Source organism: Musa acuminata, chromosome BXJ1-5, assembly GCF_036884655.1.
Source record: "Musa acuminata AAA Group cultivar baxijiao chromosome BXJ1-5, Cavendish_Baxijiao_AAA, whole genome shotgun sequence".
Taxonomy (NCBI): domain Eukaryota; kingdom Viridiplantae; phylum Streptophyta; class Magnoliopsida; order Zingiberales; family Musaceae; genus Musa; species Musa acuminata.
The window spans coordinates 11,009,401-11,152,988 of record NC_088331.1 but is presented as its reverse complement, the minus strand read 5'-3'; the positions used below and the strand labels follow the sequence as shown (position 1 = coordinate 11,152,988).

The 143,588-nt window shown below is 40.0% G+C and overlaps 11 protein-coding genes and 2 long non-coding RNA genes across 18 annotated transcripts; 3 read left to right on the top strand and 10 right to left on the bottom strand.

The window, feature by feature from the left end:
• Positions 1-2,887: 2,887 nt before the first annotated feature.
• On the bottom strand, positions 2,888-7,241 carry LOC135673793 (uncharacterized protein C6C3.02c-like). Its single transcript, XM_065183101.1, has 5 exons — positions 7,110-7,241; positions 4,403-4,462; positions 3,610-3,687; positions 3,326-3,501; positions 2,888-3,239 (listed from the first exon to the last, which is right to left on the bottom strand). Exons 1-5 carry the CDS (start codon positions 7,126-7,128, stop codon positions 3,141-3,143), a joined length of 432 nt encoding a protein of 143 aa, XP_065039173.1. The 5' UTR covers positions 7,129-7,241; the 3' UTR covers positions 2,888-3,140.
• A 643-nt stretch (positions 7,242-7,884) lies between these two features.
• Positions 7,885-12,779, bottom strand: LOC135673792 (uncharacterized). Its single transcript, XM_065183100.1, has 5 exons — positions 12,621-12,779; positions 9,515-9,687; positions 9,288-9,386; positions 9,031-9,182; positions 7,885-8,720 (listed from the first exon to the last, which is right to left on the bottom strand). Exons 2-5 carry the CDS (start codon positions 9,683-9,685, stop codon positions 8,336-8,338), a joined length of 807 nt encoding a protein of 268 aa, XP_065039172.1. The 5' UTR covers positions 9,686-9,687; positions 12,621-12,779; the 3' UTR covers positions 7,885-8,335.
• Positions 12,780-16,512: 3,733 nt separating this feature from the next.
• On the top strand, positions 16,513-20,383 carry LOC103984991 (probable 1-deoxy-D-xylulose-5-phosphate synthase 2, chloroplastic). The gene is made up of 10 exons (XM_009402593.3): positions 16,513-16,711; positions 16,847-17,002; positions 17,128-17,292; positions 17,379-17,529; positions 17,670-17,941; positions 18,446-18,719; positions 18,807-19,114; positions 19,205-19,486; positions 19,587-19,871; positions 19,976-20,383. Exons 1-10 carry the CDS (start codon positions 16,628-16,630, stop codon positions 20,120-20,122), a joined length of 2,124 nt encoding a protein of 707 aa, XP_009400868.2. The 5' UTR covers positions 16,513-16,627; the 3' UTR covers positions 20,123-20,383.
• Positions 20,384-21,047: 664 nt separating this feature from the next.
• On the top strand, positions 21,048-24,496 carry LOC135673791 (uncharacterized). The gene is made up of 2 exons (XM_065183099.1): positions 21,048-21,489; positions 24,356-24,496. Exon 1 carries the CDS (start codon positions 21,177-21,179, stop codon positions 21,471-21,473), a length of 297 nt encoding a protein of 98 aa, XP_065039171.1. The 5' UTR covers positions 21,048-21,176; the 3' UTR covers positions 21,474-21,489; positions 24,356-24,496.
• A 1,148-nt stretch (positions 24,497-25,644) lies between these two features.
• Positions 25,645-29,601, bottom strand: LOC135673790 (LRR receptor-like serine/threonine-protein kinase FEI 1). Its single transcript, XM_065183098.1, has 13 exons — positions 29,367-29,601; positions 29,152-29,290; positions 28,999-29,070; positions 28,690-28,761; positions 28,422-28,493; positions 28,266-28,337; positions 28,109-28,180; positions 27,803-27,909; positions 27,490-27,675; positions 27,073-27,405; positions 26,563-26,817; positions 26,067-26,200; positions 25,645-25,968 (listed from the first exon to the last, which is right to left on the bottom strand). Exons 1-13 carry the CDS (start codon positions 29,491-29,493, stop codon positions 25,747-25,749), a joined length of 1,863 nt encoding a protein of 620 aa, XP_065039170.1. The 5' UTR covers positions 29,494-29,601; the 3' UTR covers positions 25,645-25,746.
• A 10,064-nt stretch (positions 29,602-39,665) lies between these two features.
• On the bottom strand, positions 39,666-42,735 carry LOC103984988 (protein NRT1/ PTR FAMILY 2.11-like). The gene is made up of 4 exons (XM_065183097.1): positions 42,515-42,735; positions 42,219-42,436; positions 41,045-41,601; positions 39,666-40,736 (listed from the first exon to the last, which is right to left on the bottom strand). The coding sequence occupies exons 1-4, from the start codon at positions 42,606-42,608 to the stop codon at positions 39,842-39,844; spliced, it is 1,764 nt and encodes a 587-aa protein (XP_065039169.1). The 5' UTR covers positions 42,609-42,735; the 3' UTR covers positions 39,666-39,841.
• Positions 42,736-48,441: 5,706 nt separating this feature from the next.
• Positions 48,442-51,555, bottom strand: LOC135673789 (protein NRT1/ PTR FAMILY 2.11-like). The gene is made up of 4 exons (XM_065183096.1): positions 51,397-51,555; positions 51,101-51,318; positions 49,917-50,473; positions 48,442-49,600 (listed from the first exon to the last, which is right to left on the bottom strand). The coding sequence occupies exons 1-4, from the start codon at positions 51,488-51,490 to the stop codon at positions 48,706-48,708; spliced, it is 1,764 nt and encodes a 587-aa protein (XP_065039168.1). The 5' UTR covers positions 51,491-51,555; the 3' UTR covers positions 48,442-48,705.
• A 5,291-nt stretch (positions 51,556-56,846) lies between these two features.
• LOC135674984 (uncharacterized) lies at positions 56,847-57,801 on the bottom strand. The gene is made up of 2 exons (XR_010513789.1): positions 57,175-57,801; positions 56,847-57,090 (listed from the first exon to the last, which is right to left on the bottom strand). It is a non-coding gene; the product is annotated as an uncharacterized LOC135674984 (long non-coding RNA).
• Positions 57,802-67,085: 9,284 nt separating this feature from the next.
• Positions 67,086-89,214, bottom strand: LOC135673788 (uncharacterized). Of its 2 annotated transcripts, none has more exons than XM_065183093.1 (8): positions 89,014-89,214; positions 84,465-86,514; positions 84,310-84,389; positions 84,128-84,185; positions 82,113-82,261; positions 80,917-81,003; positions 78,926-79,054; positions 67,086-67,451 (listed from the first exon to the last, which is right to left on the bottom strand). In XM_065183093.1, the coding sequence occupies exons 1-8, from the start codon at positions 89,080-89,082 to the stop codon at positions 67,323-67,325; spliced, it is 2,751 nt and encodes a 916-aa protein (XP_065039165.1). In that variant the 5' UTR covers positions 89,083-89,214; the 3' UTR covers positions 67,086-67,322. The 2 variants fall into 2 exon arrangements, with proteins under 2 accessions (XP_065039165.1, XP_065039166.1); XM_065183094.1 differs by having other exon boundaries at positions 84,310-84,374.
• Positions 89,215-91,321: 2,107 nt separating this feature from the next.
• LOC135674983 (uncharacterized) lies at positions 91,322-95,259 on the bottom strand. 3 transcript variants are annotated; one of them, XR_010513787.1, is made up of 5 exons: positions 95,063-95,259; positions 93,649-93,717; positions 92,755-92,873; positions 92,150-92,459; positions 91,322-91,918 (listed from the first exon to the last, which is right to left on the bottom strand). It is a non-coding gene; the product is annotated as an uncharacterized LOC135674983 (long non-coding RNA). The 3 variants fall into 3 exon arrangements; XR_010513786.1 differs by lacking the exon at positions 92,150-92,459; XR_010513788.1 differs by lacking the exon at positions 92,150-92,459 and having other exon boundaries at positions 92,755-92,868.
• A 2,046-nt stretch (positions 95,260-97,305) lies between these two features.
• Positions 97,306-99,927, bottom strand: LOC135673787 (LEAF RUST 10 DISEASE-RESISTANCE LOCUS RECEPTOR-LIKE PROTEIN KINASE-like 1.5). The gene has a single exon (XM_065183092.1). It carries the CDS (start codon positions 99,819-99,821, stop codon positions 97,899-97,901), a length of 1,923 nt encoding a protein of 640 aa, XP_065039164.1. The 5' UTR covers positions 99,822-99,927; the 3' UTR covers positions 97,306-97,898.
• A 33,882-nt stretch (positions 99,928-133,809) lies between these two features.
• LOC135673785 (uncharacterized) lies at positions 133,810-134,700 on the top strand. Its single transcript, XM_065183091.1, has one exon. It carries the CDS (start codon positions 133,943-133,945, stop codon positions 134,576-134,578), a length of 636 nt encoding a protein of 211 aa, XP_065039163.1. The 5' UTR covers positions 133,810-133,942; the 3' UTR covers positions 134,579-134,700.
• A 645-nt stretch (positions 134,701-135,345) lies between these two features.
• LOC135673784 (uncharacterized) lies at positions 135,346-142,046 on the bottom strand. Of its 3 annotated transcripts, none has more exons than XM_065183089.1 (13): positions 141,785-142,046; positions 141,559-141,657; positions 139,879-139,997; positions 139,587-139,770; positions 138,062-138,156; positions 137,843-137,972; positions 137,670-137,774; positions 137,043-137,149; positions 136,900-136,951; positions 136,486-136,575; positions 136,312-136,396; positions 136,185-136,246; positions 135,346-135,659 (listed from the first exon to the last, which is right to left on the bottom strand). In XM_065183089.1, the coding sequence occupies exons 1-13, from the start codon at positions 141,971-141,973 to the stop codon at positions 135,573-135,575; spliced, it is 1,404 nt and encodes a 467-aa protein (XP_065039161.1). In that variant the 5' UTR covers positions 141,974-142,046; the 3' UTR covers positions 135,346-135,572. The 3 variants fall into 3 exon arrangements, with proteins under 3 accessions (XP_065039161.1, XP_065039160.1, XP_065039162.1); XM_065183088.1 differs by having other exon boundaries at positions 141,732-142,045; XM_065183090.1 differs by having other exon boundaries at positions 139,587-139,730; positions 139,896-139,997; positions 141,732-142,043.
• Between the last annotated feature and the right edge of the window lie 1,542 nt (positions 142,047-143,588).

Below are 143,588 nucleotides of genomic sequence, written 5' to 3'. Positions count from 1 at the left end.
GTGTCGGACTTGTCCTGAAGGGCCTGAACAAACAAGTATCCGAACAAGTCATTCGGTTTGAATTCAAGATCTCCAACAATGAGATAGTACTCCTCTCAAGGCTCTAGCTCACCCAAAAGCTTCAAGTCTAAGACTTAAATGGTGTTTAGCGACTCACAATTAGTTGTGAGCCATGTGAAAGGGAACTATGAGGCTCAAGATGTGACTATGGCAAAGTACCTCATCGAGGTGTAGAAATTGACTCGTAGTTTTTCCTAACTCAATGTATTACATGTCTCCTACAAAAGAAATGCCTAAGCTGACGCCCTCGCAGGCTAGTATCCGCTCGAGCTTCGAAGGAAGGCTGGCGTTTGGTTGAGACACTACCAACTCAAACAATTGAGAAGCATGATGTATCTATGGTCAAGGGAGAGTCGAGTTGCATGGACAAGATCCTATACTATAAAAGAGATGAGACACTTTTGACTGACCTCGTAGAAGCCTAAAGAGTTAAGTATCATCAAGCGTAGTATTGCATAATTAATGATGGCCTATATTGCAGGTCCTTTAGCTAACCACTCCTCATATGTCTACACCCAAGAAACCGAGAGGGTGCTCGCTGACGTGCATGAAGGTATTTGTGGGGAGCATATTGGTGGACGGACCCTAGCCTTCAAAGTGCTTCGATGAGAGTTCTATTGGCCGACGTTGCACAAAAAATAATAACCTATACCCAAAGATACCACGGATACCAAAAATTTGCTCAGAAATAATGTCAACCAACGATCCCTCTAAGCCCGATTGATTACAGATGGCCATTCGCCCAATGAGGGATGAATTTTCTCATACCTTTTCCGCCAACCTTGAGCCAACGAAGGTTCCTCATCGTATGAGTGAACTATTTCACGAAGTGGGTAGAGCGTGAAACACTAGCATCGATCATCGAGAAACAAATAGAGAAATTCATATGAAAAACATCATCACCCGCTTTAGAATCCCAAGAGCCCTCATTACCAACAATGGGACATGTTGGGAAATCTAGGATGACATCACATGCGCAGTGAACAAAAACAAAAAATACAAATTTCCCGTTGAAAAAGGTTTCTTATCATCGTGCAAAAATTGGTGCGTAAAAACCCGCGAAACCAAATAATTACGCATACATATAAGACTATGTTACCTACGGAGATCGTATATTCATGAATTTCTACATATCTACCGGAGAGGATGAAAGAGGTCAACTGTCCTCTCTAATGGTGATCCACACGACAAGGGCTACAATGACGCTCCTCAAATTGTTGCATAATCCTCCTCGCAACACACATCACAATCAAGAAAGGGTTGCCCCTTCTTGTTGTCCACACGCCCCAAATAAGGGTTGCACGTTGAGGAGAGGGAGAGAGGAGAATAGGAGATGACAACAAAAAAGAACCTAACCTATGACCCTTTAGTTCCCTTCTATTTATAGAGATCCCTAATTAACTTAACCCTAATGGATCATGTCTTATTGGGTATTGGATCTTCATCCAATTACTCGAACCTCTTAAATCAGTAGATCTTTACCTAATAATCTCTCATTAGCTCTTATTGGATCTCATCTATATGATCCAATAAGATAGGAGCTATAGCAGATATCTCATATTCGAACCTCTACTAATCGCAATATCTATAATCCCCCGACCTAGTCAACATCCATTCCGACCTGGTCAACATCCATTCAATCGAGTAATGTCGCATGACGCGAGTTACTCTGACTTGCAAACCTTTTGTGACTTGTTTTCGATTATGTAAGGGAAAAAATAGCTACTACTTAATCGCTGAAAGGAGCTTTAGCTTAGGGATATACTTTCTTCCTCTGAAGCCATTCGAAAGATAGATGTGAATTGGCTGATCAACGTGGGTCTTATCCCATTCCTCCTTTTAATCCTCTACAACCTTACCTTATGATTGTGATACTTTACAAACATGAACATGCATTCTTTGAAAATGAAGGTTCTGGTGCTTCTTCGAGTACGAAGATGGGCTCTTCTTCTTCGAGTACGAAGATGGGCTCTTCGACTTCGACCATTGTTCACGAGCCATGGCTCGAGGTGTCGGGCTCGACTCGATTGGACCATTGTGAGGAAGGTGTCTCGCCATCAAAGGAGTGTGGAACACAAGGAGCCAATTCCCAATATAGAGCCTCCCACCTCTACAACATTGAGATCTTTTGAGGGTCATCGAAGTTGTCGGTATTATATATGGACAAACCGAAGTATTCGATTTACTCAGGGCAAACCCTTACCCTTTGCAATTATTTAAATAGACAACCTACGGACCGAGAGTGATGGTATGACCTTGAAACAATATCACACATCTTTGTGTCCAAAGAGGCAAAGCAAATCTATCATCTTCTTTGAAAGTTCCAATCCACACCTATTTCTGCAATGAAATGCTAGTTAATTAGCTCATGACAAACTCCTTCAGATTCCCTTCGCTGATTAAATATCCTAAAAGACTATACTCTCTTTCATTAACATCATCAACCTATCCATCACTAATCTACACGTCAGATTTGCCCTACTTGATAATTAAATACCTGATCATAATACTTGAATATTTGATTGGTATCCCATCTAGATTGAGCACAGTTGCAGACCTATAAGATGCACATTCTCCATGGTCAACCATTACATGTAAGACAGTGATATCAAGCATACCTTCTACTTGTGCCTTTCTGGAATCCAAACTCAGTGGGTCAAGCTCACAAGAGCTCAACCATCTTTCAACAGCAAATTTGAGATAGTTGACAATGAAGGCTGTTGCAGTAGTTTGAATCAATTAGCATACAGTGTCATATCTCAAATGATAAATACTACGAAGAACAAGATTCACATTGCTAAATATGTATCAAATTGGCAACAAGCAATCAATAAAATTGTCATTCCGGCATCACATTGAATCTAAAACACCAGGTGATAAAGTTTAGTTGGATGCTTACACATCATAATCATAGCAAGGGAAATGGCAGATGGAAAATGTTTTTTTGATTCACTTCCGAGGGCCAATCTAGGATAGCAAAGTGTATCTTTAGCAGATAAAGGTTCAAGGTGCCATTATTACTTATCAAAGAAACACGACCAGCATGAGCAAATATGGACTTCGTGAAAATTATATATAGTTCAGGCACCCAGCCCAGCGCCAGAACCTCGACGGCACTCATTTAGCATGTCCAAATAGAACTGGCACTTGCTGATGTCGGTACCATAATTGTTGATGCACTACATTCACAAATATTAAGGAAAGAAGCTTTAGTGTAAATTATTGAAATGAGTCAATAGTGAGGGCGAGAGATTAGAATACATACATCCTGGAAAGCCTTAGAGTGGATGCCACATGCATCTGTGCCAATAGCATTGCTCACTGGGGCAGCAGCAGCAGCAGGAGCTTCAGATACCACGGTCTCATGCTGTATGGTGCGAGGCCCCAGAACAGCATCGACAGCTCTGTGAGCAACAGCACTGCCCGTGCCGAAAGCCATGCCTGATCAAGGACCACAGCTCACCATGAGTTGACATATCCATCAACTGGGATTACAAAATTCGATGCATGTATAAATATGTCAAAATGGGGAGGGAAGAAGACAATAACCTTGAGCAATTGTGGATCCAATTCCTCCTAGGAGAGATCCACCACCCTGAGCAGGAGCTGGAGCTGGTGCCTGATGTACTGCAAATAAATGAATAAGAAATTGGAAGCATAAGTTTCATCTAGTATCATAGAAAAAAGGAAAAAATAAAGATCAGGATGACCTAAGTAGCACACTAGCGAATTGCAACAGCTAAAGGAAAGTGCTGAACTAGGTGACAATGACCACATATCACAGTTCATGATGGCAAGATTTATCTTTCATAGTGGCAATATCAAAAAGATATAGATGAATTTAAACTACTTTGGAAGCCATTTCATTAAAAACTAGTAATCACACTTGGAACTTCTTAAAATCCTTTTGCCAGACTTCTCATTGCTATGTGCTATAACAGTGTACCCAAAGAAATGGAGTGAACAAATCTAGAGAACTTTAAAATGCAAAGGCTTGACAAAACATAATTTCACAAAGGAACACAATAAACAAAACAAACAAGAACCGATAATTCCCATAAATGCAACCACAACAAGACAATCGAAAGTGATAATTTCATTCCAACATCAGTTGAACAAACACATACCACCATGTTACTGTATGAAAACAAACATTATTCAGTAATGATAAAATGGCAATAAATTACATTTAGACAAATATATTGTGTCAATCAAGGATGGAATATTCATAGGTTGAATATGGAGAAATAACAACGTATCAAAAGTTGTAGGATATATCTGATGGTTATTTATCAAAAATCTCTCAACCATTCAAAAGAAAGGGTCAGCAACCAAGTATTACCAGGTTGAGGAGGGTTCCTCACTGGAGCAGGACGAGGAGCAGCACGTGGGGCTGGACGACCTACAGAGTTTATATGATAATTAATTAGCCTATGGACAAATGAGTTACATAATACAAACAATATAATTAAGCATTCACACAACAAATTGAAGCTTCCTAAATATCATCAATCAAAGCCGGAAAATATATGAATCATCTATTTACATAGCCAAGAAGCTTGTAAAAACAAAAAATCAAACATCCTGAGCAAGAGACAAATGCAAAATGTTCAGTTGATATCCTTGAAGCAAAGGGACTTCACCTAGAAGTTTAAATGAGAGGAAATTGATCACACATCAGTAACTAAGGTTAACTAAATAGTTTCTTTTCACCATATCACTCTGGACACAAATAAAAAAGAAAAAATGGATAATAACTACGGAAAATTTAGTGCAATAAAGAACATTTTCTGAAAGGCCAAAAATTAGAGATATGACCATAGATAGAAATTCATAACAAATATCATCAAGGATGCAAAAGTCTTAATCATATGTTATTGGTCCTGCTAATGTCAAGAGTAAAAAATGGATAAAGATAAACACCATCAGAACGAATACGAGTTGATAAATCTGCAAAAGGCAATATTATGTGATGCTTCAGTAATATGAACACATGCTTATTCGAGATGGAATATTGAGTATCTTAAAAAGAAGCAAATTTTGAGCTTTGTATAGGTTGAGTTGAGTCAAGTCTATTTCTAAAGTTCTTTTGTATTTGCATCAAAAAATTTCTTTTCTTTCCTTTTGTAACACAAAGAAGCAATTTAGTTGGGTAACACCAAAGCCCATGTATGACCCTCACAAGTTGAGAAAGAGTTTGAGTTTATTTCATGGTAAACAAAGTAGTATCTAAATCAAGGAATGGATTCAGAAATGTTAGTACAAATAGGATTATGTTACTCAAGGATAAAATAATTAACAACACTTTGATGGGATCAAACACTTCTCAAAGAGCTATGCAGTTCAAGAACCTAATTTAAGGAAACAAAAGTTCAGCTGAGACTTAAAGAATCATCAATATCTTAAAAAGATGATGAAATTTGAAAATGAAATCAATGTTTAAAGCCAAAGTATGCCAGCATAGTGTTTTTACTCTTCTTTCCCATTTTTGTGTTTTACTTTATTTATATCTTCCTGTGACATCCCTTTTTCTTTTTGAGATTTACTGTTGCGATAATGGTCCCTTCCATTTGAATTGAAGACCATACACTAAGTTTGGATGGGTTTGCTACCACATTAATCTTGGATCAATTGCAAGCCCTTGTTTTCACATCAATAAGAGTCGACTCTTCAAGTATATTTACAACATTAGTTTTTACTAGCAAGAGCTGATCACTCTCTACCAAATACTTATGCCCATTAGGGATGCCTATACTGATATAGGTAGGGAACTGATAAATAGTGTTACTAGTCCAACCACAGACCAGGCAGAACCCAATGGTACCAATACAAATCAGTCATACCATTCAGTAAATTACAGGCATATAGGTGTATCACCAGATATTGGCCTCGTAACAAATTTGAACTGGGCAATAAGCCTACCACCCGGTCAAAACTATGTCCCACCTATCAAAAAACCCAAAAATGTATTTCAGGCTTCCAAACAAGTATCTCACTTCATATTTCTAGCCTCTCCAGTCAAGCTTCAAATCTCCAGCAAGAAAAGAATTTCTATCCAAATTAAGGTAAGTTCAAAACTAGATTTCTTGATTTTGTGGTTAAGGTAACTGGAACCATATCTAGCCTAGATCTAACATAAATCTATGTGACCTTAAGTTAGATCTATGCAGATGTAGTCTAAATTCATATATCTTGGCCAAATCCGCATGGATCTACACCAGATAAGTCACGAATCAAGCCAATATCCATGTATATCAGCAATATGTTATGAACACAATGTTACAAAGAACTCCAAGAAGTTCACTAAACATGCCAACATTGATTTTTTTAACACTAATAAGGGACAACAAGATATATGGCATGCTTATATGATGTTAACTACTGATTACCCAAATTTATAATCTTATTCAGATGCATGATCAAAAATTAAGAATTATATTTCAATATATGCGTTGATTGGTGTGGTATGCTTGATAATTTAGCATTCTACAAGTTGTATTTATATTTTTTTCATTACATGATTAATAATAGGTCCTACATATATTGAGGCCTTATATGGCTAAGGATCAGTCAGGTACTAATATTAACCGGTCCAATTAGTATCGATCTTTGCCGTCTTATAATTGAAGGTAAATATGCTTCAAAGAGAGGAAAAGACCAGTCCACTATTGGTACCATCTGAAACAATCAGTACCGACACACAACATGGATCGGTATGTGATCTTGGCCATGACATATGTTTGAATCCTGGTATTTAAACCTTAAAATATACCACTCAATCAGAAGTGTCCCTTTATCTTGACTAGCATACACAATGTTTTGTTCCCTTTGTCAAATCACAGAAAGAATACATGCTTGCAAATAACAATATCTTATTCCCTTTGTCAAAAACACAGCAAGGAATTTTTCTGGACAAATGAGGTTAAAGCACAGAGATCGACAAGAACCTCAAATACGACGAGAGGAAAAAGCATAGGAACGCAGCATCTGGGGATGCTCCAAACCAAGAGATCTACAAAGAAGGAGGGATTAAAAATCAAAGACATTACCGGAGCTTCGGCGAGGCATGACGGCTACTCGAAGCTCGAGAGGAAGAGATAGTTGGGGATGAAACCCTAGAAAGCTCGAAAGCGAAGAAATGGGAGACGGCTGAAACAGTGAGGACCCATGGGTTGCTTTTATAGACGGGCTGCGGGAAGGGCCAGTTGACGACGGATTCTTAGTTTCCGATTTTGCCCATGTAATTAGCGCTTTATTTACGAGGAATATCCGAAAGTCATCGAATTGCGAAAAAACAATAGCCGTCCGATTAGACCATCGGATAAGGAACTGGATGATGGATGATTTCAGATCCGGTTTTGCTCGTACTATTCTATCTATATTTATGGAGAATATTCCTTCGGCATCGGAATCTAAGGCGTGATCGGATAAATGAAAGCCGTCCACTGGGAATCACGGAGGAGGTAACTTGATGACAGACTTCTTATTCCTACTAGCCCCATCTGCAAAGAAAATTACTCAGCATCCCTCTATTATAAATTACATATTTATATTTATATTTATACTTCTTACTAGCACAGAGATACTAAAATTGATAGGATATGTCTAATATATGAGGATATTTAAGAAGCATCAACAACAGTTCAGGGCTTGTCCCAAGTTGCCAACAAGTCTGATAAGGAGCATGGAATCAAAGGCATTACCAAAATTCAGCGAGAGAAACCAGATTGCAATGTTCAGTGATAGTAAGCACATGAGATGAAGAATAAATCACCTCTTCACCAATCAAAATAGATATATATTCGTTCTTTTAGATCACCTCAATTGACCAAAAATAAATCTAATTTCAAATAGTATACTACAAACATGTAATATATCAAAGTAACTTTTAAGTATTTCTGGCTTAATGTGACAATATTAGTTAAATAAGTTCTTATTTCAATTTGGTCAAATTACATACACTCAGATAAAAAAATGCTAAGAAAAGCACCATCAGGATTGTAGACTGATCCCTGTCAAAGGAGGTATCCATCCAATGTATGTCAACCATTAACTATGCACTGCATGCAAGCACCATCCCCAAAATCCTGATTTCCCAATATGAACCAGCTCCTGAAGACGCCATGACAACAAAAACTACCAGTTGCAGATTGTTTTCCTTTTTCCGTTTCTTCTCAATTCCCAACTGTGAAGATAACTGACTGATTTATCGTGCCCTAGGGGTCCAGAAAGGGGAAATAAACATCATAAACAAAGATAGTAGCTGAAATGAACTCTATCCTGCTGCTACTTTGCCGAGCCAGAAGAATAGAGGGAACTGAGCAATCGCCATGAAGAGTAGTAGATAGTGTTGCCGGCTGGAATGCTTTTCATAGCTCCTCATCTCTGTGAAAAGTACCCTCTTCATGGTCTTCACTAAAAACACCCCCATACACAAACTCATCCACGGCATTAGGAAATAGTATGAGTAACTCCAGCAAAGCCTTGCCAACATAGTCAAGGACAACCCCGTAAAAGCATACCCACCATATGACACCATATCAAGAAGTGGCGCTTCCCCACTTCCTAACGAATATAACAATCCCTTCAATAGAAGAACCTGCATAAACCAGCCGGCAAGTCCCCTTGTTAACTGCAAGCTCAAAACTTCTGGAGTAAATCTGCGAGAGAGGAGCAATGGTTAGGGCTAATGTTGCTCTAAGGATGACAATCAAGATATAAAAAACTTAGTCTGATACTGATATCGGCACCCTGTCAGACTGGTATTAGTATCCTGGGTAGTATACCGATCCATATTGCTCGACATCACTCAGAAATAATAAAAAATGAATACTCATCCGAACTGAGCCATATGGTCCCATAACAACCAATAGTCGGCATTGTAAATTGCAACCAGTATGTATCGATGCGACCGGTATCTAAATCTTTTATGACAATGGCATGTATTAATAAGGCCAAGGCAAGACTTACTTTCCAAGAAGACCAAACGAAAAGCCTGCTATAACAACGTAGGTTCCAAATGCCATAAAAGGAATGTATAGATCAGGGGCATTTATGTCATATATTGGGGGTTTGTAAGACAGCCTGCCTCCAACTGGCTCGGTTATTCTAGTCCAGTGGCCCTGGAAAGATTGTAACATCGAGTAAAAAAAGAGAATCCTTTTGGGATAATCTGATTGAAATAAAAAAGAGTAGCAACTGAAGATAACAAAACATAGTCAATTTACCCTGTGTAGGAATGGAAACAATATGACCTTCAATTTGTTCCTCACATATTGGTCATTCACTTGAAAATAATATTGAGGGTTGGAGAAATACCTGCTTATCTGTTTCATCAGAGCCCATATGTTAGAATATGACTAACAAATGCTTATGAACATACACATGAAATATAAGAAATCATCAGCCATTTATTATAGCTACTCTATGTGTTACCATAGATATAGTTTCTTACATTACTTTGCATGAATTCAGAACTTGAGCCCAAGAATTTCTCTCCATATGCCCCAAGGCCACCTCGAATAAGTCCAGATCCAGCTCCATAGAATGCATTGCCAAATGGATTGGGAGGAGGATTGGTCGTGGGTCCTTGCATCCCAGTCTGATTGCCCAAATTATTGTACATGTCTGCAGATCAAGCAAACTTAGCAACCTATGATCATTAACTCGGTGATGAACAAAGTGTCATAGGATGCACAGACAAAAAGGAAAAGTTTGGCTTAATTTAAAATTTAAGCAAAGTCTTGTTACATGACCTTTTTTTCTTTTTTAGGCAAATAAAAAAAATTCTCCACTTTATCATCAAGATGGAGTCAATTTTGTAAAGAACTCAATAAAAAGACTGGTAAATGCTCACATAATTTTGTAAAATCAGCTGTGACCTAAAACAAGTTTTCAAAAAGAGCCAATCATGTGACATAAAACAAGATTTCAATAAGTGTCAATTATCTGTTTATGTTGACCATACTTCAAAAAGCTGGAGTAAACAGCAAAATTGAATAGATTTGAATGCAGCAAATTTTCAGTGGAGCTTAAAACTCAGAATCCACAACAAATAAACAGTTAATGATACTGTAAAACAAATCAGTAACAGATCCTACATTTTATTGTAAATTACATGGTTCTTGTTCACATCTATAAACCAAAGATCCATCTAATTCAAGACCATGCTAACTATTTTATATCTAATATGCATCAAATACAATAAACATCACTATGAAAACTATTAATTGTAAAGAGAAAAAAAAAAAATGGAGTTGAGTTTCAATTTTTTTAACCATTGTATTGTAAAGAATGCCCTACTTCTCTCAACAGCCTGCTGAATCAAACAAGCACTTGGAAGCAAAAGTCGTTTGACTATTTACTTTTTCAGTGTTCAAGAATAGCTTGCACAAGTTCAATCAGTGTCTTAGAGATTGTAAAGAAAGCTTGCAAACAACAAAGAAGCCAGCTAATTAAAGTAGGAATGATAGTATGTAGAAAAAAGCAATTGATTTGTTGGAACAAAACTATTAATTTTACTGTTTAACCATCACAATATTCTCCAATTATTGGGACTTATGGCTCGCCAGAGCAATTTCAATTGTCTAAGTGTAATCTCTGCAACCTGTAGCTTTTATAGAGGTCGATTTTCAAATGGTACTCGAGCAGTACTTGATAAATTTTACCAATAATTTCACTATTTCAATCCATACATTACCTAGATGCATTTTTTTCTACAAGAATCCATAAATCAAATTAAGGTAGTTCTGATCAGTAAATTATTTAAAATGCTTATACATTTATATGGCTGATTCAAGTGCTTAATCCATCTGGATTCAGCTCAAAGAAGTCTTAAAATTAAACAAAGTAGACCAAGAATTCATAGTCCTGAATGCTGTCCTAAATTTTGGTTTGGATGTGTTTCTATGATTTATCCATCACATGCTCAGGAGTATATGCCTTTTAAAGACTTCATCGACATCCTAGGATGAAGATGGCATCATTGCTTCTTGTGCTCAGGTAAGGAATCTTAGATTTTTCTACAAAACCATTAAAATTCATCCCCACATCCCCAAATTTTTATCCTCTGTTCCGAACCATCCAGCATTCTTTTGTTGAGAGCAATTAATATTCCATCTTTATGTCCGCATTGTCAGATCGGCTTTCAAGCCTAGCATTGAAGATTCAGGTGCCTTTATCCTCATCACACTGCAAATTTCTGGTCACACTTTGGATCATTCTCAATCTTGTTACCATGGAGAGCAAGAAATAGAGAAATCAATAGCCTCTGGTACCAATCAATAAACTCATCCACTTATGAATTTGACAAACACTTAAAAACAGAACTTGACAATACAATATTTTAATGTTCATATCAGATCGTGATAGTTTATTGTCTTACCTGGATGGATAAGGAGGAAAAAAAAAAAGATTGGGTCGAAAGAAAATGCTAATTTGGAAATAGGAACTGATGCTACACCACTGCTCAATATTTTAGTGGATCTACTCTATCACAGAAGTTGGCTCCAAACTTTTATCCCATATCTACCGACCCAATAGCTAAGAAACAAGTCTATAGCTCAATTGGAGAAATTTAAAGAATATAACAGTTTGATAAATTCTAGGTTAAAAGAAACAAAGATATAAGACTGTCCTTACTCCTGATCTTTCCATCCTATAATTGTAAATCTTTGAGGTGTGATATATGCAATTGATATGGCATCCAATAAGATGTCATGTAAGACAAGAGTTGTCAAAGGTGCTATGCACTAAAAGGCACGAAAGTTCTGAACATCCAAAGGGGTTAGGCACTCATGAGAGATAAGTGAGACGCCCATCAATATAAAAATACAAATAAGAAGAAAGATAAATATTAAAATAAAAATTAGACACTACACGAGTTTCATATTCAAAATATTGCCATTAAGATATCAAATTACATTCATTTAATCATCTATAAAACAGCGACAATTGAAAATACTAGACAAATTCAGTCCTCTAAACAATTCTTAAACTAGTATTAACAAAATTTAACCATTATTAACCATAATTAAAACAATTCAGGGAGAGAAAGAAGTAGAGAAGGGGAAGTTGCCGGGAGAAGAAGGAAGCTCATCGGAGGAAGAAGCAGAGAGAGGGAGAGAGAGAGGAGCTATCGAGGAGGCTCGGCGAGGGGCGGCATCTCTGCTTGGAAGAAGAGAGAGCGGCGGAGAGGGGGGCTGTCGAGGAGGCTCGGGAAGGGGCAGCGGAGGAGGAGGAAAAAGAAGGAGAGAGGCAGAAGGAGGGAAGACGAAGGGGGAGAAGCACAGAGGGAGAGGAGGAGGAGAGGAAAGGGCTAGGGGTTGTCAGGGAGGCAGCTGGGGTGGCCACGGAGGAGGAGAAAGAGGGAGTGAAACAGCGGGAGAGGCGGGAGGTGGGAAGAAGCACAGAGAAGGAGGAGGAAGAGGGAGAGGGAGGGGGGCTGTCGGGGAGACTCGGCTGGGGGCGGCAACGGACAAGGATGAGAAAGAGGGACAGCTACAACGGGAAGGAAGAAAGAGCGATGGAGGGGAAGATGCACCGGAGAGAGAGAGACGCACCGTCGGAAAGGGAAGAGGCGCAAAGTGATGGCCGCCTTTGCACGCGGAGGTAGACGAGAGAGGATCGCCGATCTAGGAAACAGACATGACCGAGGGAAAGAAGCCGGTGAGGGTTTACTTCGCCATGAAGCACACCGCCCCTTTCCTTTGTGTTTCCCGATCTCTATTGCTTGGTCCAGTGTCTCTCGGGCGAGCCATGGTTAAGTAGCTCCTTCGTTACAGTCCATCAGATCGGAATCTGACGCCCCTGATACAAGACCCTCGGGCGAACCCAGTTGTGAGCGTTTGGAAACTCACAAATTGGATCCATTTTTATTATTTACACCATCTCATTTTATAATTTCTTAATATTTCGAAAATATCCGTAACATAAATATTTTAAAAAAATATAATAACGAGCATCGCAACAAGTGACATCATCGACTGGATAGCGACGAGCAATGACAAACGATGTCTTTCTTTTCATCGAGCAACAATAAGCGATGCAACTAAGGTTCCGATATGGATACTTGTGAAGATGATCGATTGATAAACGAAATAAGAGTATTCCGATATGGATACTTGTGAAGATGATCGATTGATAAATGAAATAAGAGTATGTATGATTGGTAATTAAGTAATTTTATTTTTATTATTTTAAATAATTATCAATAGTTAAAAATATGTCTTAATTTAATATCAAAAATTACATATGAATCCCACACATAACTCATCCTAACAAGGAAGGGTATGTGATCTCACTAAAGCTAATTAAAGTTAGTTCAATTCCACAAACTTTGTCTAGTTTAATTGCACACAACTTTTGAAGGGGAATCCCAAATTAATTAAAATTAGACTAAGTTAAGCTAATTAAAGAATAGCTTCATGTTATTCTTAACCTCAAGTAGTGTGCAACATAAATTGAATTCAATTTTAGCTCATAAAACATAATTAGTATAAGCCCACAAATCAAAACCAATTCAAGCCCATGGAGGGGAGCATCAAGTCAACCTTGACTAAAAATAGGGTGGTATAAACAAACACCATTGTAGAGACCTACTAAAATCAATATAATCTATTACTTCTTTTAGTTTTTTCCTTTTTGGCTTGTATATGAAATTCTCAAGTGTTCATAACTACAAGTTCTAGATTTTAACAAGGAATATTTAAACAAGTATTTGATTCATCCATCTCAGCAATCCCCAAGGGAAGTACATTGAGAGTAGAACATTAACACAGCACAAGGAGAAATCTTGGCTACTCCTTCCTCATGTTGAATTGGTTGATCTCTCTCTCTCTCTCTCTCTCTCTCTCTCTCTCTCTCTCTCTCTCTCTCTATATATATATATATATATATATATATATATATATATATATAGTGGGAACAATTTCATGTGAAATTGTTCCCACTACAAAGAAACTATGACTAGATTTTGACTGCTTTCAACTCTTAGTCTTAACATCTCATGTGCTTCAGATGTAAGCAGCAAATTCTTTATTCTCAAATGGGTCATGAGGATGAGTTGAAAGAGTACCGAAGAATCTTCAAATTGGAGCAGTGATTCCTTCCATAAGTTTTAGATCTTCGCAATGAGCAAACTGTTCCTTTAATGGCCACTTAGTGCTTCACCAAGTCATGGATCATTTCAATATGATCGTTATCATGTTTCAAGATCTTCAAGGTTCATATACAGTGCAGCATTGCTGAAACATGTTTCAAATACAATTTGCTCGTGTGAGAGGGACATACCATATAAACTAAAACCAAAAATGATACGATGTCGATGTGGATGGGTCATTGATCCCAAAGTCACATTAGAAAAAAGATCATACTTTAATCGAAGCCTAAACATAAATTAGTAATCATTTTAAGACAAATATATATATATATAGATATATAATCTTAATGTCTAATTTTGAGGATCAGTCATGGAGTACAAAAGAATGGTAACACATCAAACTCTTGCAACCTCCATCCTTGGCCTTTAATTTTTTGTATATTTTTATTTACATTTCATTTTATTGTTAGGAGACACAAACTCACGTCAATGTTTGACTTGGTGTGGAGTTCGTGAGACACGATATGAATATACAATTATGTCCACACGTGAATCATGCCAAAGAACATTCGAGATATCATAGGAATCCAAATTATGTGATTCATAAAATAAAAGATAATTATAAATATATTTACGAATGATCTCGACATATTATCTAATCCATATAATAACTTATTATTGATGGGACATTTAGAGTGGAGAGCGTGTAAAAGATGCGCCGGATTTTTCGTTGGCCCATTAATATTTGTCTGTTGATGATCGAGAAATCTCAATAGTATTATATGATATTATATCGTGTTTTGTGTATTCTTAATATTCATCTTTATTTTGATTCGGACGATTCATTATAAAAAGTAATAATACATCAACTAACGTATCTGATATCCATAATATATATATATATATATATATATATATATATATATATATATATATATATATATAACTATTTTAACAAGTCAAGTAACTTAATTGATCAAAATTTTGCATTTGATGGTAAAATATTAAGATCAAAAATCTCATTTTGGTTATTTAATTCTTATTTACTAATATCAACCATACATAATTATTTGCATTCAAGTCATCCTCTCAAGCCAGCTTGAAACTGATTAAAACTTGTAATTTACTCACCAGCCTTATCTTCAACTCATTAAATTGCTGGACTCATCGCCACCTCGCAACGTTAAATCTTAGGCTTCATTCAATCCTTTGTCAGGTGGTTACTCATTATTGTTTCCCAAAGCTAGCATGTTATTCGTGTGTACCTAAGAATACAAATCATAGCAGTATTCTTAGGACAGTGACTGCCTGCATGCATTTGTCAAATCATTTCTCTTGAGTGCAGGCACAACTCTTTCTTATGCCCACAGGTTGTGCCCCAGCGCCCACATTATGTCATTTTAATGACAAAAGGGACAGGAGAAGACATATCGATCTCTCTCTCTCTCTTTGGGGTGCAAAGAACAGTGTGTGTTAGTCAGACAACGTATGTGGTAGTCCCATTTCACTGACTTCAATTCTCTAAATCATGATATAAGAATGAAAGTCTTCGGAAGAAGGTGGGGACAAAGGAGCAGCAGCCAAGAAGTTTACAGGCACCATGGGTTTCACAACTTTGAGGTTCTTGTTGCTACCTGAGTGCAATGTGTAACACATTTAGTGGAACCCCATGAGCTTGTCTCGGTCTTAACTTTCCTCCTCATTGCACTGGTTTGGAGTCTTGCAAGCATGAAACTAACAAGCTTGGCCTTGGGATCAGTGTTGTAGATAAGGCATTGATTTTGGGTTTATGTATAAGAGGATAGCTATCATGGTTAATGCACTTTGAAGAATGATAAGGATTTTATTTTGATAGGCTCGAGTCTATGAATCGATCATCCTCGAATTTCGTACTGACGAGAGTTTGGTATGCACTGTATCTTTGTTTGTGCAGGAACGAAAGGACACCCCTTAGCTTTCTAACACTGTTTTAGTATTGGATCATCTATGCATTTTGTTGCTTACAAGCAACGTATGTTGACCGACTTCATGTACAACATCATCTTATCATCATCATCATATATTGTCTATGTTGTTATAATTATTTCATGCTCCTGACATTTAAATCGGGTTCGGAGTCTGATCAGATTTGATGCAAATTAGGTGTCCGAGTCGGGTTCGAGTTTAGGCTATTAGCTGAGTTAATTGGTTGAGATACAGCTCACGGCTGGTCCGGTCTACTGCAAACCGGTTAAGGGCCATCATGACCCACCTTGAACCGCTCTCGAACCGTTGCCGCGTCGATGCTCTGCTAATCTAAGATAAAGCGTCTATTTATCTCCGATTTGTCGCCATTGAAGCGTTGCGGGAGTTTCCACCGCCTTTCTATATAATGGTCGCACCATTGGCTCCCAACCTCCATCAGACCCCTCTCTCTCTCTCTCACGCTGTTAATCTGAGAGTGCTCCCGCTCTCTTTCTCGTACTCACAATGGTGGAAGCAAGGTCTCTCATGGTTGCCTCTGCTGCTCCGTTCCTTAAAGCTCTAAGCTCGAGCGCAAACGGCAGAAGACAGGTAGAACACTTCGATTCCTTCTATCCGGCTTCCATTTTTTAGTTTTGCCATCGAAAGTTGGTTTTCCGCGTTGATTGTACGTGCATCTTGGCCTCCGCCGTGCTCAGAGTTTCGTGGTTTGTTTCTCCTCTTTAGCTTTGCGTGAGGGCGGGTGGGGCAAGCGGCGATGGGAAGGTGATGATTACGAAGGAAAAGAGTGGGTGGAAGATCGATTACTCGGGGGAGAAGCCAGCAACCCCTCTGCTGGATAGCATCAACTACCCGATTCATATGAAGAACCTCTCCACGCGGGTAATTCGAGATCTCTGCTCGATGCAGTGACTTGTCGGTGGTCTTGTTGTTCTGTGATCGATCGAAATGGGGCACAAAGGTTGCAGCTTTATGATTCGTTTGGTGGCAAAATTTCTGTTTTACAGGATTTGGAGCAGCTCTCGGCTGAGCTCAGAGCAGAAGTCGTGTTCGCTGTGGCCAAGACTGGCGGCCACTTGAGTTCGAGCTTGGGAGTGGTGGAGTTGGCTGTAGCTCTCCATCATGTGTTCGATGCCCCCGAGGACAAGATCATTTGGGATGTCGGCCATCAGGTCAGGTTCCTCTTTTAGTAGTAGCCAAAGAAATTGTACTTCTGCTCTACGAAATGGATACTGAATAGGAATTGGATGAAGAGCAGGCCTACCCTCATAAGATATTGACGGGGAGAAGGTCAAGGATGAATACCATCAGGCAGACCGCAGGGCTTGCCGGATTTCCCAAGAGAGATGAGAGCATCTATGATGCCTTTGGTGCTGGCCATAGTTCCACAAGCATCTCTGCTGGGCTAGGTAAGCTCGCCTGCTCCCCTCAGTTTTCTCTCTTTCTTGCTGTCTCATTTTGATCACTTCTCATATTGTTTAACTTCTTTTGAGCTAGTGGAACATGTAAACCGTAACCCATCGTTTGTTTTTATCGGATGTGTTGGCAGGAATGGCTGTTGCAAGAGATCTGCTAGGGAAGAAGAATCATGTTATTTCTGTCATTGGCGATGGAGCCATGACTGCTGGCCAGGCCTACGAGGCCATGAACAATGCTGGCTACTTGGACTCCAACCTTATTATCGTGTTGAATGATAATAAGCAAGTTTCGTTACCGACTGCAACACTTGATGGACCAGCCACTCCTGTTGGTGCGCTGAGTAAGGCCCTCACCAAACTTCAATCGAGCACTAAGCTGCGCAAGCTCCGTGAAGCCGCTAAGGTAGCATGTTTTAGCAAATGTCGTTCTTTTGTTTTACTCAACTGTTCTTCCTTTTAGTGCTGCATTTAATTGTTTTGAGAAAGCTGAACCGGTAAGGCTCTTTCTCTATGAACCACTTCGGTGTATGACTATATGTGTGTCATAATTGATTCTCAAAATTCTGCTGTGTAGAAATTTCCCTGTATTTATCAAAAGAAAATGTCTGATCAAATGCTTATTATTTAAGCTGTTCTAAGTAGATCAGTGTAGACTATGTGTGATACCGTGATCTGTTCAGCGAAGGAGATAGGAAAACTTACGTCTGGAGCTTTTGTTCCTTTAGTGGCTTCTTAGACTAATTCAACTGTTCAAAAGCTAAAACCACCGATGACCGATGGTTAGAATGAGCTCTTTCTGCGTTATTATGTCAAAATTGTTTCCTTTTTCCAAAAAATCACGGATTTTTCGTCCAAACATTATATCTAAATGATAGATTCTGATGGAATCGTTCTTTCTGTGGTTCAGAATATCACGAAGCAGATTGGTGGGCAGACACATGACATTGCTGCAAAGGTGGATGAATATGCTCGTGGAATGATGAGTGCTACAGGGTCTTCACTGTTCGAGGAGCTTGGTTTGTATTATATTGGGCCTGTAGATGGGCACGATGTGGAAGACTTGGTTACCATCTTTGAGAAGGTGAAGTCTTTGCCTGCTCCGGGACCTGTCCTTATTCATATTGTGACGGAGAAGGGCAAGGGGTATCCCCCCGCCGAGTCTGCTGCTGACAAAATGCATGGTGGGATTGTTTGTTTGTTTTCTCTTCTATGCATGGACCAATCATTTTCCAGATTCCCATGAAGAAAACATGTTTTCCTTGCTGCAGGTGTTGTGAAGTTTGATCCAAAAACTGGGAAGCAATTCAAATCAAAATCATCCACCCTTTCGTACACTCAATACTTTGCAGAGACTCTTATTAAAGAAGCCCAGGTTGACGACAAGATCGTCGCTGTTCATGCTGCCATGGGTAGTGGGACAGGGCTGAACTATTTTCAGCACAAATTTCCTGAAAGATGCTTTGATGTGGGAATTGCAGAGCAGCATGCAGTCACCTTTGCAGCTGGTTTGGCCACCGAGGGCCTCAAGCCTTTCTGTGCCATCTACTCATCATTTCTGCAACGAGGATATGATCAGGTAAAATTGAGCACAAAGCACACGAGGTCTTCAGGCCATAGATGTTGCTATAGCCTCGTGATCTAATTGCTGAACATTCCATATGTGAAGGTGGTTCATGATGTGGACTTACAAAAGATACCCGTCCGGTTCGCACTGGATCGAGCTGGCCTTGTCGGAGCTGATGGACCTACCCACTGTGGAGCATTCGACATCGTGTACATGGCATGCTTGCCCAACATGATCGTAATGGCCCCAGCCGATGAAGCCGAGCTGATGCACATGATTGCAACAGCGGCGGCGATCGATGACAGACCTAGCTGCTTCAGATTCCCTAGGGGGAATGGAGTCGGTGTGGCCCTTCCTCCAAACAACAAAGGCACCCCTCTTGAGGTGTGCCCCCATCTTGTCATTGAGTTTCGAAGAATTACAATGGTTTTTGCAAGTAAAACCAATTAGCAACTTGATTCATTCATGTTAATTCTTTCAACAGATCGGGAAGGGAAGAGTTCTGATGGAAGGAAACAGGGTGGCCATCCTTGGATATGGTTCAATAGTCCAGACATGCTTGAAGGCTGCAGACTCACTGAGATCGCATGGAATTTTCCCCACAGTGGCTGATGCTCGGTTCTGTAAACCTCTGGATGTGGAGCTCATAAGGAGACTGGCAAATGAGCATGAGATCCTGATCACGGTGGAGGAGGGCTCCATTGGAGGTTTCGGATCACACGTCACTCACTTCCTTAGCTTGAGTGGCCTGCTGGATAAAAACATAAAGGCAAATCTTTTTCTCCTCAAGCATATACGACATACTACTGATCTGAATCATAATTTTCTTCACTTTCTCCTCCTCAAATACTGATTTGATTTGGGTTCTTGCAGCTGAGGTCCATGGTTCTACCAGACCGATACATCGACCATGGATCGCCACAGGATCAATTTGAAGTAGCTGGACTTTCCTCGAGACATATTGCAGCCACAGTGCTGAGTCTTTTGGGCAGAAGGAAAGAGGCATTGCATCTCCACTGAAGTTGCATGACCTGAAACTCAAAAAGAAATGGAATTTGATAACACCATAATGACTGGGTATTGAGCTTGTATATGGATGCCAAGTACCCATTTCTCGAATTCTTTCTTGTATTACCAGAGACCCTGTGAAACTAGTTGGTCTTGTGTTGTCATCTCTCTCGACCTTTGTTCAGAGAGGTTTCCATTTGGTCTCTTTTACAAGGAACTGTGTAATTTTCATTTGATGTACTGCTGTTGTCCAAGTAAAAGTTAATTTTGCGATGGATTTTGTTCCCTGAGTTCCATTGCTGCCTGTGTTCCTTCCTTTGTTCTCAGCCATGGATTGAATGAGATGGACCCTTACCCACCCCAAGAGGACATCCAACAATCCTGGGCGTTATTTACATCGGCTCCTTCAGCACTTTTTAGAAGACAAACACAGATTGTAATATTGTCCACGAAAGAGACATCCTCTTGGAGATGAGATTAAGCCATCTCTTTTGGGCCTCGAGAGTAATGCTACTCTCACATGACAAACTAACAATGCATTTCTATGTTAATTATATTTTTCCTTCATTTATGGTACAATATCATCAACTTTCATATGTTGGGACCAATTCCTTAAATCTCTTGAAATCATGGAGAGTTAGCAATATTATTCAGGAAATATTCAATCACTATATATATATATATATATATATATTATATATATATATATATATATATATATATTAAATCTCTTGAAATCATGGAGAGTTAGTAATATTGTTCGGGAATAAAATACCTAAATTACAAGCGGGTACCGACGAATCGTCCCAATAACTTTCTCGTCTTACGTGTCCATTCGTGAGTCGCCGACGGTATTGGGGGGCCCACACGAACCCATCGTCACGTGTCAGCCACGAGAGAGAACGTGACGACGATGATTAGGGTTCGTCTTCTCTGATACATGATGAATCGACGCGCTCGCCTGGCGTTCAAGTATCGCAGAAGGTTGGAAGGAGAAGAATACTCGATCGCTATCTACATCCGTTGCAGGTAAAGGGAGAGTTAGGAAAGGATCAAGAAGGACAGGATGAGGTTCGTGATGGAATTCGCGGAGAATCTGATCCTGCGGATGATGGAGGACCCTCGGAAGCGGGACGAGGCGCAGCGGAAGCACATCTACGAGATGCGGGAGCGGTGCGAGAAAACAAAGGCCAACTGGAGCCTCCCCCTCCGCCCCTACGGCTTCTGGACCTTCGATCGCTTCAACGCCCAGCTGAGAAGCGACCCCCAGATCAGCCAGGCATTCGGCCGCCGCGACCCCTACGACGACCTCCTCCTTGACGAGCCCTCCGATGTCCCTCCCTCCCGCTCGTCCTCTAAATGATCTGGTCCATCGATCGGTATGACCCCGACCCTCTTCATCTCTTCTCTTATTCTTTTTGGAACGACGACGGATTCGATTCTGGTTCTTTGTTTGCAAGGGTTTTCTTTATCTATATAATAAAGGAGAGATTTTTAGGACTCAATAACGCTCCTCAGCCCGTCGCTCCCTATGTATATATGGCTCTCTGGTCGAGATCCTATTCTAGGTTTCGTTGCAAGTCCGAACTAGAATCTATAGGCTAAAGATCATATTTTGCTTGCGGATATTGGGTGTGGTAGGAACTGCTTTAGGTAGTAATCTCTATGGTTGATAAACGATTTTAGGTAGTAGAAAATGAAGATCTAACTCCATTTTATGATCTCTCTTCAGACTACATTCTATGAAGTTGATAAACGAGGATTGCTCTGTTCTTTCGTATAACTTCCTGATGTGATACCTGATTTTGTGTTCTTACTGTTATTTAGCGTTTTCTCTGTGTTTGCTGGTGGAACCTAATTATGATACTCAATCCCTGAATTGTGCAATTTAGTCATTAGTTTGTCATCTAACTTTAAATGTATGAATAACCTTTGATCGAAATTGACCTCTCGGAGACCATAATCTAGGGTTTTGGTGACTAGTCCAGAATTGGAATCTTGATGCCAAAGAAACTTAATTGTCTGTGGCCGAGTAATCTCTAAGCCTTGTTAAGGACCTTAGTCTCTTCTTGAGATCTATTTTCAGTGTGTTATACTAAGATGATAAATGGGGTTCTATCTGTGACTCTGTGTGTGTGTGTGTGTGTATTGATGTACATATTATGAAATTTCAATGTCATATCATTTTTTGTGCTCTTAATGTTATGTCTAACCTGGAAATCATCTTACTGGTCTAACCGAGTTAGACCTTATATCACAATCTAATACTTCTTTCTATCAGCTTTCGGTCATTGGGGTCTCCATTATTGTTTGAAGTTGGATTTAATGATTTATAAGTTCCTTTCAACTAGTTTCATGGATCCTGTAGCTTTTCTTTGCTGTCGTTCCCTGTACATTCTTTTTGGAACGGTTTAGAGTGTTCTCTTTCTGATCATCAGATATCGTTTGAACGAGAAATTGTGATGGAATATCTGACTAGGAACAACTTGAAATGTGCACAAACTGTAAGATCGAATTTTCTTAGGAAACAAGGATCAATGAAGCGATAGAAATTCTTATAGTCACCATTTACCAGAATCCTGAACAAGGTTAGCAAGCGATTGTTATGCAGGAAACCTTAAGTGGGTATTGAGACAATTTGAGAATTAGAAGCTAATCAGAATCATATGGAAAACATCAACTGGGGATCTGAAAGGTGGCAAACCCCAAAGATGGAAGGCCATAAAGTCCCTTTTGTTTCACTAGACTTTTCTTTTTTCTTTCTCTGGTTCATGTAGCTTGATAAACTTGTCAATTATAGGATCACCCATCGGTGGATATTGGAAGTAGGCAGAGAAATGGGCTGCTTACGTCTAGGTCATAGTTTAGATACTAGAAAACTGGTATATCAAAGATCAAATTGAGAGACAAAAGTGAAAATGCGGATCAACTCTAGGGTGGATCCATGATATCAGGGGATTTCTTAAGAATTGAATGGATCTTCTGATTAATCTACAGATCACTTTGATCTCATTAGAAATTAGGTTTTTGCATCCAAAATGGGGTTGAAGTGAATCAGATAGATTCTTTTCTCAGATGCCTGTTGCTTTGCCTTTGCAATTTTATTTTGAGATTTTGGTATCATGTAGTTCTTCCCCTTTTTGTGCATGGTAGCAAAGGAAACAATCCATAGCATTCAAATTTCACCTTTTGCATTTGTTTAAAGAGCCTTATAATTGTAAAGGCTCGGGCATTAATGTGAACTTTAATGTGGTTGCTAATTTTGCCTTGACTTTTACCTTTAGCAGATTGTTGAATGGGGTCTCTAGCCTGCTCCTATGGGTGCTACTCCAGTTAATTTTTAAGAAATTTCAAGTTGATTTGGGAAAATGGTTTCTGTGTGAATGTGTTCTGCATAGCACTTTAAGGTCCAGTCCTTGACTTATTTACTTCTGAAGGAAAACCCATGTAGTTCAAATTTTAATTGTAAGTGTCGACAATTGAAATTAGTTTAACTCCCAACCCCTGATCTGAAGTGGGAGTTACCTTTTAACCCTTCCCAAGTAGATTTAAACTCTTAGCAGTTATACATCATATAGTTTTAATAGCATATATATAAAATGTTACTAGTCTAGAAAGGTTATCGATGTCTTATTATAGAGGTGAAAATTTTAAAATATACAATATTTTTTTTCAGATTACAAGCTGGGCAGCTTAAAGAGACTGAAATCGTTTAGGTCACAGTTTGTGTCTGCATCAAATTGTATTTTGCTCTGTGATTCTTCTTTCTTATATCGATAGCTTACCTATAGAAATAATTTGCAAAATGCTGAAAGTCTGTGCATGTGGATTTGCTATGATTTTATGGATGTCACTCTTTGATTTTATTGGCTGTTTCCTGTATCTTTCTCTACTTTTTATTAGTTTGATACCTTGTATAAATAGGGCTCGAGCCAAAGTATATTAGGTTCTCAAGTGTAGATTAAAAGATACTTGTTGACTTATTGTTTGTTACAGATTTATGACTAGTTAACTCAAAGTTACAACCACTAAGTTATGCGCGGCAAATGTTGTCACTGGAACTTGAGTGATTGTGAAGTCACATCATCGTTCATTTCATATTTTTTGCTGTGTCCACTCAATTGCACAATTAATGAGTCTGAAACAGTGTGATTATTTTTTATCTGGCATATCTGAATCTTAAATCTTCAATCATATTCAATATCTTCAAGTTTTTGACATTTTATTGTTCTGATGACTAATCAGGTACTTTTCTTAGCCTTTTGTGACAACTTCGCTCAAAGACAATAACATAAATGTTTGTTCAGTTTGGATGAAGCCGTGAACAATCCTGTGTGTCTATGCAAGAAGACATAAGCATGATCATATGAGCTGGCTGTAATGAACCATGTTTTGTACTTGTCAAAATGTTCTGCATTTGGCTACAGTCTCTTAATAAGTACACTCATTTGGCTGTGTGTCAAAACAAGTGTTTTGCTTTTACCTTTAATATATCGCAGCAATGTTGAGGAAAGATTCCTTTGTTCAGGTTAGTACTCAGGTGGGCTAAATCTCTCTTGGATGCTTTAGGTAAGTACTGCTGCAAAGTCTGGGACTTGTATAGTTACCATAGTAGAAACTAAGGGATAGGCAAAAGAAATCAAATATAAAATGATCGTTTATTTTCATCAATGCATTATGACATTGAAATGATTAGTGGATGCATTATTCATTTTGCAATATGGCATGTCGTAAAGATTAGCTAGCAAGTCGATTTGGTTTTTTTTTTTTTACTTTCTCATGCATTACTTTTCTCATTTTCTTTCCATTTATCTTGGTCCATATCAATGCTTGTTTGGTTTGTACTGGTTGATATTTACATATCTGAGATCAAATGGAGATGGTCTGGTCCAACATATTCTTAAAAACCTTAAAAACTGGGTAAACTAAGTAAGTGTGGTTCTTGTGACCCCTTTTCTATTTTGGTTTATTTAATAAATCAAATTATGATGTACTTTTCGAAGATATTTACATCTATCCAACCCACTTGAATCGGATTAGGATTAGGGTTCCTAGACACAGTGAAGAAGGCTTCAGACATGACTTCCTGGTTCACATGGTGTGCATCCTAGACACAGTGGTAGATACAGTGAAGAAGGCTTTGGACATTAGTTCCAGGTTCATGTGCTGTAGGGCCTTGCATTCTGCATGTTGCAAAGCATTGCAGAGCTTTGAATCATTTGAAGGTTGCTGCATTGACTAGAAAGTTAGGTGGGAATGGCCCAGAGGACACAAGACTGCCTTCTTTTTGACTATAAAGATTTATGGTTCTGCATCTCCTACTCTTGTCCCTTGTTTTGCACCACTACCACAATCTAAAGCTCACCAAATATGACTTGCAACAGATGATATCATCTTAGACTTGCAGGTGTGCATGATGTTCTCTACCTATCCACCTCTTTCGGTTTCAGGTATAGACAACCTTTTGTTCCATATGGGTTACATAGGCGCGACGATGACTTCATCAAGCTTCTATCACAAATTTTGCTTAAACTACAAAACTTTCAAGCTAGGATTTAATGGGGAAAGTGTCCTCACTCACAAGCAGTGTCTATGTACAAAAAGCATGCTTCCATGAAATCATGAGAAAGATGCACTTAAATATACATGTTAGATTCATAGAGATCACTCAAGCAGGGTGACATTATCTCTTCCTCGAGCATCTGCAAGACCCTACTCATGGTAGGGCGGTCCTCCGGATCGGCGTCTGTGCACATTGTAGCTATGTCAAGGATTGCTTCTACTGCTTCGGCATCTACATTACTGCAGTGTTCATCAACAATTTCCTCCAGACGATGGCCTTCTCCCAGTGTATTCAGCTGCGAATGTACATATAAAGTGAGCCACTATCAAGATTTCCATGGAAGATGTGATGATGATTGGTGAAAGAATAAGGAAATAGGAGTGTTTTGATCACCCAGCCAACAATGTTCAATCCTCTTCTAACGAAGGATGGATCTGTAGGCCTTTTCCCTGTCACCAACTCCAACAGGAGCACACCGAAGGAGTATACATCTGACTTCTCTGTTGCACGTCCATTTTGCAGGTACTCTGGAACACAGGAGTAGTACTATTTGTCAAACAAACCAATGGGTGACTTCAGCTGGCTTGGTCTAAACTTTGACATCAAATCCAGTCATCATTTACTCTTTGCACAAAAAATAAGAAGAAAAGAATACTGCATTCGTTAACCTAACTTCAATCCAAAACTAAGATCTAAACCAGCACAGCTTCATGATTAGCTCTGACAAGTTTCCAAAGTAATCGATAATCGTACACTGAGTAATTTATGTAACAGTATGTATTATCTGAGAATACTAAGGTCAGCTTGTTTTTAGGATAGAAATTTTATGAAGCTTTCACAAGACACTAATGCAAATGAATGAAATCATGCAAGGAAGGAAGTAGCATACCAGGTGCGAGATAGCCGAAAGTACCAGCAACTACTGTAGTGATACGTGCATCACCGTCTACGAGCAGCTTGGCAAGACCGAAATCAGATACATGAGGCTCCAGGCTTCTATCAAGTAAAATGTTACTGGATTTGATATCCATGTGAACGATCCTGGGAGTGCAGTCATGGTGCAAGTATGCCAATCCTCTTGCGGAGCCAAGAGCAATCTTCATACGTGCGTTCCAATTCAAGGGTTGTTCTTCATCACTATTTTCTGAATTTAGAAATTTAGAGTCGATACACAAATTTTAGACATTTTCTTGACCTTTTTTGTTGGATCTATTGATACATTCCAATGTCATGTCCCAGGCAACTATGCAATTCCCAGAGTAACATTCATAATAGAGAAACAGCAGTCAAGAAATATTTTGAAAGGATATTCTGATTGATTTATCCAATTCAAAACCTCTACGATATATGATCTTTTAACATGAAAATGGAAAAGAAATATCTTGCCAGAGTTGCTTACCATGAAGATACTGGTCTAGACTCCCCAAGGCCAAGTGATCACAAATGAGAAGCCTTGCAGATGGGAGCCTGCAATAGCCTCGAAGATCGACAAGGTTAATGTGTTTGATGCTGCCCAATGTCTCGAGCTCCCTCTCAAAAATTTGATCGGATCCTTCACGGTTGCGATTGATCTTTTTCACAGCAAAAACACTATTATCATCCATTACCATCTTGTAGACTGTACCAAATCCTCCAGAGCCAATTACATCGTCTTCATTGAGTAGCTCCAGCTTATTTATGATTTCCTGGGATGAATATGGGAGGTTTCCGTGGAAAGTGATGAGCTTGGTGCCTAAATGGATTGAAATTAATACAATTAAGTTTTAACATTTTGAGGGATAATAGGAGAGATGCAGTGACACAATATATAGCTTACCGGCATCTTGAACAAGATCTTCATCAACTTTTACATAGTTCCCAGTAAATCTTCCCTTTCTTGATAACAAGCAGATCCAAAGGAATCCAAGGATTGCAACTAAGGCAAGGGCCATGGTAGTCACAGCACCAATTATAATCCCATTCAGAAAACGTGATGATCTTTTCTGTGTGATCGATGAGATTCCTGACAAGTTACCATGGGAGGTTGAAGACAAATTCAGGATGCCAAATGAAAAATGGTCAGTCAATCCTCCTATTATTCTGAAAAATAAAAGGAATGGAGTGGAAAATGTTTCATTTCTGAAACATGCCTGAAGAAGCAAAAGTATCGGCATGTGGTAGCACTGCAGGAAAGCCCAATGTACCACGACAAATTTTTTGAATTGGCAAGCCACACAGTTCTAGATTCCCGACAAACCTGCATTAACTTTGCAACCCCGTTCAAAATTTGTATTACAGGTATGCTACATGAACATAAACACTCAGAGATAAGTGACAGGAAACTTCTTGCCGAAAGAAAACTTGCACTTCAGCTAATTTAAATCATATGACGATGTGCTTCTGAAAGGATGCCAGGTCAGAGGAGGAAAGAAAGAGCTCAAGTATGTATGACTCACGAAGTGTTTCTGAAAGTTCCAAGGACTCCAACAGTTGGAATTTCACCAGAGAAGAAGTTGGTTGATAGATTTCTGCAGATGAAAGGATCAGAGTCAAACAGCTTACATTCACAAAAAGAAGATGGTGAGCCAACGATAGTTGCATCAAAACACTCACAGAAAGCGCAGTTCAGACAGATGACCGATAGATGGAGGAATCGCACCCCTCAACAGATTACTTGACAAATCCCTACATTTTTCCACATCGTCCACAAAAAACTGAGAAAAAGCACAATCACAGAGCAGAAGAGCAGCAAGAGATTAGAGAAAGTACAGGATGGTGAGGTGCACAAGTTCTCCGATCTCAGGTGGAATGCTTCCTTGAAGGTAATTAGCTCTCAGATACCTTGAGAAAGGAAGGAAATGCGGCAGATTGATGCAACCAACAGCAAATAATCAAGTGTACATCATTGAAGAACACAATGTAGCATATTCTCGCAACCAATAAACAATAATCAAATGGACACCATCAATAACTAAACAGAGTAAAAGGACAAAACACACATACACAGAGATGGAGAGACAATAAAAAAGCAACATACAGTGCTCTGAGCTCAGTGCAGCTCTTGATCTCAGGTGGAATGGGCCCGTGCAAGCTGTTCTGATGCAACGCCCTGCCAAAGTAATCCTTGTAATAATTGTTTCACCAAGTAATGTGTTTCAATGTTAGGGAAGAAGAACACTGTTTAATATATCTTATTTGGAATGGCGACCGAAACAGGTTCCGAAAACTAAAAAAGCAGCCTTTTTTCCTATTCCAGTGCTATATCTGCTTACAATCAAGGTTATCATACGCATTCAAAGATGTCTTGAGAAGGACAAAAAAAGGGGAAGAAAGCAATGGGTTTTACAGCCTCTGAAGCCTTCGGAGCCGACCGATGCTGGGGGAGATGATGCCGCCGAGCTGCATGTAGGGCAAGTTACTGCCACAGAACAGGGAGGGATCAGAAGGAGCACGCTGGTGGAGAAGACGCAGCGGAGAGAGAGAGAGAGAGAGAGCAAACATGGAGCGGACGGTGAGGTCGGAGAGGTGGCAGGTGACGCCGAGCCAGGAGGAGCAGGGGTCAGGATCGGTGGGCCGCCAGCTCCGCAGCAGCTGCTTGGAGTCGCTGAAGCCCAGCTTGAGTTCCAGCAGAGCTTCCCCTGCCAACCCACACTCATTCACTCACTCCATTTCTCCACGAGGAAGAAGAAGAAGAAGAAGAAGAAGAAGTGTTACCATCAGGAGTCAAGGCGCGAGCGAAGTGGAGTAGGAAGGTGAGAGCACAAACGAGTGAAGCTGAGACTGACAGGGCGCGACAACAGATCCACCATGGGCTTACCATGATGGTGCATTGCCTCTCCATTTGCTGCTTTCCTGGCTTTGGCCGATTTGTTGGAGTGAAGCAGGAGATGGAGTTGCAAAGAGAGAGAGAGAGAGAGAGAGATTGTGGATGGGGAGGGTGCGGTGAAGGGTAGAGTATTAATTGGGCGTGCGAGCTTCTCTTAATGATGAGAAATAATAAGCCTGAGAGAGAGAGAGAGAGAGAGAGGGGGCAGGCAAGGAGGGTCCACAGGGAACAGGGCGTCGAGAATCGTGCGGGGCGGAGGATTTCGATTCAAATTATATATATATATATATATATATATATATATATATATATACAAAATTACATATATAAATCCCTCTGAAATAATTAATTTATTAGATTTATCTCTCTAAATCTAAATTTGTCGCTAATATTCCTGCAAATCTTAAGAACCTGTAGTTATTTTTATTAGTTGACTGGTAGCCCGAAGCTGTCAATACTCGAATTTATAATAATATTCCTTAAATTTTTTTAAAAAATGGTACATAAAATAATTGATGAAAGTAATAAGGTGTATTTTTTTAAATTTATTAATACGATGATTAATAATATTTAAGCTGCATTTATCGCACGGATGTCTGATAATAAATGAGAAGAAAGTAATTACTGTACGGTGAAATTTCAAAATCATTTCTTGATATTTACTCGTATATTTATAGAGAGAGAGAGAGAGGGGGCGGATATTAATGTCGGGAGTGATGAACCAGCCCTGGAATGATCCCCGGTGTCACGCAAATGCGTGCGGGACCCGCATGGCTGGAACTGGTGAGATCACCCATGAACTGTTCCAGGGCTGACTCGTCCATACCGTCGTCTACAATTAGGAAGGACGACATCCACCGGCCGGATGCACGGTACCCGGGGGCTTTGGATGCTTCTGCCCGCACGTGCGAAGCGTGAGAGGCGGATACCCGGCGAATCGGGCGTCTCCGGTAATCGTTGCTTCGCTAACGGGAAGCATCGTTTGAGACCCAAGGCTGTGGTGAACAAGGTGACCATGGAACTCTCTTCTACTTGAGCATGGTCTTGCCGACTCCTCATTGAGGGCCTTGTTTCTTGCTTGCAAGGGCGGTGGGGCGGTGGGCGGCACCGGTTTCCATTTCCGATGTGGAATCTCTCGTTCCTTCTCTGTTTAGTCACAGAGAGTATCGCGTCGCTTATATGTTTCTTCTTAAACTCGACTCAGAGTACTGTTCATCTGGATAAAGGTATCACCTTGCAATAATTTGCATCGTCTTCTCAGCCTACATGGCTATAATGCTTGTTATGTACTGCCTTTCAAGTTTATGTGAAAATTGTTAGAATTTTAAGAGTCATGTATAATTAAATATATTAAGTCATTATTTTGATTAGTTAAAATTAAAATAATCTAATTAAAGTAAAGTTATTTGACTAAAGAACATAATTGTTATGAAAATTAATTGTGTGGATACCACCGGTCATATTCCTAATTTAATGACGAGATAAATTAGGAATATTAAACTCTCGAGACATAATTGTAGATTCATCAATTATGAATACAATCATAATTGTAGATTCATGAGTTATGACTATAAATAAGGTTATGGTCCCCGGTTGTAGTATCGAATGAAATTTCTCTTCACCCGTCAAAGAGAAATCTAAAGTTCAAAAGATACTTGCAATTGGAAGACCAAATCACTAATCAATTCAGAAAATACTCTAATGAATTCATCAGGTACGCTTTCGTATTAATATGTTTATTAATTATTGTAGGATTTCATACATATTATAGTGGATTAAATAAGTTTTATGTAAATATTCTTAATCCATTATTTTGGATCTATAAAGTATGTTTTTGAATCAAGATGAAGATTTTGATTCTATAAAACAATTGTTTGATCCATATTTGATATGTTAAAAGAACCCCAACAAGTAGTATCAGGCCATCCTACAATGATGGATGAACATTTAAGCTTTTTTCTCATGAATTTTAATGATGTTTTCATCAATATTTTAAAGTAATTTGGTTCTATCATCGTTGGGAAAGATGATAGTTTTATGTAATCATGCTATTTTGAAGTGATTTGGTTCTATTATCATTGGAAAAGATTATGGTTTTATATAATCATGCTACAGTATGCTTCACATTCAATTCAGTGCCTTTTTCTGATGTGATATCAGTTTAATTTTGGATTATCTTTTCCACTTTGTGTCTTTTCCTATTCATCAATGTGTAAAAATTCATTTTTTGCACTACAAGGCATAAATTTCCTAAATTCTTTTTGGATTTTATCTAATTAATATGAATTTAATTAATTAGATATTATTACAATATTATGTTGGTTTAATAATATTATTACAATATTATGTTGGATTAAACATAATATTGGTTCTATAAAGTCGCCAAAGTGACCTCTCATATATAACATTTCTCATGAAAATATTAAATGTAGTGTGTATTTACATCTATGCGGTAATTATCCGGCCCAAAGGAAGGTTAATGACCGGCAGGATTTTATACATACTTGTAATGGTAATACGTGATAATTATAAAGTTATACATGTAAATGATAAATCAATCCAAAGATGGATTTTTCATTTGACATGTCTTATTATCAGTATTTGATCATTACAACAAGACTACCAATAGCAATTAATATTGAAGTCCAAAGACAAGATATTAATGTTGCACTTGGTATCTTAAGATGAGTTATATCATTATTTGAATTTACTTAAGTTTATGGTAATAAATATGAGCATAATTTCTGGTTATCTGTTGTTATCTTATTTAGATTCTCTTATAAAAATATCTGCTAACCTCAATCCAGTACTGGTTTTAAACGAAACCAACTTTAAGGGCAAGAAAAGAAAACACAAATGTGGAAAGAATGAGGCTGATAAGGGTCCAGTATAGAAGAAACAAAATAAGGATGATACTTGTTTCTTCTGTAAGAAATCTGGGCATTTAAAGAAGGACTGTGCTAAATATCATGCTTGGCATGCTAAAAAGAGAACATTCCTTACTTTGGTTTATTCAGAAGTCAATTTAACTTCAGTACCTAGAAACACTTGGTGGTTAGACTCCAGTGCAACAACTAACATCAGTGTATCAATGCAAGGTTGCCTAAGCTACCGAAGGCCCAATAATGCTGAGAGAAGCATTTATATGGGGGACGAAAAATCGGTAGATGTGAAAGCTATAGGCATATTTAGATTGTTATTATGTACCGGATATTATTTGGATTTAAAAGACACTTTTATTGTACAGTCATTTAGACGAAACTTAATTTTTGTTTCTTATTTGGACAAATCTGGTTATTCTTGTTTATTTGGAAACAATCAATTTACTTTGTCTTTAAATTCAAATATGATTGGAACTGGTTCACTTATGACTTATGACAATCTATATTTACTTGATACTATAGCATTCTATCATGAAACCTTGAATGCAGAATTGCGAGGTACTAAATATAAAATTAAAAATTCTGGTATATTATAGCATAAACGTTTGGGTCATATCTCTAAAAATAGAGTTGAAAAACTTGTGTCAGATGGGATTCTTGATCCCATTGACTTATCAGGTCTAGATGTTTGTGTTGAATGCATTAAAGGTAAACAAACCAAACCTAAGAGATCAAGTGCATATAGAGCAACCAAGAGATTTCTATCTAGAAATTTTGAGATGAAAGATCTTGGTGACGCCTCTTTTGTATTAGGAATCCAAATACACCGAGATAGATCCCGAGGTATTCTAGGATTATCACAGAGGAGCTATATCGATAAAGTACTCAAAAGGTTTAGCATGCATGATTGTAAATCAGGAGACACCCTTATCGCAAAGGGAGACAAGTTCAGTCTCAATCAGTGCCCTAAAGGAAATATGGAAACTCAAGAAATGCAGAAGATTCCCTATGCATTAGCTGTAGGGAGTCTAATGTATGCATAAGTTTGTACGCGTCCGGATATAGCGTACATTGTTGGAGTGTTAGGTAGATATTTAAGTAATCCTGGAATGGATCATTGGAAGGCAGCTAAAAGAGTCATGAGATATTTAAAGAGGCCAAAAGATCATATGCTCACATATAGGAGATCAGACCATTTGGAGATCATTGGGTATTCTGACTCTGATTTTGCTGGATGCCAAGACAGTAGGAAATCCACTTCGGGCTACATTTATATGTTGGCTGGTGGGGCGATTTCTTGGCGTAGTGCCAAGCAATCTCTTATTGCTTCTTCCACTATGGCAACAGAATTTGTAGCATGTTTTGAGACGTCTAATCATGGAATTTGGCTGAGGAATTTTGTCACAGGGCTGCAAATAGTACAAGGGATTGAAAGACCACTAAAGATATACTGTGATAACAAATAAGCTGTTTTATACTCCAACAACAATAGGAGCTCAACTAAGTCAAAGTACATTGACATCAAGTTCCTAGTTGTGAAAGAAAGGGTACAAAGTAAACAAATTTCTATAGAACATTTGGGAACAAACTTTATGTTAGCAGATCCTCTCACAAAAGGTTTACCGCCCAAGGTCTTTCATGAGCATACTGCTCATATGGGTATATCAGAATTTGAGGAAACTTCAGTTTAGTGGGAGCCTATCATATGTTTGTTGTATGTTCTATGCCAAATTATGTATTTGTACAGACATATTTTCTGATCAGAAATAAAGCTTCAGTTTATTATACTTTGTACATTATGGCTATTAAAGTTATTAATGATCTCATAAAGATAAAGTTGGACCAGTTGAAAATTGACATGTACAGATCACACTCATGTAATTTTCATGCTACACATTTCATAATTGATCTATGCCATTTGATTATGTTAATATTAGTGATCATTGATGAGTTTAGCTATGATTGATATAGCGAAAATCGCTTTGATCATATATTAATATGGTCAATGGATGAGATTGTTTTGTATGTCATGTTTAATAATGACAATAGTTTTGAGCTCATAAAGAATATCACATTTATAAGGATACGTATGTGACTCAGTGGGAGATTGTTAGAATTTTAAGAGTCACACATGTATAATTAAATGTGTTAAGCCATTATTTTGATTAGCCAAAATTAAAGTAATCTAATTAAAGTAAAGTTATTTGGCTAAGGGACATAATTATTATGAAAATTAATTGTGTGGATACCATCGGTCATATTCCGAACTTAATGACGAGATAAGTTAGGAATATGAAACTCTTGAGATATAATTGTAGATTCATGTTTGATATGTTAAAAGAACCCCAACAAAAATGCCTAAATAGACATAATTGTACTATAAATAAGGTTATGGTCCCCGGTTGTAGTATCGAATGAAGTTTCTCTTCACCCGTCAAAGAGAAATCTAAAGTTCAAAAGATACTTTGCAATTGGAAGACCAAATCACTAATCAATTCAGAAAAATACTCTAATGGATTCATCAGGTACGCTTCCGTGTTAATATGTTTATTAATTATTGTAGGATTTTATACATATTATAGTGGATTAAATAAGTTTTATGTAAATATTCTTAATCCATTATTTTGGATCTATAAAGTATGTTTTTGAATCAAGATGAAGGTTTTGATTCTATAAAATAATTGTTTGATCCATATTTGATATGTTAAAAGAACCCCAACAAAAATGCCTAAATAGGTCATTGTTCTTAATAAATCTCACTTGGTTCAATTTATATTGAGACCTCTAGATGATTTCGGAATATGATGATTGTTTATGGTGCATCACACTCGAGCATTTAAGTGTAACCAGCGACTACATCTGGTTTGGCATTTCCCAGAATGTGCTTTAAGAACGTCCTCGTTGGGATCCTTATCGATAGGATCTTTTGTTGTTCCTCCTGTGTTTGCACCATTCTCAATCGTGTGCGAACCTTCATGAGGGAGGAAGGGAAATTTTCTGCTGTTGCAACAGAGGATAGAGAAAATCTTCACTTCAGATAGCTAGGAAACTAAGGAACACCTTTTACTGCTAGTTGAAATTATCATCGAAAGGTTTCAACGTGCTTAGGCACAAAGAACTAGAAAGCTTTAGCATTATAATATTAGTGTCATGGATTCTGGCACAATGTCTGCCCTTTGGTCTTTACAATGTCTAAGCCTTCAGTAGGCTTCTGATTATAACCCTCTTATTTGCAGCTCTGCTCCTGGAGATACTTCATGGGGTCATGCCTCTCTTCTTTCTTTCACTCTGGAGTGACCACAAACCAGGAAATATAGCAGATTACTCAAGCCCAACATGGCTCTCAGGTAGTACTAGTATTCTACCCTGCCAATGTTAATGTTATCATCCAGATTGCCAGTGCTCCTTCGTATGACAATGATGAGGAAAGCGCACAAATTTATTCCCACCGCTGCTCGCTGCATAATCTCCAGGAATCTACAGGTGAGCCGCCTTCCTTAATCTCCCTTTCACGTTATAGAAAGCTTTGTTCAAGAACCTAGTGATAAGTACGAATTAATACTCGGTTTCATCCGATGACAAGATCAGCTGTAGAAGGGATCTCAAAGCTGACAGATTTTTACTTGAACTGAAGTGTGAAGGGAAGCTATATCACTAATGTATTCTTCCTGGATATTTTGTTGTAATGCAACCAGTCTTTTCCACTTTGTCTTGTGGCGCCGCAGTGAGAATGTTCTCTTCCTGAACACAGCCACAAGGTCCTGCACAACACCTGAGAACACGCTGTTCTTGGGCAGCACAAAGATGATGGGAGGAGCATCCGGCCACCGGGATGCCAAACTGACAAGCCCAGCTGAAGCCTTCTTGTATTTAGACCATAATCGTGAAGGCCGTGACCATGCTGCAGTGGTGTAGTTGTACCAGCTAAAGAAGCTGCTGTGGCCACACTGCTCCTGCTTTATGGTGCAGTCAAATCGGTCGATGCCGAAGACTTCGCAGGGGTGAACGCTGGTGGAGCCGAGACAAAGGAGGCGAGGCAGAGGAATAGCGCCCACCCACTGAGAATAGAATGGAAGAGGCCCAAACACCGAGTGCCTTGTTCCACTTGTCTACACATCGGAGGACTGCGGCCGTCAGCGTCAGGATCACCATTCCCTGCATGCATCGATCACCTTGATAGATCTAGAAGGTATCACTGTACTACAATATGTTTCAAAACACAGTTGCAATCTTCAATGTATAATTGCATAAAATTTAGGTACGAAAAATATGTACGAATTGACCATGTAAAAAGGACGATGCATTATATATATCTTCTCTATAACTAAATAGATCAAATAAAAAAAAATTACGAGTTAGTGAACTTAGTGATGACTTTTGGCAGATGATTTATAAAAAAAATATCGTATATAGTGAACGAGACTCCTGTCAATATAGAATCCGAAGATAATAAATGATTTATAATAATTAAATACAAACTTGACTTGATCTTTTTCTAACCAACTTATGATTATTGGCCAAATATATGGAAGTGATTTCAAATTGGTTAGTTTTTTTTCCCTTCTTTTTCTCATACATCAACTAGACGGAAGGTGAAGAATTTACTATCAAAGAGATGGTTTCATTCGGTGAAATAATATATATTTATAGTGATTTTGAGGGAGAGATTTTTCTTAATCATATATTTAATTGATCATCAAATCATATATTGGTTGAGGATTAAAACATATAAGAAATGGAAAGTTGTTATTCCATATTTGTTTATATTATGATCATTTATCATGTCCTCTCGTAAGATTGAATTTGCATCGAGGATGTCAATTTTGAAACGATGTAATTGAAATATCCAAATGTCTTTAGAAGAGAATCAACTAATTTATTAGAAGTATGGATATGAGAAACTCGTAGTTGATGTTTGATAATTTGATCTTTGACAAAGTGAAAGTTGATGATAATATGTTTCATACGAGGGTGAAACATCGAGTTAGAGCATAGGTAGGTGACATCGGCATTATCAAACTATATTATTGGAGTAGATTGGGAGGTGATACCAAGTTCATATAGTAGATTGATGACCTAGTTGAGTTTTGTAGCGGTGGTGGTGATGGTTCGGTATTCAACTTTAGTGATGGATCTTACGATTGTGTTATGTTTTTTAGAACTCCAACTAATCAAGCTTGCTCTAAGGAAGAAATTAAGATGATATAGATGAATAATCATTAGTATTACCTGTCTAATCGGTATTGACGAAGACACTGAGATGAAGGGATGAGTGTTTACGATGAATAAGTTTATGATTAAGAGTTCCTTTAAGATATCATATGATACATTTTAGTGCTAGCCAATATACAGTGGAGGGCTGATGTATGAATCGTGATAATTTGGTGGTTGTAAATAAAATATCTAGATATGTAAGAGATAAATATTACAAGAAACCAAGTATTTATTAGTATTATAAGAGTGATCGAGTGGATGAGAGTCAGAAAGTAATTACTTTAGTATTTTACATATTTATTTTTAATAATAGATCTCGAATATACTTTTTTGAGATAAAGAAAAGTCCAAAAGATATGAACGTCGCTTCCACTTCTAGAAAATAACTTAAGGTTTATAAATTTTTGTTGGAGAATTGATCAATTAATTATTTAAGGAGTTGATTAATCTCTATAGAATTATTGCATGTGATGATAATATCATTCACATAACTAGTAGATATATAGTACATCTCTTTTATTATCATAAGAATAAAGAGCCGTCGGATTTGAAGTTAACGAAGCTGACTAACAACAAAAATGAGTCAAGTTCAATATATTAGGCTTTTGAAGCTTAGCCAGGTTTATAAATAATTTTTCATAATTTATAAATATGATTTGAATATTAAAGGTAAATGAAGCCCGAGGATTGTTGCATAAAGTCAATTTCAATTAAAATCTTATGAAAAAATCATTGTTAACATTTAGTTAGGTTAACCATACTCATAATGAGTTGAATTACCGTTAGGTTAACCACTAGACCGAAGGTCTCAATAAAATTATTATCATTCATATTAATAGAGACCAGAAAGCGAATCTTTATCTGTTACTTATCGGTAACTCATTGCAGATTTTAGATATCACTTAGCACCTGTTCTTTGTTATAAGCGATTTTAAGAGGGCAGTCGAAAGCTCACTTTTCTGGACTGTGGATCAAATCGCCTATAAAATTGTCAGGATGAGGTGTGGGCCTTATTTACATAGGTCCCACCATTTAAGCTTACAAATCCTAGTGGATAGGATGCTCATCTTACTTGCATTTATGATGGGTGCTTATTTTTATGTCATAATTTGAGCTGAAAACCAATCGAAGGCATGCTAGACGGACATCAATTAAGATTTACACAGCCTTATCTTTGATATACTGCATGCATCTGCATGACCTAACTCAACCTTGGTGGAGATCTTTCGGTCTTAGAAGCCAATATGGGGAAACTAGCACAGTGATAGGGCACAATTTGGTAGCAAGGTCTTTGGCAGCATTCCACGGCCACGATAGCACCAACATGGAACTTCAAAGCTGATGTGGTGGACCACGTCAGCGTAACACATCGGACTTAGACAACACAACCATCCTCCTGGGCTGTACAAGGCCGTGCAAGCAGCATCACGAAGTACGAAGCTGTCCCGAAAGATTCGGAACGACGTCGTCGGGTACAGAACCACCCTGGAATGTTCAGGACGGTGCCGCTCGACGTCGATTCGTGCAGGTCGACCAACGTCTGCACGAAAGGCATGGGCTGGCCGCTTAAGGGGTCAGTGGTCATTAACAAACGAGGTACGATCGACTCCCGTGTACAGATATAAAAACCCACCACCTGGCCAGCACTGGGGGGATTGAATACTCAACTCTCTGTTATTCCACTCCATCCTAACCTAAATTTCGAAAAGGTCTAGTCAGGAAATCCCCTTCCCGACCTCGAGCTGAGGGCAAGAACTCGACTACGAAAAAGCAGGCGACGAGGCCCATAGCTCAACCCGACTCGATGACCACTTCTTCCACCTAAGCTTTCATGTGGACAACCTTATACATCCGGGATTGGACCGAGCGATGATGACATTTCGACCATGGCGTAAAGGTTTATCAACACACAGCAATATAAATATGCCTATTTCTTGCAGCATGAAGGTTTATCAAGCTACTCATCTGTTGAGTTCAAAATAGACATCAATGACCACAAAAAGTTTCACAATGGAAATTATCTGATATTTGCAGATATAACATGTAGAGAGGGTGAACCATTGTTTGTGCATCCACTATGAACAGCATTCTGCCCTTATAAAAGTTTTGCAGCTTCAAATAGTAATAAAAAGAAAAAAGAGGAATCAACCGTACATAGGAAAAGGTATGACTAACAGAACTGTTACTTCTCTTCTGATGAAACCTGATTCCATGTCCTTGGTCTTTCTTCTTGTGCACTGTAAAGATCCAGTGTATCAGATGCTTGCTCATACAGAACTTCTGATTTCCATTGTTTGCAGAGCAATCTCATGGTCTTTGTCTGAGGTTTTGTATCTGTACCACTTTGCACATACAATGAAGAAGACAAAATTAACGGCAGATAATGATGCGATCGAGAAGTAGAGAAGATCTAGTCGTCCCTGGTTAAGATCTTCTGCTAACCAATTGCTCTTCTGATGTCCACCAGTTATTCGATGGACTATAGTTATTATCAAGCTACCCAGATAGTTGGAACATGCAAAACCCAGAAAGAGCAGACCCCCTGCCATGCTCCTCATGTTTTCGGGAAATTGCTTGTAGTAGAACTCAACTTGGCCGATGACGTTGAAAGCATCAGAAAGACCAGCAATAACGAGCTGAGGGATCAACCAGAGGCTGGACATTGATGAAATGGCACCACCACTGGATGTAGTCCCCAATGTCGGCTTGTGAAGCGCATAACTCCTTCGCCGTTCCTCTACCAGGCCAGCGACAGTCATCATCACGACCGAAAGCGCAATGCCAGTCCCCATCCTTTGAAGCAGCGTGATGCCACCTTCCTTTCCAGTAACCCTCTGAAGCAATGGGACGACGACACGGTCGTAAACAAACAACCAAACGGTCATGGCCGCCATGGTGAACACAGGAAAAGTTGCAGCAGGAATCTCAAAATTACTGTGCCCAAGATGTCTATCGGATTGAAGGGCTTGGACGACGACGTAAGTCCATGTCAGAACAAAGGTAACCTCGAAGATGATACATGAAGACCAAACAGGGATGATTCTTACTAAACATTTCATCTGTTCCACTTGCTGTAAGCTACATAATCTCCATCCATCTGAAGCTGAGCCATCCGGTTTGATATCGTCCATGGGGGTTATGATCGCAGCTTTGTCAAGAAAACTGCAATTGTAAGCAAAATAGCAAAAAAAAAAATCACGTCTAGTAGTGATAGTTGAACATATCAAGTTAACTTTATTTTTCTTAGAATATAGTAAAATTAGTGATAGTTCTATTATAAATCTCACGAAGCAAATTGCAGTAGCTTTGGACTACAATAGTTTGGATGTTATCAACTTCGAAGGAAGTGTTACAAATGGATTGAGGTTAATTAAATTGTTCCACTAATTATTAGATCATCTTATGCCATCAAAATATAGATTTGGTGTATGCTTCGGTGTTGAAATCCCATTTCATGTGCTCCCGAGTACCTGAACTGGTCGGTGTGTGGCAGCTTGGAGACCAGAGAACTGAGATGTGGAGGGTCACAAAGAGACCCCTTGAGGTCATCAGGTAGCTTCAGCGCTCGCTTCCTGAACGCCGCCACCAGCACCTGGGCGACGCTGGTGATCGGGCTGCCCTCCGGCCGCACCTTCACGTAGATCTTGGTCCCGACGAAGAAGAGCACGCAGGAGATGAACATGAACGCCGTGGGAATGGCCAGCCCCAGCGACCAGCTCACGTTGCTCTGCACGTAGATGACGAGGGTGGAGGAGGCCATCATGGCGAAGGTGAAGGTCATGTAGTACCAGTTGAAGAAGCTAGCGATGCCCCGCTTCCCCGCCTCGGTGGTGGGGTCGAACTGGTCGGCGCCGAACGCCAGGTTGCAGGGGCGTATGCCGCCGGCTCCGATGACCATGAAGACGTAGCTGGCGAAGAGTACGGCCAGCTGAGTTGGGTTCGCGCCGTGGCATGCGTCGCCATGACTGCTGCAGGGAGGAGGGTGAAGCTTGGAGACGGCAGCCGTGAGTGTGAGAATGAGCATGCCCTTCAACATCATCAATCATCATGGACACATAGGATTAGAAGACAGCAATCTGATAGGCTTACTATCAATAATTGGAGTATGTCGATCCACAAGCCTGACTGTCCCTGGAACAGCTTTACTGGCTTTCAATAATGGCTAACATGTGCTGATATGTCTCTCTGTGTACTTTTTGTCACGAAGGCTTACATCATATTTATCATGCGTTAGTATATTGGGCCCTATCATTTTATATCATATCAAAGCTCACATATGACTTGTTACTTCTTGCATGTAAACAAAAAGGCCAGCAAATTTCTTGCTACTCTCGGTGGTGTGTCTCTTCAAGTGTTTGATAAAATAGCTGTTTCATGTTTTTTTTTTATCTAATATCTGGTGGTGGCTTCAATTTTGATCTTATTTATTTTTACTTTTTGTTCCTTTTTGTCAGTACATAGTCTATTTCTTAATGTTTCTCTCCTTTTCTTTCTCTAATGCGTGTCAGTAGACTGTCAGAACGCAAGTTCATCTTCAGCTTACTCTCTGGGAGTTTTATTTGGTTGGCATTTCATCAAACACATACGAAGAAGACGAGAAGAGCTAGTGAGAGAGAATGGCAGCACTTCAAGGTGGTAGCATACCAAGAGAGAAGCAATCGAAGCGGCCCCCAGTGTGGCGTAGCGGCCGAGATAGGTGTCGGCGAGGAAGGCCCCGAGGAGGGGGGCGAGGTTGGTGGTGCCGTTGAACACGGTGACGAGGGTGGCCGACGCGACGCTCTTCATGTGGAAGACGGTGGTGAGGTAGACCAAGAGGTTGGCGGAGGTGCCGAACGTCCCCAGCTTCTCAAACGCCTCGTTTCCTGCCCAGAATTCTCCTTCTCGTGAGATGTCAAGTGGTGCGTGGGCGAAGGTGGAGGGAGAGCATGTGTTCCACGTACCTATCACGTATGGCATGGCTTTCCACCCTCTGTAGTTGATCACAGGCTTCGCTGCTTCCCCATTCTGTGGTTCCTCCGGCGTCGACGTCGTCATGCTTCGCGTTCCCTTCTCCTCTCTCTTCTGATGAACTACACAGTGTAGAAGAGACCGAGAATCAGATATAGTGAATTCAAGCTCTACATCGTTCGTGAGCCTGCACAGTGTGGAGAGAGAGACGGCCTAGATCGGCCACACAAAAACGGAGTACCGTTCAAAGCAGTCTACTAGTAAGTATAACCAGTACCAGCGAGCATGAACACCGTTAAGATGGAGAAAGGGAGAAAGTGGGATCCAATCCCCTGCACGAAGTATTTATCTAACTTGTAGGTTGCAGAATCTAAACATGTAGGAGAGGAAAATCTTTCTTACAAATGCATGAATGATGAGTGACTTAAATTAATCAACATTAATATATATATATATATATATATATATATATATATATATAAAGTTAAATATTAATTTAATTTAAGAACTTAAGCTGATATTTATCAATGTAAAATTATTCTCTTAATTTTTTTAATCTCTTTATCTTCTAATAATATTTCTAGGAATGACACTACGAGAATGTCACATACAATCAACGTGCTCGTAGTCTCTCGTATGATTAGTATTGGATGCATGGAATGCTTACGACGAGGCATTCCTAACTCCAACTATATACACTCTCTTATGAGCAGTGATTTAGACTCCCACATAAGAAATCAAATTGAGATTATCATTGGAGGGAAGTCGTTTGGTCACTTGGGACTTGTCTTATTGGGGCTTCTTCTCTCTCTCTCTCCTTATGAGAATCTTTTGACTCCTGAAAGCATGTAAAGAATGTCTTATATCTTAATCGGTCCAGAATGGGTGCCAACCATCTTCTTCTTTCTTCTTGCTTTTCCACGTTGATGTTCTTCAAGGATAAATCCATTGGAAATCCAGCCATCGGTGTGCTGGATGCCATCCTCTTTCCACAAACCTCCAAATTTCATTTATGTCCACATTTCTATCGACTATTCAGAAATCAGAACACCCAACAGTCTATTAGTGTGAGATGTCGTCCTTGTGTTCGATATGTGACCTTTCAATGGAGGAGAAAAAGGAAAGCAGGTCTTGTGTTCGATATGTGTTCTTTCAATGGAGGAGGAGGAGGAGGAGGAGGAGGAATAGGAAAGCAGGGGGAGGCGACGTGACTGTGTTGAACACACAGACCATCTTGATGGAGATGACGCCGAGACCCGTGGTTGTTTGTTTCTGTGAGGAAGACCGCATATATATACCCATCGTGTGTTTATGCATCTTTTCACCACCTTCTTCGAGTGGGAAACGAGGAGGAGATTACAGTTCTTTGTTTGTTTGCTTGGATTTCAAGATCGAGATTCCTGCTGCTAAATCAACGATGTAGCAGTGATGGCACAGCAATTAAAGCCGCTCTAATCTTACAATCATACACTTCGAGTTGAGTGCAGAGTTCAGATGGATCCAAGACAGGCAACCTAAAACACTGTGGTTTGCTATAAGTGATAGTAATCACCGATGTTATTAAATTAATTATTCAAAATGTTTCGGTTCAAGTTAATGTCAGTAGATGACGCACTCACATTCTATAATTCATTCAGTTGATGTCGACGTGAAGACTGAACTTAGGTGTCTGAATCTTTCTCTATACTTCTAAATCGAATATATATGAAATAATGGATGGTTTTGAGAAACAGAGAGTTACCCTTTTGTATGTTTAAGGTTTACAGAGGTGCCAAAGTCCACTAGCTTGGATGATTAAAGCATTCGGGTAGGAGTGCAAACATGGACGATTGAGGTTAAACCAGTAGTTACGTTTTCTGCAGATTTACACCATTTCACATTGATCTAAGGTTTATAAGATAGTTCTGAGTAAGATATAACTTGTTATATAATCATTTTATGGAATAAAGGGATGCATTGCCTCCGCTGAATCAAGATCTATGAAAAGGTGTCTACAAAGGTGAGGGTCACACCTCTATATATTAGATCTCAAACAAAGGGATAGATAAGCAAAGAATATAAGCATAAATTTATAATCATAGTATTATTATATAAAAAAATTAATTAAAAAAATATATTAAGGTCAAGATGTGCGTACCATTTAATGTCATTCAAAAAAATATTTATCTGATTATAAACACATTATCTCCTTTCTTCTTATGTGTTTCTCAGGACTACTATGATGGAATAGAAACTTAGGGAGATTGAGAATAAATTTATACTCTCAGTTTTTTATATTTCGTCCCTAGGAGATCCTATCCATTTATAGGTGAAAATAAAGGGTCTATGATGTAATTACGCGAGTTCCTTTCATTAAGGTGATCTCCTAAGGAATCTTACTATAATTAAATTTTCTAATGATGATTGTAATCATAATTCAATCAGATCTATAATATATTTTATCTAATTAGATAAAATCGTATAATCTAAATTCTTTCATTTAGCTCATTAATTGGTAAGATATAATAAAATTTAAAATTAAAATAAATAAAATAAAATTTTATTTTAAAATAATTTTACATAATTAGATTCTAAAAATTATAAAAAGTATTTTATACATAGTCATGAATTTTTAAAATAAGAAAATAAGTCCAAAAAATACAATAATACTTCATTAAATCTATTTACTAATATGAGTTATAGTGGTTTTATGTCATTAATATTATACTCTCTTATACTAGAACATTGTTTGTCTTTCCTATAATAGTCTATAATTACCTTTGCAATTTATCTTATTAAGACAATCCTATTATTTATATTTAACAAAAATATATACATATATAAATGTTAATAAGATAGTAAAAATAAATAATTTTAATTATGTAAACAAAAATATGAATTATAATGTTCACTTAAATATGCATCACTAAATCTTTTATAATTTACTTACAAACTAAATTATAAGATTATTTTTTAAAAATACTTTAGGTAGTAAGATCAAAATAAATGGATCGATAATCAATATAGTGGAACCCATATTCTTAATTCACACTGGTTGTTATTGTACTCATTCTTTGACTACTGAGTATTTTCTTTCAACATGCTTAAAACTTCTATAGTACTTGTCATTCTTAAAGAAAAAAATTTACTGTGGTATATCACAAAATATCTTTAATGACTTGATAATCAAGTATAACCACACCAAGTCTTCAGATGAAATTTCATAGTTATAAAGCTTAACTAATGACCTGAAAGCATGCCATCAAGTCAGCTTTTACAATTGATAATATAATTTATGTTATATTATTCTTGCAAATTGCCCCTCTAATTTATGTTATATTATTTAGGAAGTGAACTTCTTACTATCGAGGTAATTTATAAAATTAGTATATGAAAATATAATTATTTTAAGTTAATTTGATTTCATATAACCATATAGTCTTTCGTCCCTCGTAGATTTCTTATTATTTTTTTTTATAAGTTTTCAATATTTCATATCATGTTTAACTCTAATATTTACATATTCGATGAATTCTCAAACGTCATTCTAATCTATTGATTTTAACTTTTCTTTTATTGCATCATACTATTTTTCGGAATTATCACTTTCCATAATTTGTGAAAACAATAAGGGATCCTTTTGATTCCTATATTATAATATGATTCATATATATATATATATATATATATATATATATATATATATATATATATAATATTTTGAGGAACAACTTCTCAATTATAAAATAATAAAGGATCTCTATCAAGATTAAATTTTAAAATTTTCACTCTCATTGATTCACTATTGTCTAAGAATCTTATATTATTAGATTCAATTATCCTCATATTATAATTAGGACAATAAAATTTATATCCCTTTGAATTTTTCTGCATAAATAATAAAAATACCTAAAAATAGTTCTTAAATATAAATTCCTTAAGTTTTGTAGTTTTATCAATCATTACAAGGATATATCCTAGAAATCCTCAAATACTATAATACTGAGCTATAGTTAGTTCTTTTATTAAGATATTGACTTATTAATAATTTTAGATCAATTTTTTAATATTATGTAATAAAGTCTAAATATTATTAATAATTATTAAAACTAAACCTTTCAGACCCTTTTCAATAATTCAATTATTTATCTCACATAATTTTTAGTATTTAAGTCTACGATGCTTTCAACAAATAAGGTTAATATCTAACTCTTGGTATAAATTGTACATAAAGTTATAATAATTTAATCTAAAAAATATACGAACCTTCTTAAGAATGTAATTAATGAAGTATCATTTTAATAAAATAATATAATATTAATACTTTTAAGTTTTTCGATAGATGTTGTATTATTAATATCATTTCTATTTTATGTTTAGGTGAGATATTGATATATCTAATATTCATACAAGATTTTATCGTTACGAAGGATTGATATCATTATTATAGAATAGTATTAGTATCTTTCGGTATGCAACCTTAAACTGTAAAGATATCCAAAATAGTATAATCCTACCATATCATATAACTATTCAAAGTAGATTCTCCTTTCGAATTATCTAAATATCTTATGTCATTATGAATATTATTTTTCTTAATATCATTCAGGACTAATTTTTGATATAATTTTATAATTTATTAGTCTAGGCGACTTTAGTGGTCACAAAACCAATACAATAATTTAAAATATACTTTAAAATATCTTATAAATAATAAAATATTTATTATAATTTATATCTAATAATTCTATCATCTTAAGCTATTTTGATAATTACTAGTTAGATAAAAAATTGGAATATAAATTATAAATTATATTCACCAAATATTCTTTAATCTAATTTATGCAGAAATAATTTAATAATAATAAATAATAATTATAATAATTATTAAATATTAATCAATACAAAAAACTTAATACTTCCACTTCGTATCTGTTTCTGAAGTCATCTGATGCTCACATTTGATTCTTGGTCGTCATGGTATCAGATCATTTGTCTCCAAATTGTCAGAGGATAAGGGTTTGGAAGAGAGTTTCAGCTCACATCTGATTCAGAAATATCTGATGCTGTCATCGAATGGTATTCTAAGACTCACGCTTATCCTCCGGTTCTTTTCTGAGCATGAAGCTCGTAAGAATTCAGAAACACTGCTACTCGCTGGTCAGCTTCCTGGTCTTGGAAGGAAGGAATTCTCCTATACTGGTGATTCTTCTCTCGCCAAACTTCATTTTGAAGCTAACTTCTGCACTGTCGGAAGAGCTCTTGTGCACCGATACTTACTCAGAGCAATCAAATCAATCATTGGATGCTTAGTTCCATGTGCTTATTTAAATTAACACTTCTTCACATGAATCCTTTTTTCTGACTTTATAGAGCTGTTATCAGAATATAGAGGAAAGCTTCACAATTAATATTGTATATAAGATGGTAAAAAATAGCATCACCTGTTTGATCAGGATTGCAGTGCCGCTGTGGGTTGTGCTCATATTCAGAGTCGTCTGGCACATAAATGGTACAGGTTCATGAACTTACAACTTAGTGATGACTTTTCGTATTAGCAGATGATTTGTAAAAGAAAAGGACATACCCGGTGCGGTGCATGAGGCTCCTGCCAATGTGAGATCTGGGGATAGGATGCTCATCTTACTTGCATATATGATGGGTGCTTACTTTTATGTCATAATTTGAAGTTAAAACCAATTGAAGGCAGGCTAGACTGACATCAATTAAGAGTTACACAGCTTTATCTTTGATACACTGCATGTATCTGCATGATCTATCCCACTTTATCTTGGTGAAGATCTTTTAGTCTTAGAAGCAGGCCTATCTGGGCAAACTACTCGGCACAGCAATATAAATAATGCCTATTTCTTGGAGTATGTTAGGTTTATCAAGCGACTTATCAGTTGAGTTCAAAATAGATATCAATGAGCACAAAAAGTTTCACAATGGAAATTATCTGATATTAGCATATATAACATGTAGAGAGGGTGAACCACTGTTTGTGCATCTACCATGAACAGCATTCTGCTCTTATAAAAGTTTTGCAGCTTCAAATAGTAATAAAAAGAAAAAAGAGGAATCAACAGTACATAGGAAAAGGCATGACTAACAGAACTGTTACTTCTCTTCTGATGAAACCTGATTCCATATCCTTGTTCTTTATTCTTGTGCACTGTAAAGATCCAGTGCATCAGATACTTGCTCATACAGAACTTCTGGTCTCCTTTGTTTGCAGAGCAATCTCATGGTCTTTGTCTGAGGTTTTGTATTTGTACCACTTTGCACATACAATGAAGAAGACCAAATTAACGGCACATAATGATGCGATCGAGAAGTAGAGAAGATCTAGTCTTCCCTGGTTAAGATCTTCTGCTAACCAATTGCTCTTCTGATGTCCACCAGTTGTTCGATGGACGATAGTTATTATCAAGCTGCCCAGATAGTTGGAACATGCAAAACCCAGGAAGAGCAGACCCCCTGCCATGCTCCTCATGTTTTCGGGAAATTGCTTGTAGTAGAACTCAACTTGGCCGACGAGGTTGAAAGCATCCGAAAGACCAGCAATAACGAGCTGAGGGATCAACCAGAGGCTGGACATTGATGAAATGGCACCGCCATTGGATGCAGTCCCCAGTGTCGGCTTGTGAAGCGCATAACTCCTTCGCCGTTCCTCTACCAAGCCACCGACAATCATCATCACGACCGAAAGAGCAATGCCAGTCCCCATCCTTTGAAGCAGCGTGATGCCACCTTCCTTTCCAGTAATCCTCTGAAGCAATCGGACGACGAAACGGTCGTAAACAAGCAACCAAATGGTCATGGCCGCCATGGTGAACACAGTAAAAGTTGCAGCAGGAATCTCAAAATTACTGTGCCCGAGATGTCTATCGGATTGAAGGGCTTGGAAGACGACGTAAGTCCATGTCAGAACAAAGGTAACCTCGAAGATGATACATGAAGACCAAACTGGGATGATTCTTACTAAACATTTCATCTGTTCAACTTGCTGTAAGCTACATAATCTCCATCCATCTGAAGCTGAGCCATCCGGTTTGATATCGTCCATGGGGGTTATGATCGCAGCTTTGTCAAGAAAACTGCAATTGTAATCAAAAAGCAAAAAAAAAAAAAAAATCACGTCTAGTAGTGATAGTTAAACATATCAAGTTGATAACTTTATTTTTCTTAGAATATAGTAAAATTAGTGATAGTTTTATAATAAACCTCATGAAGCAAATTGTAGTAGCTTTGGACTGCAATAGTTTGGATGTTATCAACTTCGAAGGAAGTGTTACAAATGGATTGAGGTTAATTAAATTGTTCCACTAATTTATTAGATCATCTTATGCCATCAAAATATAGGTTTGGTGCGTTCTTCTGAGTTGAAATCTCACTTCTTGTGCTCCCAAGTACCTGAACTGGTCGGTGTGCGGCAGCTTGGAGATCAGAGAACTGAGATGTGGAGGGTCAAAAAGAGAGCCCTTGAGGTCATCAGGTAGCTTCAGCGCTCGCTTCCTGAACGCCGCCACCAGCACCTGGGCGATGCTGGTGATCGGGCTGCCCTCCGGCCGAACCTTCACGTAGATCTTGGTCCCGACGAAGAAGAGCACGCTGGAGATGAACATGAACGCCGTGGGAATGGCCAGCCCCAGCGACCAGCTCACGTTGCTCTGCACGTAGATGACGAGGGTGGAGGAGGCCATCATGGCGAAGGTGAAGGTCATGTAGTACCAGTTGAAGAAGCTAGCGATGCCCCGCTTCCCCGCCTCGGTGGTGGGGTCGAACTGGTCGGCGCCGAACGCCAGGTTGCAGGGGCGTATGCCGCCGGCTCCGATGACCATGAAGACGTAGCTGGCGAAGAGGACGGCCAGCTGAGTTTGGTTCGCGCCGTGGCATGCGTCGCCATGACTGCTGCAGGGAGAAGGGTGAAGCTTGGAGACGGCAGCCGTGAGTGTGAGAATGAGCATTCCCTTCAACATCATCAATCGTCATGGACACGTAGGATTAGAAGACAGCAATCTGATAGGCTTACTATCAATAATTGGAGTATGATGACCAACAAGCGTGACCGTCCCGGCACCAGCTTTACTGGCTTTCAATGATGGCTAACATGTGCCGACATGTCTCATTGTGTACTATTTATCACGAAGGCTTATATCAATCATATTGTACAGATCATTTATTAATATATTGGGCCCTATCATTTTGCATCATATCAAAGCTCACATGACTTGTAACCCCTTCAAGCATCTAAACAAAAGGACCAACAAATTTCATGCAACTCTCGGTGGTGTCTCTTCAAGTGTTTGATAAAATAGCTGTTTTTGTTTTTGTTTTTTTTAATATCTGGTGGGTGGCAAAAAGTTTGATCTTATTTATGCTTACTTTTTGTTCCCCTTTTGTCAGTACATAGTCTATTTCTAAATGTTATTCTCTTTTTCTTTCACTAATGCATGTCAGTAGAACTGTCCGAACACAAGTTCATCTTCAGCTTACTCTCTGGGAGTTTTATTTGGTTGGCATTTCATCAAACACATACGAAGAAGATGAGAAGAGCTACTGAGAGAGAATGGCAGCTCTTCAAGGTGGTAGCATACCAAGAAAGAAGCAACCGAAGCGGCCCCCAAGGTGGCGTAGCGGCCGAGATAGGTATCGGCGAGGAAGGCCCCGAGGAGGGGGGTGAGGCTGGTGGTGCCGTTGAACACGGTGATGAGGGTGGCGGCCGCGACGCTCTTCATGTGGAAAACGGTGGTGAGGTAGACCAAGAGGTTGGCGGAGGTGCCGATCGTCCCCAGCTTCTCAAACGTCTCGTTTCCTGCCCAGAATTCTCCTTCTCGTGAGATGTCAAGTGGTGCGTGGGCGAAGGTGGAGGGTGAGCATGTGTTCCACGTACCTATCACGTATGGCATGGCTTTCCACCCTCTGTAGTTGATCACAGGCTTCGCTGCTTCCCCATTCTGTGGTTCCTCCGGCGTCGACGTCGTCATGCTTCGTGTTCCCTTCTCCTCTCTCTTCTGATGAACGACACAGTATAGAAGAGAGCGAGAGATAGATATAGGGAATCCAAGCTCTACTTCCTTCGAGAGCCTGCACAGTGTAGAGAAAGAGACAGCCGAGATCGACCACACAAAAACGGAGTACCGTTCAAAGCAGTCAGTCCACTACCCTTAAAAGAAGGTGGGGAAAGGGACGAAAGTGAGATCCTCCACACACGAAGTATGAATCTGCCTTTTGGCGGGAAAATCTTTCCGGTTAAAAATTCATTAATGATAAATGAATTAAATTAATTAGATTAAATTAAATATTAACTTAATCCAAAAACTTAAGTTAATTGATTATGAGTTATATTCGAATATATATATATATATATATATATATATATATATATATATATATATATCATCTGCTCTCATGATATTTATCAATATAAGATTGTTTTCTTAATTTTTTAATTATTTTTTCGTACATAAATATCATCTTACAATTCTAAGATGACACCGTAAGATTCCCGACATCCAATTGACGTTATCGTAGTCTCTCGTATGATTGGTGTTGGATGCATCGAATGCATGCGACGAGGCATTCCTAACTCTAAACTATATACACTCTATTGTGAACAGTGATTTGGAGTCCCGAATACAACTCAAATAGAGATCATCGTTGGAGGAAAGTGGTGCGGTGGTCACTTGGGGCTTCTTCTTTTTTCCTCTCTCTCCTTTTGAGAATCTTTTGACTCCCGAAAGCATGAAAAGAATGTCATATATCTAAATCGGGCCAGAATGGGTGCCAATCATCTTCTTGTCTCTTCTTGCTTTTTTCCACATTGATGTTCCATCGGTGTGCCGTATGCCATCATCCACTTTCCACAAACCTCCAAATTTCATTTATGTCTACCCACTATGCAGGAATTAGAACACCCAACAATCTATTAGTCTGACATGTATATCGACTTTGCAGAGATCAGAACATCCAAAAATCTATTAGTCTGAGATGTATATCGACTTCGATATGTGTTCTTTTTACTTCGGGAGGCGGAGGAGGAAGAAGAAGAAGAAGAAAGAAAGGGGAGGCCACGTGACTATGTTGAACACACACATACGTATCATCTTGATGGAGATGACGCCGAGAGGAAGAAGAAGAAGAAGAAGAAGAAGAAGAAAGCAAGGGGAGGCCATGTGACTATGTTGAACACACAGACACCATCTTGATGGAGATGACGCCGATACCCGCGGTTGTTTGTTTCTGTGAGAAAGACCACACATACCCATCGTGTGGTCATGCATCCTTCCACCACCATGTTGAAGTGGGAAACAGGGAGGAGATTACAGTTCTTTGTTTGTTTGCTTGGATTTCAAGATGGAGATTACTGCTGCTAAATCAATGATGTAGCAGTGATGGCACGGCAATTAAAGCCGGTCTAATCTTACAATCGTACACTATCCACGAAACTTCGAGTTGAGTGCAGAGTTCAGATAGATCCAAGGCAGGCAACCTAACGCTATGTGGATTGTTATAAGATGATAGTAATAGCCGATGTCACTGAATTATTGGTTCAAAATTTTCCAAGATAGACAACCTAACACTCATGTGGATTGCTATAAGATGATAGTAATAGCCGATGTTACTGGACCGTTAATTCAAACTGTTTCGATCCAAGTTAATGTCAGTAGAGTAGTCAATTGAGCTCGACGTAAGGACTACACTTTCTCTATGCTTCTAAATCGAATATATATGAAATAATGTAGAATTTTGGTGGATGGTTTTGAGAGAGAAAGAGAGAGAGAGAGAGAGAGAGAGAGAGAGAGAGAGAGAGATTGCCACCAGCTACTTTTTTCCCCCTTTGAAGTTTCAAGGTTTAGAGGGATATGCCAAAGTCCACTAGTTTGGAATATCAAAGCATTCGGATAGGAGTGTAAACATGGATCAGTGAGGTTAGACCTGTGGTTACATGTTCTGCAGATTTACACAATTTCACATTGATCTAAGGTTTATGAGATAGTTCAGAGTAAGATATAACTAGTAATATAATCATTTTATGGAATAAAAAGAGGCATTGCCTCCATTCAATCATGATTTATGAAAAGGTGTATGCAAAGTTGAGGGTCACACCTCTACCTAGTAGATGTCAAACGAAACATAGATGAGCAAAGAAAGCATCTTAGTTGCAGCAGGTGTCAGATCAAACTAATAAGTTGGAGAATTGGCAAGCTTCCATGACAATTATCTGCAAGCTCCTATGTTATTGTTGAAGAATCAATTACTTCGTCATTGTCATCATGGAACCAGATAACTTGTTTTAGAAAGAAATGATTGCCTTACATTATAACTGATGACAATTTGAGGAGACTTTGTTGCCTGGAAGAGAAAGTTCCACTTCATATCTGATTCTGAAGTCATCTGATGCTCACATTTGATTCTTGGTCATCATGATATCAGATCATTTGTCTTCAAATTATCAGAGGATAAGGGTGTGAAAGAGAGTTTCAACTCACATCTGATTCAGAAATATCTGATGCTGTCATTGAATGGTATTATAAGACATCCTCTGAGTTCATTGACACTAATCCTTCGGTTCTTTTCTGAACATGCAGCTCGTAAGAATTCAGTAACACTGCTACTCGCTGGTCAGCTTCATGGTCTTTGAAGGAAGGAATTCTTCCATGCCAGTGATTCTTCTCTCATCAAAATTCATTTTGAAGGTAACTTCTGCACTGTCGGAAGAAATGGTGCTTTTCACCGTAGACCTTTTCGTGTTTCAAAATTAAATGTGTTTTTCTGTTTCGTTCACACAAATTGGAGACTTTCTGTTAGGTTGATATGGCACCGTATTGTGCACCAGGACTCGGACAGTCCTGCCAGCAGTGGAGAAATAATTTCAAACAAGATAAATTCATCATGTTAAACTTTTATATTATATTGCAAAAAAACTTCAAATTTATTTACTGGGCCCTTTTGACAATTTTCAAATTTTGATCTGATCCACATGGAAGAAGAGGAAGGGTATTCATTCAAGAAGCAGGGCACATTCCAATCATGACTGTTGTTTTTGAGATTTTATTGACAAAATAACAATTATCTTCCAAAAGTTTCAGGAACAGTTGAGATGTTGTTATAAAATGATAACAGTGATCATGTTTAATGGTTTTGAAATTTTTGCTTCAATCACATAAGCCTTAGATAAAGAGATGATACTGATGAAACTGAGCAAAAAAGGGTGGCAAATCATTTAATATTGGTCAGAGATGCATAAAAAGCTCTTGTGCACCGATACTTACTCAGAGCAATCAAATCAATCATCGGATGCTTAATTTCATGTGCTTACTTAAACTGTCTCTTCTTTACATGAATCCTTTTTATTCTGACTTTATAGAGCTGTTATCAGAATATAGAGGGAAGTTTCACAATTAATATTGTATATAAGATGGTAATAAATAGCATCACCTGTTTGATCAGGATTGCAGTGCTGCTGTGGGTTGTGCTCATATTCAGAGTCTGGACATGTCTGGCACATAAATGGCACAGGCTGATACGGCGCGTCATGGCACGGCAAGTCATGCAGAATGTATCCAACTCACATGGCATAAAAATCCTTAATTGGATGTATATGCCAAAATTACACAAAAGGAAATCGATCATTTCACTTCCAAATGATCCATAAATAACAGATAAGATACACATGATTTTGAAAAAACACATGCATACATAAACCACAGACGATCGATCGATCATACTGATATGCTTAGGGGGCTTTTTCATCATAATACTTATGATATTGGAAATTGAAAGATTAGGATGTCGATCGGTACATGTCGGCACAGCCCTAAACATAACTGTGGGAGAAAGTTACTGGCACACCCCTGGCTGTCTTGAATTGATGGTGCTAATATATGACTAGGCTAATTTTTAGCCTGTGTCAGTTGACCCATATGTGCTAACCAATGCGGCACAGAATAATAATACCTTGCAAGAGGTTAAAAGCACATCCCAGTGTCATGAAACATCGTAAGCATCTAGATAGATACAAATTCAGATTGACTGTTGGAGCATAGTCAACTTGAAGTATGATCTCTTATCGACTAAATATACTCAAAGACACTTATTCTACTCTCGAGGCATAGCTAATGTTGTAGAACAAATTTTAGACTCTTACTAGTGTTTCTTGTCTTTTCATCAGCATATGACTAGCACCAAGAAAATTACTGCCTTAAGGTATGTTTAAAACACTGTATCAATTTAGAATCTCCTCTGGGAATAAAGAAAAAAGTTCCCAAGACACCGTGTGAAATCTAGTAGATACAGATACCAGTTTCTGCATCAAGTGAGTCTGGGTGAGCAAATCAATGGACAGTCTCAAACAAATATGATCCACCATCATGAATTCAGAAATTTTATTACCAGAAGATACAGTAAGCATGTTAATCATGAGAGGTCACTCAGGTTGGTTTTGATGTTTTTCGGTATAATGAGTTCGAGTGAAGTTCTTTGAGGAGAACTTCAAGCGCAAATGTTCATGTACAGTAGTCGCTAATGATAATCTTAAAACTTAAGTTATTAGGAAAAGATCAACCATATTAAATTCTAACATTCCCTTTCATGTTCAAGTCAGATCAGGCTTACACAAGCAATTAAACCCAAGTGCATAGTGCAAACCAATTAGATAGAAGGGTATGTATTGTACAAATATTAATTAAACATCAAACTATCATGGACTTAACTAGAATTACCTAAGTCGTGAGGCACCCTTGTATTATTTGTCTGCAAAGGGTTAGCTTAGTTGCAATCTCGTTCAAGCCCTAAAAAACTTGTAAAAGAGCAAATTGATTAATTCTGAACACAAGCGGTAGACAAGTTTGCACGTAAGTTCCCATAGGCCTTACGTGCAAACTTGTGAATCGAATCAACGCCCAACACTACCCCAAACCCTCATCTAGCCCTATGCCACCTGAGTGATTTTCGGGTGCTGAGATAAATGACGTTTCATTCCACACCGCAGCCTACACAAAAAAAGCTATGGCATGTGAAAACTAGGTCATTTTGGGATAATTTTGCTTCTTCTAGTAAGCGATCATTCTGCAACCCTATAAATTGTTCATGCTCATAGTTTTCAAGTAAAAACATACAAATACAAGAAAAAATATGCTGCCAAACATATATACAAGTAAATAAAAGTGACGAACAGTCTATTGACGAAAGTATTGCAGGTGCACAACTACTGTCCATGAGAGGACGAAATATGAAGTAGTTGATATAGTATTTGAACTCATGACTTGATCTGTACCGTGATAAACATTTTGATTGGGTGACTATTTCCAGAAGGTTAAACTATAAGGAAAAGACTAGTCATCAAAAGAAATCAAAACACAAATGTTGTCTAGCAAATTAAGCTACATAAAGTTTTTCAGCATCTTCAGATAAAAAGACTTAGCGAAGCATAGTGCGAATTAGACAATATGATTCGATCAAGAGGAGAGTCAATCTTACTCTGAGATTCCTGCTTGCAGGAACGTCATCGGCATCGTCGTCGACAGCGTCATACTCTGAGATTCCTGCTTGCAGGAGCATCACCAGCACCGTCGTCTGACAGTATCTGCGAATTGGTGCAGTCTAAAAGAGTCCATTTCGGACTTAATACACCAAAAGAACTATGCGAGAAGCCGAGGAGGACTCACACCTCTGCTCCTTGCTTCCATGCCGAAGTGATGAGACGGCCGCCGCATGCCACCGATGACTCCCAGCAGGCGAGAACAGAACACGGGCGACGACGAGCACTTGGTGGCACCTGCGAGCCGCATGCTGACTTGGTCCTGCTCGGAGATCTCCTTATCTTCGTGCTGTGCTGGAGAATCCGAAGCACGCGAAATCCGGAAAAGCAGGGACAATCTCACGCCTACGACCTCCTTCCCCCGATCTGGATCCCGCTCAGCTGATGCAGACATGAACCGTCCACCTCCACCGTGCTCATCCTTCCTAGTTTCTTCTCCAGTCGGGAGAGAGCAACCGAGTGATCCACGGCGAGCAGAGGGCGCTGCGCCGCCCCTTGCCGCCCGCAAAGTGTCTGCATGGGGAGGCAATTGAGCTGGGAGACATGGACGGAGTACACGGAGGAGAGTAAGGAGTTGGGCGGCCTTCGGTTACAGTTAGGCAATGGGAAGCGGGAAGAGGAAGGGAGATTGTGGTGGGTTAGGCATTTAGGAGAGAGTGTGATGTGACATGACACAGATTCTCCAGCAGCTCGGGGTGTGGAGGGCGTATCCATCGTCTCAACCTTGAATCCTCGCATAACATGAGAATTGCTGTTGGACTAGTCCTCGAATGTTGGAGGTAAAGATCGTCGAGGTCGAAACACGCTCCAACGCATCTACATGTGTGTCGGGAGCACGTCTTGACAAGGTGCCTTTGGTATCTATGTTAAAAAATTACATTATATCTATATGGTGTAGAGACGATAAACTCCTTTTTACAATCAAAATTAAAAGAAAAATATTCTTTCGATAAGATTATCTTATGTTCAATTTCTACTAATGTGATGGATAATAGGGAATATAACATCATTCACTCTTCATTCGATACTTATCATAACGTAGTGTCCATGATAGAAAAAGAAGACGGATGCCCTTCTCCACCTGTTTGCACACGTTGGCAAGAGTTCAAGGTAGACGATTAGAAGTTGCTTTCTTACAGAATATTTTATGAAATATTCTATTCTTTTATGACTAGGTATAAAATCTTATCTTCACATAATAAAAATGGGCTTACTTTTTTTTTTATCACTCGAGTCTGCACTCATATACCTTGGGTTACTAACTTGGTATCGGATGGATCAAGTCAAAAAACCTCGCGATCTCGATCTTCGTATAGGTGGCACCTCGGGAGTTTAGTGTTTTAATTTTAGAGGCACCTCGGATAATCCTACGCATATAAGTCCAAACCACGTCAAGCTGATTAGGATATCAATGACTTAATTCCTCAATATTTTTATGCTAAAAAGAGAGCCCAATGTCATAGTAACACCTATCCATCGACTCTCTTAATGAACGCTCGAGCAAGGAAGCTTTGCCCCCGACTTACAATACTTTCACTCAAGAGGGGCAGTAGCCATCCTTTCCATAGATGAATACATCCACTTTAGCGCAAATGCCGATGCAATATTGGCGTCTATTCAATGACCAAGGCCTCTCACCTCCAAAGGACGACATCGAGCCACCTACTCATTCCCACCAATGTGTTCTTAAATCTCACCCAGTAAGTATAAATGCTAACAGGCATAATACATGTTATCGCTCCTTTTGCCTTAATTAACCCAATAAGTGATGCCACTAGCCCAGCCACGATCATCAGCTCAACCGCCACCGACATTGGTATCCATCGTGGTTCCCCCACTTGACGTAATGTAATGTTGATGACATCCTATGAGCATCTGAGACTTGTCAAACCGTCAATCGGGGGGGGGTGCACTTTGCTCACCAACCATGGAATTCAACGGACCACACCATTACTCTATCTTGCCTGAATTTAAGACTTAATCGATGGATTCAACAGAGGATTTCCTAGAGATACAACTACGATAGATGGACCGATGTTTGGATGAGATGCGATGAAGTTTTGACAATCCAAAGAGGAAGCATTGGTCAACCCCACCTTAGGTCGGTCGCCATTTACTCTGAAAATCCAAGAAGAACTGATTTTAGCAAACTTTTGCCTCCCATCTTTGGAGGCATTTGATAGCAATGCCGACCCAATAGAACACATTACAACTTTTTATATCGAAATATTATTGTATGACACTTCAAACGCCCTGATATGTTACACCTTCCCAACCATGTTAAGAAGCTCAGTACGATAATGCTTCAAACTACTTACTAACTTGGACATTAGAGGGATCGAGTCAAATAATCGCTCTCTACATATACAGTTCGACTCACGTCCAACCGACCAGTATATCAACAACTTAATCCCTCGATAACATAGATGATATATAATTTTTTTTTCTTTTTTACCAAGCTTACCCGGCACATACGACGAGTTCTAATTGAGGTGAATATTTTTTCTTCCATCTTCTTTAATATAATTACCGAGCAAGTGGCTAGACGTATTCGAGGTAGCAAAGTAAGCCCTCACGTGGACGTGTTCTGTTTGGTGCAACTTCTTTTGGTGGAGTGAATGACAACGTGGTATTGTTCTTGAATGTTGGGGAGGTTATAATTCTAGCGAACGGACAGTCCACAGCGGTGCTCTTCGTGTTCTGAAGTTAAGTTTATTCACGTGGAATGCGTCTTCTAAGTCACCCCTCAAAGAATTTTATATTACATTTTGATAATTATTTGAGAATATATATATATATATATATATGATTTTTCATATTTGGCTCTTTCTATTCAACCATCACAAAAGATGATGTCGGATTTATTAAATGTACATATAACGTCTAATGAGCATGAGAATATCTCCTAAAAAGTGATTTTTAGTATTTGTAATTCATTATCTGATGGGGATATAAAGTGGAATAACCTTTGTATATGAACAAATACTAGCAGACCATGATATACAGCAGAATTAAATGAAATCCTAATCAAATAGAACACCAAGATATACGTGGAAAACCCCTCCAATGTGAAGGGTAAAAATCACGGGACAAACTAGAGATAATCCACTATGAGAATAATGAATATACAAATCTCAATCTCTTGCCCTAAACCCTAGCAACAATCACAAGAGAACAACTGGGAAACAAGGATCACGACACTGTTCACGATATCTAAAACCTCTTCAAGTAATCACAGTAAGAGTCTATTGTAGATTTGATCTAACCTGAGATGAGAACACTGCTAGATGATTGAGAACAGTCTCTCTACATTGTCCTTGTTTTCTTCCCTTTCTTTCTCTCTACATTACATTTTTCTTCTCCTCTTTGCTGCTGCGAAGATCACTATGTTGCTGCCATTTTCTGCCCAAAAAACGCAGCCACCTTCTTATAAAAACGCAACCACCACACCCCTCTTATATTGATATAGGGTTAGGTCAAAGGGGTGTGGGCTGTGGGATGATAAAGTCCACCATGGGCTGAACCCACTTTGGGCTGTTAGCCTAACAACCTCCCCCTTCAGCCCATAAGGGAGGCTGTCTCATGACTCCTCAATGTGAAGCCATGATGACCAGCTGTCGGCATATCTCCTATCTTTCTTTTGGTAAAGTCTTTGTCAACATGTCTGCTCCGTTATCATCTGTGTGAATTTTCTGAAGCTGCAACTACTTCTCTTCAAATACATTTTGAATTCAGTGGTATCCGACATCTATATGCTTTGACTTAGAATGAAACATTGGGTTCTTACACAAATGAATGATAATCTGGCTGTTACAATGCACCACATAATTTTTCTGTTTCAGCTCTAATTCTTGTAAGAATTCTTTCATCCACAACATTTCTTTGCATACCTCTGTAGCAGCAATATATTCTGCTTCTGTGGTAGAGAGAGCAATACACATTTGCAACCTAGATTGCCATGACACAGCTCCCCCTACAAAAGTAAGTACATAACCTGAAGTAGACTTCCTTGTATCTATATCTCTTGCCATATCAACATCTGTGTAACCTGTCAACACATGTGGTCTACCTCCAAAGCTTAAACAAACCTTAGAGCTCCCTTTGAGATATCTAAAAATCCACTTCACTGTTGCCCAGTGCTCTTTGCTTGGATTTGCAAGAAATATGCTAGTAACAGCAACTATATATGCATTGTCTGGCCTCATACATACCATTGCATACATTAAACTTCCAACGGCTGAAGCATAAGGAACCTTTTGCATTTTCTTCTTCTCCTCATCACTTGACAGACTTTGTTCTAAGCATAACTTGAAGTGACATGTAAGAGGAGAACCAACTGGTTTTGCATTGCTCATACTAAATCTTTTCAAAATCTTCTCGATGTATTTCTCACAACCAAATCTTCTTATTTTTCCTGTCACGGGAAATCTGCATACCTAGTATTTGCTTTGCTGGCCCCATGTCCTTCATTGCAAAAGACTCACCTAGCTCCTTCAATTTGTCAATTTTAGATATATCTTTTCCAAGAATAAACATGTCATCAACATAAAGTAAGAGAATAATAAAATCCTCACCAAACCATTTGATGTACACACAATGATCTGAAGCCATTCTTTTGTATCCATTTTCTGTCATAAATGAATCAAACTTCCTGTACCACTATCTTGGAGCTTGCTTTAGCCCATACAAACTCTTCTTTAATTTGCAAACAAAGTTCTCTTTACCTTTGACTTTGAAGCCTTTTGGTTACTCCATATAAATTTCCTCCTCCAAATCCCCATGAAGGAAAGCTGTCTTCACATCTAACTGTTCAACCTCCAAGTCCTGGCTAGCAGCAATACCAAGAACAACACGAATAGAAGACATTTTAACAATAAGAGAAAAAATCTCTTCAAAGTCAATACCTTTCTTTTGACCAAAACCTTTCACAACCAATCTAGCTTTGTACTTTGGTTGCGAACAATATTATTTGGTCTTCAACCTGAAAACTCACTTGTTCTTTAAGGCCTTCATTTCATTTGGTAGTAGCACCAAATCATAAGTGTGGTTCTTCTGAAGAACATCCATCTCTTCCTGCATAGCAACTAACTACTTCTCTTTCTGCTCACTTTCAATTACTTCCTGGTAATTCTCTGGTTCACCTGCATCAGTAAGCATCACATACTCATCTGTATAGTACCTTCTGGAAGGTTGACGTTGTCTAGAAGATCTTCTTAACTGAGGCTCTGCGGGAAGTTGCTCTCCAACTTCTTCTTGCTCAACATGTCTTGTAGGTAGATCAACATCAAGCTCTACACTATCTTCATACACATCTCCCCCATCACCTTGATATACTAGATGAGTAATTGAATTACAATATGCTAATCCTTCTACAGAAGTATTGGCTGGTGCCTTCTTCTTCAAATCTTCAAAAGTTTGATCCTCAAAGAAGACTACATCTCTGCTTCTAAACACCTTCTGCTTTTCTGGATCCCAAAGCCGGTAACCAAAATAATCATGTGAGTAGCCAAGAAAAATATATTCTTTAGACTTACTATCCAGCTTGGACCTTTCGTTATTTGGAATATGTGCAAATGCACGACAACCAAACACTCTCAAATGCTTGTAGGAAACATCTTTCCCTGACCATACATGCTCTGCAACATCACCATCTAGGACTGTATATGGTGATAAGTTGATCACATCAACTGCAGTCCTCAAAGCTTCATCCCAAAACCTTTTGGGTAGCTTGGCCTGTGAAAGCATACATCTGCTCTTTTCCATGATGGTGCAGTTCATCCTTTCTGCAATTGCATTATGCTGAGGTGCACCAGGAACTGTCATCTCATGTTGGATTCCATGTGACCTGCAATAATTATTAAATAATCCTGTATACTCACCACCATTATGTGATCTTATGCATTTCAATTGCCTTTCTGTCTCCCTTTCAACCTTGGCATGAAACTCTTTGAAGACATTAATAATCTGATATTTGGTCTTCAAAGCATAGGCCCAAACTTTCCTGGAAAAATCATCTATAAAAGTTTCAAAATAAAGTGCACCACTTATACCAAGAACATCAACAGATCCACCAGGAGTTTTTATCCTCAAAGGGCTACATACATCTATATAAACACGGTCTAAGATATGCATTTTTCTAGACAAAACAGGACTAGCAAATGAAACTCTATGTTGTTTACTTGCCAAACAATCAATACAAGGGTTCAGATGTATACCTCTGAGGTCTGGTAATACCTCTCTCTTGGAAAGAGCTTGTAGCCCCTTCTCGCTCATGTGTCCCAGTCGCCTATGCCACAACTCCATGCTAAAGTCTTTTTCTGTAGCATTTAACTACTCACCATAAGCTTTAGCCTACAACATGTACAAAGAATGACATTTCTTTCCATTAGCTATCACAAGAGAACCCTTACTGAGCTTTCATTGCCCTCTATGAAATCTGTTATCATAGTCTTCATCATCTAGCCTTCCAACTGAAATTAAATTCAGCCACAAATCAACCACATGCCTCACATCCTTAAGCACCAACTTGCAGCCAAGGTTGGTCTTTAAATTGATATCACCCATGCCTATGATGTATGTTGTGCCATAGTTGCCCATCTTGACAACACCAAAATTTTCAGACCTGTATATAGCAAAAAACTCCCTCCGTAGTGTAGCATGATAAGAAGCACATGTGTCAATCATCCACTCAAGATCCTGACACACACAAGAAAAAAAATCATCAGAATGAGACAAAATCAAATAATCACCACCCTGCACTATAGCTGTGATATTATCTTTTGACTCTATAGACTCCACTTCTTTTTCCTTTTTCTTGTTCTTCTTAGGTTGCTTACATTGCTCCTACTCATGCGTAAACTGCTTCTAGACTTTGACCTTCCTCTGTTCTCTAAGATAAGTGCCTGTGAATCATTCTGAGATGTTGCCGAACTCTTTCTTCTCAACTCCTCATTCAACAAACTGCTTGTTACTTGACTCATAGTGACAATACCATCTGGCGCAGAATTACTAAGGGAAACCACCGGTGTCTCCCAACTTTCTGGTAATGAACTGAGAAGTAACAATGCCTGCAACTCATCATTAATAGACATTTTTATAGAGGATAACTGGTTAGTAATACTCTGCATTTCATTCAAATGCTCAACAATAGAAGCACCCTCTCTATATTTTAGGTTCACAAGTTTTCTGATCAAAAAAGCTTTGTTGCCGGCTGTTTTTCTTTCATAGAGACTTTCCAATTTTTTCAAAGAGAATATGTAGAAATTTCAATAGAAACATGGTGAAAGACACTATCATCAAGCCACTATCGAATAAACCCAATTATTTTTCGATCTAACCTCTTCCACTCATCATCTGTCATAGTTGTGGGTTTTGCACTATCCCCTTGCAAAGGTCTATACAAATCTTTGCAATACAAGAGATCTTCCATTCTTGGTTTCCATATCATCCAATTGTTTCCATTAAACTAATCATGCGAGAAACATTACTGGCCTCCATGTTCAAATACAAAAATTAAATCACCAAAACCCTTACTATGATACTAGTTGATGGAGATATAAAGCATAATAACCTTTGTATATGAACAAATACTAGCAGACCATGATATGCAGCAGAATTAAATGAAATCACAATCAAATAGAACACCAAGATATACATGGAAAACCCCTTCAATGTGAAGGGTAAAAACCACGGGGCAAACTAGAGATAATCCACTATGAAAATAATGAATATACAAATCTCAATCTTTTGCCCTAAACCCTAGCAACAATCACAAGAGAACAACTGGGATACAAGGATCACGTCACTGTCCACGATATCAAAAACCTCCCAAAGTAATCACAGCAAGAGTCTACTGTAGATTTGATCTAACATGAGATGAGAACACTGCTAAATGATTGAGAACAGTCTCTCTGCGTTGTCCTTGTTTTCTTCCATTTCTTTCTCTTATTTTTCTGCCTTTTTCTTCTCCTCTTTGTTGCTGCAAAGATCACCACGTTGCTGCCTTTTTCTGCCTAAAAAACACAGCCACCTTCTTATAAAAATGCAGCCACCACACCCCCCTTATATTGAACTAGGGTTAGGTCAAAGGGGTGTGGGTTGTGGGTTGATAAAGCTCACCATGGGTTGAACCCACTTTGGGCTGTCAGCCCAACATTATCGACATAATGGGAGGGCATAATAAGATTTTTCCTATATGATCCAAGTGATTGGATTTTGAGTCACAAAAATAATCACACTATGCAAGATAATATTGCACATGATCTCACCTCATTTGTTTTGGAACTAATTACATGTTACTTTATCTAATTAAACCTCTATAGCATTCTTATATCTAAAGTTAAAAAATTTATATTAGAATCCTTATAGTTATAAAAGTGAAAAATCTAGGTCCATTTATCCTAACGTCGTTGATTTTACTGACGAAAACATGAAAATAATGAGAAAAAAAGTAATTACAATGTTCTAGATAGTGGTAGTGGACGACGAGGTCGCTAGGGGTCATGGGTGGCGGATGAGGAAAGCGATGATGAGATATGAGGGTGGTTCTGCATCTACGTTGGCGTTGATGCAATTGCCGAGTGGCGAAAGGGTCGTTGATGCAATTATCGAGAAGTCATTTTGTCGCTCGGTAATTGCGTCAAATGCATAGTGACGAAAGGGTTATTTACTACATCGACATTAATATAGTTATCGAACGACAAAAGGGCTTCTCACTGCATCGGTGTTGACACAATTACCGAGCGACGAAAGGGTAGCTTTGCATCTATGTCAGCACCGATGTCGATGCCAAGCGGCCCTTTCACTGCTCGGCAATTGCGTCAATGTCGACACAATGAGTAGCCCTTTTACCACTCAATATATGCGTCAGTATTGATGCAATTGCCAAGCAATGCTACTTTGCTTATGTGCCGACGTCAATGCAAATGTCGAACAGCCCTTTTGTCGCTCGGCAACTACATCGACGTCAATGCAGATGCAAAATGGTCCTCATCTCTCGTCGCCACTCTCCTCATCCACAACAAACACCCGTAGCCCCCCAATGGTGTTGTCATCCATTGTTATATTCACCACTACCTAAAATGCTTAAATTAGTTTTTTGCCCATTATTTTCGTATTCTCGTATTTTCGTTAGTAAAATTGATGACACTAGGATATATATATATATATATATATTACTTTTATAACTAGAGAGATTTTGATTAAATTTTTTAAAATCGATTGAAATGCTAGGAAAGTCTAGCTACAGAGATAATATATAATTAGTCCCTTGTTTTATTGTCTAATGTTGCCATCGTTACATCCCAAAGTCTCATCTTTCCGATTGATATCCCAAAATATTGATATCCCAGCTGTGTTTGCATCGGGAAAAGTTGATAGCGGATTGATAGCGGATTCAAGATTCACGTTGTCGAGTATCAAGGAGTAAGTTACTCACCACATGCTGAACACGGATGGGGTGGATGTGTCGGGCGAGATAAACCATGAAAACAAATAGTGTCAACCAATCCCTTCTTTGACGGAGGATACTCTTCGCTTGAGCCGATGGAATGTACATTCCGTCTGCTGAATCAAATGAAATTTCAACGGCTCGGCTCCATATGTGTACCTCACTTGCATGAACAGAAATGAGACATTGAATAGGATCAAATGGAAATGAATTAGTAAAACATTCCTAAACAATTCCGTACGAGCATGAAATTTAAATATTCTATTATTTTAAAATATTATAATTCCGTGCGCACAAAAAAAAAAATTATAATTCCGCATGCAATCTTAAATTATTAGAATAGTTGTCATCTCTACTGACGAATCTACGCACAGCTTCAATATATTCGATATGTACTCACCAGATATATGTCTCTGTTAATAACCACAAACCAATCGGGCATGAATTTTAGGGTTCAGCCAGGATCAAAACTCTCCCGCAACTGAAGTCCACAGGCTTTAAGAGAAGCTACATGACCAACTGGCTGGCTGAATTCTCATAGAGGCTACCTAAAACATTGGCACATGATTTTTGTGCGTGTAAGCCATGAATATGAGATTTGATCACAGAATTTTTTACTATCAACATTTAAGATCTTTACCAGCTGACTAGTTGACATCTTCTAAATTTATCAGATGAGGTTTTGAACCATCTGATGATTGGATTTGAAAGCAGCCTCTCGTACATACAAAATCATCGGTGTGTCATGCAAGTACAAATAACAACACCCGATCCAGATGATATTAGATAGCATGTGAAAACTGAAACAAGCAGTCGTCAGTTCCCACTCTTATGCATTCCGACTATTTAACCAGTCGAACTCGGTGTTCTCTCCTTTGCTAGTCCCTCTGGCGGATGTGGCGATGTAGCGCTTCACTGCACTCTGATTTACCTCAAATATGAATTTCAGACCCCTAACCTGCAAACACAATCAAACACTGGTGAATTGATTGTTTATTACATCACACAAATGAATAAGCAACTGAATAACTGTATGCGACGAGTCACCGGCTGTAAAAGTACAGAATTCAAATTTTTAATGTCAACACAATCTAGATAACAATATTTGTCATGTTCATGAAGTTGATTCTACTACAAAGATGAGATGCAATGATGGCCTTCCCATTAGAAAGGTCTGCCTCAATTACAATCTCCTTCCATATGAATTTTAGTACTAATTTACAGAATTGGTTTGTGCACCTAGGCAGGACACTAAAGACATACGAAGTTATTTTTTTCCTAGTGGATTTTAGCACTCATGGAATATGTGTAAAGTTAGGAATACTAGCATAGCCACAGTGAAAAAAGATGCAGATGTTAATTGCTATACTTCTGCTTGGACTTCTGGCACTCTTGGGTGAAGGAGAGGAGGAAAAGAAGACCAGGAGATGGAGGATGGGAGAGTGCGACGGTTGCAGCTGAGAAGAGTTCCAAGCAACCACTGAAGGCGAGTGATAGGCAGTGAGAGAAATCACAGAAGAGATACAGGATGAGAGAGAGAGAGAGAGAGAGAGAGAGACGGGCAAAGCAAGGCAAGGCAAGGCACGTGCTAGAGGCAAGAGAAATAGAGATAGAGAGAGAGAGATGAGCAAGGCGAGGGAGGCAAGTGCGAGAGGCAAGAGAAAGAGAGATACAGGGAGAGTGGTTCAGCTTCCTCTATAGCCTGAAGCTGTGGGCACAGTAGCAACCGCATCGAAGGAATGTCACCAATTTGATCGAGGGCTCACTGACTTTGTCTTCCCGAGGGAAGGAGTCTACAATCGAGCAAAAGAAAAAGAGTTCCTACAAAGGGCCAAGTTCAAAAGGCATAGCCACAAAACTTGGTGGATGCTTCTTGTGCGAAGGACCGCACATAGTAAGGGAGTGCCCACAAAAGCAATCACTCAATGCATTAACAACATCAATCCATCCCTCTAGATGGGACAAGGGCAAGATCGTCGCCCTTAGTTCGAGTAGTTCGGGATCCAACAACGACAATAAGAAGTCGCAAGGATCTCGAATGGGAGCAATGCATTTATTGAATGCATTGCAAGGTCAAGTAAGAGAGAACATGAAGATGAAGCAACAAAAAGCAAGGAATAACGAGTTGATATATGTGGACATCAAGCTAAATGACCAAACAACTAGTGCGTTGGACACTGGCAGTATCTACAATTTCATTGCCGATCAAGAAGCAAGACAACTTGGGTTAAACCTAAAAAAGAGCCCAAGTCAGATGAAGGCTGTAAACTTGGAGGCTAAGCAGATCTCCAAGTAAGCAAAGAGGGTCCCTATCAAAATCAGGATATGGAGCAAAAGCACGAATATGATTGTGGTGCCACTGAATGAGTTCCAAGTGGTCCTCGGAATGGAGTTCATGCACGTGGCGAAGTTGGTACAAATGTCATTCCTAAACTCCCTATGCCTGATGGGAGGCAACGACCCTTACGTAGTTTCAGTTTCTCGAGAAACCAAGGACCCACAACAAATATTGACTTTACAACCGAAAAAGGGGCGTGAAATGACGAATTAATTTTCGTGGTCGCAAAAAAGCTGGAGCTACTTGATATAGAGGTCACTCATGAACCTGTTATGGTGTCGGACGTTTTGAAGGAGTTCACAGACGTTAAGCCACCTAAGTTGTTGAGAACTTTGCCGTCACGCAGAGGTGTGGATCACCACATCGAGCTGGAGCCGAGAGTGATGCCTCAGTAAGTTCACCATACTGCATGGCCCCTCCAAAGTTGGCATAGCTTAGGAAGCAGTTAAATGAACTGTTATGCAGTGGTCTCATCTGTAGTTCTAAAGCATCATTTAGAGCTTCAGTTCTCTTCCAGAAGAAATAAGATGGGAGTCGTCGATTATACGTCAACTATCAGGCCTTAAACAAGATGATGGTGAAGAACAAGTATCACATCCCACTTATCGCAAACTTGTTCGACCAACTTGGCAAGGCGAAGTATTTCTCCACAACCTTCGATTAGGATACTGGCAAGTGTGCATAGCTAAAGGCAATGAAGCAAAGACTACTTGTGTGACCAAGTATGGAGCGTTCGAGTTCTTGGCGATGCATTTCGGCTTAACCACCGCTCCAATCATATTTTGCACTCTTATGAATCAACTGTTCAAAGAGCATCTAAACAAGTTTGTGGTCGTCTATTTGGATGATATTGTTGTCTACAACCAAATGCTCGAGGAGCATGTCAAACACATTCAAATAATATTCATAATTCTCAGGGAGAACACTTTGTTTGTGCAAACGGAGAAGTGCTACTTTGCCCAGACAAATATTTTATTCTTGGGGCATCGAATCGACGAAGGATCCATTCGAATGGACAAATCAAAAGTACAAGCTATGGCAAAGTGGCAAACACCAAAGAAGATACCGAAGTTAAGATCCTTGATTTCGTCAAAACTATTATCAGCGCTTCATAGCTAGGTACTACAAGCACGCAGCTCCATTGACAAAGTTACTAAAAGAGCAACCTTGACAATGGTCAAATAAATGTGAAGCAGCATTCCAAAACCTAAAGGTTGTTGTATTATAAAACGGGTACTCAAATTGTTAAACTACGGGAAGCTTTTCGAAGTCCATACAAATGCTTCAAACTTCGCTAATGGAAGAGTACTTAGGAAGGAGGGTCACCCAGTGGCCTACAAGAGCCGCAAGCTCCACGAGACCGAGCGGCAGTATCCGATGCACGAGAAGGAGATAACTGTAGTGCTCCACTATCTACAAGTATGATGGCACTACCTTCTCGGAACGTGATTTGTGCTAATAACGAAGAATATTGTGAAGTTACTTTCAAACTCAAAAACTCGTCTCAAAGCAAGCACGATGGTAGGATTTCGTGGCTAAATTTAATATGACAATGAAGTACAAACCCGAAAGAGCAAATGTCGTGACCGATGCATTGAGTAGGAAAATGGAGCTAGTGAACGTCATGCAACTGGAAGGCGGAGGCCAAGTAAATCAACTGCACTCCAACTTCCTTTCCAAAATCAGGGATGGACTGTACAATGATCCCCAAGCAGTAACTTTGATGCAATTGATCAAAGAAGGCAAGACATAACGATTTTGGGTCAAAAAGGGACTCATCTACACTAAAAGGAATAGAATTTATGTTTCTCGAAAGGATGATTTAAGGTGTGAACTCTTGAGAGAGTGTCACGATTCCCTTTGGGCAAAACTTCAAGGTATTCATCGAACGTTGGCTCTCGTAGAGAGGGCCTTCTATTGGTCAAAAATGGGGATTGATGTGGAGGAATATATTCAGACATGCGTTACTTACCAACAAGATAAGGTAGAACAATAAAAGCTGATGGGACTTTTGGAGTCGTTGCTAGTACCAAAAAGGTTGTGGGAGAGCATTTTTTTAGACTTCATATCAAGCTTATCAACGGTAAGGGTACTTGGATCAATACTCGTGGTGGTCCATCATTTTTTAAAGTATGCAACATTCATTGTTGCACTCCTACATTGCTCAACGGAGGAGGCAACTAAGTTGATGATGAAGAATGTCATAAAGTATTAGGGAGTCCCACACAATATCATCAGCAATCGAGACAGTTATTGGGACGGTTTTGGATCGAGCTATTCAAATTGTTGGGATCTAAGTTATACTTATCTATAAGCCTCCGCCCCCAAACGAATAGTCAAACAAAAAGAATAAATTCACTCCTTGAGCAATATCTTTAGCACTACATGAGTGTCAACCAATAGGATTGAGTGAAGTTGTTGGACATAGGTCAATTCTTCTACAACTTACAGCGGAGTTCTACATCCAACAAGAGCCCCTTCGAGATCAATACAGGATAGCAATCGTCAACTCCTCACACCTTGACGATCGATTATGTCGGGAGTAACCCGTTAGCATATCACTTTGCAAAGGAATGCATCGAAATGTAGATATTATCCGGGCTTATCTAAAGAAGGCGGCCAAAAATATAAAGTGGCCAGATATGGGAAGGCAATCATAGGAGTTTAAAGTCGACAACTTGGTGCTGGTGAAGCTCCAACCAGCATTACTCTAGTACACAAAGTACATAAGAGACTGGAGCGCAAGTAACGACCCTTCCCAACTATCAACAAGATAAACAATGTCTCCAACAAGTTGTAATTGCCGACGTAGTGTCACGGACAAACTTCTAAACAGAATGTTTGATGTAATGCTTATATATATCCGTGTCTTTTGGTATGTTTATGCTTTGCACAACATGTAGAGGGACGGCCGAAGGCTTAATAGTCTCATTTTAGTTGGGTTTGGTGGCCGCTTTAAGCTTGTAAATAAAGGTTGTGTCATGTGGATACTTGTGAGAGATTTTCGATCTGTAGTGGACTATTTTGACCCTTTGTTGTGCAACTATTCAGAGCTTGTAAAGTCTGTTTGTAATTTGCATTGTCTATGAAGTGTTTTCGAAAATGTTTGCTTGTGGATCCCGAGTGAGGCGTTTTCTCTAACCTATTTTCTCTTTTGTGGGTCCTAAGAGACCATGGGAGGCTTCGGGGAGGCTGATTTTTGCAGACGGACACGCAAGGTTGCCGAACGACTTAGACAACCAACTAAGTCCGTGACAAATGGTATCAGAGTGGGACAAGCACTCATAGAAACACTTAGCATGCAAACGTGGGGGACCTAGTGGGGCTGCGTTGAGGGCAGTCAGCACACGCGCGACCGTTTGGGGGAAAACGGGCATGGAGATGTAGGGAAAAGGAGTCACTCGGAGGAGCAGGCATCTGAGATTGACATTCAGAGGAATGGCCAACCCTTCGCGCAAGAGGCACCACGAGAACAGGCAAGCTTGGAAGAATGCGGAGCGCACAAAGGTTGGGATGGCTGAGTTTGAGCTACGGCTCAACGTTGACAACTATACTTAATGGTGCTCAAGGCAAGCGAGGCGCTTGGTAAAGGATGAGACCATGCAAGGTGGAATGAGTTGCTCACCAACCGAAAGAGTTGTTCAAAGCTCACAGAGGTGAAGGGAATTGCTAACTCGAAGAATTCGGTACTCATGCATGGGCTTGTACGCGGACAATGGAATGCTTGCGGCCATCCCAAGGCGGCTGAAACTCGACGTCATGGAGCATTGAAACTTTCTCTTCGGCATGTGAAAGATACGTCCATAGGAGGCTGAAGTATGCAACGAGTTCAGCATGTTGCTAGGCCTTGAGTGGTGAAGTGGGGGCTGTATTGACGTGGAGTCGCAATCTAGTAAGTGCGTTTGCAGGAGGCAAAAACAATGCACAGTTTGTTCAGCAAATCGGAGTAGTCCGAAGGGGATGGTGGTCTCCGAAACGAAGAGAGATGTTGCTCCAGCGGGATAGATATCCAGGAGGGATAAGTCCCGGCTCTCCAGAGGGAGAATCATGTGCAACGGACCGCACATGTTGATGAGGAGTACCTCAACAAACAACAACTCCACGAAGCTTAATGGACCAAGCAAGCGACGAGGAGTCGTCGCATGATCTCGCTTGAGAGAATGTATTGGTGGTTGCATTGCGAGATCAAGTGGGGGAGCGACCCAAAGCAACACAAATGAAGGCACACTTGGAGTCGATATGGAGATCAGACTCAAGGAAGGGCTGACCCGTGGAATGGTAGGCGCGAGGGCCACCATCAACTCAATGCAAAACGAGGAGAGGAGCAACTTGGGTGTAACTTAGCGAAGTGCCCAAGCCGCATGAAGGGAGCCAGCATAGAAGATGGAACATGGAGCAGAGGCACAGTGCTTTCCTTGGACAGAGGTCAAGGACATGAACTCTTGCAGAGGCAAGAGCAGGATCATGTTGTTCCATGGGTCCTTCATTCTGACGGAGCGAACTCATCTTGCATGGTGCCAAAGACGAAGGGAGCTTCTGGACATGCACCTTATCTCGGAGAAGCATTTGATGGAGGAACTAAGGCGACTCAGCTTGCGAAGGCGAAGTTGGGTTCAGAAGGCCTTGGCACGGGGCAAGAGGACGCGAAGGCGGGTACTCTCGAAGAATATGCCACAGTGTTGCCAGTCAAGTTGCTAGGTAGGAAGCGGTGCACAGCGGAGATTGTGCTAGTAGGGGCAGAGGCCCAGGATCCAGACAATGGTGCACCATTTTCAGCGAAGTCGGTGGACTTCGGGAGCTACTAAGCGACGGACTGTCCTAGAGCGGTGCTTCATTTAGGTGTGACCAAAGAGTGGGTGGATGAAGGTCGATTGTCAAAGGAGTGAACAAAATCAAAGGTGGAAGAGACCCTGCGTTGTATTGGCAGAGGCCACACATGAAGGGATCACAATTCGAGTTCATCCCACAAGGATCAGAATGCAATAGAGATGTCACCAGGAGGCGACATGGTGCAACGGATCGTGGTGGAACAGTTCATGGCAATGCGATACACACGACATTGTCCCGTGAGGGACTAGATCATACGGAGGTATGATCGGGAACTACTGGAAGCTCCACTTCGGTGAACAACACGACGACAAGAAGGGCTATGAATTCAAGGAGTGAAGGTCATGATACCGCAGAGGCGGGTCTTCCGTGCGTGCATCGAATTTTACGTCGGATGAAAGCCTTGGTCATCAGCATATGGGGGCTGTGTTCCACCAAGGAAAAAGTTTGAATGCATGTACCAGTGAGTCCCATGGGAGGGACTTGATCATGCAGAGGTATAATCGAAGCAGCTGGAGAGTTGGACTGCTCCAAAGCCCATATTCGCTTAAGGGAGCCCAGCAATTCAGAGGACAAGGTCGAGTAAGCGAACGTTACTACCAAGGAAGCTAAGGAGAACATAATCGATGCAAATCCTACAACGTGATGGCAGAGGCCATGCATGAGAGTTGTAGTCTGTCTTTCCATCGACCAAAGGGAGCTGCTTGGAGAACACAGAGGTGTTGAAGCAGGGGGTCGAAAGGGGCGAGGAAGCGACGACGAGTCCAGAAAGGGCTGACCTGTGGAATGGTGGGCGCGAGGGCCACCATCAACTCAATGCAAAACGAGGAGAGGAGCAACTTGGGTGTAACTTGGCGAAGTACCCAAGCCGCATGAACAGAGCCAACATAGAAATTGGAACATGGAGCAAAAGCACAGTGCTTTCCTTAGACAAAGGTCAAGGACATGAACTCTTGTAGAAGCAAGAGTAGGATCATGTTGTTTCATGGGTCCTTCATTCTGACGGAGCGGACTCATCTTGTATGGTGCCAAAGACGAAGGGAGCTTCTGGGCACATGCACCTTATCTCGGAAAAGCATTTAATGGAGGAACTAAGGCAACTCAATTTGCGGAGGCGAAATTGGGTTCAGAAGGCCTTAGCACGGGGCAAGAGGACTCAGAGGTGGGTACTCTTGAAGAATATGCCACAGTGTTGTCATTCAAGTTGCTATAAAGGAAGCGGTGCGCAGCGAAGATTGTGCCGGTAGGGGCAGAGGCCTAGGATCCAGACAATGGTGCACAAATTACAGTGAAGTCGGTGGACTTCGGGAGCTACTAGGCGACGGACTGTCCTAGAGCGGTGCTTCATCTAGGTGTGACCCAAGAATAGGTGGATGAAGGTCGATTGCAAAAGGAGCGAACAAAATCGAAGGTGGAAGAGACCCTGCGATGTATTGGCAGAGGCCACACATGGAGGGTTCACAATTCGAGTTTATTCCACAAGGATCAGAATGCAATGGAGATGTCACCAGGAGGCGACATGGTGCAGCGGATCGTGGTGGAACAGTTCGTGGCAATGCGATACACATGACATAGTCCCGTGAGGGACTAGATCATACGGAGGTATGATCGGGAGCTACTGGAAGCTCCACTTCGGTGAACAACACGACGGTAAGAAACACTATGGATTCAAGAGTGAAGGCCATGGTACCGCAGAGGCGGGTCTTCCGGGCGTGCATCGAAGTTTGCATCGGATGAAAGCCTTGGTCATTAGCATATGGGAGCTATGTTCCACCAAGGGAAAAGTTCGAATGCAAGTACCAATGAGTCCCATGGGAGGGACTTGATCATACAGAGGTATGGTTGAAGCAGCTGGAGAGTTGGACTGCTCCAGAGCTCATATTCGCTTAAGGGAGCCCGGTAAGTCAGAGGACAAGGTCGAGTAAGCAAACGTTGCTACCAAGGAAGCTAAGGAGAACAGAATCGGTGCAAACCCTACAACGTGATGGCAGAGGCCATGCATGGGAGTTGCAGTCTGTCTTTCCATCGACCAAACAAACTGCTTGGAGAACACAGAGGTGTTGAAGCAGGGGGTCGAAAGGGGCGAGGAAGCGACGATGAGTCCAGAGGGACTTAGCTACCCAAAATTAAGCATCAGTTAGAATGGAGGTGTACTCAGAGGAGTGCCACGGAGACATATCTACTGATCGTGAAGAAAAGGGATGCAAATGCGAGGCGACGGATAGTAGGGCCATGGGCATGGCAACGCCATGGTACCGCAGAGGCGGGACTTCCGTGAAAGTCATTGATCCCTTACTCTCATGGAGGAAGAGCGCTTGGTCGTGAAAGGAGCCGAGGAGGTGGAGCATGTAGAGGCAATCTCCAAGTACCGAGACAAGGCTGAAGGGCAGAGGCCGAGGAACTTCGTAAGACCGGTGTCAATGAGCTTCTCATCAAGATAGCCGAAAGTGAAGGACTTCGGGTCATACAAGAGTGCATAACCAAGGAACGAAGCAGGCAGTATGCGGTGCTGTACCTTTGCTACTCAGTAGAGTAGGCGGTAGGGTTGATGGAGAAGACGGTACAATCCCAGAAGCGACCAAACCTATGAGAGAATTACTCCAAGTTGGGGTGAAAACTTCCTGCATTCCAGAAGTTCGATGGCATTGAGAAGGTGAATCACAGTAGCTAACTCAACGCAAGGAGTGCAAACACTTCAAGTGCTTCAGAAGTGAGCAAAGAGCAGGCGAAGGCCAGTAACCAGCTCGATGCATGGAGTACAACCTCGAGGAGGCGAGCGAAGTCAAGTAACCTTTGCCTTCTCAACTCTTAAGAGAATGGGTGAAACCGAGTACCCCAATCCTCTTATCTATGCAGCAGAGGAGCTCTGCATATGTTCAAAGACCCTTCGAAGATAATGGAAGACAATACTTGTCAAATCCTCACCAACGGTGATCAGTGTTACTGAGAGTATATTGTCCGCTTCATTTCCAAATGAAATGCCAATCGAAAGCGGAAGTGATGCGAACCTACTTGGATGTGACAACTAAGTGAAAGAAGAGTCAATGAGCAAATTTTGTGGAGGAATGACTCAAAACTTCAAAAGTTTGCGAGAAGATGCTCGTTAAAGCTCCAACAAGCATATACCCAGTTTAAGCAACATGAGGCATTTGAGAGACTGGCGCAGTAATGATGGTCTTTTCCTTCATCTAGGGGATCCGCAGAAATCAAGGATCAACACAACTCAGCCAATCCCACACCAGAGTCTTGGTGAGTTGAAGCAACATGGCGGATCAAAGGTTCGACTACTCAAAAACAGCAGTGGAGAGCAGCTAGGAGCCAAGAGGCGCATTGTAGCTGGAGCAGAAGATTGAAGACTCAACAAAGGTGAGGAGTTGCAGTGTCGACAAAGGCTTCAACGAGGACGTCGAAGGAATAAGTGGGGGATAATGTCACGAACAAACTTCTAAACAAGATGTTGGATGTAATGCTTATGTATGTCCATGTCTTTTGGCATGTTCATGCCTTGTACAGCATGTAGAGGGGCGGCCGAAGGCTTAATAGTCCCATTTTAGTTGGGTTGGTGGCCTCTTTAAGCTTGTAAATAAAGGTTGTGTCATGTGAACACGTGCGAGAGATTTTCGGTCTATAATGGACCATTTTACCCTTTGTTGTGCAACTGTTCAGAGCTTGTAAAGTCTGTTTGTAATTTGCATTGTCTATGAAGTGTTTTTCAGAGATGTTTGCTTGTGGATCCCGATTGAGGCGTTCTCTCTAACCCGTTCTCTCTATTGTTGGTCCTAAGGGACAATGGGAGGCTTCGGGGAGACTGACCTTTGCGGACGGACACGCAAGGGTGCCGCACGACTTAGGCAAAACCAGCTAAGTCTGTGACACAACGGGGAAAAATAGATCAAGTACTTGGTGAAGTGGTGAAAGCTTCCCCAGACAAAAGCCAGTTGGGAGCCTGAAGACACACTGCGACACAAAGAAGCAGTCATCAAAACCTACCAGCAAGCGTCGATGAGGGCGTCGATAGTTTAAGTGGGGAGAATGTTACGGACGGTCATCACGCACCCGCAATGCCTCCGTCAACAGACCGTTCGTCGCTTATTATTTACTTGTATATATGTTTGACAACATGTTTTCTTTTGGTTTTGTGTATTTTTACTTGAAAACTATGAGCAACAAGAGTTTGCACTACTGCAAAGCAATCGATCACCACAATGGGCAAAACTACCCTAAATGGCTCAGTTTTCGCATGTCATGGCTTGTTTTATGTAGCTTGCGGTGTAGTGCAAAATGTCAATCATTTCAGCACCCTAGAATCACCGGGTGACACAGGGCTGGATAGGGGTTTAGAGCAGTATTGGGTGTTGATTAGATTCACAAGTTCGGACGTAAAGCCTATGGAAACTTGCCAATGCAACCGACACCTAGTAAGCAATCATTTATGGACTTGAGACTGTCCATCCTCTCTTTTCTCTCTTGCACACTAAGTGTTTGTCGAATTGTTTATAAAGTTGCCCTCTTTACAAGATGTCGGGACTTGTACACCGCTTGTTTTCGAAATTAATCAATTTGCTCTTTTACAGGTCCTTCAAAACCTAAGCAAGGTTGCAAATAGGCTGACCCTTTACAGGCGAAAAACGTAAGGATACCTTATGACTTAGGCAATTCTAGCTAAGTCTGTGACAATTAGTCAGTGATACTTGGGCTCTTCCTTTTCTTCAAGAAATCCAATTTTGCTCAATAATTCTATCAGTTATATAAGCTTCCCATGTGTTGATGACAATCTTTGAAGAAACTCAAGAAAACAATGTTTATGTACGTGAAGATGCTCTAAAGAAATAATAGTATCTCCTTAGATAAACCTTCGCTTCATCTAGAGCATAGCCAAGCCCAGGACATTGCTTAAACTACATAATTCATTACTCTTTGATTGGATTACTGCTGATACTAAGTTATCATCTTGTTTAACAAAGAAAATTGGTATGCATTATATCCAAAGTAGATGCTTGACTTGACATGCCTCAAAATCACTGATTTCAGTAACCTCAAACCTGGCTGTTGGCATGCAATGAATGTGAACTCAATCACTCATGATAAAAACTAACCAGAAAGCATTATAGTCCATAAGAAATATGTAATACTACTGCTGCTGTTGCTACTAGTACTACACCTGGACCACAATTATCAATGAAGACACTATTCTTTATCAAAAAATCTATGTCAAAAATAGAAAAAGAAACTTGCCTCAGAAAAAACGAAAAAGAAGAAGCTCATACCTCAATCAAAGAACTAGAACTTAAAACTATCCGTTTTCTGGCTGCTACCTCCTTGCTATTGACAAATATAGAACACTTGCCTGTGTTCTTTAAGAGAAAGGATCCGTCTTTGTCCATCTTAATGATTGCCTAGAGAAGAAATAAAAAGCAATATTGATATGGGTGAACATCAAAACAGTTAAGAAGCCAAACAGATATTTCAATTGCAGACTTTGGCTAATTTACAATGCAATATGCCGAAAGCGAATAAAATTGTACCACTAAAATGCATAAATATTGTAACAGTTGGTACCAGCACAATCCATTCAAAACGATGGCTGGGATCACTATCAGGCCTAGATTTCAAACCTTGACTAAGTTGGAGGCTTTATATTGCCCACAATAGTAGGTAATGATGGTAGTTTTAGTACTCAATGGTTACTCTCGTCACACTCGTACCCAATCTAGCAATATGTCAGTTAAAGTTGTAGTTGTAGCCACCAACCTATAACTTGATGGGCAGTGTAGCTCAATTATTGCTCAATTGATCCACAATCAGAACACAGTGTATCAAGTATCAAATAGCACTACCAGGCCTAGATTTTAAACCTCGACTGAGTTGGAGACTTCATATTGACCAGAACAGCAGGTATTGATGGTAGTTTTAGTACTCAACAGTTATTCTTGTCACACTCATACCCCAATCTAGCACTACATATCAGTTTAAGTTGTACTTGTAGCCACCAACACAACTTAATGGGCAGTGTAGCTCAATCATTACTTGATTGATCCACAATCAAAACACAGTGTATCAAATATCATGAGAGCAATATCAAAATCATCACAATAACATCCAGCCACAATATCCTGTCAAGGCACTATGTAATCCATTTTGGTATTAGTAAGGGCCCCACATTGACAAATTATGGGTTGTATCATAAATAACTCATGTAACAAGTACTTATTTAACATCTTGAAAAGTTCGTATGTTGTTTCGATATATGATTATATGTCCTAAATGCGTATGTTGATTCATTAGGCAAACATATGTAAAAAAACTAAGCTTAGTAAAAACTCATGTATCAAAACAAATCCCACCTTCACCACTTACCCATGAAGGTGGGATTTGTTTTCATACATGAGGACTTAAGGCCATTGCAACCATCTCTATTTTCTGATGAGAGACCATGACAGCTTGGCACAGTGCAGCTCTAGAGAATATTTTGGAAATTGTGAATTTCTAACAACCAATTTATAACTCCAGTATGAGTAACATGAATCACTTGATGAACCAAACTAAGCAAATGGCACTCGCTCATGCTGGTGCCTCATGCTCTGCTGAGAATTGTGGCATGATTTTCAGAATATGACAACAAATTCTTGTTAAATAAGCATTTTATCTTTTATCCACTAACATGTGAAAAATTAACTTTACAAACAATATGAATGCATTATGTATTCTTTAAAATGCTGAGAATAATTTAACAGGAACAATTCTAGTGGAAACAATTTCTACATCATGAAACATAAGAGATATTGGTTCAAAATCTACATTTTTCTGTAGTGACACAGAGAACTTCATGTGACCACTATCACACAGCAGCAGAAGGAAAACTAGTTTCAACCACTATTTCAGGATAGAGCATTGTCGAAAAGGAAACCGCCTAAACCCTAAATTCTGCATGGCTGCTCGATGGCCAATTGTTATGAACGATAAGTACCTAAAAACATGAAATCACTGTTCACAAAACAGGTTTTCTGCCTTGAACCCAAGAGAACTATACCAACAAAAGCTGGGAGATGTATGCGTAGAAAGAAGTATCTAAAGATACACTGGGGTCTCAACTGCTAAAAATAGATAGAATATAAGCATGAACGCTTAAAATTCAATGAGATCTGCAGTATTTGAAACTAAAGGACTTTAAAGAATCGAATATTTAAAATATATTAGCCAAGAAAATCAAATTCTTATAATTAGCATAAATAACTTATAGTAGGCAGGCGGTTGTTACCTGGCGTCGAGATATTTTATTAGCATGCCCTTCTTCTCTCAAGTCAATATCAACTTCTACATCATCTGTCCCTCTTCCAAGTGATACCTTCATATCAAGAAAAGCATGATATATGATGTCTTAGAAAAAAGATAATAAAGTAATAATTTCAAAAGATGTATGAAACTAATCTATAAAGCACACAACCTTATAAAAACAATGGCATAGGTCTTTCTTGAAAAAGCAGATGTAGTAACAATTAACACTAGACCACTTCTACTGTCAATGAAGACAAACAAATTAAAAGATCAAAGAATAGTCTAATTGATATCAAAAAATAAAAATAAAAAAAATGTTTAAATCCAAGTATTGATTCTCAATTAATTGGATAAGTGTCACTATATAACCAACAAATTTCCTTATATGTTAACATCAATGTAGACTAAAATTAGCTAGGGTTTTACAGAAAACAAGCAGGCCGTGAAGTTGGGTCATTTATATCTCTATTACATCACAACTTGTTCCCATTATGACAATAACATTCCACATCCTCTTGATTAAGTTTGTAAAGTTCTATTCAGTCCCAACTGATGAAATGAAAACCAGCATTCTGTATCCCTCTTCTTAGATGCACGGGCACTAAACATATCTAATGATTGTTTCTCTTTTATTACTTCTCGAAATTTTATTCACTTTACTGGGGAATTATGTTCATTAGCTGAAGAATTTTGTCATGTCCCCTTATTTCTAAGTTCTTTTCCAAATCTAGGAGACGATATTTGCTCTATGATTGCACGAGCTTATTCCCCCAACCTCATTGACCCTCCTCCAAAATCACAGCTCTCCTTCATCTTTCAAGGTATTCTTGTTATGGTCAGGCCAGTATCGCTCCATACCAACACAAGGCACACTGTACAGTGTACGAGCACCAAACTGGTCCAACCAGCAACTGGGTGTACCAACACAAGGCACACTGTACAGTACCAGTACCAAGCTGGTCCAACCACCAACTGATACCAGGATCAGACTCAGATTTTTAATCTTTGCTAAGTTGAACCTGCACCAGATAATTACATGGCAACATGGTGCATCAAGTCTAATATAACAACAATTATATGTGTGGTTATGTAGAGATAAACAGCATAATTGATGTAAGTTAAATTCAATAAAATATCAAAGTAAAACTAAATGTCTATATTGTCAATCTTAATGTCTACCTCAGTTTTTTTTATGAAGTACTTCATACGGCGCCCATAAAAAACTGCAAAAGCACCATGCGATAAAATTTTTCTATTCATATAAGCCCGGGCACCTTGCTCCAACCTCATGATGGCCTTCTTACTATGAACAGGCTGATAGAGTGACACTGATCACACAAAGAAGGAAAAACAGAAAAGAATAAAGTCAACACAGCACATTCGGAGCAGTATGCATAACAAAAGCATCTAGCAACAACAGTAAAAGCTTTTCATACGTACAATATGTGGCTGAAAAAGCAAAAAGAGTAACTTAAAAAATCCATTTAACCGTGGCATCTATGACATTAATTTAAAAACGGTTTAGATGGTAAAAAGAATCTTCTTATGAAATGACTTCTTGAATCCAGAGAGTTCTATACTTCAAGACCATACGAAATCATCATTTTAAAAAAAATTAACCTTAATGATACAGAATTGATGATTCGCAAAGTCAGTTCACCTTCCAACTGATTGTGAAGGATCAAAATAAATCCTCCCCTAATTCCCTGTATAAACTAAAACATTATAAAAGCCAATAAAAATGGCAAGTATTTCACAATAAGCAGTACTTGGCAACCAATTGAATATGTACTTGACAAAGAAACCAAAATTAATGATTGAAAAATCTGAATATGCTGAGTGACAGCAATCTAGCCAGGGATTCTTTGCAAAATTTGAAGAACACAAACCCATTGTTGTATTAACAAATGTCTAAATTAATTATTGTGTCAGTTGGGAACCTCAAAGGTTCCCCAGGACAATCATTAGATATAAAACCTCATTAGCATAGCATGGGAGCAAAATACCACCTCCTCACACCGATACATCACTTACACATGTGAATGGCTACAAAACTTGGAACTAACTTTCAACTCTAAGTGCCGCTTCTTTCTGTTGTACAAGCAAATTAGGAATGAAAATAAAGAGGTTAAAACCAGGATAATGCATGAGAATAAGTCTTGGTAATTACATATCACCAAGTAATAAATACCATAGATTTATGTGCCAATTCATGATGACATGGTTGCAGCAAGAAAATCCATGTATGCTGGTATGTGAATCATGCATTGGCCCAGTGCACAGCCAGGCTTGGCCAGTATGAACCCCATGCCAATCCATGCTAGTTGACAAGCATCATGCTGATAAGTCAGGTGCATAATGCCCCATGTCACTAAATCAAAACCTGGCCTAACGGGACCAAACATTCCAAGTACTGCATCCAGTGTGGCAGTTGTGTTGGTTAGTAAAGAGAATAACTGAATAAGTGCAGTCTAATCATATTACTTATGTAACACCCCGATTAGTCCCACATCAGAAGTGGGCAAGCCTAAGATTGATTGGCTTATAAAGATTTGATGAGTGTACTACTATCAACTTCAGCTTAAGCATTTTGGCCAGTGGTTTAGACCAAACGAAGTTGATAGACCAGTTAACTATCAAGCCTGGATCGTGACATTTGGTATCAGAACCGACCTAGTATTTGAGCATGGTAAGGGGGCTCAAGTAGGAAAGGGTAACCCGTAAATGGAGTTAGAGAACTCATCACAGCATGAAGCGACCACTGAGCTATATCTCACATGAACCATGCTACGGTTTGATCTAAGCTTGCTGGGCCTTGACGAGGACGTCAATCACTTAAGTGGGAGCAATTATAATACCTTAATTAGTCCCACATCGAAAGTGGACAATGTTAAATTGACTTATAAGGGTCTAATGAGTGTACTACTATTAACTTCGACTTAAACATTTTGGTCAGTGGTTTAGGCCAAACGAGATTGATAGGCTAGTTACCTATCAGGCCCCGGTTGTGACAACTTGTGTCTGATTGAATAATACAAACTACAGAATGTATTCAGCAACCAAATTTGTATAGAAGCATTGAAGTTTCATAAAAACAGACACATACTGCAAATAAATGTATGTCACATGTAACAAACCATGGAAGGCAATATCTTTTATATACTAAACATTGTAGCCAATATCTGCAAGATTACCTTCCTTCGTGAACAGGCAAGACTCTTGATCATGTGGACCCAGGTCCATATCAAGTATCTGCAAAAAAATAATACATAGAATAGCCATATTTTACCTCTAGGTCAGAATTAAAATTTTTGAAGTAGGTAATGATAAAAAAAACCAAACCAAAATTTCAACTAATCAAAATGAGTGAATTTACCAGCGCTTCAACGTCAGAGAAGTTTGGTACATCATCTTCACTGTCAGAAATTTGAAGCTCCTGATCTGAAGTTGAGATACCTGGAAGGGGTTGTGAAAGATCCAAGTTGGACAAAACAAGATCTGAATTGAATGAAACACATTTATCTATTGTACCTTGCATATCAAGTTCGCTTTTACAACCATCAGCAGTATTTGAGGTGTAAAGTTTAGCATGATCGGATAAAGGTGCTGCTGTACCCAAAGATGGATTGACAGAGTTATCAAATTTGTACTGCTTTTCCGAATCAGTTACAATTTCTTCCTTCATTAGAGCACCTGCCACAGAGTGCAATGCAATGGATTGTAACATGCATGACTTTTTATCTTTAGCAGCAAGGCTTGCATCTCTAGAGACTCCAACCCTTTCAAAGGAATTAGCTTCTAGCCTACAATCATCAGTTGAGTTCAACAATCCTCCTTTGGGTAATGCAGAAGGCACTTTTGTGAACGAAGAAACTAGAAGTTGTGCAATTGGCATATGTTCCTCCTTTACTTTGGTTACATGTAGTAAAGGGCACTTTCCATCAGTAGATGGTAGCTTAATAGGGGCAGGAAACTGCGGCAGCAGTTGTGTAGGTAAAAGAACATCATCATTGCATGGAATTTCAGGATCCTCGGTATTCAATGTGCAAATTAGAAGCCCTTCAAGAGGTTTAACAGTATGAGACACTGCTGAAGATGCAGTTGGCACATTTTCTCTAACACACACAGTTAAATCATTGTCACAGAAAGAACCAATCTGATCACAGTTTTTGTTGGTTCCTTCTGATTGATCCCCCTCAAATATCACAGCACTAGTATCTACATTCTCCATCTCTTTTATGTCACAATTAGCTTGATCATCTTCATGTGTATCACTAGGAGAACTCAATAAAATGGAGCTTAGACCATTTAAGCTGGATTTGTCTCCAATATCTTTCTCATCCATATCCATGAAGATGATATCCTCATCATCAGCAAACTCCAAGAAAGCACCAGAGAAGTCCATCAGGTCAGTTTCTGATATCATTGTTGGGCTATTTAATCCAACATTAGATATTCCTTCACCTATATTGGCTTCTGATGACATGTTATGGCATCCTGCTTTGTTGATATGATCATCAATGTCGAGAACCTTTTTATCTTCAAGATGCATATTCATCAGCATACTTTGTGAGGATATGTCTGCCGTTCCTGAAAGAGGATAAGTTGTGGTAGATGAACACCCAAGCTGATGGACTATATCCCCACATTTGGGAACATGTAAACTTGTGTTATTGATTTTTTGAACACCATCGTAATTCTCATTTTCTGAAGCAGGACTAGATAGGGGTTTCACTTCTATGACTTTGTCGCCACATGAATCATTAATAGGCAATGGCTGAATTGGCTTATTTTCATTAATATCTTCAGATGCATCCAGAGAAGGAAGATTCTCCTCAAGAAACTGAGAAGGATCCTTCTGTACATCTCTAAGGAACTGGGGAGGAGGACTTTTCTGTATGTAGTCATTTTCAAAGGACTGCTCTGCAGCATTTAACTGTTCTTTGTCAACTAACTCAAGGGAAATATTTTCTTTAAAGTCATATAGATATTCTTTGTCTACTATTCCATCTGGGCATTCATCTTCAACAGATCCAACATACTCAGAATGAAATGCATGGTGACAATTGTTACCACTGGCAGTAGCAGAACCAAATTTAAGCATTTCAGGGAAGATATGTTCATTGTCATAGCCAGTTTCTTGATATCCGTAACAACTCAAGATTCGTTCTCCTGGACAAATGTTATCAGCTTGTTGCTGATCCTGAAGGTTTAACCGGTCTCCACCGCCATAAATGCTGTCACTAGCAACATGTGGATAGTGTGCAAGGAAACCAGGATTGCCAGAATTACAAGGCTCACTTCTGATACGTTTTCGCCTGGCATGGTAATGGCTTCTTATGCTATCTCCTTTCCGTTTACCAGACACAGAATACTTTCCTTTCAAGTTGCAATTTCGGTTACCTTTGGAAGGATTGGACATAGAAACTTCAATTTCAAATTCAATCATGCGAGCAGATGCCTCTGCTGAGGTATCAGAATCATAGAGGAGAGAATACCAACGGTCCTGCAGTTCACGAAGAGTGAACCTTCGGGAAAAGCATACTGCACCTTTAGCCAATGACTCCAAGGAAGCACCAGCCTGCAATAAAGATCACCATAAAGAAAAACAAACTTCTTTCCTAGAGATGTTACTGGAACTTAACCAAGTACAAAAAGTAAGCAAATTAGACATAACAAGCACTATAACAGATGTGAAATGCTGCAGGACATATTAATCACTTCAAACTTCCAGTTTGAAGGATGGAGATTTATGCGAAAGTCAAATTAGGTAATCAAAAACTTAATCTACATATCCATGAAGTTTGAAGGATGGAAATTTATGCCAAAGTCAAATTAGGTAATCAAAAACTTAATCTACATATCCATGACAACCTAGATGCCACAAATTATTAACTTAAAAATCTGGAGTTACAAAATACGGGACCAAGTTTCAAGTTACAGCATGCAGAGGCAAGGATGCATACTTTGACTCTCCCTAGACCCCATTTTGTCGGTAGTCTTGCTTCCCTTTTAAGATAAAAATGAGAAAGATTCACATTCTTTGCACTTTAAGCCTACTAATGAAAGTAACGTGTTACAAAAGAAGACTTTCATGTTTCTAGAGGAGAAAAGTTGTTTGATAGTATGATCCCAAATAAACTGAAATGGATTGTTTGCCAATCTGCTATAGATTAACCATTTCTTTATGATGTGATGATTTAATAAAATAATAGAATAAAGTAAAACAAATACAAATATATACCATTGCCAAAAGTTAATCCAACCAAAATTAAACTTCTGACTTCCAGGAAGCATCTTTCTGTAAAGCACTTCTTCAACATAAATTAGACAACTGTTGCATGTACCAAATAGGGTCGCAAACCAAGCCAAGCAAACTAAAATGTTGGTCAAACTTGACAATACTAGGAAGGCTATTTATTGGCCTAGGAAGCACATGTACAAATGCCTAACCAATGTGGTTTTATAAATAACTCAACATTTTGAACAACATTCACATAGGTAGTCATATTATTTGTCTTATCATAATTCATATCTATTTGTTTCTCATGATCATGAAACCTTTTAGGACTAAACATTCACTCTCAACACCTCTGGCTCAACAAATTTTCCAATCAATCACTGGGTGTTGACTTACAATGTTTACTGGTTGAAAATTTTAGAATGGGCCCCACAATAATAGCAGTTAGTGTTGAACCCTATCCTTTAGTTCAAATGAGGTGGTCAATGTTGCATCCTATCACTCCAGTTAGAATCCATCCACCCTAAATAAAAAATATCTAGATTGGCAATAATATATGTAGTAAGAGCCAGTGAATGTTGTACCGCCCGAAACGGTATCGTACGGGTGGTACATACTGAACCAGGCGTGGACCAATACATGGACCACCCCGGTTTCGGGCAGTCCGTTTATTAAGGCAGTCCGATTAAAATAATAAAAAAATAAAAAAGTGATGAGCCCCAATCCATTTACACGTTCAAAAAGGAAAGAAAAAAAAAAACAAGTTCGCGAGCCCTCTTCTCGCATACGATGCTGCAGCGGTGCTACCTCTTCTCGCCATTGCCACTTCACCACTGTGATGCTACCACTATCGCTTCGATGCTCTCACTGCTTTCCAGGTACACTACCGCTGCACTCCTCTTCTTTCTTCTTCTTCCTTCTTCTTCCTATGTTCAATCATCACCCCTTTCTCTTCGCCCTATTTTTCTTTCTCATCAAAACATCGATACCCATCGATGTACCATGTGTTGGTACATTGGTATAGAACAATACATCTCATTCCGACAGATTGCCGAAACGGGTCCAGTACCCGAAAAGGCAACCCTTGGTAAGAGCTATGGACTACTTCAAGAACTTGTTTTGGGTTGTAGGGTATAACACAGATGCCATATTATGTTAGAATAGAACAACGAATTATGACGTTAATATGTAGATGCACTATATCACTGTGACGCTAGTAAGGTTTAATCCGGAAACTAACATGCACTAGTCTGTTAATCTCTTTGCAGTTATATCCTACAATCATATCTCTTCAAAACTCATCAAACAAGTTATGTGAGTTCATCATTAAGACAACCAAACCACAAACATGTTACACTCAATACTATTCTGGTATAAGTTCTTAATAATGAAAAAGGTGCTTATGCACGTGAGCAAATATTTAATTTAAATGTTCCCCTCAAAGATACGGTCGAGAAGGCGGACTGTGCAGGAGGATCAAGCACAACTGCAGAAAGGAAGGGATGCACAATAAGGAATGGAACAGAAAATTCCGCATGTAAACAGCATGTTACTTCCATCCTAACCTTTTTACAATTATACCATTGACACCACCCCAGGGGTTAAATTTAGGCCTTTCAACAGGTTATCAATGCATAGAATAGCAAATAAATCACAAAAAAAATCATCGTTTTATCTTTTAAGCGTACTACACGACTCTACTCCGATCTTTGTCTTCTTCTACCGCGAATTGTCGCCGAATCTCTCGATTTGGGGCGGAATTCGATGCTTTTCAAGCAAACAACGATAGGGCATCCAAATTCACAAGAAAGGAGAAGAAGTGGATGAAGTTGTACTTACTTCGACGGCGTTCTTGAGCAGGAAGTCGTCCTCCGGAATCCACTTCGTCAGCGTCGCGAGAGCTCCCATCCTTGGCGGTCTCCAACGAGGAAGGGAGGGCGTCGGAGCGTAGTTTAGGGTTCAAGGTCTTCAGTCTCGAGTGAGCGGCAGTCGGGCTGCGTAGGGCTCGGACGCTCGTTCTCCCCACTAGTGGATTCGGAGTCCGAGTTCTGGGCCGGACCCTAAACAATGCTCGTAAGTCTTAAAACGATAGCGGGGCCCACAATTATGGACCAATGGGAAGATTTCTTATCTATTTCGTGGCTCGGCCAACACATGTGAGCCGAACGTTGGTGGGAGATTAAGTCAGATTAGAAACAACATCGAGTGGGATTTAGTTTGAAATGCCTTTAATTAGGTTTTGGTATCACTGAATCAGACACGTAGGAACTCAAATCGGATTCAGAAAGGATATGTTTTATGGGTACCCATCCATTATTAAAGAATAATGATAGGCCACTATTTGTTTTTAATTCGATTTGTGTAGTATTAAAGTATGAAGGTAAGTATTTGGATTATTTTTATTGATTCATTCCATTGGATTGTTATGTTTAGTAAGTTATTGTATAAACGATAGATCTCAAATCCGACTGTGAAGATCTTATATATTATTTAATGTAATAAAAAATTATTATTATTATGATTAGTATATTATTATATAAATGATATATCTTATATATTATTTAATATAATAAAAAAATTCTATGACCATCATTAATATTATGATCCCTATACTTAAAAAAAAATACATTCACATTACTATAATTACTAAAGTGACGCCATCCATTTACAAAGGTTTTATCAACAAAAACATAAAAATAAAAGATAAAAAAGATAAGTTTAATATTTTAGTTAGTGGTGACGGATGGCAACGTCGGTAGGGGCTATGGGTGGCTATTGTGGATGAGAAAAGCGATGACGAGAGATGATGTCAAGTAGCTCTTTCTTCGTTTAACAACTATATCGACGTTGATGCAGAGCGACGAAAGGGTTGCTTAGCAATTATGTCGATGATTGGTACGATGATATACTCAGTATCAAATTACGGGGACCTACATTTTTCTACCGCCACTAGATACATTCATCGAGAGCTCGACAACCGCTTGCTTGTCAGCCTTCTAGAGCTTTCCTTCCCCGTTGACAATAACTACGGTGAATAAAACTCCTCTTTCGATGAGCTTCGCATCTCCCACTTTTCATGCCCATGTCAAAAACTAATACGATAATGGAGGGAATGGTAGGAGCTTTGATAACCCTAATTTCGAGTTGAGCGATTCACCCAACGGCCAATGCTGAGATGATCGCCACCATTTGTGTCAACGATAATGCAGTTGCCGAATGATGAAAGTGCAGTCAATGCAAATGTTGAGTAGCCTTTTCGCTGCTTGGCAATTGTGTCGATGCCAACGCATATGCAAAGCGATGAAAGAGCTATTCAATAATTGTGTCGATATTGATGCGAATGCAGAGCGATCCTCACCTCTTGATGTCGCTCTCCTCATCCACAACAACCACTCGCAACCCTTAGTGGTATCGTCATTCGTCACCACCAATTGAAATATTAAAATTATATTTTTATCCTTTATTTTTATATTTTCGTTGATAAAACTCAGAATAAATGAATTTAAATATTTCACTTCGTAATTATAAGGATGTCAATATAATTTTTAAAATATAAAATTAGGATACTAATAATTATATAAGATTAACTATATAGGATAATATGTAATTAATCCATATTAGAAAGGACGGAATACTTGACTGTCAGCCCCATCCAGAGATACAAGTCAGCATATTCATAAATTTTGTTTTTGGAGAGTTAAGCAGATTCATAAATTTTGTTTTTGGAGACTATAACTGTACAAAATGCAATCCATATCTTGGAACATAATTGTATAGATCATACAGCCATACTAACAAAAAATAACAAGATTAATTTGACTAAATTGCCAACCATAGCATTAAAAAGTAAAGTTGCTGAAAGCTTGTTCTTTTCGTTGTGAGGTCACCATAAAAGCATAAGAATCGGGAAAAAACTAAAAATAAACAGAACAGAGACAAGAAAACCCCAAGATTTACATATCTATGAGCAGGGGCTAGACCACAACTGTACCAATTGCTATTGATACAAGAGACAATTGACAACCTATTTTCAAGTTGAACAACAAAAACATGCAATTCCAGATTGTTTAGTTTTTAGTACAAATCATGACATTTAGAAGTAAAGCAATCCGTCATTATAAGTTCCACCGTCCACGTGGCATGAAAATGGCTAAAATATATTACTACTATACAAACAGTTGCTCAAAGGATAATTCCAATATGGTTAGTTTGAGAGAAACCCATATGAAAGCTATATTGACTACATTACATGCTTCGACTATAATAAAAAAGTAAGAGCATTTGCATTCCATAAAATAACTCTGTAGCATGTAAAATTGACATCTTCTTCGGTTACTTGATTTGTCTGCTGATCTTACAAGTTCTACCTTTTCTTCATTGAATCTTCAATCAGTCCAACACAAAAATGGTAAAGCCACAACTGACAGACCCATCTTGACTAAGGATGGCCAAGACAACCTCCTTTGACCAAAATATCATGTGTCGCCTCCACTGGATGGCCCTCTGCATTTTGCTACCTCCAACTGTCGACCATCGAATCATCCGAGCTTGTCATGCCTTCCCTCCAATGGGGAGGCGTAACATAACTGGAATCCCCTCACGAAGAGTCACTAGGTGTTGTCGGCAAGGAAGAGTTACTGACACGAAACTGTTGGAGGGTTGCAAATGAATCCCTCATAGCAGACATGGCTTCGAAGAAGCGGGTACATGATGCTAGGACAGCAGGAATAGGATGCAGCATTTCCTTCAAAAACAGTGACAAAATCTCAACCACCATAACAATGGGCCAAAAAAACGGAGGACAATTTTCAAAAAGCAGAATGTGGTTAATACAACATGGCACCCAGCATAAGTTAAAACCTAAATGTATGATCAACCTAATAATTAATTTAAATTTCACATAAGAGTCCTTGTATCATCCAAAACTTGATGAAATATAGAAGACTCTTTAAGATAATTTGGTCAAGATATGCACCTCTAAATTTGTCCAAAACAATGACATCCGGGTGAAACATCCATGCCACCCAGTCTAACATGGCATTGGGCCTTTGGATTGCTTTGCTGCTTGATTTTGCTCATACCATATGATAAGTATTGATCCAACCAGGGACTGGTATCCAAACACCTGATTTGGGACTAACACAACAAACAGGGCCCAAACCAATCAAAGCTGCCTGTTTCAACCAATTTAGATTGAAGTACAAGGTTTAAGTTGTCATTTCCCAGCTACATCTCTTGGCTCTTCTGATATGTTCACTTCCATTGGTCCAAACAGAAAATTGGATCTGACATAATTAGACATCAAGAGACTCCTTACAAGAAATTAAAATGAATAATTCAATTTAAGGGCAGGCATATAAATTAGATCCAATCATGTATGCTGCAGAATTTCTGGAAATTGCATAAATATAAATGTGTGAACAAAAATTAATATATGCTGAGATACACCTTGCATTCAGTAAGTAAGCCGATGTTTAAGTGATATGAAAAACCTTTCCATATAATTGAACACAAAATAACATAAAATTAATTCTGAATGCCAATCACTGTAGTGTACACAAAATAACACATTTAACATACCCCCCAAACTCTAGGTGATTCTTTGAAATTCTGGCACCACTGGAAATCAGCAACTGCTGCTGTCAGAGCTCCATAATCACTAGCAGCCTTCAACAATAATTCTGAGAATTGTTTCTGGACTATATGCAAGGATTAGGAACTTTTAATGATTTAAGATGGCTACAAATCAATCTTTCATAAAAAAGATCCCTACTTTAGCATTTTAGGTTGTGGATTTTAGAACAATGATGCCATCAAAACAAGTGGTCTTATTGTGGCACACAAAATAATGCATTAGGTATATTTGATCTCAATGAAGTCAGATCCGTGATATCAGCTTGTTAAAAAGAAAAGAGATGACAGGCAGCAAGCAAATGCCAACATGTTAACCTGGTACATTCACATACATGCTTTTCTGTGTCATGCTGATCATGGTCGAAGAAAAATTTTCATGCATGGAGCATAAGTGTATATTAGTATATCAAAGTGAAGAAAGAAAAAGGAAAAAGATATCAGGGCATGTCAACAATAACCTCACAAAGATACCTCACAGAAGTATTAGATGCCCCAAACCACTTGAACTAAATGGCCGACTTGGGTGGTGCACACATCTAATCATAATGTTCATGTGCTTATAAGTATTATTCATGATACTGTTTGTTAATGTCAAAATAAAACTAAGTCCAATTGCACAACTACTCAAAAATTTAACCATGATGTAGACATAGTAGACCTAGTTACTTTCTCAATAATTGCTATATGTGTAGAATTTTTATTAGGCACAAGAGAATGAGTTCACCATGAAGTCAAAATGTATAATGTCAGAAGCAAACATAATTAGGGCCTATGTGCACGTACAACACTGTCCAAAATGACAACTTGATTGTAAATATTCCTGTATAGTAAGATTTTCACCTGATATTCAGCTTCCACAGGAATTCAGTCTAAAGAATATGGTTGCTGCAATCTAGCAATGATCCAATCCTGAGCAAATAAAGTGCTATCATCAAATGAGGTACAGTCTGAATACATATGTCAAACATATATTAAAAACATGCTCGTCAGATGATTAGGATAAACATGATAGGGTGGTGGCCATCAGCTTAAGCAAGTCAAGACAAATCCTCAAATTTCCCAACCATGGTAATCTCTCAAGTGGTAAGAGCAAATGGAAAAATAGGGAGACAACAGGCTCTGCAAAATTTATCTTGTACTTATCCTTCTTTTTAAAATAAAGACTGACATAAAACATTGCGACCGAACTGTACATAAAAATTGGGTGTACATCTTTCACTGAGACTGAGATTTTATAATACATCTACAGTCAACAAACTCAAACATCAGGAAAGGATGGTCACCTTCCAGAAGTTTGCAGCTGGTGATAAAAAATTCCAACAATAAGCAGACAGAAACCAGAAACTGTAAGAAAAAACACAGGCAAAGACCTCACGTAAAACAAAGGTGAAAATAACAAAAATCAAGTGCAGAAAAGATATGCAGCTCTGTTGGGATCTATTTGAAAAGATGAAACATCTGCACATGTGATTCTATGTAGCAAGGTTCGCAATACCGTATCGTACCGGCATTTCGACCTGGGCTCGGTATCGGTACGATACGGTATATCGAGTGGTACACCCATGTGTGCCGAGTACTACAGTGCTACAATGCTACAGTGTCCGTACCGGACGGTACAGTTCAGTACGGCAGACCTAGTAATTAGAATCAAGAAATAAGTTTAAGTTTATAATTTTTTTCCAGCGTCATACCTTGTTCTGAATGACATCTTTCAAAACAGCAGTAATTCTGGCCAAAGACTTGCATTTCTTTTCCATTTCACTAACATGGGTTAGATGAGCAACATTCTTATCATCCAAAAGAAATAAAAGTATAAAAAAGAATAACTTGATGAATAATTGTGAATGGACTCAAAATATAAGCAATAAACGAAGACAAATTAATCATATCACATGTTTATCATATAAAGGAAGAAAATATGTATTGATAAATTTCTTTGTTTCTGGTAAATATTTATTATAATGTTCACTCAAATATTAACTTCCAAACTTCCAATAACAACCATTACAGGGATTTAAATGGGACCAGAAATACTACAGGAGAGGCTAAAGTCAGAGACATGGCATGTGTAGGTAACACCATGGAAATAGCACATTATGGCTGAGTATACCTTAACATAATGGACCTATGTCAGCATTGGCCCAGATGTGCATGCCAATTCATGGAAAATTTAATGAACGAATTACATATGAAGTCGAAAACAGAAGAGCTGATGGAATCAAGAAAAATTAAGGGCAAAGAGAAGATTTACAACCTGGACGGGAGGTATAGGGACGCCAAGATCGGACGCGATGGCGAGGGCTTCGGCCATGCCACCGAGCCGCCTGGGGAGCTTCTTCCCCGCGCCTCCCGTGTCGCTCGACACCGATATTTCCGCCTGGCCCAGATTCCGATCCCCGGAGATCAAAGGGAAGGGGAGCCGGGAAGCAATACGAGATTTGGGAGATGGGAAGCACAAGCGAAACATTTGAATTGGTTCGGACAACTAGAGCACGTCTGTAAACGGATCGGATCCTATTTCAGTCCATGCGCTATCCAATTCCTAGTCAGATCGGATCCTATATTGATCCGTGATCTGATCCACATCATATCATCACGTCTCCGCCCCGGTCCAGTCAATTCCAGCGGTCCGGTTGGAAGATTCGACCAAGAACCGGTTCGATTCATTCATTCTCTCTCTCTCTCTCTCTCACACACACACACACACACACACATATATATATATATATATATATATATATATATATATATATATATATATATATATATAGTGTTTCTAAATAATTATTAAATTAAGAGGTGCATCCAAATTGAAGAAACTATCAAAAATGATAAATGTAATATTTATCTACCAAGTTAATGGACTGGCATTTGATCCAGATATTTACATATTACCTATATGCATATTTTTAAAATATTCAAATTCTCTATACACATCACTTCCATGGATAAACTTAAAATAACCATTATTAATCATGATTATCATAAGTTCAAAATAATTTTGAAATGTTTCAATACTAATCATGTTTTATTTATGAATTTAGAACAAATTTTATTTTTTTAAGTATTTATGATAATTGTTATAACTTTCCCCTGTTATTTGATATTTTATTATTCAAAGTTCAATTTTGAGGAAAGCATTCTATATCAAATTATTATTTTATGAGATCATATGATATTTTTTAACAATATTAATGTAAATTATGGTTTTTGAGCTAGATTTTTTTAAGTAAAATATTTAGGTATATTTGATCAATTATTCAATGAGATAAAGAGTTTAATAAAAATATTATTTTTATTAAATAAAAATAAAATAATTAAAATAATAATGATGTCAAGAGTCATGTGATTATCGGATAAAGAAATTACTGAACTTATTGAAATTGAACAAATCTCAGCTCGTGCGATAAGGTGTTGGGTTATTCCGTAGGTCATTGAGCTGATCCCATGTTAGCTCTAAGACGTTAGTCTCTGACTAGAAAACGCTTAGTCTAGGTAATTAGGTAATTATATCGAAGCACATAATTGGTTGAAGCCTTTCAAGCTAGTCCTTGTTGATTTACATGAGATTTTACATTGGATTCCACGAGCCCCATCATTTTTTTTCCACAAGGGATTGTGATATCTTTTCTAAGGGATTGTGATATCTTTTCTACGGGATTGTGGGTCTATTCATTAGCTCGTATTTGATTCATCAACCTACTAGTTCTTTTTATGAATCACTAATAGGAGAATTTGTGTAATATTTTCAAAGGAGTTGCAAATGATAAAAAATTATAAGATAATTGATAGACAAATATAAAATTTATAAATATGAGTGTTAGATAATTAAAAAATAACATATACAAAAAAGTTTATGTTGTTAATGAAACTATTAGAAAACATAAAAATATAAATATTTTTATTCATGAATAATTATGTATAATGATCATAATCGTTTAAAATAATTTGAACGTGTGTTTAAGAGACTTTCGGATGCAAAGTGAATTATATTTAATGGTGTAAGAAAAGATAGAATTTTTTTTTAAAAAAAAACTTTATTAAAAATTATAAATAATAATTTAAATATTTTTAACTTAACTATATATATATATATATTTCAATTGTTGCAAGAGACAAAATCTCAACTTATGATTTTTAATAAAAATATATATTCAGAGTAATAAATGCTAATTACAAATTTTGTAGGAATATACATGTAAAATACTTGTCCGATGACAAAACTTTCATACACTATTATTCTATTATTGGTGTTATTAGATTTTTCTATTATTGCAACATCATGAAAAATTGTGTTCTTTCTTCGGTGTAGCCAATTGCAGGATGTTTCTTCTCTTGTATTACTTTAAGCATCTTTTTGGTCTTGGTTTATGTTCTAATTCATGATCGCCTCACCAAGAAAACCTTCACAATATCCCCATGCCATGGGCTTTGGAACAAGAATGCTGTCTCAGTACTTTGATGGTCACATGAACAAGAAACCATTACCAAAGAATCTGAGACGATTGCCAATGGAAGCACTTGAGATAGCATATTCATTCACGAAAAGAAATAACAATCGAGACTGACCTTCCAGAGAAGGATTAGCACCAACAAAGAAAATAAGTATACTCTTCTCCTCTGCGAATTGACTCCCAACTCCATTTTGAATCTGTTTACGACGACAATCAGTGAGTAGAGGCCATACAAATTCACAAGCTTTCCCTTCACACTTGCATCCCTCGACAAAAATTCTATCAGCCATACTATGTGTGACTGAACCAATCTTGTTTGTTTGGTACTCCCGAATCCTGAAAATGCTGATCAAGTTAATGGATGCAGACGCTCCTTTATGTAGTCGAGAAGGGTGAAGGAACCCATGGAAGCAATCCTCCGAGGAATCCTTGGTGATTTGACATAGGAGAGCTTATTCCAACTCATTGCACTGTCTGCCTCAAGAACTCTGGCTCATTGTATCGAGGAGGAACCTGATGAATCACATACTCAAACTCAACTGTGAACCAGGCAAAGCTGACGCTTTTATTGAAGGGACAGTTAGGAAGGCGAAGCTCCTAATGGCAGCATCCATGTCTCTATCTCCCTAACCAGCATCACTCGGGAGGATCGACGATCTTACTGCGGATTCTTTTGAGCTCCTGTACCAGCTCCCTGGCGTCTGGCCGGTCATCCTTGTCCCCTGCCACGCACCTGAATGCCAACTCCACCACCGCCTCTACCATCGCCATTACCTCTTTACCCTCATGCAGCAGGACGGGATCTACGACCTGGTGCAGCGCCCCTACATGGATCTTCGACACCACCATGTCAACCAGCGCCATCTCGCTCCTGTCCCTGCTCACATCCACGGCCTTCATCCCTGTCACGAGCTCCAGCAGCACCACTCCGAAGCTATACACATCGCTCTTCTCGGTGAGACGGAACGACCGGTGGTACTCCGGGTCGAGGTACCCGGGCGTGCCCTGTGGCCCCGTGCAGCAGACGTACTCGGACGAGGAGCCCAGGGACGACGAAGGGTCCGGCAGCGTGAGCAGCCTGGAGAGGCCGAAGTCGCCGACTTTGACCCTCATGTCCCTCTCGACGAAGATGTTCGACGAGGTGATGTCGCGGTGGACGACGGGCGGCTTGAGGCCGAAATGGAGGTACTCGAGGGCGGCGGCGGTCTGGATGGCAATGTCGAGGCGGACGGCCCAGGGGAGGACTTGGGGCTTGCTGTAGGAGCTGCGGGAGCCGTGCAGGTGGTCGGCGAGGGTGCCGTTGGGGACGTAGTCGTAGACGAGGAGGAGGCCGCGGGGGTCGCAGCAGTAGCCGTGGAGGCGGACGAGGTTGGGGTGGCGGAGGGATGAAAGGATGAGGATCTCGTTGCAGAAGGACTTCGTCGCCGCCGCGGCTGGGTGGTGGCGATGGAGACGCTTCACTGCAGCGACGCGACCATCATCGAGGTGGGCGAGGTAAACGGATCCGAACCCGCCATCGCCGATCTTGCGGCGCGGGTCGAACCCGCCGGTGGAGGCGCGGAGCTGTTCGTATGTGTAGATCGGGGGATGGAGGTGGTGCCGGAGAAGGAAAGCGGTCATGGAGTCGGAGCCAGGGTCGCTCCCGCGCCGGCGGCGACGAAGGGAGACGACAGCAGCCCAAAGGGAGAGGAAGACAAGAAGGACGCAGGCGGTGGCGAAGAGGGTTGTGGTGAGGAGGAGGAGGCGGCGGGAGGCGGCCGAGTCGTTACGGGGGAGATGATCGGAGGAGGGAAAGCACAGGAAGGGTTTGCCAGATGCCGAGTCGTTGAAGCCGCAGGCGCCCCCGGCGGTGCGGTTGCAGAAGGAGCATTTGGCAAAGTAGGGGTCGGTGGAGGAGTCCCACTCGACGTGAAAGCCGCGGCGGAGGAAGGCCGTGATGGCGGCGGCGACGTCTTCGTCCCGTTGGCAGGCTGCGGCAGGGAAGGGGGAGAGGGAGGAAGCCGTGCGGCCATCGGCGCAAGAGTGAAAAAGGAGGTTGGGCTCGGAGAGGAGACGGTTCTGCCAGGAGGTGCGACGGCAGGCTGCGCCGGCGGCAGACGTTGGGGGGCGGCAGTGGCGCAGAGCGGCGAGGTGGGGGCAGACATCGGGGGAGGGGCGGAAGGGAGAGCCGGAGAGGTCTATGGCGGCGTGGGGAAGGGAGGGGCAGGCGGTGACGGAGGAGTTGGAGGGATGGAGGAGGGGGGAAAGGAGGAGGGATGAGGGACGGGAGATGCCGAGGAGGACGAAGGTGGTGGATTTGATGGAGAGGGTGGAGTGGGGGGTGGAGCAGTTGACTCGGAAGGAGGGGTGGCCGCAGCCCGGTGTGGAGCCGAAGGGGAAAGAGTGCGGCGGCGACCCGAACGGGGGACAAGGCTCCCCTCCACTCGAGGAGGGAGGAGGAGGGGAGCAGGCCGGGCGAGGCCGTCCATCAGCAGCCTCGGCAGCAGCCGCGAAGGAGAAGATGGCGGCGATGAGGCACAGGAGAAGAGGAGGAGGAGGAAGGGGCGGCGGCGGCGGCATGACGGGATCTCACTCAGAGGGGAGAGAGAGAGAGAGAGGGAACGTGGTGGGAAGCACAAACAGCGTTTTAAGTGGGGAAAAAGAACGGAGAAAGCAGAGGACAGAAGCCAACGGAGTCACGTGAAGGTTTTGTGACCTACGGAGATGGGGGAGTATTAAAGGCTGCTACTGTTCGACCGATGAGATTAAGGGCACCTGGGGTCCACCGAGCTACGACAGGACGTTGGTGGGGACGTCCGCAGGGTGTCACTGCGTCTGTGACGGAGCTAGTGCTGGAGTAATATAAGTAACGTGGCGCGACGCTCAAATCTGCGTCTTCCCACGTCTCCGTCGGAAGAATATTGTTACACGTACCCACAACTTCTACCTCGGAGTCTCACCAGCGTGAAACTTCTGGACGCCAGTGGGCACGTCATCGCGCAGTGTCGATATGGGTCGAACTCGGATCGAGGGATCTTGCTGTTAACGGATCGGATCATTCTGTGTGCGAGTGACTCGATCCGATCCGAATAGCTTGCTTCCAATATCTTACTGTCCCACGTCCACTGTGATTGGACAAGGTCGTGGACCCGTGGATGGGCACCACATTTCCCCGTCATCTCCGCCAACGGCAAGGAAGACAGGTCAACCGACACCAGGTTAATTCGGACCTGGCCCATCAGGAGGTAATATGATCCGAATCCGATACATTGCTTTTATATATATTTCTCTACGATGCAAATATTTAATTTCTAATTGATGTTAGTATCTCTCAAAAAAATCACAACAATAAGAAATCTAAGGACAACCAACATATTTGTCTTTTATATATTTTTAATATATAAATTAACAATTGAGAAGCATAATTCTGTGATCATTAATGAGTTATGAGATGAGTCAAATCATTGAACTATATTTGTGAGCTTACCGTTGTTGACCGTCGTTCTCAAGTCAACATCTGAAATAACACCGCTATTGAAGTCATGTTATCATCTTCGTAAGCTAAGCAATATATACGACCCAATTTAATATGGAGCTTCGAACTTGTTCGGTGAACATACTTTAAGCTGGGAAGAGAGATACCTGCGTGTCACGCAAGGATGGAAGCTCAAGATCCGGCAGACTAATCTAAAAGCCACAGCAAATTGTCCTCCGACACATCCACCATCAGCCAGTCAATAGGATCCATTCATTAGTCAAACTTGCAGTCTTCAAGAAACAAGACGCACATGCCGGTGCCATGAAGAAGACGGCACATCCCGTTAACCCCACGTTCCTTTGGGGGCAATCGAAGGGATTTGCATTTGATTTGGATATAATTAATGATCTTAAACTGCTATTGATTTATAATCTGGATTAAGGAACATACACTAAAAATTGCATTTTTACAAGCACTTCATCCACAAGTCGGAGAAGCCAAAGATAAAGGGATGTCTCGATTGTTTTCCTGCTTATAATTTTCTTATCAAACACTCTTAACACTGTGTTGCCGCAATCTTCTCTCTCTCTCTCTCTCTCTCTCTCTAACAATATTTATTGTCATTCTCTCTACTTTATCTACTTTTGCTTTTCTTAATCGTCCTGAATTTTTCTCTCATCATCATTCTTTACTGTGATACTCGACATCATATGCTATTGATTTATTTTCCTATCACCCAAAAACAAAAATAGTTTTATCTTCTGATCATCTAATTTTTAAAATTAAATAAAATTTCATCATTTATGCGTATGATATTTTATTGAGTCCTCAAGAAATTGCAGAAAAAATTCGCATCCTATGAAGATTTCATGGTTTCTTGAAGCAACAGAAATCGCCTGGAAAAAGGTTACCCAATCCCTCTGTTTTCACTGGTGCCTGCTGCAGACAACCAGGAAGAACAGGAGCACAGTGACATGCAGGTGGTGATTCTTGCTTGAAACAACAGGGTCTTGATGTTACACTACGTGTCAACCTCACGCCGGACAGTGATGTCTCATGAGCTCAGATTTCTCCAAGCAGCTGGGACACACACAAATCTGGATCCATCTGTATCTGATATGAAGACTAAAGCTTACGAACGACAGTTCAGTGTGCGGTAATCTTGAAGCCACTGCAAACACCATAAAAAGATTGCCAAACAAGATCCATCGGGATGACTGGAGATCGAGTTCTGTCGAAGCATACACCTGCAGCCAGTGTTCGGTAAGTGTAGATTTCAGAGATCGTGTAGCATTGTTTTCGTCCTACACCATTATGCTGTGTGGAGAATGATGCATGGCGAGCTTTAATCCGCATGTCTCTGCACGACGTCAAAGCGTTTTACGGTGCTTCATCTCGGTCCTCACGAGCATCGGGATCGTTAGTGGCAGGGGAGGCGGGCTCGGAGGCTTCGATGTTCCACAGAAAAGGGTCCACGTCGTGTATGTCGCACATAAAGGAGTCCAGGGTGTTGAACAAGAAGAAGGTGGGGTCGTCGTCGGCCGTGTTGTGCCCCAGCGGGTGTCCGGCCGCCAAGAAGTCGTCTAAGGAGCACCTAAACATGAAGTGGTTCCACACGGGGAACGGCAGCCACTCGTCGCGGGAGGCTTCGATGACCTCGACCGTCCGCGGGCTGACCGCATAGTCGTCTCTGGAGAGGCGCTGCAAGGAGTACCAGGTCAACGAAGCAGAGAGGCACCAGCCGAAGCAGCTCCTGAAGCGGATTCGTTGCTGGTTTCCGGCGTTGGTGATGACCTCGATGGTCCACCGGGCGCCGATCGAGGAGCCGTCTAAGCGCAGACGCAGCTGGTCGCCCTCCGCCACCAGGTAACTGTTGGTGTGGAAGCTCCGTATGTGGTAGGCAGTCGCCGTCCGGAACGTCTGGACTAATCGGTCTGTAAACAAGAATCGATCGAGGGAAAGCTCTTCCGACACCAAGAAACAGAGCTCAAGAGGCGAAGGAACTCACGAGGAAAAACGGCCATGAACACCTCCAGATAATTGTGGACCTCGTACAAGGGTGGCAGCTCCTCATCGAGAGGCATCAACAACCTGGTGTGGCAATTGCGGGCGCACACGTATATGTCCTCGATCCCTATTTCCTTCTTCAATCTCCTGATGAGCTCAGAAGTGCTGGTTCCGGTGAACGTCAAGTTTTGAGCATACGCCTCATTCAAAACGCCACGATCATCTGCGACGACGTAGGTGATTTCCCGATCCATCACCTGTGAGTTGAGAACAGAAAAGCAGGTAGGTGACCGTGGGCAGCAAGAAGATTCCACGATTAGCTTTGCTTCGAAAAGATTCATAAGCTTGGGAAAGAATGCAGTCCAAGAACCATCAAGATCAGCAAGAATAGACCGATGATCATCCAACAGACCTCGTATCTGGAATAGGATGACGAGGTAGGAAGAGCGGGAGCAGCGCCATGGATCACCGCGGAGGGGACCAGCGATGCCGTGGCCGAGGAGGCAGCAGCTGCATTGGTGGGTGAGGAGAGTGTGGCTGCCATGGTGGAGGAGGAAGCCTCTGCAACGCCTGTGAGGAATCGGGTGGGAACGTTGGAACGATAGGACGGTCCCGCTGGCGCGAAGGACGAGGAGGGTCCGGCTGCCATGGAAGAGGGCGCCGGTGCTGCTGCTTGGGGCGGCGGCAGGAGTGGCGGGTGCTCCGCCTCGAGGATTTCAACGTCCCAGTAAAACGGGGCCCGGGATCTCTGCCACGACGGCGTGCGGAGCGTCACGGACGCGCGCCACGGCAGGTGGTGGTCCTGCGCCCGGAGATAATCGGCGTCGTTGCACCTGAGAAGGACGTGAGGGCCGACAGCGAGGGGCTGCCAATCGCCGCGGACGCCGACGCGATCGGGGAGGTGCTGGGAGACCGTATTGTTGTCGGCGGCGAGGTAGCGATTCCACGAGCTCCGGAAGCGGAGCCGCTGCTCGTTAGCGATGATCTCGACGGTCCACCGGGCGCCATCCGAGAAGCCATCGTGGTCCATCCCCACGCGAGTCGTGTCTTCCTTCGCCACGAGATACTTCTGGTAGAAGCTCCGCAGGCGGATTACTCTCGCCCCCGCAAAGAAATCCATGGCCGACTCCTGCAAGCAAGAAACCATAAGGTGTTCGATCCCAAGAACCCAAGACTATTATGCTTGCTTACCTCAATTCCAAGTGGCGGAGGAGAGAGAAAGAAATAAGGAAGGGAAGAATAGCTTGGTGAGAGGAGGAAGTTTAATGGGTTTCACTATACATAATATAAAATATATATATTGTGGGTTTGATTTCATTTCACACTGCTAATTTTCTTGGTCTCAAAATTGGATATAAATCGTATAGCCTATGCTGCAATTTGACATACTTAAAAGAGAGAGAAAAAGATTGGCGGGAACGGCCAACTGAAACCACCTTAAATATCCTATACGTTCCCCTCTCTCTTTCTCTGAAGCCATTCTTACTTGTGATGGGGATATAAAGAGGAATAATATTTGTATATGAATAAATACTAGAAGACCATAATACGTAGCGGAATAAAATAGAAACATAATCAAACAGAACATCAAGATATACGTGGAAAATCCATAGCAACAACCACAAGAGAATAACTGTGATACAAGGATCACGTCACTACCCACAATATCTAAAACCTCCCCAAGTAATCACAGCAAGAGTCTACTGTAGATTTGATCTAACCTGAGATGAGAACACTGCTAGATGATTAAGAACAGTATCTCTGCGTTGTCCTTGTCTTTTTCCCTTTCTTTCTCTTGTTTTTCTGTCTTGTTCTTCTCTCTTTGTTGCTACGAGGATGTCAACGTTGCTGCCCACGTTGCTGCTGTTAGGATCGAGAGCACTAAGAGGGGGGGTGAATTAGTGCAGCGGAAAACTTTCTGCGATTAAAATCGAAAGCTACGTTCGTTCGATAAAAATGATTTCGATGTGAAAGCCGATTCTAAGATTTCTTTAACTTGAGATTAAGCGAGATGATGTTAAAGTAGATCTACGAAGGCAGTTTGCAGTTTATGATGGAAAGCAGAATACAAGCGCAAACTGAAATGCGACGTTCGTACGATAAAATCTGATTTACGTCTAAACGCAGATTTAGAATGTTATGAACTTAGAAACTTATTCGTAAGATCGCAGAAGGCAGTAAACAGTTATGATTGAAATCAAAATGTAAACGTAAACTGAAATATGAAGATCGTATGAAAAAAGCCGATTTACGTCTAAAAGCATATTCGGAAAGTTCTGAACTTAAAAACTTGTTCATAAAATCACAGAAGGCAGTAAGCTATTGAGAAGTTTGCAGTGAAGGTAAAATGCTCAAAGGAAATGCAAACCGAGATTTAGAGTGGTTCGGTCAATCTTGACCTACTCCACTTTTGGCTTCCTCCACCGACGTCAACTAGAGGCCTTCCTTCAATAGGCGAAGGCCAACCACCCTTTTACAGATTCACTCCTTTTGACGGGCTTAGGAGACAACCCTTATAGAAGTTTTCTCTCCTCTCTTTACAACTCAAACTTTGAAGAATAGAAGGAGGAGAACTTTTGGTCTTTACAACAGTTTTGAGCCATAAGAATCACAAAAAGATATCAAGATTTCGAGTGTAAGTTGTTCCTTTCAGTGCTGAATGGGTGGGGTATTTATAGGCCCTAACCCAGTTCAAATTTGGAGCTCAAAACTGTCAATTCCCGGAATTCCGGGATCAGGCGGTTGCACCTCCTGACTGGGGCGGTTGCACCGCCTGGCAGAGCTCGAAGACTGAGCCTCTGGGCGGTGCCACCTCTGTCAGGGGCGGTTGCACCTCTCCGCCAGAGCTCGAAGACCGAGCTCAGGCGGTTGCACCTCCTGACTAGGGCGGTTGCATCACCTAGCAGAGCTCGAAACTTGAGCTCAAGCGGTGCCACCTCTTGTCAGGAGAGGTTGCACCTCCCAGTCTCGCTCGGAGACTAAGCCCAGGCGGTTGCACCTCCTGGCTGGGGCGGTTGCACCTCCCACAGCAACCAGGGTTCGAATGGGTTGATCCATTCGGCCCAATTTGGGTTTTTCAGGGGCCCAATTGCCCCAAGATTAAGCTAATGAGATCACCTCCCATTTTCAACTTAATCATTAGTGCTAACTACGATAAATCCTAAGACAATTTCTGCAGCTTGCTCCGGTGCGTCAATCGCTTCTTCCGGCGAGTTTCCGGCGAACTTCCGTCGATCATCCGATGAACCCTCGGTGATGCTCCTGCGGACTTCCGACAAACTCCTGGACTTGCGACGATCCGCTTGGCAAGTTCCGACAAGCTTCTTTGGCAAGCTTATGGACTTCTCGGATTTGTTCCCGTAGAACCTCCGACGACAGTCCGAACTTCCGTCGAGCTCTCGAACTCCCAACGTGATCATTGTCATGACTCCAGCGCAACTCCTACTGCACGTCTTACTTTCATCGTAGTTAATCCTGCACACTTATCTCAACATATAGGTTAGACAACAAATGACAATTGACTTCATCATCAAAATCCGAGATTCAACAATCTCCCCCTTTTTGATGATGACAATAAATTGATAATGGAGTTAACCTTAACTCCCCCTGTCTATATGTCATACTTGAGATAAGTCATTCTTGAATTTAAAACCTTATAAATTCAAGAGACATATTCCCATCATGATTCCTATCATGATGTATCTATTTGAAGATGATGTCAAGGCTTGACATTCATTTTCAAATTTTACATTACAAGTTTGAATGATGATAATAGTAGCAATTCATCATATTGTAATATATCAACATGTAAAGCTGTGAAGTAAGATTTTGATATCATTACATGATGCACACATTTCTTATATTTTAGCAAGTGTTGCTTTTCTATATATGGCATCTTTTCATATATATCTTGATGATGCAGGCATGGCATAATCATAGCATCAGTGTTTATAGCATCAAATCAATTCATATATTTCTCCCCCTTTGTCATCAACAAAAAACATGGTAGATGTGATACCGGGAGAACAATATAAGCAAGTTATCAAGCATATAAAGGAAGGCATGATAAGTATAATGCTTTGAATACTTCTTCTCCTTGTATGTTATAATTCTTTGTGCATGAAGGAGGAAAGTCATTTTATCAAATCCATTTCGAAAAAATATTTTTCATAAGAGTGTGTTTGATTTTTGTCATTACAGCTGTTAAGCGAGTCCGAAAATGAGATGAATTCTTTCATGCATTTGGGCCAGATTATGCTACAAAAATCAAAACATTTCAACACATGACAATCAAGTGATTTGATCATTCAATAAAGTTCGAAAAGTAATTTTAACTAGTTTAAGTATTCGGACATATCAACATTCCTAATTCTCTTCTTATAAAATCAAATTGTTCTTCACTTAGAGGTTTTGTAAAAATATCGGCTAGTTGATGTTTAGTATCAATGAATTCTATAATTACATCATGATTAGTAACATGATCTCGTATAAAATGATGTCTAATATCAATATGTTTTGTTCTTGAGTGTTGTATAGGGTTCTTTGTTAAGGATATTGCACTTGTGTTATCACATTTAATGAGAATATTTTTAAGATGAACTTTATAATCTTCTAAGGTATTTTTCATCCATACAACTTGTGCGCAGCATGCACTTGCTGCAATATATTCAGCTTCGGTTGTCGATAGTGCAACCGAGTTTTGTTTCTTAGATGACCAGGAAACAAGGGCATGTCCTAAGAATTGACATGTTCCTGATGTGTTTTTTCTATCTAATCTACAGCCAGCAAAGTCCGCATCAGCATAAGCAATTAACTCAAGATTCTCTGATTTTAGGTATCATAATCCTAGATTTGTGGTACCATTAAGATATCTGAGTATTCTTTTAACTGCTTTGAGATGAGATATCTTAGGGTTTGATTGAAATCTAGCACAAAGTCCTACACTGAACATGATGTCTGGTCTAGTTGCAGTGAGGTAAAGTAAACTTCCTATCATACCCCTATAAGTTTTTTGATCGAAGCTTTCTCCACTTTCATCAATTTCTAACTTAGTGGAGGTGCTCATAGGAGTGTTAATAGCTTTTGAGTTATTCATATTAAACTTCTTTAGTAAATTCATAGCATATTTAGTTTGACTAATAAAGATGACATTGCTTAGTTGTTTGATTTGTAAACTTAAGAAGAATGTTAACTCTCCCATTAAACTCATTTCGAATTCAAGACTCATAGTTTTAGCAAAAGATTCACAGAGAGATTCATTCGTAGAACCAAAGATAATATCATCAACATAAATTTGAACAATGAGAAAATTATTTTCAAGGTTCTTGATGAATAATGTAGTATCAACCTTGCCTTTTATGAAATTATTTTCAATAAGAAAAGAACTAAGTCTCTCATACCAAGCCCTTGGAGCTTGTTTTAAACCATAGAGAGCTTTAGTTAATCTAAACACATGATTAGGGAGACTATTATTTTCAAATCCAGGAGGTTGTTTAACATAGACTTCTTCGGAAATAAAGCCATTAAGAAAAGTGCTTTTAACATCCATAAGAAACAACTTAAAATTATTACTACTAGCGTAGGCAAGGAGCATCCTTATGGCTTCTAATCGAGCCACAGGAGCGAATGTTTCTTCGTAATCGATACCTTCTTCTTGGTTGAAACCTTTGGCCACTAATCTAGTCTTGTTTCTAACCACGATACAATTTTCATCTTGCTTGTTTCTAAAGACCCATTTAGTACCAATAACTAAATGGTCATTTGGCCTAGGAACAAGTGTCCACACCTCATTTCTCTCAAATTGATTCAATTCATCTTGTATTGCGATAATCCATGAATCATCTTTCATGGCTTCATCAACACATTTGGGTTCAATTTGGGAGAGAAAAGCGGCGTTGGCACAAAAATTTTTAAGAGAAGATCGTGTTTGAACCCCCTTTGATGTGTCTCCTAAGATTAGCTCCTTAGGATGAGCATCTACATACTTCCAATCCTTGGATAAGGAAATCTGGGAAGTGGATGCATCCAAGTTGCTAGTTAGAGACGGGGTTTCATTTAAATTCAAAGAATCAAAATTAACATCATCATCAAGATCATGTTTCCTAATTTCGGAAATCTCATTGAAAACAACATGAATGGATTCTTCAATAATTAAAGTTCTTTTATTGAAGATACGAAAAGCTTTAAAAACCGAAGAATAACCAAGAAAGATTCCTTCATCGGATTTAGCATCAAATTTTCCTAAGTTATCCTTTTCATTCAAGATAAAACACTTATACCCAAAGACTTTAAAATATGAAACATTGGGTTTTTTGTTATTCCATAACTCATAAGGAGTTTTGGTGAGTAAGGGTCTTACTAGAACTCTATTCAAAATATAGCATGCAGTGTTTACGGCTTCGGCCCAAAAATATTTGGGTAGGCTATGTTCATTCAACATGGTTCTTGCCATTTCTTGTAAATTTCAATTTTTTCTTTCTACTACCCCATTTTGTTGAGGATTTCTTAGAGTAGAGAAATTATGGTTGTATCCATTGAGTTCACAGAATTCTTGGAAATCATGGTTTTGAAATTCTCCACCATGATCACTTCTAATTGACGAAATCATAGAACCCTTCTCATTTTGAACAAGTTTACAAAACTTGGTAAAATATCTAAAGCATTCATTTTTCTGTTTTAAGAAGTAGGTCCATGTATATCTGCTATAGTCATCAACAATGACAAAGGCGTATTTGCTACCTCCTAGACTCGATGTAGAAATTGGTCCAAACAAGTCCATATGGATCAATTGTAAGGGCCTAGAGGTGCTTATTTGATTCTTAGTTTTGAAACTACCCTTAATTTGTTTACCTAATTGGCAAGCATCACATACATTATCTTTGATGAACTTGATATGAGAAATTCCCCTTACAAGTTCTTTAGATGATATTTGAGTGATTAGTTTCATGCTAGCATGGCCTAATCTTCTATGCCATAGCTAAGCATCCTTGTTCAAAACCGAAAAACACATTTCATTACACAAATCATTGATGTCAATAGTGTATACGTTATTTTATTTTAATGCAATCATAGACATGTTTTTATGTGGTTTTTCAATGATGCAAGCATTAGATTCGAATTTGACAGTGTATCCTTTATCACATAATTGACTAATGCTCAAGAGGTTATGTTTTAAACCATCAACTAACAAAACATCTTCAATAAAGAAGTTGGATTTGTTACCTATGGTTCCTTTGCCAATGATTTTACCCTTGTTGTTGTCTTCGAAGGTGACATAACCTTCGTCTATGCTAGTGAGCTTAGAGAATTGAGATGGATATCCGGTCATATGCCTTGAGCATCCATTATCAAGGTACCATCTCTTGCTCCTAGCTTGCGATGGTGTGGGTTTCTACAAGAAAGGATGATTTTTAGGTACCCATTTGCTTTTGGGCGCCTCAAAGATAGATCTACATTGTCTATCATGTTGCATAGAATTTATCATGGTTCCTTTAGGAACCCAAATCAATTTGTTTGGACTAATTTTCTTGAATAGACAATAGTGCGTATTGTGTCCAAGTTTGCAACAAGAGTTGCATTTGGTTTGGTGTTGAACATGTAAAATGGGGCCTTTTATGAAGGTGGTTGGATTTTGGTGAGAACTTCTCACAAATCCAATTCCACTCCTTCTTGGAACGTGACCCTTGTTTGCAAGGATCATATTTAATGACTTGCTACCAACGTCGAATTTCTTCAAGGTGTCTTTAAGTAGCAAGTTTTATTTTTGGAGAGTTTCTAGATCATGGCATTTGATGCATGGATCTAAACTATCATACTCCTTTTTTAGCAATTTATATTTTCTATTGATAATCTTGCATTCATCAAATAAGTCATGGAAGGCATTTAATAATTCATCGAAAGATAAATCTGCATCTAATAAATTTGTTACCTCTTCTCCGATGGCCATTAAGGCGTAATGAGCAACTTACTCGGTGTTGGACTCCTCTTCTTCGGACGCGCTTGAATCATCCCATGTTGCTTTGAGCGCCTTCTTCTTTGTTGTTCTCTTTTTGGCTTGGGGACAATCACTCTTGTAGTGTCCCGACTTTTTGCACTCATAGCAAATAACTTGGTCCTTCTTGGGTTCAAGTTTATTTTTAGTGTCATTTTTTATCTTGTTTCTTTTAATGAATTTTTTAAATTTTCTTGTTAGAAGTGCCAAGTCATCGTCATAGTCCTCATCACTTGAGTTTTCTTTCAAGTGGTATTTCAAAGTTTTAAGTGTCATATCCTTCCTGTTCTTTGGAAGGATGTCTTCTTACTCTTCATGAGCTTTGCAAGTCATCTCGTAGGTCATTAATGACCCAATTAGTTCTTCAAGAGGGAAGTTGTTTAGATCTTTCGCCTCTTGAATAGTAGTGACTTTAGGATCCCAACTCTTAGGAATGGATCTTATAATCTTATTTACGAGCTCAAAATCCGAAAAACTTTTTTCGAGTCCTTTTAGACCATTGATGACATCCGTAAAACGGGTAAACATGTCGCCAATAGTCTCACTTGGTTTCATCCGGAAAAGTTCGAAAGAGTGTAACAAAAAATTGATTTTTGACTCTTTCACTCTACTTGTGCCTTCATGAGTCACTTTGAGTGTATGCCAAATATCAAATGCAGTTTCACAAATCGAAACACGATTAAACTCGTTTTTATCAAGTGCACAAAATAAGGCATTCATAGCCTTTGCATTAAGAGCGAAAGCCTTCTTCTCCAAATCATTCCAATCGATCATTGGAAGAGAGACTTCGAAAAACCATTCTCGACAAGATTCCAAAGTTCAAAGTCCATAGAAATAAGAAAGATCCTCATTCGGGTCTTCCAATAGGTGTGGTCCATCCCATTAAACATGGGTGGACGTGTAATAGAATGGCCCTCTTGGTTTCCGGCGTAAGCCATCTCTCTTGGGTTTTAATCCGTTTAAGAGTTAACCGGGCTCTGATACCAATTGTTAGGATCGAGAGCACTAAGAGGGGGGGTGAATTAGTGCAGCGGAAAACTTTCTACGATTAAAATCGAAAGCTGCGTTCGTTCGATAAAAACGATTTCGATGTGAAAGCCGATTCTAAGATTACTTTAACTTGAGATTAAGCGAGATGACATTAAAGTAGATCTACGAATGCAGTTTGCAGTTTATGATGGAAAGCAGAATACAAGCGCAAACTGAAATGCGACGTTCGTACGATAAAAGCTGATTTACGTCTAAACGCAGATTTAGAAAGTTCTGAACTTAGAAACTTATTCGTAAGATCGCAGAAGGCAGTAAACAGTTATGATTGAAATCAAAACGTAAACGTAAACTGAAATATGAAGATCGTACGAAAAAAGCCGATTTACGTCTAAAAGCAGATTCGGAAAGTTCTGAACTTAAAAACTCGTTCGTAAAATCGCAGAAGGCAGTAAGCTATTGAGAAGTTTGCAGTGAAGGTAAAATGCTCAAAGGAAATGCAAACCGAGATTTAGAGTGGTTCGGTCAATCTTGACCTACTCCACTTTTGGCTTCCTCCACCGACGAGGTCACCGACGTCAACTAGAGGCCTTCCTTCAATAGGCGAAGGCCAACCACCCTTTTACAGATTCACTCCTTTTGACGGGCTTAGGAGACAACCCTTACAGAAGTTTTCTCTCCTCTCTTTACAACTCAAACTTTGAAGAACAGAAGGAGGAGAACTTTTGGTCTTTACAACAGTTTTGAGCTATAAGAATCACAGAAAGATATCAAGATTTCGAGTGTAAGTTGTTCCTTTCAGTGCTGAATGGGTGGGGTATTTATAAGCCCCAACCCAGTTCAAATTTGGAGTTCAAAACTGTCAATTCCCGGAATTTCGGGATCAGGCGGTTGCACCTCTTGACTGGGGCGGTTGCACCGCCTGGCAGAGCTCGAAGACTGAGCCTCTGGGCGGTGCAACCTCTGTCAGGGGCGGTTGCACCTCTCTGCCAGAGCTCGAAGACCGAGCTCAGGCGGTTGCACCTCCTGACTAGGGCGGTTGCACCGCTTGGCAGAGCTCGAAACTTGAGCTCAGGTGGTGCCACCTCTTGTAAGGAGAGGTTGCACCTCCCAGTCTCGCTCGGAGACTGAGCCCAGGCGGTTGCACCTCCTGGCTGGGGCGGTTGCACCTCCCACAGCAACCAGGGTTCGAATGGGTTGATCCATTCGACCCAATTTGGGTTTTTCAGGGGCCCAATTGCCCCAAGATTAAGCTAATGGGATCACCTCCCATTTTCAACTTAATCATTAGTGCTAACTACGATAAATCCTAAGACAATTTCTACAGCTTGCTCCGGTGCGTCAATCGCTTCTTCCGGCGAGTTTCCGGCGAACTTCCGTCGATCATCCGATGAACCCTCGGTGATGCTCTTGCGAACTTCCGGCAAACTCCTGGACTTGCGACGATCCACTTGGCAAGTTCCGACGAGCTTCTTTGGCAAGCTTATGGACTTCTCGGATTTGTTCCCGTAGAACCTCCGACGACAGTCCGAACTTCCGTCGAGCTCTCGAACTCCCAACGTGATCATTGTCATGACTCCGGCGCAACTTCTGCTGCACGTCTTACTTTCATCGTAGTTAATCTTGCACACTTATCTAAACATATAGGTTAGACAACAAATGACAATTGACTTCATCATCAAAATCCAAGATTCAACAGCTGCTTTTTTCTGCCTCTTTTCTGCGTCTAAAACGCAGCCCCCACACCCCCCTTATATTGATCTAGGGTTAGGTCAAAGGGGTGTGGGTTGTGGGCTGATAAAGCCCACCATGGGCTGAACCCACTTTGGGCTGCCAGCCCAACAACCTCCCCCTTCAGCCCATAAGGGAGGATGTCCCATGACTCCTCAATGTGAAGCCATGTCGACCAACTGTCGGCATATCTCCTATCTTTCTTTTGGTAAGGTCTTCGTCAACATGTCTGCTCCGTTGTCATCTGTATGAATTTTCTGAAGCTGCAACTGCTTCTCTTCAAATACATTTCGAATCCAGTGGTATCTGACATCTATATGCTTTGACTTGGAATGAAACATTGGGTTCTTACACAAATGGATGACACTCTGGCTGTCACAATGCACCACATAATTTTTCTGTTTCAGCCCCAATTCTTGTAAGAATTCTTTCATCCATAACATTTCTTTGCATACCTCTGTAGCAGCAATATATTCTGCTTCTATGGTGGAGAGAGCAATACACCTTTGTAACATGGATTGCCATGACATAGCTCCCCCTGCAAAAGTAAGTACATAACCTGAAGTGGACTTCCTCGTATCTATATCTCTTGCCATATCTGCATCTGTGTAACCTGTCAACATAGGTGATCCACCTCCAAAGCTTAAACAAACCTTAGATCTCCCTCTGAGATATCTAAAAATTCACTTCACTGCTGCCCAGTGCTCTTTGCCTGGATTTGCAAGAAATCTGCTAGTAACACCCACTGCATATGCGATGTCTGGCCTCGTACATACCATTGCATACATTAAACTTCCAACTGCTGAAGCATAAGGAACCTTTTGCATTTTCTCCTTCTCCTCATCACTTGATGGACTCTGTTCTGAGCATAACTTGAAGTGACCTGCAAGAGGAGAACCAACTGGTTTTGCATTGCTCATACTGAATCTTTCCAATACCTTCTCGATGTATTTCTTCTGTGACAACCAAATCTTCTTGTTTTTCCTGTCACGAGAAATCTGCATGCCTAGTATTTGCTTTGCTAGCCCCATGTCCTTCATTGCAAAAGACTCACTCAGTTCCTTCTTCAACCTGTCAATTTTAGACATATCTTTCCCAAGAATAAGCATGTCATCAACATAAAGTAAGAGAATAATAAAATCCTCACCAAACCATTTGATGTACACACAATGATCTGAAGCCGTTCTTTTGTATCCATTTTCTGTCATAAATGAATCAAACTTTCTGTACCACTGTCTTGGAGCTTGCTTTAGCCCATAAAAGCTCTTCTTCAACTTGTAGACAAAATTATCTTTACCTTTGACTTTGAAGCCTTCTGGTTGCTCTATACAAATTTCCTCATCCAAATCACCATGAAGGAAAGCTGTCTTCACATCTAACTGCTCAACCACCAAGTCCTGGCTAGCAGCAATACCAAGAGCAACACGAATAGAAGACATTTTAACAACAGGAGAAAATATCTCTTCAAAGTCAATACCTTTCTTTTGACCAAAGCCTTTCACAACCAATCTAGCTTTGTACTTTGGTTGAGAACAATATTCTTGAGTCTTCAACCTAAAAACCCACTTGTTCTTCAAGGCCTTCATTCCATTTGGTAGCAGCACCAAATCATAAGTGTGGTTCTTCTGAAGAGCATCCATCTCTTCCTGCATAGCAACTAACCACTTCTCTTTCTGTTCACTCTCAATTGCTTCCTGGTAACTCTCTAGTTCACCTGCATCAGTAAGCATCACATACTCATCTGTAGAGTATCTTCCGGAAGGTTGACATTGTCTAGAAGATCTTCTCAACTGAGGTTATGTTGGAATTTGCTCTCATACTTCTTCTTGCTCAACATGTCCTGCAGGTAGATCAACATCAGGCTCTACACTATCTTCCTGCACATCTCCCCTATCACCATGATATACTGGAGGAATAACTAGGTCACAATCTGCTAATCCTTCTACAGAAGTCTTGGCCTTTGTCTTCTTTTTCAAATCTTCAAAGGTTTGATCCTCAAAGAAGACCACATCTCTACTCCTGAACACCTTTTGCTTTTCTGGATCCCAAAGCCTGTAACCAAACTGATTATGTGAGTAACCAAGAAAAATACATTCTTTAGACTTACCATCCAGCTTGGACCTCTCATTATCTGGAACATGTGCAAATGCATGACAACCAAACACTCTCAAATGCTTGTAGGAAACATCTTTCTCTGACCATACATGCTCTGCAACATCACCATCTAGGGCTGTACATGGTGATAAGTTGATCACATCAACTGCAATCCTCAAAGCCTCATCCCAAAACCTTTTGGGTAGCTTGGCCTGTGAAAGCATACATCTGATCTTTTCCATGATGGTGCGGTTCATCCTCTCTGCAATTGCATTATGCTGAGGTGTACTAGGAACTGTCATCTCATGTTGGATCCCATGTGATCTGCAATAGTCATTAAACAATCTCGTATACTCACCACCATTATCTGATCTTATGCATTTCAATTTCCTTTCTGTCTCCCTTTTAACCCTGGCATGAAACTCTTTGAAGACATTATTAACCTGATCTTTGGTCTTTAAAGCATAAGCCCAAACTTTCCTGGAAAAATCATCTATAAAAATGGCAAAATAAAGTGTACCACTTATACCCAGAACATCAACAGATCCACCAAGAGTTTTTGTCCTCAAAGGACCACATACATTTGTATAAACACGGTCTAAGGCATGCATTTTACTAGACAAAGTAGCACTAGCAAATGAAACTATATGTTGTTTACCAGCCAAACAATCAATATAAGGGTTCAGATGTATACCTCTGAGATCTGGTAATACCTCTCTCTTGGAAAGAGCTTGCAGCCCCTTCTCGCTCATGTGTCCCAATCGCCTATGCCACAACTCCATACTGAAGTCTTTCTTTGTAGCATTTAATTGCTCACCATAAGCTTTAGCCTGCAACCTGTACAAAGTATGACATTTCTTTCCACTAGCTATAACAAGAGAACCCTTACTGAGCTTCCATTGCCCTCTGTGAAATCTGCTTTCATACACTTCATCATCTAGTCTTCCAACTGAAATTAAATTCAGCCTCAAGTCAACCACATGCCTCACATCCTTAAGTACCAACTTGCAGCCAAGGTTGGTCTTTAAATGGATATCACCCATGCCAATGATGTCTGCTGTGCCATAGTTGCCCATCTTGACAACACCAAAGTTTCCAGACATGTATGTAGCAAAAAACTCTCTCCGAGGTATAGCATGATAAGAAGCACCTGTGTCAATTGTTGGGAAATCATGGGGGCGACATCACATGCGCAGCGGAAGAACAAGAAAACAAAATCCCCGATTCCCAAAAAGATGTTCATCGTCGTGCGAAGATTGGTGCGCAAAATCCACGAAACTTAAAACTACGTATAGAGTAGGTTGTGTTACCTAGGGAGATCGTATATCCCTGTTTCCTTGCAGATCCTTAGGAGAGGGTGAAGGAGGTCAAGCGTCCTCCTCTCTAGCGGTGATCCACACAGCAGGGTTGCGACGACGCTCCTCAAGACTCCAGGCCTGCTTTGAGGTGGAGAGGAAGAGGAGAATAGGAAATGCAAGCAAAGGCTCTAGCCTATGAGGCTCTGAATCCCTCCTATTTATAGAGGTCCCTTGTCAAACCCTAATGGGTCCTCCCCTAGTGGGTATTGGATCTGCATCCAATAAGACAAGGGCTCCGTCGGATATCTCATATCCGAACCTCTACTCATCGCAATGCCTATCATATGTGTGTGACCCTCTAGGCCCAATATCGAGCTGGCCGTGAGTCATACCTGTCAGAACTCCTTCTAACTCAGTGAATTATTATCTCTGTAATAATTCACTTGACTCATCGATTACGGAAGTACTAGGCCACTACGTCGTAGTCCCCAGACAATACAGGGGAATCCAATCCATTGGACATGTCTGTCCTCAGTTACCGTGTACCTATAATCCCTCATCCATCTAATATCCCAGAGACCGTATATCGAGCATGGTGTTGTCAGACCCATACGGTTTCTACTCGAGTCTCGCTCTAATCGGATTCTCCCGGAGAACTCTTTCTCTCTCAACCCGAATGACCCTGACCAGGGATTTGTCTGAGCAAGAACACATGAGATATTCCTCTCATGACGCTGAGAGTGGATGATCCTCTATCGACACTCAATAGCTCTCGTAAGGTCGACTACCACTCCCAATGACCAGCTGTACTAGATCTGAGACAGCCAAACCTATAAGTCTGGTATCAAAGAGTGGAACACTCATACAGGACATCCTTGGTGTCTCAAGTCTAAGGACCAGATACACCATTAGGACTACGGAATCGCTGTCTGACAATAAGGCATCATCAACCATCCAGCATTCCGTAAGCAGATCAATCAGTGAACTCATTCTCCAATGAGCACCTGTACTGTATCCCTAGTGTCCCTACACGAGCAGCTATGAGACCAGCTGCATCCATCATATGGACAGGTATACAGCACACCAGTCTATCCGGTTATCACGATGTCCCTCTCGAGTAACCTATGATCGGGATTATTTAGGATATGTGTTTAAAGGTGAATCGATCTCATTATCGTGATCTTATCACGATCCGATTCCCATTGCACAAATCCAAGGACATCACAATATATATATGCACATATGCAATAGTTATAAAGTGATATACGCCAAAATATAATAAGCAAAAAGATTCTGTATCAAGTCACACGTGCCATCACCCACGTGATTGGCTTGCTGGGCACCTATGACTAGCAATCTCCTACTTGACCTAAAGCCAATCACCTATGTGTCTGATCCCCATCAGACCCCTGTGACGCTCAAAGACAATATGAGACAATGGCTTTGTCAGTGGATCTGCAATGTTATCTTCGGATGGAACTCTTTCCACTGCTACATCTCCTCGGGTTACGATCTCTCTGATAAGTTGAAACCTCCTCAGAACACTTCTGATGAGACCCGGGTTCCCTTATTTGAGTAATCGCCCTGTTAGTTGTCGCAATATAGGGAGATCGACTCCTCGCTACCCGGCACGACTACCAAATCTGTGATGAACTTTTTCACCCAAACTCCCTCCTTTGCTACATCTGATGCAGCAATGTACTCCGCCTCTGTGGTCGAGTCAGCAGTGGTATCTTGCTTGGAACTCTTCCAGCACACTGCTCCTCTATTCAAGGTGTATACATACCTTGAATTCGACTTGCTATCATCGACATCAGATTGAAAACTTGAGTCTGTGTAGCCTTCAACCTTAAGGTCATTACCTCCATAGTAAAAGATCTTTAGTCCTTCTTAAGTACTTAAGGATACACTTTACTGCTTTCCAGTGCTCCAAGCCTGGATCCGCTTGATACCTGCTCGTGACACTCAGAGCATGCGCTATATCAGGCCTAGTACATAGCATGGCATCCATGATAGACCCTATTGTTGAGGCATAAGGTATCATATTCATGTTCGCCCTTTCTTCTGGAGTCTTTGGGGACATACTCGTAGAAAGCGATATCCCATTTCTCATCAGTATGAGGCCTCTCTTGGAATTTTCTATGTCAAACCTTTTGACAATGGTTTCTATGTACCTGAACTGGGACAAGCCAAGCATCCTCTTGGATCTATCTCTATAGATTCTAATCCCCAAGATATAGGATGCTTCCCCTAAGTCCTTCATGGAGAAGTGTCTAGATAATCAAGTCTTTACTGTGGATAGCATTCCTACGTCATTCCCAATGATGAGGATGTCATCCACATATAATAATAAAAAAAAAATGATAGCGCTCCCACTTACATTCCTGTACACATAAGGCTCATCTTCGTTCTTAACGAAGTCATAAGATCTGATTACCTCATCAAATCTTATGTTCCAACTTTGGGAAGCTTGCTTTAGTCCATAAATGGATCTAAGCAACCTACACACCTTATCTGGGCAGTTCTTGGACACGAATCCCTCAGGTTGCATCATATACACCTCCTCCTCGAGGTTCCCATTGAGGAATGCAGTTTTCACATCCATCTGCCAGATCTCATAATCATAGTGTGCTGCAATAGCCAATAGAATTCTGATGGATTTTAGCATTGCTACGGGTGAGAAGGTTTCGTCGTAGTCAATACCTTGCCTTTGACGATACCCCTTAGCCACTAGCCTTGCTTTATAGGTCTCTACCTTTCCATCTACTCCGATCTTTTTCTTAAAGATCCACTTGCAACCAATGGGTACAATACCTTCGGGCGCATCAACTAGGTTCCAAACCTTATTGGAGTACATAGAATCCATCTCAGAATTCATGGCTTCTTACCACTTCCCGGAGTCTATACTCATAATAGCCTCCTCGTAGGTCTGAGAATCAATATCCTCAATATCCTCTTCTCTAATATGTCCCACATATCTCTCAGGAGGATGGGATACTCTATCAGACCTGCGTAAAGTTGAAACTTGTGTATTAGGTACCTGAACAGACTCGGGCTGTAGAGTGGTGCTTGAGCTTGGTTCTCCAACCTCGCTCAACTCTATCATTCTCCCACTGTCTCCGCCAAGAATGTGTTCCTTCTCAAGGAACACTACTCTCTTAGCTACAAAGACCTTTTGGTCCTCGAGATGATAGAAATAATACCCACAAGTTTCCTTGGGGTGTCCCACAAATTTGCATCGCTCTGTCCTTGATTCTAACTTATCGGGGTTGTGTCTTTTAATGTGGGCAGGGCAGCCCCAAATCTTAATAACCTTAAGATCATGCTTCTTCCCTTTCCATATCTCATATGGTGTAGACACTACCGACTTAGTTGGAACTCTGTTCAGAAGGTAAGCTACGGTTTCTAGGGCATATCCCCAGAATGAGATGTGTAGGTCAGCGAAACTCATCATGGACCGTACCATATCTAATAATGTACGATTTCTCCTTTCAAAGAGCCACAGAGCTTCGTGCTTCCTCCAATTTTTTTATGATCTTACTAGTCTCCGAATATTCTTGCCATTCCATCTTAATATCCTTAAGGAAGTCACTAGTCGAAAGTGAAATGGCTAAAAATTCAGCTTAAGTACTCACCTCCTCGATCTGATCGAAGAGTTTTGATACTCTTTCCAGTCTGGTTCTCCACCTCATTCTTATACTCTCTGAATTTCTCAAAGGCCTCGGACTTGTACTTCATTAAGTACACATATCCATACCTTGAGAAATCATCAGTAAATGTAATGAAGTCGGAGTAACCTCCAATGACATGAGTTGACATGGGTCCACATACATCACTATGTATGAGTTCCAACAACTCAGTGGCTCTCTCTCCAGTTCCACTAAATGGAGAGTTGGTCAGTTTTCCACGAAGGCAAGGCTCGCAAGTTGCATATGACACATAGTCGAATGGATCTAGATATCCATCATTTAGCAACTTTTGAATCATTCCTTTATGGATATGACCTAGTCTACAATGCCATAGGTATGCACTGTTCACCTCCTCTCGTTTCCTCTTAGACACTTACATTCATGATATGTGGAGTAGTGTCTTGCATAAACAAACCTTTATGCAATATTCCTCTCGTCAATCTCCCCTTAGCTTTGCTAGAATTTACAATAAATTGTAGATGTGATAAGCAATATTGGTATCCAATACCAATGCACTATCACAAAAATCTAACAATTGGAGATTGATCATGAATGTACCTGAAGCTTCACCAAGCTTCTTGTTTCGCCCTTTCTGCAAGGTACTCTTTGCAGTTTCTCTTCCAGTGCCCATCTTTACCACAGTGGAAGCACTGGCCTTTGTCCTTTGCTGAGTCTTTCTTAGCAACCTTTGCTTTACCTGGTCTACCCTTGTCCTTTCCCTTCTTAAGGGACCTTTCTGCTTTCCTTTTCTTTTTTGTCTCACTATTGTAGAGAATCGGCTTCTCTTTCTTAATAGTACTCTTTGCTTCCCTCAACATATTGAGGAGCTCTGGGAGAGTCACCTCAAGCTTGTTCATATTAAAATCCATTATGAACTATGAAAAGGAATCTGATAGGGACTGAAGTACAATGTCCACACACAAGTTATCCTCTAGGACCATTCCTAGACCTGTGAGTTTCTCTATTCACTCAACCATATTTAGAACATGGTTCTGAACCGGTGTCCCCTCAGTCATCCTAACGCGGAAGAGGCTCTTGGATATCTCATATCGCTAAGTCCTTTCCTATTCCTCAAACAATTTGCGGACATGTAGGAGAATGGATCTGGCATCCATCTTTTCATGTTGTCTCTATAACTCAGGAGTTATAAAGCCCAACATATAGCACTGAGCAAGAGTGGAGTCATCAATGTACTTCACGTAGCGAGTGATCTCATCCTCGCTTGCCCCTTCTTCGGGCGTAGGCATCACTGAATCAAGGACGTACACGATTTTCTCCGCTGTGAGAACAATTCTCAAGTTACGGAGCCAATCCGTATAATTTGGACCAGTGAGGCGGTTGACATCAAGTATGCCACGTAAGGGATTTGAAAGCGACATTTTCTGAAAATAAAGATGCAGCAGAAATGAATAACATGCAGATTTTGCAAGAAATAAACTATCAAGATATGAACTTCTATCTTAATATGCTCCCACTATTTTACTAACGAGTCACGCGACACCCTCAGCACGTGAAACGGATGTCTCCGGCAGACTTCTAGTGGGGATCAGGATCCATTCAGCGTCTTAGTGTAACCTCGAGGGACTCGACCAATCACACTAAGCCTAAAAGGTAGGCAACTCTTACCAATCACAACTCCTTGTGATTCCCGTCCTGTTCGGCCTCCGAATCACCATGGCCTCGAAGGACTCGACCAACCATGATGCTCGGTTAAGTCAACACCTTCGTTACAAGATGAGTCTGATTTGATGATATACCCTCGAGGGACTCGACCAAGTATACCATGCCCTCAGGTCACCGGTGACATCTCTATGTCGTAAGCAAGATAGCGAATCGTGATATAGGTGAGTCTCGAGGGACTCGACCAACTCAACCTACACCGGGAATCGGTTCCTACTCATAACGTTGAAAGGCCACGTGGGTCAATCTAATTACCTCACGTTTACCGACTTAATATTATCGAGAGATGTTTCTATGCTTTGATCTCCTAATATGACATGTCACACATATACATATTTAATATATATCTATATCGCATGCAAATATATATACATATCTAGTATGTGTATAAGCAATCACACTAGATGATTATGGACCACAACCTAATATGATTAGGCCCGAGCCAGTAGGCCTAATCACTCACATCAAGATCTATGTGTGCAACAGTGCATCTCCATGCCCTGTGATCGTCCATCTCGTCCTCGTCGGTTCCGTCGACATCTTGATGCATCTCCATGCATCACGATCATCCGTCTCGTGGGTCCCGCTATCGCATCCACGCTCCCGCTGCGCCTCCTCATGTGATTACAACTTAATCATAGGCACGCAGGCCCGACAATAAACGAGAAATATAATGGAGGCTCGCAGACCTCAATAATAATAATCACAACTACACATATCACACGGTCCATGATCATCCGTCCACACATCATACATCACATGTATAAATAATCATCATCATGTAAGACTACTCGATAATAATAAAAAATAATAATCAACTAAACCTTTTAATTAATTAATATTTTTTGAAATCAGGGACATGTAGGGAATTTCTGAATTTATAGGGGTATTTTCATAAAATTTATACAAAAGATAGAAACTGGAATTTCTCAAATTTCGAGGGGTAAAACTATCTTTTTCTCAGAAAACCCTAATGCCCTACTATCCTTTGCTGCTGCCGCCGCCGCCGCCACCGCCACCCTGCTGGCGGCGCCCTGTGCGGCGGGGTGAGGGTGCTGCCGCTGCAGGTGGGCTCCCCCGCGGGCGGTTCTGCCGGCGGGGCAACGCCTGCAGGCAGTGCTGTCTCGCCGGGCGGCCGCCCTTGTGGGGGGGGGGAGGGTTTCGCCCGCAGGAGCAGCGGTGGCAAGCGCCGCTGCCCTGCGACGCCTCACCCCGCGGGAGAAGCGGCCGTAGGCGCCTTTGCCCGCGGGCTGCCAGCCCCGCCGGACGCAAGCCTGCTGCAAGCAGGCCGCCGACCGACTACTGCAGGCACAGCGCTTGCGCATGCGCCGGCGTTGTGCTGCCTGCCTTCGGTTGCGCTGCACGCACGCAGATCGAGGGCAGCAACTGTTGCTGCCCTTCCTTGTTTTTACGTCAACGATTTTTGACGTCAAAATTCTTCCTAAATACAACACACGCAGTTCAAAACCAATCATTCGCACGAACAACCTGGCTCTGATACCACTGTTGGGAAATCATGGGGGCGACATCACATGCACAGCGGAAGAACAAGAAAACAAAATCCCCGATTCCCAAAAAGATGTTCGTCGTCGTGCGAAGATTGGTGCGCAAAATCTACGAAACTTAAAACTGCGTATAGAGTATAGAGTAGGTTGTGTTACCTAGGGAGATCGTATATCCCTGTTTCCTTGCAGATCCTTAGGAGAAGGTGAAGGAGGTCAAGCGTCCTCCTCTCTAGCGGTGATCCACACAGCAGGGTTGCGATGACGCTCCTCAAGACTCCAGGCCTGTTCTGAGTTGGAGAGGAAGAGGAGAATAGGAAAGGCAAGCAAATGCTCTAGCCTATGAGGCTCTGAATCCCTCCTATTTATAAAGGTCCCCTGTCAAACCCTAATGGATCCTCCCCTAGTGGGTATTGGATCTGCATCCAATAAGACAAGGGCTCCGTCGGATATCTCATATCCGAACCTCTACTCATCGTAATGCCTACCATATGTGTGTGACCCTCTAGGCCCAATATCGAGCTGGCCGTGAGTCATACCTATTAGAACTCCTTCTAACTCAGTGAATTATTATCTCTGTAATAATTCACTTGACTCATCGACTACGGAAGTACTAGGCCACTATGTCGTAGTCCCCAGACGATACAGGGGAATCCAATCCATTGGACCTGTCTGTCCTCAGTTACTGTGTACCTATAATCCCTCATCCATCTAATATCCCAGAGACCGTATATCGAGCATGGTGTTGTCAGACCCATACGGTTTCTACTCGAGTCTCGCTCTAATCGGATTCTCCCAAAGAACTCTTTCTCTCTCAACCCGAATGACCCTGGCCAGGGATTTGTCTGAGCAAGAACACATGAGATATTCCTCTCATGATGCCGAGAGTGGATGATCCTCTATCGACACTCAATAGCCCTCGTAAGGTCGACTACCACTCCCAATGACCAGTTGTATTAGATCTGGGACAGCCAAACCTATAAGTCTGGTATCAAAGAGTGGAACACTCATACAGGACATCCTTGGTGTCTCAAGTCTAAGGACCAAATACACCACTAGGACTACGGAATCGCTGTCTGACAATAAGGCATCATCAACCATCCAGCATTCCGTAAGCAGATCAATCAGTGAACTCATTCTCCAATGAGCACCTGTACTGTATCCTTAGTGTCCCTACACGAGCAACCATGAGACCAGCTGCATCCATCATATGGACGGGTATACAGCACACCAGTCTATCCGGTTATCACGATGTCCCTCTCGAGTAACCTATGACCAGGATTATTTAGGATATGCGTTTAAAGGTGAATCGATCTCATTATCGTGATCTCATCACGATCCGATTCCCATTGCACAAATCCAAGAACATCACAATATATATATATATATATATATATATATATATATATATATATATATATATATATATATATGCACATATGCAATAGTTATAAAGTGATATACGCCAAAATATAATAAGCAAAAAGATTCTGTATCAAGTCACACGTGCCATCACTCACGTGATTGGCTTGCTTGGCACCTATGACTAGCATCAATCACCCACTCAAGATCCTGAGACACACAAGAAAAAATATCATCAGAAGGAGACAAAATCAAATAATCACCACCCTGCACTATAGCTGTAGTATTATCCTTTGACTCTGTAGACTCCACTTCTTTTCCATTTTTCTTGTTCTTCTTAGGTTGCTTACATTGGTTCTTGTAATATCCTTTCTCACCACAGTTATAGCAAATAATATCTTTTCTTGATCTTGACTTGCTCCTACCCATACGTGAACTGCTTCTAGACTTTGACCTTCCTCTGTTCTCTGAGATAAGTGCCTGTGAATCATTCTGAGATGTTGCCGAACTCTTTCTTCTCAACTCCTCATTCAACAAACTGCTTGTTACTTGACTCATAGTGACAATACCATCTGGCGTAGAATTACTAAGGGAAACCACCGGTGTCTCCTAACTTTCTGGTAATGAACTGAGAAGTAACAATGCCTGCAACTCATCATCAATAGACATTTTTATAGAGGATAACTGGTTAGTAATACTCTGCATTTCATTCAAATGCTCAACAATAGAAGCACCCTCTCTATATTTTAGGTTCACAAGTTTTCTGATCAAAAAAGCTTTGTTGCCAACTGTTTTTCTTTCATAGAGACTTTCCAATTTTTTCCAAAGAGAATATGCAGAAATTTCAGTAGAAACATGGTAAAAGACACTATCATCAAGCCATTGTCTAATAAACCTAATTGTTTTTCGATCTAACCTCTTCCACTCATCATCTGTCATAGTTGTAGGTTTTGCACTATCCCCCTGCAAAGGTCCACACAAATCTTTGCAATACAAGAGATCTTCCATTCTTGGTTTCCATATCATCCAATTATTTCCATTCAAACTAATCATGCGAGAAATATTACTGGCCTCCATGTTCAAATACAAAAATTAAATCACCAAAACCCCGCTCTGATACTAGTTGATGGGGATATAAAGAGGAATAACCTTTGTATATGAACGAATACTAGAAGACCATAATACGCAGCGGAATAAAATGGAAACACAATCAAACAGAACACCAAGACATACGTGGAAAATCCCTTCAATGTGAAGGGTAAAAACCACGGGGCAAATAGAGATAATCCACTATGAGAATAATGAATATACAAATCTCAATCTCTTGCCCAAAACCCTAGCAACAACCACAAGAGAATAACTAGGATACAAGGATCACGTCACTGCCCACAATATCTAAAACCTCCTCAAGTAATCACAGCAAGAGTCTACTATAGATTTGATCTAACATGAGATGAGAACACTGCTAGATGATTGGGAACAGTATCTCTGTGTTGTCATTGTCTTCTTCCCTTTCTTTCTCTTGTTTTTCTGCCCTGTTCTTCTCTCTTTGTTGCTACGAGGATGTCAACGTTGCTGCCCACGTTGTTACCTTTTTCTGTCTCTTTTCTGCATTTTACCCTCACACCCCCCTTATATTGATTTAGGATTAGATCAAAGAGGTGTGGGTTGTGGGCTGGGTTGTGGGCTGATAAAGCCCACCATGGGCTGAACCCACTTTGGACTGCCAGCCCAACACCATGCACTCTCTCTCTCTCTCTCTCCTTGTCATGCATCCAAAATCTTGGATTCTTGGTCTCAAAAGACGTGGTCGACTTCTCGTTCTCAGGGTAGCCCATGGAGTTCTTCGCGGGAACGCGAGTCGTCCGTTTGCAGAGCATCCACAATAAGTACCTGGTGGCAGAGGACGACGAGAGGCGCGTGAGCCAGCACCAGGATCGCTCCTCCAGCGGTGCTCGGTGGACCGTCGAGGTCGTCACCGACATCCTCCACCAGCCCTGCCTCCGCCTCTGAGCTGCCACGGCCGCTACCTCGCTGCGCCCCTTAGGAACTGCATCTTCCTCCGCCTCGCCGGTACGAAGGCCGCCCAGAAGTTCCCAAGGTGGACAGCCAAACCATCCGATGCATCGTCGCAGACGACGCCGGCAATGTGGACAAAGGAAACGGCATGGACAGCTTGGTGGTTGCTGGAAGCAGCCTCTCCACATTGACCAGTGCATGGGAGGCGGAAACGGGGCTTTGCGGCGTATCGGTGTGCGTCCAAACGAGCAGGATGAACCGCCTCCTCGTCCCTCTCCTCCGGTGACTGCCGCCCAGCCACATGTACAGCCATCCAGTAGTAGTGTTCAATGCCGAGTCCAAAGGCGAGTAGCAATCTTCCTTTACTAGTTAGCTGAGCCCATGGTAGAATCCTCTTATCGTTGTTCTACATGGTTCTCCGCATCAAGCCCCATCGAAGGAAGAAGGCTTGGGAAACTTGTCAGAGGAGATTGTGCAACTGATCCTGAGGCTCTTAGCGACAGTTCTGAGGAAGATGAAGCAGATCATGGCAGTGCAGAGCAACAATAGTTCCTCCTTATGTCTGATAATTTATTCTTTTCTTTTGGTGATGTCCTGTAAATTACACATATTCCAAGATTCAGTATGCTTTGTCTATCATAAACTAAGACAAGATTGGATCTTATCTACATGTTTCTTCAAGACAAAGAAACAACACCAAAATTCTCATCTAATCTATCTGTAAGCTTTGCAGAAAGACTATATCTACTCTTGCACCATTTATAAGAAGAAGAGGATGGGATGCAAAATGTTGGAGCGAGGGATAAGAAGAGATGCTCATATAGATAATATAAAAGATAAATTAAAACAGGAGCGGTTCCGGTTCAACTATATCGGAAATAATAATTTGGTTCGTTCGGTTTGACATTCCTATTTCGATTCTGAACTAAAATTGTATATTTTTATTTGTTTTTAATTTTTAAATATATTTTGATTAGCTATTTATTAAACTATTCGAAGGGCATATACATCATTTATAGCACATTTATTTTTTTTTATCAATTCAAACCAAATCGAAACAGTTTGTTTTGATTCTAACTCTTGAAAATTAGAGCTAGAATTGAACCGAATCATCTTGGTTCTAGTCTGATCTTGGTTCTAGTCTGATTCCAAAACATGACTAAGGTTAAGAGGTTCTCACACTTACGATTATAACTTATAAATATTTATTATAATTTATTTATTCATCAAATTATAATTCAAAAGTAGTCTTAGAAACATAATAATGTTCACTCAAGATAAATCTAACTAGATCAACCTATCGGTAGAGAAGGGTCTGATTTTTATTGGAATTCGATCTATTATTATTGGGAGGTTACTTTGAAAATAAAAAAAATTTCAACAACGCTAAGTAAGGGTTTCTATAAGTCAACTATAAAATGAATAAATGACTAAAAGTCAATCATCCTATTGACATATATCAAATACTCGAATGAGTATTTATTTAATAATGGATAGATAAACATTATCTTACCAGATAAGTTTATGTTCTCCTAATAATAAATAAAGATAAACTCATATTACATTCTCAAGAGTGGATGGAGTGGTGTCCTTCAGTTGTCAAAACAAGAACATGTTACTCTCAATAGCGAATGGAGAGACTATATAACCATCACGTCTAAAGCTCGTTAATCCCCAAAGAGAATCACCCTATCTACTCTCAACAAAGGAACAAAATCATCTCATTCTAGTAATATCTATATCAGGATAAAATAATACATTAAAATATATTTTTTCAAATATCATTAATATCAAGTAAAACCAATTAGTTCTCAATTGACTTGAATCCTAATTCAATTAGTCCAATTGAACTCAATTTAACTAGAACATAGTTGAATTGATCTTTAATTCTTATTTAATATATCTGTAATCATCCTAGACAATATAATTTATATTAGATTGGGTTCAATTTAAGTGAAACTGACTTGAATATTGTAACAAATTTAAAATCACCCTAAATCAATCTTAACTAATTAAATTTAGTTTGTTCCATCGATGTCAGTGACCAAATCTAATAAGATAAAGGTAACGGGATAATACTGTTAGAACTAGCCCCAGGAAATTTACCACAAGGTAATTTTAGCAACCCAACAAGACAATAAAGCGGAAAGAATAAAAGCGAGACAAGAACACCAGAACACCAGATATACGTGGTTCGGTCAATTGACTTTGACCTACATCCACGGACGAAAGAGGAGCAAATTACTACTGCAAAAGAGGGACAATTACAAATGCCTTAGGAAGATGTTCCTAGGCCATAAAACACCCGAAAATACTAAACAAGAAAAACCAAACTATAAGTCCAAACTATTTAACTGAGTATGGACTTAAACCAAAGCAAACACTTAGGTTTTTCTTGTGATGCCACTTGTGGTACCTCTTGTGGTGCATCTGACTTCAAAGCACAGGCCCTTATTTATAGTTCCAAGACGAGACAACAAGTCTGATTTTCTCGATGTGGGACTATGGGACTTGCCAAACTAACAAATCTCCACCTTGGCATGTTCCAACAAAACTTGCTCCACCTTCTTCATAAAAGCCCCAACGGGCAATCACCAACAATGAACACCAACCAAGTCCAAGCACTGCTTGAACTTGTAAACCGGAAGAGGCTTCGTAAACATATCAGCTGGATTGTCCTTCGTATGAATTTTCTGAACAAGGACTTTTCCCTCAGCAATGGTATCTCATTTGTATCCAACAATTTTCTTACTCGAAGGCGGCTTCACACGATCCCAAGTTCTATTCCGATAGAGAGACTCAATTTTTTCATTCATCGTAATCAACCACTTAGCAAAATTATCACAAGAAATTGCATCTGAGTAGGAAGTAGGCTCACCAACTTCACTTGTCTCTTCTGCAACAGACAAAGCATATGCAACCAAATTTGCATATCTTTGTGGTGGTCGAATATCTCTCCGTGGTCTATCCTTTGCTATGGAATATTGCTCTTCTTCTGGATCATCTGCATTAGTAGACTCGGGACCATCTACTGGCATTCTTTGAGTAGAAGAGTTCGACTTAAAAGAATCTGAACTACAAATCTCAAGCTCCACCTGCTTCTGCGCACTATCATTTGTACAACTAGTAGAATCCTCTTTGGAAGATAACATAAACAATTCATCAAAAGTAACATCTCTACTGATTATAAATTTTGGGGATTTGGGATCAGAACACCATAATCTGTATCCTTTCACCCCATAAGCATACCCAAGGAAAATGCACTTTTTAGCCCGAGACTCTAATTTTTCTTCATTTACATGCATGTATGCTGGACACCCAAAAATTTTTAAATCAAAATAATCAGCAGGAGTACCTGACCAAACTTCCTCTGGAGTTTTAAAGTTAAGTGCTGCAGAAGGAGCGCGGTTGACAACGTAACAGGCCATATTAATCGCCTCTGCCCAAAAGTCCTTTGTCAACCCTGCATTTGAGATCATACACCTTGCTCTCTCCAAGAGTGTTCTGTTCATACGTTCCGCTACACCATTTTGCTGAGGCATCATCCTAATAGTGCGATGCTAAACGATTCCTTCATTTTTACAGAATTCTTCAAAGTCACCTTCACAAAATTCCATGTCATTATCTGTTCGAAGCCACTTAATATATTTACCTGTTTGCTTCTCAATCAAAGCCTTCCATTGTTTAAATTTTAAAAAAAATCATTTTTATGCTTCAAAAAATAAACCCAAACTTTTCTAGAATAATCATCAATGAAAGTCAACATATACCTAGCACCACCCTTAGACTGAACATGAGCTGGACCCCAAAGGTCTGAATGAATATAGTCAAGAGTACCTTTCGTTTTGTGAACTGCCGGAGAAGTGAAGCTGACTCTTTTCTGCTTTCCAAAAATACAGTGTTCACAAAAGTCCAGTGGCCCAGTACTCTGTCCGCAAAGTAGACCTCTTTTGCTCAATATGCACAAACCTTTTTCGCTCATATGACCCAAACGCATATGCCATAATTTGGTGATGTCAGAATCAGACAATGATGATGACGAAACTGCAACCGAACCTGTGACAGTAGTTCCCTACAGAATATACAAGCTACCAGACCTACAAGCTTTCATAACAATAAGGGCACTTCTAGAAACTTTCATAACTCTACATTCAGTTGTGTATTTACACCCAAGGGCCTCTAGGGTGCCTAAAGAGATGATATTCTTTTTTAAATCAGGAACATGTCTAACATTAGTGAGCGTCCTCACAATATCATCATGCATTTTAATTCGGATTATACCTCTACCAACAACATCACATGCGACATTATTGCCCATCAAAACAATTCCACCATTACAAGATTCATATGTGGAAAACAAATCCCTATTGGAACACATGTGATAAGAACAACCTGAATCTAAAATCCATTCATTTTTAGACCTCGTCCTGTCATCAATAGCAGAAAAAATATTTCCAACAATCTCATCAGTTGCTACACTAACTTCAGTGGATTCAGTAGTTTTTTCAACAAAATTTTCCTTTTGCTTTAATTTATTTTTTAATTTAAAGTAATTAAATTTAATGTGCCCCATTTTATGACAATATCTGCATTCCAAATTTCTATGTCTGGATTTAGATCTAGATTTAGATCTACTATTGTCAAATTTTCTTTTATCCATTCTCCCCCTAATAACCAGACCCTCAGCCTAATTCTCTCTACTTTCCCCAACGATATTCCTGTCTATCTGCTCCTTAAATTTCAGTGCAGATTTAATTTCTTGATACGAAACTGTTTCTTTTCCATAAATCAAAGTATCACGGAAATGCTTAAAAGATTGGGGAAGAGAACACAAGAGTAACAAAGCCTTATCCTCATCATTAATTTTTGCATCTATATTCTCTAAATCCATAACTAAAGAATCAAACTTATCAAGATGCGAGAGTATGGATGTACCTTCAATCATCCGAAGCATATACACAGACTCCGCTTCAAGTAGAGACGATTCTCCACTATCCTCTTCATGTACAAGGCTTTAAGCTTGTCCCACATGCTCTTAGCCGTAGTCTCCGTAGCTACCTCCTGTAAAACCTCGTCACAGAGATTTAGAATGATGCTTGATCGGGCCTTCTTATCCATACCCGCAAGCTCTTCTTTTGACATATCATCTGGAATGTTCTCGGCTCCCTATAGTACCAAATCAACTCTGTCTTGAACCAGAATGGCCTCCATCTTGAGTTGCCACAAGCCGAAGTTGACATTTCTGTCAAATTTCTCGACAACGATCTTTGTTATTGTCATTGTTACCAAAAGATCCCGAAACCAAGCTCTAATACCAAATATACGTGGTTCGGTCAATTAACTTTGACCTACATCTACGGACGAAAGAGGAGCAAATTACTACTGCAAAAGAGGGACAATTACAAATGCCTTAGGAAGATGTTCCTAGGCCATAAAACACCCGAAAATATTAAACAAGAAAAACCAAACTATAAGTCCAAACTATTTAATACTCAAGTATGGACTTAAACCAAAGCAAACACTTAGGTTTTTCTTGTGGTACCTCTTGTGGTGTATCTGACTTCAAAGTACAGGCCCTTATTTATAGTTCCAAGACGAGACAACAAGTCTGATTTTCCCGATGTGGGACTATGGGACTTGCCAAACTAACAAATACTAGGCTACGTTAAATTAGTCCATGTACTAGTCATGTACATATATGACTATACATACATCATATCAAGTTGGGCTAGCCTATAACCCACGGACCGATCATATGTATTACACATGATTATCCATGTTAGCTGAGCTAAGCTATCATGCGGGCCGGGGCTTGACCCATGGGTTGGGTTTGACCCGCTAATTGATTTCAATTAAAACCTAGACAATTCCCTCAATTTTAAATTGCTATATTATAGTCAAGAAGATATATTTATTAAAAATAAGTCATTAAAACACATAAGAAGAAAATAGCATTGTAAATCAAGTATTATATAAATCTAATAAAAATCAAATATCATACATTTAATATAAAAAATTTAAAAATGCACATAACATAATAATATCAACGTGTTCTAATCCAAAAATAAAATTTTAAAATTTAAAAGGGATAAAGGAAGATCTTAGAAATTTTATATAACATGTTTTAATCTAACAATAAAATTTTTACATTTAAAGGAAAAATATTTTAGAACTAATATAACATATTTCAATTAAAAATAAATTTTTAAATATTTAAAAAACGAAAAAAATATTTTTAGAAAGGCAAAGTAAAATGTTTGGTACGATGAGGAACGAGAAAGAGAAGAATCCTTTTCTATAAGAATTTTTTTAATTTTTATATTTATGTAATATTAATTTTTATTTAATTTACTAATAAAAATAACACCACCGAAATGTTGAATAGTTACTTCCTAAATTTTATTACCAAGTAACGAAATAAAAAAAAATTATGCCTAAATTAAAAACTTAGCCATAATAATTACACCTTATATATATATCTCATAAACCTCCAATCTATATATGTGCTTTGATGATAATTACAAACCAAATACATCTAATACATCAGAATGAGAAATAGAGACACAAAGTATCTCTATTAATGAAGGGATGAGCGGAGAGTGAGATGGGGTGAAATGAACGCTATACCGGTAGCTATATATATAGAGAGGAATAGATGGCGGGAAGTAGATAATAAAACCACATCGTCCTCTTCCTTTCTCCTCAAAGACCTCTCGTCTTCCTAAGCCATTCTCTCTATCTGCCTCTCGCTCTTCCCCCCTCCATTGGCACTTGGAATTGAGGTAGTAAAGCAATAGCTTGATCTGCCAAAATATTGACTTCTTCGGGCCGAAGACTTGGTTTCTTGGTTGCAGGGAGTCGGGCATGGAGTTTTTCGAGGGAGCGAGCACAGTCCGCCTGCGAAGCATCCACAACACGTACCTTGTGGCGGACGAATACTCGCAGCACGTGAGGCTCGATCGAGACGGCTCCTGTAGCGGTGCCCGGTGGACCGTCGAGATCTTCACCTACATTGGCGACCGGCGCCGGCTCCGCCTTAGGAGCTTCTACGGCCGCTACCTCGCTGCTCACCGCACGGAGACCGCCTTCCTCAACCTCACCGGCAAGAAGGTGTTCCAGGAGGCGCCCCTTTGCTTCGGCCCTCGCGTCAACTGGCTGCCGCTCCGCGACGGCTGCCGCGTCCGGCTCAAGTGCGTCTTCGACCAGTTCCTCCGGGCCAAGGCTGGCCCCCCGCCGTGGCGCAATTCGGTGACGGTCGACACCCCGTCGTTCCCCTACACCCGATATTGGATTCTGTGGGACGTCGAATTACTCGAGACGCCGGCACACCCGCCGGTCTCCCCGGTTCACATATGCGGCGGTGCCTCCTACTCCTCCTCCACAGTGGCCAGCGACGCAGCTGCTGCCTCCTCCATCGTACGCATTCCATTCTGCTTCTTGGATCTTGGATGTTCTCGACTGCCATTTATCGTGTGGTTTGATGCTGTTCTTGACATGTGATGTTGTCATGTCGTATCAGACTATCCAATACAAGGTAGCAGATGATGCTGGTAACGTGGACGAGAGCAGTGGCCGGCGAACGTTGACTTTTGCTGCTGGAGGGAGCATCGGCATGCTGAAGAGGAGGCTGCAGGAGGAAACAGGGCTGGTCAACATCTACGTGTGCGGTCGGAGTCCAACGGACGGCAGCCTCGTTCCGATCAATCTTCCGCCGCCACCTGATTGCCCCCACACTCAGGTCGTGGTGGTGAAGGCCAACTCAACGGGTGAGTCTCATTCTTTCTCAGTTCTATCTTTCCTTGGTCAGCAATAATATCCTTTCACATCTACATGCATTATGATATCATCCTTCTGCTCATACTGTTTATGTTCCGAGTTTCACCTGTCAGCATTTTCTTCTTCTTCTTCTTCTTCTGCATCTTTGCAGCTGCAAGGAACTTGAAGAATAGATATGAACAGCGCTAGATTGGATGATCTGATCCTGCCATTCTCTGTGAAGACCTCATAAAACAGCTCAATGGTTTGGATCATCTTACAAAGAACACCATTCTTACACTCCCTTTTCCATTGTCATGCGACATTTCTTTGGCCAATTAGTCTCAGAGATCACCACTGCAACTCTGGCATCTAAATTAATGTCCTGGGAACTTTCCTGGCAGGACACTGAAAACTTGGAGATGGACATAGCTTGCTTTTATGTTCTCACAAAATAATTGTGTGCATAAAGAAAAGAACACACCAGACATCTTGATGTTAATAAACATAAATAAAGAAATGAAGGTGCACATGACCTTCACATATTTTGTTGTGAAATCATCATTTTAGCACATCATAAGGTATTAAAACAGCCCAGTCTTATGCAGCTAAAATTTACATTGGTGATAGGATGTTACATAAACATCGCAGAAAACTGAAGATTTATTTTGCCACATTCTCTCTCACTTATTCCGAATTAGTTGAGCTACATTGATATAATGATAGATTCCTTCACAATTTACTTGAAGGAGGCAGCTTCTAAAACCTTTGCCCGTTCACCTGCAAGGAGAGCATCTGATCTCCCCTCCATGGAATATGCCTTTTCCTGGAAAAAAACCATGCATTCAGATGTGAACTTTAATATCGTAGGGGCAGAATGGCAGATTCAAACTGTTACGGAAATGTTCATGCAAATCTACAGGTGTCAAAACAAAGAGTTCAGAAGCCTAATAGAGAATGCGAGCTTTATTCAAAATTATTGTCCAGGTACATGAAACCCAAGAAATTTATGGACTCTCGGCATAGCAGAGTGCATCAAGGTGCTCTCATATAGTGTGCTTAGATAGAGTTGAAATGGGTTTTCAGGCAATGCCAATAATGGTAAGTTATGTTATTTGCCTTGGCACAGGAATCAGTATGAATCTTGTGCCATTCCATTCTAGTTAACCTTGGGTGGGCAAATTAAAGTGACCCTTATGGCGTGAAGGTATGATGGTATATCAAACATGCAGATGGGCATATGAAAGTGTTGAAACATGCATTTCAAAGCTGGTTGAGAACTTGTTTGGAAAGAATCAAATAATATTAATATATACTTAGGGAAAAAAAAAAGTCCAATGATAGAGCATACCAGCAATTGCCACAAGAAAGGGGCTCCTCTTTTACAAACTTGCTTTTTGACCTCTTCGATTACTGTAGTCAGTACAGATAACTTCAGATCCTATTAACAATAAGATGATTCAAAAGAAAGACAGTACCTTTGGAAAATTGTCCAATATTCAACAGAACAATGTACCAAACTTCATTAAAGACATCAAGCTGTTCGTCAGATGCACCAATCATCTGGAACATATTTTGAGAGAAAAGTTGTGAAGGTCCCAATAATAAAGCTGACCAAAAAAGGGAAATTATGGATTCCAGGAGTATCATACTTTAAAGCCAGTGGCATCAAAATCCGGACCAAGTAAGTCAAAAACACTTTGAAAGTTACCCCTTCCGTATTCATAAATGGCTTCTGCAAGCTGAGGTCAACAAAACCACTGGTTTGCCCAACATTCAATAGAACTGCACTCTTAAATGGAAACATAGTACTAGAAAGGAATAGTGGGATTTTTTTTCTAAGCTGCTGAACTTAGAAATCACCGATGTTGACAAATGCACATAAAAGAACTTGAGGAACTGATATAAACTAAGCTAAGCAGCTTAAAATTTTAGGAATCAAATGAAAACAATGTGCCCAGGATATCATGAATTAGAGAATTCCATATATGGATGAACAAGACATGCATGTGACATGTGATAAATAGAAAAACCAACGAAAAAATAGAGACAGAAATGATGCAAACCCGAATTGCACTTTGCATTTGCTGTTGCTTCTTCCTACTCATTAAGGAAAACCTAAAGAAGATAGATAAGCTTAGAAATTTAGTATAATAACAAGACCTACTATTTTCCTGCAAATAAGAAAAAAATGTGGCTCAGTTTACACCTTGATTTAATGGATTTAAGTAGACCCTCTGCTTTACTTGTCTCTTTTGTACTAGCTAAGGCCCATAGTGCCAGGATATCAAGATGCCACTCAACATGCCACATAGACTGCAGGGAAGTGTGCAAAAAAAAAAAAAGCACCAATTAGTTCAGCTACATTTTAAGAGGAAATGTACGAGAAATGTGAATCCAATTTAAAGGGTAATCCTCATTTGCCTATGTCCTTATCATCTTAAAGGGTAATCCTTACTTTATCTTCTTTCAATGCTACAATATTTAATTTATGAATAAAACCATTACTTGTTCCATATTTTCTAATAACTACATGCATCTACTTAATAATTCTCACCAATATGAAAAATGAGCAGGAAGTATTAAAGTGAGCACAAGAATGAAATAAACAAAATGAAGAATAGAGCTCACATACAGCTTGGGTGGAAAGCAAAAAAACTTGACAAGCAAACTTGAGATTAGTCCTGATTTGTTTATTACGATTAACAAAAAGGAGCAAAAAGACCATTTGGTTTTCATCTAATCTCTCCATTATCAAATTATGTGCATGCCATTCTCAATATCTTCAGGACTTGACAAGCAAAAACCAGATTTATTTTTAAGACAGAACTTAGACCTCATCCTTGAAAACATTTGCTAGCAACATCAGCCGTTCTGCAATATGATGCATATGGTCCCGCACGTAGATCCGCATCAGCAAGGCTAGTGCATTCACATACACCTGAATGCATAAGAGAGCATTTGAGCATTCCAAACTGCAGAGTAATCTGTGGTATCCCATGGTCATACCTCTGCTGGCTCAGCATCACTTCTTTCCAGTTCCTTCCATATACAGTGATCATAAACTTCAAGAACCTTATCCAATGGAGAATCACCTTCCAGATAACAGACAGCAACATGCCACCAGTTGTGAGTATACCTAAAAAATAGGTCAAGTGAAGAAACTCAAACACCAGAATAAGAAGCCTCATGATGTTAAAAAGTATACAAAAAAAGAGAAATCCGTACATGAAAGATGAACACGAATTCCATGTGGAAGAACAAGTTTCCATGAACTTTACAGCTTCTTCAAAATGACACTCATACTGAATAACATGGCATAGCTAAGAGGAAAAACAAATCACAGGCATCAGATAAAGAACCTTTATCATTAAGGAGAAGTCAGATATTGAGCACCCAAATACAAAATCTCTTCTGATGGAAAATTTTGATACAGAAGAACATTTAACAATTTAAGAGACGGAAGTGAACAATCAAAAGTCTGTCCAGACTCCAGATAATGTACAGTTACAAGTCCGTGGTACATGGCAAAGAGCAGAGAAAGTAAAAACAGTTGGATCTAGTAACCTATACATTTCATATTCTTCATGGACAGCTGTTCCATATGTTTCTACAACTAGAATAGACATATTGAGGTGTAGACAGTTTGATATTGCCACTTCAATCTTTCTTTATTAAAATATCAGTTCAAATGTATCCAATCATTGGAATTGTTACTTTTGCTACACTCTTTAATATATTAGTGGATTATATACTATTTCTAAATTCGTGTTTGAACTCTGAACAAGTTTTAAAAAGTGCAACAGTGAGTTTTACTTCTGCAAATTGAATAGATTGGTTGATTGTAAGCTACTCCTAGCGGGCAAAGGGTCAAAAGTGGCAAAACACATTATGATATTCTTTCTCTTGTTTCTCATTCATTGTCTGCTCCTTCTATATTCTTCTCTTGTCGTGTCAAAGAAAACAAAGGAGAACACGAAACTCAGAGTTGTCAATTTGATGGAATTTATCCAGTGCTTTCAATATTACAAAAATAACATGATGATCATTCAAGGCTTCATGTGACTTCATCTTTAACCTTTCCTTTTTGAACATGCAACACCTCTCACAAAAACTAAACAGAATTCTGTGGCATAATCATTTAGTAAAAAAACCACTCTGGTCTGATAAATTAAAAGCTCAAGAGAGCTGTTGGAAGTACATTTCCTCAAACAAATCCTCAGATTATTAGATTAACTGGGATGACATGTGACTTGCCTTGATCAGTAATCAAGCAGTTATTTCTACTAAATAAAAAAAAGTCAAAGTAAATAAGTGTGCAGACATAAAACACTCAATCGATACATCATAGACATAGTTGAAGCATCTCATAACCATTAAAAAAGGCAATTCAGATTTGCAAGGTCTTTATTTAAATATGGTTTCATTACTATAATATACATGCAGTTCCGTTGATCCATGATTTTTTTCATTATTTTTTTATAAAAAACTCTAAAGTATACACGGATTTTTTTTTTTTTTATTGCATTCCTCTTGAGTTTTCTTACACCTCCAAATGTTTTTTATTTATATGATCTCCGAGAAAGAAACTGTATATAGGAGCCTTCACCATGTCAGAACCATACCAAGAATAAATGGAGCTACTCTTTATTCAGTAAAAGAAAGAAATGAAGAAAGAAAAGAGAAGGGAGAATCAAAATGAAGACATGCTTAAACCTATTCATTGTTAAAGACTCTACAACCATTATCTTACATTATGTTGTGACCAAAGGTCACAGCTGTTGATACCCAGTCCTTTTCTTGCAGCCCCCTCAGCATCGGCCATCCTTCCAAGTTCTAACAATGGAAAAGAAAGCATCCCATAGATATAACTCTGATCTTTGTTATATACCAGTACCTGCTGGGCATTCAGTAGCAGAGTTACCAAGCAATGACCACTTCAAAAAAAAATATTGTCGAGTCAGGAGTAATAAACAAAGGAAACATTGTCAACTAATCATCAAAATCCTATAACTAATTATTTATACATTATGAAAAATTATTACATCATACAGAAGAGAACCTCTTGAACTAGGTTAAGCGATAGATCGGGTCGACCCATGTAGAAGCACAAGGTCTGTGCCCTTTTTAGTGATAAAAGATCTTTAGGGAACTCCTTCAGCAACTGCAAATAAAAAATTTAAACAAAGAATCATCATAAGAGGATACAACTCTATGAATAATCAATCATTCCATGTAAAATTACCCTTCTACATTAAAAGTTGGTAATAAGTAACATTATAAATTAAACACAACTTAAACATCACAAAGAGTACCTCAGACAGATAGCTAACATTTACCATGTACGTTAAAGCTTCACGTTCTTTTGTTATAAATCAACATCTAAAGCCTACACTGGTGTCTGATAGACACAACTTCATTAGAAATTTTGCATTATATATAGGGAAAGAGTAGCAATAAGAAGTCAGCAACGAGTCAGTGGAATGGATCAAAGATCTAAAAATTCGTATAAATGACCATATTTCTTTAGATTCTCTGTTCATTTTTGTCCTCCTGCTCATGTGCAAGATATCATAATAAGTTGAAAGGAAGCCCAAACTCCAAAAACACCATTCCGAAAACGAAATCTAGAAATTCTAAGTCCACATTCAGAAAGTTTTCGAAGAATAGAAGGCTCAAAGATAATCCACCAGAAACACCTCAAAAACCCTAAAATGTTTGAACCGAGAGAAAGGAACTACAGTTGTATATGTTTGTCATATAGCTAAACAAACAGCAATGTCCAATAACAGTGTCATGTTAAACTTTAAAGTATATTGCTGCAAGTTTCACAAAAAATTGTGGGAAGTCTCTTTATGTAAGGCTGTGATGCAACCAGCATACATTCCAGACCAAACCCCTGCACTTGTTATTTTAAAGTTAGATGCATGGTTATCACTGTACAATGAGCATAGCTAATTTTGGGCTATGCTCATACTTTCGCACCATTTTTGTAAGGGATGGTGCCAACGAAATTTCTATAAACAACAACAATTTGACCCAAAAAAGGGTATGCCCTACAGTCCTAGGTAAACTTGTTGTACTAAAGGAAGCCAATTTTTATCATGCAAACCAGATTTAAATAGCAATCTTGAGTTAGCCTATGGCATAGGAAAAATACAATGCACAGAGAAGAAGTGCAAACAGAGGTAGATGTCATAGACGTAGAAGACATAAAAAAGAGGGAAACATTGTCAAATCCACCAAAAAAATTATTCTATTTTTCAGTCAGCAATATCAGAAAATGGCCAAAAGGATTCTGTTACAGTTGTTCAAAGCAGTGGTTAGTTCATCAGGATGGCCTCCTCTGGTATCACTATTGGCACAAGAAGTTACTGGCTTCATACCATATACTGAAGTATTTAGGCAGCTAATTATCAAGAAAAAGGTTTGACTGCAAAAGTTTAAGGTGGAAGAAAGCTAGTTGATGGTTTTAGATAGTGTCTCAAATCTAAGGCAATTAGATGGGGACTCGATTGAGGCTTTATGTTCGTCAGATTACCATTTCTAAACAGCACAAACCATTGCGTACACAAAACACTAAAAAGAAGTCTAAGACTAGGATCAAAAATCCAGTTTTCGACAAATTATCAAGAAGAAAGACGCAATTATAGCAATTAAAACAGAGGAAATAAAACATCACGAGCAAATTCGCGACTTTCAAATGAGGAATATCTACCACCAACCTCGAAGTGTCGATCTACCGCCAAGTCGTCGTCCCTGTCATACGCCATCAAGCAAGAGATCGCTCCGAACACTGCCCCCTCGTAGGGAGTAGCATTATCCTAAAACAACAGAAGGTAAACAACGTCGAGAGGAACAAAGGAAACAAAAGAGTTCGGCAAAGACTCAAGCGGACCAGGGAGTCGGAGGCGGCACCGAGGAGACGGGAGGATTCGGCGGGGTCCTTGCCTGCGAGAAAGTGGGCTGAAAGGGCGTTGGCGAGGACGCAGGAGGGGTCGTGGCGGGCGGCACGGAGGATGATCGCTCGGTCGCGACCGTAGGCGAGGACTTGGTCGTAGTAGGCATCGATGGCGGCGATGCAGGCGTCGGAGGCTGTCCGTACCGGGTATCCCCACCGGTCGCTTCGAGTCGTCGCATCAATTCCTCCGTCCATCTCTCTCTCCCTCTCTCTCTCTCCCCCGAGCATAAATTTATACGTATAGAGTGGCGAAGAATCATCTGCTTCGCGGCTAAGATATACGATTCGCAAACCCAAATGTTCACCGATGGGTCCCATCTCTCGTTCAATGTATCTGAGTCGGCGAGGGGTTTCGGTCGAGACAAGTATTTATGCTCAAAAAATATTTTTGTACGTGTATGTCATTCAACCGATGCACTACCAGATTTGTGTGGGACCCAGAGATAAAAACACTACTTTTCCCTCGACGATCATGGGGTATTCGACAGGGTAACAGAAAAGGAGGTGTGGCTATCTTTTCTCCTGAAAGGACGCCAGCGACGTCTACGTGTCAACAACATCGCCCGATGTGTCGGCGCTCAGGTGGGGTTCGAGTTGGAGATTAGGTTTGATCACAGCACATTCAACGGCTGAGATTATCCATTAATAAATGAATCACGACCGTCGGTTGCTGAAGGGTAGAACGGGTACCAGAACGCAACCCGGTCGTGTCCGGTCTATAACCCTTCTCCAAACCACAGCTTCCTCTTCGTGTCTCCTCGCCTTGTTTCCTTAAATGCCCCTATAGTTCTCTTATTCGGCAAAAAATGGAGTTACTTACCCTCCCCGGGGAGTTATTAACCACGAAGCTTACCCGAATGCCGGGTTGAAGGGTCCAGTGGACCCCACCCTTGGGCGTGGGTAGGTTCTGGTCTTGTGGATAAAGTTGGATTAATAGGAGCGCGGTCTCACCTCACCATTGCGGGCGAGGAAACCCGTAGACAGGAGTTAACGGATCGTGTGTGCATTCCCAAATCGGATCCATATATCACCTCGATTCAACGAGTTAAGTCACGGCATCTCGTGACTCGTCCTGTTTCGGTGCATCTCCGCGAGAGACTGTAGTTTGCAACCGGCGGAGGGGAGCACGCATCACCTCTTTTGATCCTTCTGCTGCCACCACCAGCTTCGCTGTTCTGTCGCCTTGCGAGACTTTCGGTTACGTGGCCTTCTCCGTTCGTCGCTTTACGCGGCGCAACAGATCCATCTTCTTAGTACGCTTGCTAGAGTTTTTTTTCTGTCGGTCTGATCGAAGATGAATGATCTCACCGAGTACGGGTGGTTCGCAAGGCTACTATCTGATGGGATATAAAAAAGAATAATTTTTTTTAATGAATCTTAATTTTTTTATTTAAAATTTAAATAATAATTATAAAAGAATAACTAAAATATAAAGATTATATCACTATGTATAATATCTAAATTATATCTAAGTAATCACAGGAAGAATTTACTATAAATCAGATCTAATCCGAGACGAGAACAATCTCTTTGTATTGTTATTTCCTTTCGTTCTCTTATTTTCAATCATTTTCTCCTCTTTTTTAATCAAGTTATTATTATAATTTTCTGCCTCATTGTTATAGTTTTTTCCCATTATTTTTACAGCCACCATACTCCCCTTATTAGATATAGGGTTAAGTGAAAGGGAGGATGAGCTATGAGCTGTTAAAGCACACTATGGGCTGAACTCGTGGGCTATCAGCCCAATAACCTCCCTCTTAAGCCCATAAGGGAGGCTCTCTCATGACTTCT

Bases quoted from the DNA above. Each gene is read 5' to 3' on its own strand.
- LOC135673784 (XM_065183088.1), bottom strand. From the start codon at position 142,022: ATGCTCGGGGGAGAGAGAGAGAGGGAGAGAGAGATGGACGGAGGAATT. The intron at 137,973-138,061 runs GTACGGATTTCT...CCTATTTTTTAG, and splicing joins AATTCGTGTTCATCTTTCAT to GTATACTCACAACTGGTGGC. The intron at 136,397-136,485 runs GTATGATACTCC...AATATGTTCCAG, and splicing joins TTGATGCCACTGGCTTTAAA to ATGATTGGTGCATCTGACGA.
- LOC135673785 (XM_065183091.1), top strand. From the start codon at position 133,943: ATGGAGTTTTTCGAGGGAGCGAGCACAGTCCGCCTGCGAAGCATCCAC.
- LOC135673789 (XM_065183096.1), bottom strand. From the start codon at position 51,490: ATGACGACGTCGACGCCGGAGGAACCACAGAATGGGGAAGCAGCGAAG. The intron at 51,319-51,396 runs GTACGTGGAACA...AATTCTGGGCAG, and splicing joins AGCCATGCCATACGTGATAG to GAAACGAGACGTTTGAGAAG. The intron at 49,601-49,916 runs GTACTTGGGAGC...TTACAATTGCAG, and splicing joins CCGCACACCGACCAGTTCAG to TTTTCTTGACAAAGCTGCGA.
- LOC135673793 (XM_065183101.1), bottom strand. The intron at 3,688-4,402 runs GTAATACTTGGT...ATTTATTTGCAG, and splicing joins GAGGAACCCTCCTCAACCTG to TACATCAGGCACCAGCTCCA. The intron at 3,240-3,325 runs GTATGTATTCTA...TTGTGAATGTAG, and splicing joins ACTCTAAGGCTTTCCAGGAT to TGCATCAACAATTATGGTAC.
- LOC103984991 (XM_009402593.3), top strand. From the start codon at position 16,628: ATGGTGGAAGCAAGGTCTCTCATGGTTGCCTCTGCTGCTCCGTTCCTT. The intron at 17,293-17,378 runs GTCAGGTTCCTC...GATGAAGAGCAG, and splicing joins TTTGGGATGTCGGCCATCAG to GCCTACCCTCATAAGATATT. The intron at 17,942-18,445 runs GTAGCATGTTTT...TCTGTGGTTCAG, and splicing joins AGCTCCGTGAAGCCGCTAAG to AATATCACGAAGCAGATTGG.
- LOC135673787 (XM_065183092.1), bottom strand. From the start codon at position 99,821: ATGCCGCCGCCGCCGCCCCTTCCTCCTCCTCCTCTTCTCCTGTGCCTC.
- LOC135673788 (XM_065183093.1), bottom strand. From the start codon at position 89,082: ATGGGAGCTCTCGCGACGCTGACGAAGTGGATTCCGGAGGACGACTTC. The intron at 84,186-84,309 runs GTAAATTCACTC...ATTTTTTTGCAG, and splicing joins TCTCTGACGTTGAAGCGCTG to ATACTTGATATGGACCTGGG. The intron at 79,055-80,916 runs GTAACAACCGCC...TTTCTTCTCTAG, and splicing joins ATAAAATATCTCGACGCCAG to GCAATCATTAAGATGGACAA.
- LOC135673792 (XM_065183100.1), bottom strand. From the start codon at position 9,685: ATGTACAATAATTTGGGCAATCAGACTGGGATGCAAGGACCCACGACC. The intron at 9,183-9,287 runs GTAAATTGACTA...CAATCTTTCCAG, and splicing joins TGTTTCCATTCCTACACAGG to GGCCACTGGACTAGAATAAC. The intron at 8,721-9,030 runs GTAAGTCTTGCC...CCTCTCTCGCAG, and splicing joins TCGTTTGGTCTTCTTGGAAA to ATTTACTCCAGAAGTTTTGA.
- LOC135673791 (XM_065183099.1), top strand. From the start codon at position 21,177: ATGAGGTTCGTGATGGAATTCGCGGAGAATCTGATCCTGCGGATGATG.
- LOC103984988 (XM_065183097.1), bottom strand. From the start codon at position 42,608: ATGACGACGTCGACGCCGGAGGAACCACAGAATGGGGAAGCAGCGAAG. The intron at 42,437-42,514 runs GTACGTGGAACA...AATTCTGGGCAG, and splicing joins AGCCATGCCATACGTGATAG to GAAACGAGGCGTTTGAGAAG. The intron at 41,602-42,218 runs GTATGCTACCAC...ATGATGTTGAAG, and splicing joins CTTCGATTGCTTCTCTCTTG to GGCATGCTCATTCTCACACT.
- LOC135673790 (XM_065183098.1), bottom strand. From the start codon at position 29,493: ATGGAGAGGCAATGCACCATCATGGTAAGCCCATGGTGGATCTGTTGT. The intron at 28,338-28,421 runs GTACTTTCTCTA...GGAAAAATGTAG, and splicing joins CTTGTGCACCTCACCATCCT to GGATTTGTCAAGTAATCTGT. The intron at 28,181-28,265 runs GTGAGTGTTTTG...TTTCATCTGCAG, and splicing joins CTGTCTGAACTGCGCTTTCT to AAATCTATCAACCAACTTCT.